Source organism: Lissotriton vulgaris, unplaced genomic scaffold (assembly GCF_964263255.1).
Source record: "Lissotriton vulgaris unplaced genomic scaffold, aLisVul1.2 SCAFFOLD_1744, whole genome shotgun sequence".
In the NCBI taxonomy this organism is placed as follows: Eukaryota; Metazoa; Chordata; class Amphibia; order Caudata; family Salamandridae; genus Lissotriton; species Lissotriton vulgaris.
In genome coordinates this window covers 174,123-318,301 of record NW_028251127.1, presented here as the reverse complement: position 1 = coordinate 318,301, position 144,179 = coordinate 174,123, and the positions used below count along the sequence as shown (strand labels likewise).

Sequence of the window (144,179 nt, the reverse complement as noted above, 5' to 3'; positions counted from 1 at the left end):
CAGGTAGGTATGTCCTTGCAGGACTGTCAAAGACCTTGACCTTTGACCCCTTTTTTCCAACAATTTCCAGTAGGTATGTCCTCGCCAGAGTGTTGAGGACTTTGACCTTTGACCCCCTCTTTCCCACGCATCAGGTAGGTATGTCTTTGCCAGAGTGTTCAAGACCTTGACTTTTGACCCCTCTTTCCTATGCGTCAGGTAGGTGTGTACTCGCCTGAGTGTGAAGACCTTGACCTTTGACCCCTCTTTTCCATGCATCAGGTAGGTATGTCCTGTCCTGTAGTGTTTAAGACCTTGACCTTTTACCCCCTCTTTTCCATGCGTCAGGTAGATATGTCCTCTCCGGAGCATTGAAGACCTTGACCCGCTCTTTACCACTCGTCAGGTAGGTATGTCCTCGCCGGAGTGTCGAACACCTTGACCTTTGACCCCCTCGTTCCCACGCAACAGGTAGGTATGTCCTAGCCGCAGTGTCGACGACCTTGACCTTTGACCCACTTTTTCCAACACTTTTCGGTAAGTATGTCCTCACCAGAGTGTTGAAGACCTTGACCTTTGACCCCCTCTTTCCCATGCGTCAGGTATATATATCCTCACCGGAGTGTTGAAGACCTTGACCTTTGACCCCCCTCTTTCTCACGCGTCAGGTAGGTATGTCCTCGCCGGAGTGTCGAAGACCTTGACCTTTGAACCCCTCTTTCCCATGCGTCAGGTAGGTATGTCCTCACCGGACTGTTGAAGACCTTGACCTTTGACCCCTCTTTCCCACGCTTCAGGTAGGTATGTCCTCTCCGGAGTGTTGAAGACCTTGACCTTTTACCCACTCCTTCCCATGCGTCAGGTAGATATGTCCTATCCGGAGTGCTGAAGACCTTGACCTTTGACTCGCTAACTCCCAAGCGTCAGGTAGGTATGTCCTCGCTGGACATTCGAAGACATTGACCTTTGACTCGTTAACTCCCAAGCGTCAGGTTGGTATGTCCTCGCCGGAGTATCGAAGACCTTGGCCTTTGATCCACTCTTTTCCACGCTTCAGAAAGGTATGTGGAGTGGTGTGGCTCACTGGTTAGAGGTGGCAGACCCGTAAGCAGAGAACAGCCCGGGACCAGGGTTCAATTCCCGACGCTGCAAGGTCGTGGACCAGGGGCAAAACGGACTCGATAATTCGCGCCTCTGTGCCTACTCTAACCAGGGAACACACTCGGCAACTCTGGGCATTAAGCTTGCCTCATCTCTACAACGGCCCCCCACAGACGCCGGGGAAGCCTGGTTTCACCTTGGAGATACCCAGAAAGGGACCATCTCACAGGGAAAACCAGGACGGGTACCCCAGCGGTCTTCAGCGCCAGGATACTCCATGGAGTTGCAGTGCGCTTTACAAGTACACCCACAAGTACACCCACACATGTCAGCGCTGGAGTATCGAAGACCTTGACCTTTGACCCCCTCTTTCCAACGCGTCAGGTAGGTATGTCCTCTCTGGAGGGTCGAAAACCTTGACCTATCACCCCCTCTCTGTCCCACGCGTGAGGTAAGTATGTCCTCGCCGGAGGGTCGAAGACCTTGACCTTTGACCCAGTCTTTCCCACGCGTCAGGTAGGTATGTCCTTGCAGGAGTGTCGAAGACCTTGACCGTTGAACCACTCTTTCCAACACTTTCGGGTAGGTAGGTCCTCGCCTTAGTGTCGAAGACCTTGAACTTTGGCCCACTTTTTACAACACATCTGGTAGGTATGTCCTCGCCAGGGTGTTGACTACCGTGACCTTTGACCCCCTCTTTCCCACGCGTCAGGTAGGTATGTCCTCTCCTGAGCATTGAAGACCTTGACCCGCTCTTTCTCACGCGTCAGGTCGGTATGTCCTCGCCGGAGTGTCGAAGACCTTGACATTTGACCCTCTCTTTCCCACTCGTCAGTTAGGTATGTCCTAGCAGGAGTGTCGACGACCTTGACCTTTTACCCACTTTTTCCAACACTTTCCGGTAGGTAAGTCCTCACCGGAGTGTCTAAGACCTTGACCGTTGACCCCCTCTTTCCCACGCGTCAGGTATGTATATCCTCGCCAGAGTGTTGAAGACCTTGACCTCTTTCAAACGCGTCAGGTAGGGATATCCTCTTCGGAGTGTTGAAGAACATGACCCACTCTTTCCCACGCGTCAGGTAGGTATGTCCTCGCCGGAGTGTCGAAGACCTTGATATTTGACTCGCTCTTTCCAACACGGCAGGTAGGTATGTCCTCGCCAGAGTGTCAAAGCCTTAGACCCACTCTTTGCCATGTGTCAGGTACGTATGTCCTCGCTGGCCTTTCGAAGCCCTTGACCTTTGACCCACTCTTTCCCACATGTCAGGTAGGTATGTCCTTGCAGGACTGTCGAAGACCTTGACCTTTGACCCCTTTTTTCCAACAATTTCCGGTAGGTATGTCCTCGCCAGAGTGTTGAGGACTTTGACCTTTGACCCCCTCTTTCCCACGCATCAGGTAGGTATGTCTTTGCCAGAGTGTTCAAGACCTTGACTTTTGACCCCTCTTTCCTATGCGTCAGGTAGGTGTGTACTCGCCTGAGTGTGAAGACCTTGACCTTTGACCCCTCTTTTCCATGCATCAGGTAGGTATGTCCTGTCCTGTAGTGTTTAAGACCTTGACCTTTTACCCCCTCTTTTCCATGCGTCAGGTAGATATGTCCTCTCCGGAGCATTGAAGACCTTGACCCGCTCTTTACCACTCGTCAGGTAGGTATGTCCTCGCCGGAGTGTCGAACACCTTGACCTTTGACCCCCTCGTTCCCACGCAACAGGTAGGTATGTCCTAGCCGCAGTGTCGACGACCTTGACCTTTGACCCACTTTTTCCAACACTTTTCGGTAAGTATGTCCTCACCAGAGTGTTGAAAACCTTGACCTTTGACCCCCTCTTTCCCATGCGTCAGGTATGTTTATCCTCACCGGAGTGTTGAAGACCTTGACCTTTGACCCCCCTCTTTCTCACGCGTCAGGTAGGTATGTCCTCGCCGGAGTGTCGAAGACCTTGACCTTTGAACCCCTCTTTCCCATGCATCAGGTAGGTATGTCCTCTCCGTAGTGTTTAAGACGTTGACCATTTCCCCCTCTTTCCCAAGCGTCAGGTATATATGTCCTGTCCGGAGCATTGAAGACCTTGAGCAGCTCTTTCCCACACATCAGGTAGGTATGTCCTCGCCGGAGTTTCGAACACCTTGACCTTTGACCCCCTTTTTCTCACTCGTCAGGTAGGTATGTCCTAGCCGGAGTGTTGAAGACCTTGACCTTTGACCCCCCTCTTTCCCACGCGTCAGGTATGTATTTCCTCACCGGAGTGTTGAAGACCTTGACCTTTGACCTCCTCATTTCCACACGTCAGGTAGGTATATGCTCTCCGGAGTGTTGAAGACCATGACCCGCTCTTTCCCATGCGTCAGATAGGTATGTCTTCGCCGGAGTGTTGAATCTTTTGACCCACTCTTTCACACGCATCAGGTAGGTATGTCCTCGCTGGACTTTCGAAGACCTTGACCTTTGACCCACTCTTTCCCACGCATCAGGTAGGTATGTCCTCGGCGTAGTGTCGAATACTTTGACCTTTGACCCACTCTTTCCCACGTGTCAGGTAGGTATGTCCTCACTGGAGTGTCAAAGACCTTGACCTTTGACCCACTCTTTCCCACGCGTCAGGTAGGTATGTCCTCGCCCTGAGTGTCGAAGACCTTAACCTTTGACCTCCTCTTTCCCACGCTTCAGGTAGGTATGTCCTCGCCGGAGTGTTGAAAACGTTGACCTTTCACCCCCCCTTTCCCACGCGTCATGTAGGTATGTCCTCGCAGGAGTGTGGAAGACCTTGACCTTTGACCCCCTCTTTCCCACGCATCAGGTAGGTATGTCCTCGCCGGAATGTTGAAGACCTTGACCTTTGACCCCCTCTTTCCCATGCGTTAGGTAGCTATGTCATTGCTGGAGTTTTGAAGATCTTGACCTTTGACCCCCTCTTTCCCACGCATCAGGTAGGTATGTCCTTGCCGGAGTGTTGAACACCTTGAACTTTGACTCCCCTCTTTCCCATGCGTCAAGTAGGTATGTCCACGCCGGAGTGTCGAAGACCTTGACGTTTTACCACCACTTTCCAAAGCGTCAGTGAGATATGTCCTCTCCAGAGTGTTGAAGACCTTGACCTTTGACCCCCTCTATCCCACGCGTCAGGTAGGTATGTCCTCGCCGGAGTGTCGAAGACCTTGAACTTTGTCCATCTCTTTCCCATGCGTCAGGTAGGTATGTCCTCGCCGGAGTGTCGAAGCCTTTGACCAACTCTTTCCCATGCGTCAGGTAGCTATGTCCTTGCAGGAGTGTCGAAAACCTAGACCTTTGACTCTCTCTTTTCAATGCGTCAGGTAAGTATGTCCTCCCTGAGCATATACCTACCTGACGCTTTCCCAAGCGTCAGGTAGGTATATGCTCACCTGAGTGTCAAAGACTTTGACCTTTGACCCACTCTTTCCCACGCGTCAGGTAGGTGTTTCCTTGTCGGAGTGTCGAAGACTTTGACTTTTGACCCCCTCTTTCCTACACGTCAGGTAGGTATGTACTCGCCTGAGTGTTGAAGACCTTGACCTTTGACCCCTCTTTTCAATGCATCAGGTAGGTATGTCCTGTCCTGTAGTGTTTAAGACCTTGACCTTTTACCCCCTCTTTCCCATGCGTCAGGTAGATATGTCCTCTCCGGAGCATTGAAGACTTTGCCCCGCTCTTTACCACTCGTCAGGTAGGTATGTCCTAGCCAGAGAGTCGAACACCTTGACCTTTGACCCCCTCGTTCCCACGCAACAGGTAGGTATGTCCTAGCCGCAGTGTTGACGACCTTGACCTTTGACCCACTTTTCCCAACACTTTCCGGTAAGTATGTCCTCACCGGAGTGTTGAAGACCTTGACCTTTGACCCCCTCTTTCCCATGCATCAGGTAGGTATGTCCTCGCAGGACTGTTGAAGACCTTGACCTTTGACCCCTCTTTCCCATGCTTCAGGTAGGTATGTCCTCTCCGGAGTGTTGAAGACCTTGCCCTTTTACCCCCTCCTTCCTATGCGTCTGGTAGATATGTCCTCTCCGGAGTGCTGAAGACCTTGACCTTTGACTCGCTCTCTCCCAAGCGTCAGGTAGGTATGACCTCGCTGGAGTATCGAAGACCTTCGCCTTTGATCCGCTCTTTCCCACGCGTCAGGTAGGTATGTCATCGCTGAAGTGTCGAAGACCTTGACCTTTGACCCCCTCTTTCCCACGCGTCAGGTAGGTATGTCCTCTCAGGAGTGTCGAAGACCTTGACCTATGACCTCCTCTTTCCCATGCGTGAAGTATGTATATCCTCGCCGAAGGGTCGAAGACCTTCACCTTTGACCCACTCTTTTCCACGCGTCAGGGAGGAATGTCCTCTCTGGAGCGTTGACCTTGACTCCCTCTTTCCCACACGTCAGATAAGTATGTCCTCTCTGGAGTGTCGAAGACCTTGACCTATGGCCCCCTCTTTCCAACGCGTGAGGTATGTATGTCCTTGCCGGAGAGTCGAAGACCTTGACCTTTGACCCACTCTTTCCCACGCATCAGGTAGGTATGTCCTCGCCTTAGTGTCGAAGACCTTGAACTTTGACCCACTTTTTCCAACACTTCAAATAGGTATGTTCTCGCCGGCGTGTTGCCTACCTTGACCTTTGACCCCCTCTTTCCCACGTGTCAGGTAGGTATGTCCTAGCCGGAGTGTCGAAGTTCTTGCCCTTTGAACCACTCTTTCCAACACTTTACGGTAGGTATGTCCTCGCCTTACTGTTGAAGACCTTCACCTTTGACCCACTTTTTACAACACTTTCCGGTAGGTATGTCCTCACCGGAGTGTTTAAGATCTTGACCTTTTACCCCCTCTTTCCCACGCGTCAGGTAGATATGTCCTCTCCAGAGCGTTGAAGACCTTGACCTGCTCTTTCCCACACATCAGGTAGGTATGTCCTCACCGGAGTGTCGAAGACCTTGACCTTTGACCCCCTCTTTCCCACTTGTCAGGTAGGTATGTCCTAGCAGGATTATCGACGACCTTGACCTTTTACCTACTTTTTCCAACATTTTCCGGTAGGTATGTCCTCACCGGAGTGTTGAAGACCTTGACCTTTGACCTCCTCTTTCCCACACGTCAGGTAGGTATATGCTCTCCGGAGTGTTGACGACCATGACCAGCTCTTTCCCATGCGTCAGGTAGGTATGTCTTCGCCAGAGTGTCGAATCTTTTGACCCACTCTTTCCCACGCATCAGGTAGGTATGTCCTCGCCGGACTTTTGAAGACCTTGACCTTTGATCCACTCTTTCCCACGTGTCAGGTAGGTATGTCCTCACTGGAGTGTCAAAGACCTTGACCTTTGACCCACTCTTTCCCACGCGTCAGGTAGGTATGTCCTCGCCCTGAGTTTCGAAGACCTCAACCTTTGACCTCCTCTTTCCCACGCTTCAGGTAGGTATGTCCTCGCCGGAGTGTTGAAAACCTTGACCTTTGCCCCCCCTTTCCCACGCATCATGTAGGTATGTCCTCGCAGGAGTGTGGAAGACCTTGACCTTTGACCCCCTCTTTCCCACGCATCAGGTAGGTATGTCCTCGCCGGAATGTTGAAGACCTTGACCTTTGACCCCCTCTTTCCCATGCGTTAGGTAGCTATGTCATTGCTGGAGTTCTGAAGACCTTGACCTTTGACCACCTCTTTCCCACGCGTCAGGTAGGTATGTCCTCGCCGGAGTGTCGAACCCTTTGACCTACTCTTTCCCATGCGTCAGATAGTTATGTCCTCGCCGGAGTGTCAAAGACCTTGACCTATGACCCTCTCTTTCCCACGCATCAGGTAGGTATGTCCTAGCCGAAGTGTGGTAGACCTTAACCTTTGACTCCCTCTTTCCCACGCGTCAGGAAGGTATGTCCTCACCGGAGTGTCGAAGCCTTTGACCCACTCTTTCCCATCCGTCAGGTAGGTATGTCCATACAGGAGTGTTGAAGACCTTGTCGTTTGACCCTCTCTTTCCCACTCGTCAGGTAGGTATGTCCTCCCAAGTGTCGAAGACTTTGACCTTTGACCCACTGTTTCCCACGTGTCAGGTAGGTATGTCCTTGTCGGAGTGTCGAAGTCCTTGACCTTTGACCCCCTGTTTCCCACGCATCAAGTTGGTATGCACTTGCCGGAGTGTTGAACACCTTGACCTTTGACCCTCTCATTTCCATGCATCCGGTAGGTATGTCCTCGCCAGAGTATTGCAGATCTTGACCTTTGACCCCCCTCTTGCCCATGCGTCAGGTAGGTATGTCCATGCCAGAGTGTAGAAGACCTTGAAATTTTACCGCCTCTTTCCCAAGCGTCAGGTAGATATGTCCTCTCCAGAGTGTTACAGACCTTGACCTTTGACTCCCTCTTTCCCACACGTCAGGTAGGTATGTCCTCGCCGGAATTTCAAACGCTTTGACCTACTCTTTCCCATGCGTCAGGTAGGAATGTCCTTGCAGTAGTGTCAAAGACTTTGACCTTTGACCCTCTCTTTCCCACACGTCAGGTAGGTATGTCCTAGCCGGACTGTCGAAGACCTTAACCTTTGACCCCCTCTTTTCCACGCGTCAGGTAGGTATGTCCTCACCGGAGTGTCGAAGCCTTTGACCCATTCTTTCCCATGCGTCAGGTAGGTATGTCCTCACCGGAGTGTCGAAGCCTTTGACCCCCTCTTTCCCACGTGTCAGGTAGGTATGTCCTCACCGGAGGGTTGAAGAACTTGACCGTTGACCCACACTTTCCCATGCGTCAGGTAGGTATGTCCTTGTCGGAGTGTCGAAGACCTTGACCTTTGACACCCTCTTTCCTATGCGTCAGATAGGTATGTCCTCGCAGGAGTGTCGAAGACCTTGTCCTTTGACCCACTCTTTCCCACTCGTATGGTAGGTATGTCCTTGCAGGAGTGTCAAAGATCTTGACCTTTGACCCACTCTTTCCCACACGTCAGGTATGTATGTCTTTGCCGGAGTGTCGAAGACCTTGACCTTTAACCCCCTCTTTCCCACATGTCAGGTAGGTATGTCCTCTCCCGAGTATTGAAGACCTTGATCTTTGATCCCCCCGTTCCCACGAGTCAGGTAGGTATGTCGTCCCGGAGTGTTGAAGACCTTGACCTTTGACCCCCTTTTTCACACGTGTCAGGTAGTTATGTCCTCGTCGGAGTGTTGAAGACCTTGACCTCTGATCTACTCTTTCCCACGCTTCCGGTAGGTATGTCCTCGCAGAACTGTCGAAGACCTTAACCTTTGACCCACTCTTTCCCACGCGTCAGGTCGGTATGTCCTCGCCGGAGTGTCGAAGACCATAACCTTTGACCCACTCTTTCCCACGCGTCAGGTAGGTATGTCCTCGACTGAGTGTCGAAGACCTTGACCCACTCTTTTCCATGCGTCAGGTAGATATGTCCTCCGCGGAGTGTTGAAGACCTTTACCTTTGACCTCTGATCCACTCTTTCCCACGCTTCCGGTACGTATGTCCTCGTAGAACTGTCGAAGACCTTAACCTTTGACCCACTCTTTCCCACGCTTCAGGTAGGTGTGTCCTTGCCAGAGTGTCGAAGACCTTGACCTATGACCCACTCTTTTGAACGTGTCAGGTAGGTATATCCTTGCCGGAGTGTCAAAGACCTTGACCTCTGACCCACTCTTTCAAACGATTCCGGTAGGTATGTCATCGCCGGAGTGTTGAAGACCATGACCTCTCACCCACTCTTTCCAACGCTTCCGGTAGGTATGTCCTCGCCGGAGTGTTGAAGATCTTGACCTCTGACCCACCCTTTCCAACACTTCAGGTAGTCATGTCCTTTACAGAGTGTTGAAGACTTTCGCTGTATAAAGGTATAGCATGGTTAAATCTTCTCGGTGATCTCTAAATCTAGTAAGGTTGCGATATAGGTGTTTGAGGCTTAGCCCAACTGGTCTAGGTGCACCAGTTTCAGGACGAACTGCCTTAGTCGAGTGCCCAGTACTTTCGCTAGTATTAAGTAGTGATATAGTCCTATTGAAAGCCACAACTATCTGCTGGTTTCTTGTCTTTCAGGACTGCCACTACCATAGATAACTGCTGGTCATAGGGTATCTGGCTTATTTAACTGGCTTCAGGGAACATCTGACTCTTGTGCGGCGCTAAGCCATACTTTTATAGAGTTCTATTGTAAATTTGTTCAGCCCTGGAGCTTTCCCAGATGAATGTCTTTGATGGCCCTAACTGACTCACTTTATACTGTGTCTCCATCTAGTTAATTTGTTTCTTCTGGTATCAGGACCAGGAGGCGTATATGTTTGCGGAAGCCTCCTGTGCCACTTTGTAACTTGCTCATGATTGACCGATATAGGTCTTGATAGTAACTTGCGATTTCTGCCACTATTTATGTTTGCCTCTTGACGGGCGGCTCCTTCTACCTCTGTATTTCCAATACTAAATTTCTATCCCTTTCTTGCTCAGCCATACAGGAACCTCCCTGGTCTATTGCCTACCTTGTTTAGACGGTACTGCGAGACCAAGGCGGTGTTTCTCTCTTTATTATCAGCCAGGTCCCCTTACTCTTGCTGTCAAAGTCTCAGTAAAGGCTTACTTTCTTATTTACATACTTTTGAAGCCCCTCAGGACGACCACCATGTAGGCTTCCCATGTTATGAGCTCTGAGGTTCCTTTACCCAAGTTTTCTTCAAAGTAGTGGACAGTGCCTTTTCTCAACTCCTGAGTGATGCCTCTATCTTTGAGGTACCATAGTTATTGAGTCTAAGCCATGTCTCTATCCACATATGGATCCTGCAGCTTGGCCCACATCTGTGAGTGATTTGAGATCCCGATTGCAATCAGTCTAGTGTAGTGATTTTCCCAATATAATGATCTGTATTTGATAAACTGTTGCATGCTCTGGAGTGGAAAGTCTTTTCTCATGCCCTGGGGTGCTGGTTGTCTAGATGTTAGATCTTTGACCCAATGGAATTCCACCAAAGGAATCTCCCTTGCCCGCCCCTGTCATTGTGGGTATCTATTCTCTCCATCACTCACCACCAGATTTAAGTTGCCTAAATTTATTACCCAGTCAGGTAGGTGCAATAGGACGGTGCCCAGCGTCTTCAAGGTCTATCTATGCAAGGAGTTTAGGTGGGACGTATAGGGAGCAAAGGTTGATTTGCATGCTGTCCTAGCAGCCCGAATCTTCAACTTATCACCCTTGCACGTCGACACACGTATGATGAGTGTTGACTTCTTAATTAGCAGTCCTACTCCCTGTGAGTCAGATGCGTGTGCCAAATGTGCCAGCACTTTATATCCCCCTTTTCAGTGCCTCACAGTTGTTTCCCTTCTGGTGTGTTTCTTGTAACATTGCCCCTTCATGTCACTTGTGAACTTCTACGCATCTCTTTGTTTTGTTCCCAAGTCCATTTATATTCCAGGTCAAAGCTGTTAATTTGCCCCCTCCGCTGCATGCTTTGTGTAGATACATAGTGAGACGCTTTGCTTTCCTCGTGATCTTCCCAGTTGTCTGGCTTCCCATGTCTCCTGGAGTCTCTGAGACTCTGGAGTGGACACGGTCAGTTGAGACCAATGGCAGCAGCTGTGTGAATAACTCCCCTCTGAACCCCCCATCTCCTTGTCCCTCCCTGCTACCTTGCTGTCTGGGCTTAAAACTTCTTGGCCTCCCCAACTCGCCTGTTGTGTCCTCTCTGAACATGGAAGCTGTACTGGAACCTTCTCAGCTTTGTCCTCGCTTCCCCTAGTCCCTGCAGCCACCATTTCCCCATCCGTCATTTCACCCAGCGGAGCATATACAGATATCTAACTGATAGTCCACATCGTGTTCAGGGTCATTTAACATAATGATAAAACCTCAACAAACTATGCCAGCCCTGTCCTCAGTCCTCACCAGCCCATCAAATATCACTAGCTAAATCTGGGGAAGAGCCCTCTCTTCCTCTCCCACATATGGATGCGCCTGACTTGTACATGTCTCCGAGCTCTTTGAGATAGGGAGTATCCCAAACCACCGACAAGATTATCACGCTGACAGCACATGACAGGGAAGATATCTGTGCCAGCACTCAGGCCAAGCAGCACCCAATAGGTGAAATAGGGAAAAAGTCAACACCCTTTCAGCAAGTCCACCAGCTGTAACCCAGAGCTCGAGTCTTTTTTTATTCTATTAGAACTGCAATACAACTTTAGCGGGAACATGATTACTTGAACAAGGCAACATTTTCAAACTCCTGAAGTATCGCCAGAATGTCCGATTTTTTTTTCTGAAGAATCAATAAAGAAATTGCATTTCTTTCTGCATTGAAAGGAGAAAGTAGAAAAACCATAAAAAAGGGAAAAAAATACAAGAATGTGTTTGACTGCATTACAATACAAAAACCAACATTTGTCAAGTGTGGCATTCTAATTTCAAACCTGGAGCCTCATCACTCTCTAACAATATGCCTACAGTGCATCGCAAAATCCCCAAAAAATGATCGAAACTCTCTGGCTTCTAGGGAAAGATCCATCACCCACCTCAACAATGGACTTATTGCCTTTGGCAAATAAATCTGCAAACGCAACAAGAAAAAAGCAAATATACACAGACAAAAGAATATGAGGATTTTGCTGCAGCACAAAATCAAGGAAACCTGATGCACAATGATATATTAAAAGAAGAACTTAAGCCTTGCATTAAAAAAAAGTCAGGGGCACAATCTGTGCAAGCACTCATGCCCTGCAGTACCCAACAGGTAAAATGGAAGAAAAATCAACAATCTTTCAGCAAATCCAGCAGTTGCAGCCCGGAGCTTGGGAGTTTTGTTGTTCTATTAGAACTACAATTCAATAGCAGTTATGCCTTATGCCCATGGATAACGACTGCTATCTGAATTCTTCTACACGGATTGAGCGTCGGCACAATGTTGCACATAGAAGTGCAAGAGGACCTTTGGACTTTTAAAAAGTAAAGTCCGTCGTCTCCATTGGTGTGGTGATGTCTTGCAATATTCTCCAGAAATCAGTCGTAAAATGGTGCAATTCTTCACAATATAGTGACTCAGAAAGAATTGGAAGTTTGGATGTCTGAGTCAGACTCTAATGAAGACGGCAAAGAGCCATCAGAACCTCAACAAGATGATGACTCAAGAACAGCCTAAGGCCACGGACGCCTCACTAAGGGTAAGTTATAAATGGACCAAATCATTTTAGCATAATAATACAAATGCTTTATAGTTGGTAAACCATAGGCTTGCTTTACTTTTTAGATATGGTAACGTATGTAAGCAAAATAATGTAACATTACTCTATGACACAAAATGTAAATGATAAGGTACAATAGGTATATGTGTGCCTTATAATAATATAAAATGAAAGGTATACCATGTGTTTGTTACCCTAAATACACCAAAAATAACAAATGGCAAATAAAATGTCTAGCTTTTTCTTCATGGAAATCTGGGTTCAAGCATGAGGACGTTGAATTTTTTGAAAACCAAATGTAATGGTTTTCTCCATCTTTGTCTTTTCATTCCAGGTTCTGAACCTTAAACATCGACGCCTTCAAACCTCCAAAGAGTTGCACATTTTCATCACTACGAGCAGTTCCCAGAATTTGTTAGGATTGTGTGTTGGCAACATGGCGAGTGCGAACTCCACATCGCCCGGATTTGTCTACAGTTTCCTGGGTGACATGCTGTGTGTCTCTTCCACCCACTTCTTACACTAAATGTGTATGCTCTGTGACTCTGTCATTTATATTTTCCGCTTAGAGTGCTGTGCCCTGGCTATGAAGATTAATTGGTCCGTGAGATTTCACAAGTCCCTCGACTTCCGACACATCACTTCCATGAGACTGGATATCTGTTAGAAAATGGAATCATGATTAATAAATTTGTTGTACTCAAGCTAATGTGTTAATGTGTTTTCACTACATCTACCATGATGCACTATGAACAATCCCTGCTTTTTTAATGTACACTATTATGTGGATTCCATTCCCTATTAATATATACGCAATAATTAAAAGGGTTGTATAATGTATAAGTGTTTTGACACTGCCTAACCACATATATGTTTGTATGCAACAAAGCTATCTTATACTTCCCTTAGAGAGGCTCTTGGAATGTCAGGTGCATCAATTTTACTGAATCCATTGACTGATTCTGATCTCAGAGTAGTTTTTACCAGTTCATCTACCGCAGTTGGTTTGGGGCAGTGGCGGACCTCCTCCAGTAGCTCTAGCCTCGATTAGACAGTTTGCAACCTTCTCGTTTGTCCTTGATCTGAGAGCTTGCCATCGTTTTCTGATTTCCCTTAATGGATCTCTGCATCGCACCAACAGAGCTGATTGTTTCTGTTTTGCTTTCCATATTTAATTCTTTTGTGATAAAGGCACTGTGAGGGATGAATTTCCCAAAAGGTTTGCCTTGGTGCCCAGCGCACTGCTCTGTCAATTTTTCCAGTTCTTGTCTCGAATATTGTATTTTGCGTCTCCAGGCCCCAGCCTCCTTCTCTGTGTCCTTTCTTGACATTTGATATCTTTATGGGTGGATGCCACACACACAGGTCGATGTTGTTTGGATACTGTCCACAATCTCCAGCATGCACACTCTGCTGTTTCCAATTGAGCATCATTTTTCAGTTGTGAGGTCATCAGGCTATGACAAAATACGACGGCCACTAATTCTGAAAGAATTCACAATTTAGGAAATTGCAGAATGTGATTACCTGAGTAGCACACCAAACAAATACTGATTCTCAAATTGTTGATGCAAATACTATCGTGCCTTCTGAATAGCGATTTCCTAATTGCGAGGTGCTATTTGTCGCAATTAGGAAATCACTAATCAGATGCTTCATACATCTGTCCCAATATTTATAGAACCCTCTCACACGCAGCTAAACCCTCTGGAGACCGACAAAACGAATACAACCACTATCAATACCCCTGCAGGATCAAATCCCAAAAATGTAGTACACTTCAGGCCCCCATGATACACAGTGACATGGAGCCGCTCAAAGGGTCATGATAAATTGAAAGCCACCAGGACTAACAGCTAAATAGATCTCTATACTCACATTTTAGTATTATTAGCTTATACAGATGCTACAAGGCAAAGGCTTCCTTTACATGGTCCAATAAAAACCAGGAATGTCCAGCCCTCGGAATATCAGAGCTGGCGACCAACAAAACCACCCAAACTGTAAATGAAAATGAGCAACGGTCCAAGTAGACTTAAATACTATGTTGCTAACGAAGCGAACATCCCCTGTACTCAACCAGATCCCAAAGCCAATCGCTTATCAAATAACAGATGAAGATCCCCTTGAATCAAGCACATTCGATTTTTTACAAACCTCAGAGGAAATCATCTCCCCAGAAGAATGTCAGGTCCGCTCCGCAGGATCCAGTTGTTGCTAAATGGGTCCACCTCCTGACGTTACCAACACCCTGAAGAAACATACAGGGTGTTCGAACCATCAGGTGAGGGACATAAAAGGGAAGGGGACAGCAGGGACAAAGGCTCTGAAGACAAGGATATAAACACTGCATATGCATATAAGACTACTCTCAATAGTTCTTGCTATTCTTCTATGTACCTGATAAATGACAGATCTTACTCTGACAACAAGACTTCTCCAATACCACTCTTTTCGTGTGTGAAATCTGTGAATACAAGAATACTTATGAAATAGGTGTCATCAGATAAACATGCCCCCATTCATGTATATGCCCTTAGTTCAGTCATACCATCAGTAAAGCCTTTGTCATCACACCTAGCACACCAATGAGGGAAGCCTCCCCGAGTCTTGGAAAATGCAAAGGAACTCAAGAACCCCTTCCTTCAGTAAGGTGAAAGTGATAGCGTTCTGTAAATAGTTTCAATAGCAATAATATAAGGAAACTCCTCTTGCGCAACAACCAGTTCATTAGTTCCATGAGCGTGGTTGCTGGTGGATACTCTCACCACTGAGCTCCGTGCTGGGAAATACCTAAAGTGTTTATTAGTAGAGAAAAAACAGTAATGTGTGGATCCCCACTACGCTCAGCTTCTCAGTTCCAGCCGCTATCCAAAAGCTGGCAGTGCGTAGTAGCTTACCACCACACTCCGGTGGAAAAGGAGTATAAAGCAAATCCAAACAAGAGAACACGGCAACGCGTTGTCAACCCTAACCACCGCGCTCAACTTCCCCTGAACCAAAGTCTATTTAACCGGCAGCGTGTAGCGTCCCACCACCACACTCCGCTAACAAGAGAACTCCAAAGGAAATCAGGAAGGGAACACGGCAACGCGTAGTTAGGCCTAACCACAGTGCTCCGCTTCCCCTGGCCAGATCAAAGAGAAAGGAAGAAAGGAATGGTAGCGTGCAGTAGGAAACGGCCGCGCTCCGCTTACCTAATCTTCCCGCTGAAGAACTGCAATCCCTGCGAGCCGGGAGCCGTCAGCTGCAAATCCCCGTTCACTCGGCAAGGGATCAACACGAAAGCCAACAGGAAACAGGAAAGAAAATTACGCGCAAAGAGTTCAGCGCGTTTCAGCCTAAGTACCTCCTCCCCCATTGATTCATGGGAGATGTAGTTTGTTAACAGCCAGGTAGGCGCGGCTGAGACCGTATCTGACAAAGAAGACCAAATTCAAAATAACCAAACAAATTGGTAAGAACTATCAGCTGCATAACGTGATGATCCCAGCTCTTTTGCGACAAACACATATCCTTGAAAAACAAATAACTGCTATATAAACGGCAGAACGCTCTTTAGCAAAGATCAATACTGAACTGCACAATCTGAACTTCTTAATAATCAGGCCTACCAGTGCCTACAGGCATGTCCCTCCTGCTTCCCAATAATTAATAAATGTTAGCAGCTATTTACCAGGCCTTCAGGTAAATAGGGATTTCTTTTCTTCTATTTACTCAATCACTGGCTAAATAGTAGAAATTATTTACTATTTGGCTGGCAACCTTGAAAATAGAAAATAAACTTTAATATTTACCAGGCCACTAGCTAACTAATGGTCTGACTGCTTTGCAGACGACCGTGCAAATAGCAGAGAAACGTCACCATTTACCTGCCCACATACTAAACAGTTGGGATTCTAAACTGATCGGCTCACAACCGTGTAAATAGCAGAAAAAAATCACAATTTAACCGGCAACTGGTTAAATAGTAGAGACTCTGCACTATCTTTCTGGTGGCGTTACAAAGAGCAAGAAACCTAAATATTTACATGACTGCTGACTATTTACATGACTGCTGGCTAAATTGTAGAGATTTTGCTCTGTCCTGCTGGCACCATGCAATTAGCTGAAAACTTCACTATGTACTCACCCGCTGGATGAACAGTAGAGATTCTGCACTGTGTGGCTGGCAGCCTTGCACATAGCAGAAAAACTTCACTTCTTACCCTGCAGCTGGTTAAATAGTAGACTGGTGCATCTGGCAGCTGTGCGAATAGCAGGAAAACTTGAATATTTATGTGGCTGCTGGCTGAAAAGTAGAGTTTTTGCCTGTTTGTTCATCTGCTGTGAAAATAGCAGAACAGCTTTTATATTTGTCTGGTCATTGTCTAAATAGTAGAGATACTGCATAATTAGCCGGCAGTTTTTGGAAAAGCTCTCCCTCCATGAGTCATCCGTCCTGAAGGGACGCCTTCCCTCTGTAAATTAGTCGCCACCCCCAACTAGGAGCCATTAGCTCATCAAAGGATTACAACAACATTTGCAGCCACCAATGATCAATCAATTCCTTTCTGAATTGGAAAAGGGAGGGAGGAAACCCCTTTCATGGAGCCTCCAATTTGCAATTCATAAACAATCGCAAGTGTCATTTTACTAGTCTAAAGAAATCTCCAACTGATAAAAAAGGATTTTGAGCATAACGATAAGTATTTGTGTGGTCAGAAACCGTGTGATTTTGCAACATGAGGCCCTTAGTGCTAAAACTGGCTGCGATGCTGGCACTAACCTTTAAGTCTAAAAGTCCCAAACATTTGAAGGTTTCCAAGTTAATTTGGAAGACCTGGCACTAAGCATGGGCGAATTTTGCGGATCTCGCGTTCGCGAATTTTGCGGATTTGCGAACTCGCAATCCGCAAAATCCGCGAATTCCCGCGAATTTGCGGATTTTTTTTTTTGTGTTCGCCCGTGTTTCTGCCAGTTTGCGAGGCTTTTTACAATTTCGCAATTTGCGAACTTACCTGTCGGGTCGCAAGTTTTGCGAACTTGTTGTTTCTACGTGTCCAGCCTGTTTGGGACACTCTTCTTCATCACTGCCACTCTCTGTCACCACTGCCACTCTCTGACTACTCATGCCACCCTCTGGCCCACCCATGCCACCCTCTGTTTCATCACCACACCCTCTGGTTGTCCAGTGTACATTATTTTCGGCAAAGCAAAGCACACCTTCCCTGCCTCAAGTGACCTGAATTAATTTGGGGCTGATTAATGTGTCACAGAATATTTTTTTAGCTGGCACCTGCTTCCTTAGTGCGCCCTGATTAGTGATCTTTTGCACTTGCTAAGTGCTTTCATTGTTGCAAAATTAGTTACAACACCTGCCCTGCCCCAACTGACAATAATGAATTAGGGGCTGATTAATGGATTTTAACTTCCAGCCTGGCTCCTGCTTGTCTCCCTTAGCTGTAATTCAGGACCTTTGTGGCATATGTGTAACTATTCTAAGGTTCAGAGCAGGGTCACATAATAGTTGCAACTGGCAACTGAACTCTGGAGGGGCCCCTCAGGAAGCACTACAGGAAATGGCTACTAATGATGAGCCTGAACTTTTGAACCTGGCAAGTAGTTTCAGTTTTGCTAAGATCGTATTTCTGCAATTTAGCACTTATTCGCGGGGCGCGAAGTTGTACTGGGAAGCCGCGAACTCACGCGAACAGTGCGAGCAGTGCGAGGAAAATCCGCTGCTCGCGGATTTGCGGATTTTGCGGGAGATTCGCAAATCTCGCGGATTGCGGATTTCCCGAAAATCCGCAAAATCCGCGAGCGGAACGGATTTTCCGCCCATACCTACCTGGCACAGAAGGCCATTCCATTACACCGCGGGCCAAGACATGGCGACTTGGGAGGCCCTTCATCGAGCTGTCTGGTGCTCCAAAAAGGTTCTTACTTCTTCACATTTACCTGCAGATGCGACTAAAAATGAAGATTATCACAACCTTTGCAAGACTAGTTAAAGCTATTTACTCTTCTAAAGCTATATACTCGCTTTTACTCACAAAGCCTTGGGAATGTACAGGAGCCAGATATGGGTTTAACCAAAGACACCATGTTATGAGAACATCTCTTTTTCTGCAGCAAATCTGTGCATTTTTGAATTATTCATTCTGGTTCGGTTCAAGTAAGCAAATCAGACTAAAACACTTGAAAACAATGAATTGTAAAAGTAAAAACCAGAAATGGAAAAGTGCTATGGCAGTAACATAGGGGCATCTAATATTTAGGATGATTCTATCAAAATGTAAGCAATTGCTTAGGGCTCCTAATGAAGTGACCTACATAGTGTGTTTAAGAACCTACATTCCAATCTCATGACAAAAAAAACAAGCATTTACAATGCAACGGTTTCGCCTTTGGAAAAGTTAGAGCTATTGGCAATGTAAATGACAATGCCATTTATTTATCTGTTTTCAAAACCAACACATAAATACAAATTTTGTCATTTACAATGCCAATAGCTCAAACTTTTCCAAAGGCGAAACCGTTGCATTGTAAATGCTTGTTTATTTTGTCTTTGGTTTTTGTTCTATGGGTTCTTTTTCTTCACTCTCTCTTCACTTTTCTTTATAAGTATAGTTGGTGGAATATCCGGACTTCGATTGTCTTCTAATATCTGGTGATCATGCTTCTGTTATTATTCTGATTTTTTTGGGTAGACAGGCTCTGAGGACTGGCGCTTAACGTGGATCGTGTATTGTACTATTGCACATCCCGCTTCTCAAACGTAAGCGTAGGCGTCTCGACTATTCTTGCATTGCTCGTGTATATATCCTGTTTTTATGCCTGTTCACCTCATTATTTTATCGGAATGTATGGCACCCGATTTGTCTATTCCCCCACCTTTTTTTTTTCATAATAAAAAGATTTACAAAAAAAAATGTTGACTCCCGAGTAGAAGTCTTAATAACAACCCAATGTAACAGCATTCATTCACTGATAGCCAAAAATGAACGTCCAAGTCAGCCGTGAGACATAAATGAACGCCCAAGCCAGCCCTGGGAGGATTCTAACCAAGGCCTTTTACGTTACATGCATATAGCAGGCACAATGACACTGAAACCTTCTCCACAAACAGCATGACTTGTTTTCATAAATATCTTTACAACATGTAAACGAACCCACTGTGCTATCTTACTAGGTTTTAAACATGTCATATGCACCTAATGTGCACATGAATCCCACTCACTTGTTTTATGATCATTCAAACCTGGGATTAGGAGTTGACGAACAGATCACGGCAGCAAGTGTACAAACCATCATGGCTGCATTATATCATGAAATATAACAGGCCCACGTGTAGCCAGTGGCATCGGGTGTCAGATATACCTGACCAGCAGTCCAGAAACGGCTAGGCTATTAAGGCTCAGGCACTCAAAGCACCAATCTCGGCAAAATAAGTGCAACTTAATCTTGCTCTGGCAAAAATGGCAAAGTACCATTTTATCATTCATGACAATTAAAACTAGCATTACCGAACGGCATGAATAAGGAAACCAATATTCATGCATACTCTTGTTCATATTGCTAAGCAGATGGAGCTAAGTATCCACACAAAAACAAAACGGGAGGAAAGAAATACAACAAAAATACGGAGAACGTGGCAATATTATCTAGATCGGAATCCCTAAATGTGCCCCACATAAAAAAATAAAAAAGCTCATCCACGCTCGGTTATAAGCTTTGCATCTTGGTATCTGGAGTGTTAAAACGGGATGACTACTACAAATCCCAGATCAAGCAGGAACAAAATGGGTGATCTTCTTAAACTCGGCATTGGATAATTCAAGAACTATACTAGCATGTGGAACAACTGAAAGTCGGCTAAATTGGCTAGCAATGTATCCCTGCAACCTAATGTTTAACGGGCTAGAAAAAAAAGATACGCATTATATTCCCGGATGATTAACACTGTGTGTTCTGAAATTTGATTCTTATGAGGGGGGGAAGGAATGAGGGGGGGTAGAAATAGGGGGGGGAGGAATGGAAGGGGGGTGGGTGAAGCCCCGTGAGCCCAATGGGTGTTGCGCGCCTGGTGGCTGTTCTGTTCCATTTCAGAGCTGTCATCAGAATGTGTATGCCTTGCACTTCTCACTCGGTGTGGGCGAAAGTTCAACCCGGACTCATTTTTGCATCTTACTCGCGAAGTACATCCAAAGATCTGACAAACTTGAATGACTTCAAAGACCCACAACAATTTCACAAAATCCGAAGACTACCACTCAACCCATATTACTCAAACTGTGCAGTGTATAAACCTTCGTACCGCTCTCCGCAGCTGCAGCTTCCCGGTGCTTGACACTAGAAACATGTTTCTTGATGAAGACTCAAAAGATCCAGAGTGACCGACGACCCCGGCTCACTTCAAGGGAAGGGCAAGCACAGGCCACTCACTAGTAGTCATATCGCCTGCCATGTTAAAGTAACCCTTTATCAGCCACGGCAAAAAGAATTACGAAGAAAATAGCATGCCCATACATTCCTGATACAAATAGAGACTCGCCACAAGAAAAAAAGACGAAGGTGTATTTTATCCTAATATAAATTACAAATAACTTACAGAACTCAGTACTTCTAGATAATACAAATTTATTTTTTAATAAAGCTTATATACAATGTTTTTTTTTCAAGTAGGTTACTATCTTTAGTCAAGATGAAAAAACTGTCAGTTTTCTTTACAAACATAATCTATTGCAACACTAATAGACTAAGTTAAAATGGCCGCTAAATTCGTACCCTAGGTAGGGTGGTTTGCATGCTCCGGTCGAACACTCGCGATAATATGTGTAACCAGGAGCCGGGCCATCTTATTGGCTAACGTTTTTCAATAACAAAAAATAAATAACAAGTCAGGTCCCGGGCCGCGCTGTGATTGGCTGACGTCACGGGGGTGTCCCGGGCCGGTAGCCAATCACAGCGCGGCCCGGGAATGACGTCACGAGTGTGACCCGGGCCGGCAGCCAATCGCAGCGCGGCCCGGGACAAAGGGGTGGGGCTTAAAAAAAGCACCAGAAACGCCCCCGAATCGCGTTTTCAAGAGAAAGCGCGATTGACAGCCTCTGTCTCCCAATGGCTAGTCTCCATTTATGGAGCTAGCCAATTGGAAACAGAGGCTGTCCAAACATCCCTACTGAAAACAAAAGTTTTCAAACTGGGAGGGGCACTTCGTGCCCCTCGCCAGGTCGAAACCTAAAGACTATGGGCTTGATTCAGAGTTTCTAAGACAAAGTAAACCCAGTCAAGATGAATAAGGACAATACCACCGATGTCCTGGGAGACCTGGCCCCCCAAAAATGTAGAGTTGTCCGCTGGCCTGTGGACAGCACTCTAGATTGACAGGAAGTGCTATCATGGCAGTTCCTGTCTTAGCACAAATTATTTGAAGGACAGTGGAGTCAGATATGATGGATAGGTACAAACCTTTAAAAAACATTTTGTTTTTGTTGGAAAGGGTTTCTTAGTAGTGACGTACCACTAGTATTAAGGCCACAAACAAAATAACAGGTTCAGGTGCGGTCTCAATAAATGAATCCCTTGCTGAACCCTTGGTAGCTGGCAGCGAGCAGGCAAGATACAGGTGGGTAATACATTTAAAAACACCAGTACAAAACTAATTTATAAAAATGTTTGTATTTTTATGAAGGAATTGACACAAAACCACGAAAATCCAATTTAGGGAACTGGAGATATGAATTTTTAAAGAATAAACACTTTTTAGTGCACAAAAACAATAGCGCCAAATTAGGACATCTGCTCACTCTTGGCCGGGAAAAAGTAAGTTTGAGGCCGACCACAATGGATCCCCGGCCGGATACACTAAGCGGGAGGCCACGGTCAAAATTTTACCTTCTCATTTAGTCATTTTTCTGGAACTTTTTCTCTCGACGTCAAGCAAGGCTCAACTTCCGGCCAGATTTTTGTCAATGTCATTGTCTAGGTGTTCTTTGATGCCCCTATAAAATCCTTGAAGTCTGCAGCTCCAGAGCTTACAGCCGGATGAATCTGAAATTCAGGCCTGGTCGCCGGCGTTGAGTCGGTCAACTTATGGAGCTTTTTACAAAAAGGTTCCCAAACTTTACCAAAATTCTGGATCTTCTTTCAGAAGGTCCCCATGAGGGTTCAAAGTGTCCACTACACCATTCCAGGGGTTTGGAGTCTCTTAGATGGTCCTTTTGATGTTGGTACTACAAATCCCACTATGCACCTGGTCAAATCCTTAAAAGCCCACTGGACACATTCCAGGCTAGGGACTTCTTGGTGGAGAGGATGCAGGTGGGCTCAGTTAACGGGTAGCTTGCAGAGGGTCCACTCCTTAATCCTTCTTGAAGGAAGGCATAGTACTTAGAGTACAGACCTTTGTAATTTCTTCTCCTTGTAGTTTCAGGAAACAGATTGGAGTTACCATGCAGCTTTTTCATATTTATGCAGTGGTCCTGGGTGTCAAATGGGGGGACCCCTGAACAATGGGATGAACTTCCTCCAACGTGTGGCATAGTCTTGTCTCAGAGGGCACTATTATTCAAAAATGGAAAATGAGAAAATCTGACCAGGCAAGGCCAACCGTGTGTGGCTCAGATTCCTCAACACTCCTCTTCCATCCCAGTCCCTAATCTAATTAAAGGGGTTCCTGTGTGCCAGGGGTTGCAGGATGTGGGGGTGAACCTGTGCTGACCTAAAGTGTCCTTCTCCTTTAGATGACCAGTCTGGTTCCTCCACCCTATCCTCTCGGTTGCTTTTGCCACTGCAGTTCTCCACCCACAGAAAGTCCTTTGGCTACTTCACACCACATTAAGATAGCTTGGCTCAGCCTGGCAAGGCTAGCCAATCAGGAGAAGGCAGCTGGAAGGCTGGATTTTGGCTTACAGAAAAGAAAATGTATTAACTTATTTTCTGCTATAGTTATTATAAATCTAACAGTGTCAAGTTAGTGGATTTATCATAACTATCATTTTAAGTCCTTGAATGACATTTTGAGCTCCTTCCTATCAATATTTATGGTGAAATAAAATATTCCAATGTTAGCCTATGGAGTGTGCTATCTACAATGGGGAAAAACACATTTGGCAGTTTTTTCACTTACCAGGACTTATAAAACATCTTTAATAATGTCCCGGATTATAATTACATGTAAAAATAAGGTAGATCATTTGTTTAGAGGTACCTTTCATTCCAAAGTTGAAGTTGCATATACATTACTTTCCAGTCTGCAAAGCAGGGCAGCCATTAAAGTGGCAGCAGGAGACACGGCCGTGCAAACTCCAATGCCGGAAACCTACTGGGCCTCTAAACTCCCTGCTCCATTATATACTAGTGACTAGGGACGTATAGGTAGTTTGAATCCCTCTTACCTTATTATATCCTAGGGACTTACAGGGGTCTCTCATTGCCAATCCTAATTATACGGAATTACAATATACTTTCAATCAGAGCAGAGGCCCTGGGTCTGGTTAGAAGAGCCCATGGAGCTGTCAGAGTCACAAAACCAGCCCCTACTAGGCAAAATGGGGGCTAAAAGTGGGGGACGCTGCAAACAGGTCCTGCTGTCTCACAGTGCACAGTTACTATGTCTTTGCCTTTTTTACTGCATCTGTAATACAGTCTGGACGCAATGCAAAAAGGTTGTCTCATTTCCGGACGCCACACTGGCAAACAGCAGGAGCAAACGCACTCTACACTTTTATATACAACAACCAACTTAAATATTCATCAAACTAAGGAGTATAAATGATGACAACATGTGTACTGCACCCTGATGAAGTTCTTGGTGGACGAAACGCATTGGCTACTGTTCGATTGAGGTGATTGTAAGAAAAAAGAGATGAATAAAGATTTACTGAAAGAAGAAATTATTTGCACATCTGTTTATTGAGACTAGATGATGATATTGCTTGAAGTTACACATTGTGAAATATAGACTCAAGTTAAACTAAATACATTTAACAATTTTGGAATTGAGTGCTGAGCCACTATCTTGTGTGCCTGTGTAGAGATGTTGTGACTAGCACAGGCTGATAGTGGGCCTATCACAGAGTGTCCAAACAGTATAGTGTTAAAAACTAGAATTCCAAATAAAAGCTGCGCCTTTCACCATGAGACCAGCTGCCTCAGGCTACAATGTAAAATAAAGTTGTGCTGGTCACAAGTTTGAAGTCATATCCCAGCACTATACAAGCATTTCACATAGGTGTAACTGTCACCGTCTATGCTCTTATAAAATATCACAGGTAACAATAAATGAGCGTATTTCCTTTTAGCTTCTTTACGATAGCTCCATGCACTGTAAACAGACACCTGCATCTTGTGAGTGCTGTGCTGATAAGTTGAGCCTCTACCCCCAGAGTGTTGTGTTCTGTATTGTATATTTCCACCCTGGTACTGTGATGCTGTTTCCCCACATGGATGATTCCACTTCTGGAATCTGGTGTGTGTGGATTTTGAGAAGCTCTGAGGGAGACAGTTGCCATCGGCCAGAGATCAGGGAGGTGCCGGGTCATTGCAAGCTGCTGAAAAAAGCTCTAATTAATGTTATCCTCTGAGTCCTGTCTTGCAAAACTGGCAACGAGGATGGGATCCTGTTGAAGAGGACACAGTGCAGAGGAAGAAGATACGTATTGTGACAAAGTTTTTACTTGAAAGCTCAATGTCGATGTTAAGGGGTTTTCAGTCTAAAAGGGAGAACACAGGGTACTCAACCCTTTAACGCACAACTCAGGTTAAACAACAGCACAGGAAACACGACCCTTAAACGCACACCTCAGGTTAAACAACAGCACAGGGTACCTGAGCATTCAATGCACAACTCAGGTTAAACAACAGCAAAGGGAACACAACCCTGAAACGCACACCTAAGGTTAAACAACATTACAGAGTACACAACCCTTCAATGCACATCTCAGGGTAAACAACAGCACAGGATACACAAACCTTAAATGCACACCTCAGGTTAACCCCTTCACCGCGGTAGTAATTTCCGCACTGTGCTTGGGAGAGGAGGGATGCACACAGCGCCCCAGTGCTCGTGACGAGCTCAGCTGGTCACGCAGCACGGTGGCGCTGTGCTCATGACGAGCTGAGTTCGTCACGGCCACACCCGTTTCCTCCGAACGCTCAGCACAGCGGGGTCATTATCCCCGCGTGTGAGCGACGCAGCCGTTATGACAAGCTCAGCTCGTCATGAGCACAGCGCAACCGTGCCTCATGACGAGCTGAGCTCGTCATGAGCACGCATGAGGTTAAACAACAGCCCAGGATACACGACCCTTCAATGCACACCTCAGGTTAAAGAACAACACAAAGTCAGAACCTATAAAAAAAATGGCCAGAATAAGCAATCAGGTACATATGTGAAATCACAGCCAAGCCAACACATGCAGACTATTACCATGACGAGAATGTTTTCAAATATATGTAGGAACAGATCAAGAATGGAAAAAACTCTTACAAGCAAGCAGCAAAACTAGCACACCACATACTTAAATGCACGTTCAAAATTTGCATTGGCAAAATAGGAAAGGGTAAATATTGCACTGCTCACCATCAAATTATTGCTATGCACAAATGCAGAAAGAAAAAGTTTGTGCAAATAACAAGGCAGGCTAAGAAGATTGGGGAGAAATGATGAGTCATGCTAAGAAAATTGGTGAGAAATTACACCGGTACACAAACCTAGTACCCGAGTATCCACCTGCTGGGAAGGAGAAGGTTATCAAACTACATAATAAGTGCACAATCCTGGAGTACAAATGAAAATATTCCAAGATCTCACAATGGAGCTGGGATTTTTGCTGTTCTATGCACCGCACATTTTTGCGTTTTAAAATCAGCTGTGTCGGAACACCACGATAAAGTAACTATCTGCACCTCTTTGAGCAACAATACACTAGCCCGAGGGTATATTCAATAGCTTTTGCCAGTGAGTTAATGGAAGGTAAGTTATATAATTGGCACAGCTGACTTGGCCTATAAACCCGACCAGACGATGCAGTGGCAGGACACATTTTCTTGAGTGCTTTTCCACCATTATGCATTAATGGTTAACTTTGTGGGCTGTGGCTGGGCAAGTGACCCAGCTCGCACAAAACGCACATTCTGCATAACAGTTTTGAACCTCTTCTCGGGTCCTGTGATAGGATGTCTGTCTGCCTCCCCAGACAAAGCAATGTTTTATTCTTTCACCCGACTCATGGGAAAAGTGTGTCTCCTCATGGTTCAATACAAGGCGCCCACTGCTGGTGGGTGCCATAGGAGGCCGTCTCCTGCATCCTGGCCTAGAACTACATGCCCAGGAACGTGCTGTAGTACCCCAGCAGTCCTGGCAGGATGCCCCTCGTGCGGCCCTCCAACTGTTGACACGAGCTGCACTTGTTCACACGAGTGAGGAGTCGAGGCACTGAATGCACAGCACAGTTTTACTAACCCATTTATCTTCAGCAATGTCAATAGGGCGGAATGACAATGCTGTGAAGTGAGATTGCCATAAACTGGCGGTTTAAAGCCTTTAATTCGGCTGATCATTGAACTGAAGTATTGCGGGAAGGCAGGGGGCCATCTGTTTTCACTCAGCTGTGTGTTTATATTTGCATCACGCTTTCACTTTAAGTGAAAGGGCCATGCAAAAATAAAGACGGGGCTGAGTGAAAACAGATGGCCCCTATAAAAATAAGAAATTGCTTTGTGACAGTAGCAAACCAGACAACCCTGTCCGGATTGGCCGGACGAAAGGGTGAAAGGGCGTCAACAAAAATAATTAATTTCCAATGGCAGGCCACCATTTAGCACAAGCATTAAAAATGCAATAGGTCTCACGTTTGATTAAGTTAAAGCTATTTGCTTTGCTAATGGTATTGTATAGCAAAGCAAATGGCTTCAACTTAATAAAAGGCGAGACCTATTGCATTTTAATGCTTGTTTAAGAGGTGATTTCATGTAGATTATAAAGCAGCATATAGGACTTTTCTTGAACTGGGTGATGAGGAGTTAATTATCTGTGTAGGGGCTTTTTTGAAGACTACTGTCCGAGCTCGTAACTCGATGAATACTGTATGATTGTATTTTAGTGTACTTTCTTTTTTAAGTTCCCATTATTTGGTATGTTTTGATGTATAATATTTTATCTTTTATGGATGTTTTTATCCGAATAAAGCTATGAAAATGGAAATGCCCAAGTCAGGCAAGGACAGCAATGCTTTTGCCATGTGAAAGGGAATCTGGGCAGATTTTGCAAATACTGAGTACATGGTTTCTCTTATTGGGTTGAGCTGTTCAGCAACGATTCTGCCTGAATTTCCAGGGCAAGAGTATTCCTGTGAAACAGGATAGGAAATAGGAAATGCTTGTATTCTGACCTTGTATGGTAAGAAACATATTTGGTCTTGGATTACAGCATAACTGAATGGATTTACATTCTGTGTTGAATAGCTATGAGAAAGTCAGAAGCTTTAGATTGCAGATCAGGGTAAAAGTTGAGAAGGAGTAAAATATTTGAGCATAACTGGCAAAAAGATGCCAGGCAAAACCAAAGTTTGAAATGATGTCTCCAAGGGTGCACAGACAAAATATCGACTCCAAAATATCGAATGGACAAAATATCGAGTTAAAAATATCGATAATAATAAAATATCGATAACAAAAATATCGTTGGGCAAAATATCGATTAAAATAATGATAAAAAAATATCGAGTACAAAAATATCGACAAAATATATATAAATAGTCAAAGTAAAAAATTTCGATAATATGTAGAAAAAAGGTTAACATTTTTTTTTTATTAATAGTAATATAAATTGTAGTTAATGTTTAGGAGCGGGATGTTGGGTTAATAGGGGATAAGGGTGGGGAGTAATTTAATAATAATTAATTAATTAATATATGTTTGTAAATATTTTTAATTAATAATTAATTGGTAATTTATTAATATTAATTAGTTAATTAATTAATATAATTTTGTACATATTTTTAATTAGTAAATAATTGGTAATTAAATAATATTAATCAGTTAATTACATTAATTAGAGTAATTTATTTATATATATAATTTTTAGTTATTGTTAATTAATTAATTGGGAAAAATAATATTAATTATTAAATTAAATTAATTACAGCTAATGTGCTACTATATTTACTTTATTGTTATTTTTAATTAATAATTAATTGGTATTAAAATATTTTAATTAATTTGGGGTAAAGGAGTATTTTTAGGGTTCAGGGTCAGTTTTCAGTTCTTGGGTAAAGGGGTATTTTTTGGGTTCAGGGTCAGTTTTCAGTTTTTGGGTAAAGGGGTATTTTTTGGGTTCAGGGTCAGTTTTCAGTATTTGGGTAAAGGGGTATTTTTAGGGTTCAGGGTCAGTTTTCAGTTTTTGGGTAAAGGGGTATTTTTAGGGTTCAGGGTCAGTTTTCAGTTTTTGGGTAAAGGGGTATTTTTAGGGTTCAGGGTCAGTTTTCAGTTTTTGGGTAAAGGGGTATTTTTAGGGTTCAGGGTCAGTTTTCAGTTTTTGGGTAAAGGGGTATTTTTAGGGTTCAGGGTCAGTTTTGGATTTTAGGGTAAAGGGGTATTTTTAGGGTTCAGGGTCAGTGTGGGGTTTTTGGGTAAAGGGGTATTTTTAGGGTTCAGGGTCAGTTTTCCCCACTGTTGCACCCACTGGAGTGGGAATAGTAATTTTAACCCCTACGCTATCCAACGCTAGTATTTTTTACACTTCTGGTATCGTACGGTAATATAATAGTATCTTATTTAATTATAGTACGTTACTATATATATATGTTTTAACAAATAAGATTGTAAAAAATAATTTTTATTATTTTCATTTATTATTTAATTATTATAAGTTAATGTAAGTATTTTTAAGTATATTTTAGTAATTAAATTTTAATATTAATTTAATTTAACACTGTTTTTAATAAAGTCGATATTTTTTACAACTATATTATTGTAAACGATATTTTGTACTCGATATTTTTGTACTTACCTGTTTGTAGATACAAACTCGATATTTTGACTGTCGATATTTTGTCCACGATATTTTTGCAAGTCGATATTTTGTCCCTCGATATTATTTCAGTGATCCGTCTCCAAGACATGCAATGTAACAACAGAAAAGCAGGGGCCTAGAACCAAGCCCAGGGGATTCCTAACTGACAGGTAGGAAACCTTGAGTGCAAAACACCATGAGTCTGAGATACATTAATCAGAGCGATAACAGAAAAATCAACTTGGTGCTTAGAGAGTTGACTACAGTATTGAGTACTGAAATTATGGTACTATGGTCCACGGTATGAAAAGCGAGTGCGAGGTCAATACATTCATACACTAAAACACATCTCATAAAATGTTGAAGATTATGCCCTTGAAATTCCAATAAGCGAAACAACCTTAATGGATGGCTTCATAGGTCTGCCTTTAGCACCTTTTGAAGTTACTAAAATTATAGAAGACGGGCTAAAAACCAATACATATCTGTATGCTGTGCTGGGTGAAATTAATTTGTAAATGGCATGGCAGCAGACCTGCGGATGAAGAGGACTGGCTAAAGGATATAGCCAGTCCCCTTCATCCACAAGTTCGCTGTCATGCCATTCACATATTACTTCCAAACACAATTTCTCAACCCGAGCAACTCTAGTAAAATCAAATGTCCATGTCAATAACAGCCTTTTCACTTTGTACACGTTTTGGGGCCCGATGTAGGTAAAATTGATTTACCGATTTTCAATTAATGAATTTTACCGATTCGGTAATTGAAAATCGGTAAATCAATGTGGTGGACATGTAGGTATTTCCAGATGTGTAAATACCGAATCTGTCACATTCGGTATTTACCGATTCTGTAAATACAGAATCGGTATTTACCATTGATTCCTATGGGCTTCAAAGCCCATAGGAATCAATGGGAAATACTGATTCTGTATTTACAGAATCGGTAAATACCGAATTTTGCAAGGGTGCAGGGGGTGTCACTTTGACACGCTCTGGCACCCCACAAATAGGCATGTGCGCCATGTGGCACACAGACATGCCCTAAGGGCATGTCTGTCTGTCACATGGCTAGGTGTGCATGCACACATGTGCATGCACACCTGAAATCAGTATTTTACCACACAATAGGATTGTGTGGTAAAATACCGATTTTGTAGGGCCTTTGGGACTCAGAAGAGTCCCACCTACATCAGAGATTTACCGAATCGGTAAAAATACCGTTTCGGTATTTTACAGAATCTGTAACTTTACCGAATCGGTAAAGTTACCGATTCTGTAAAATTGTGCCCCTACATGCCAAATCATGTATACCGGTCGGTAACGGCCCAAAATACCGATTTTCGGCCGTTACCGACCGACCTACATCTGGCCCTTGGTCTTTTATTTATTTTTCTATGTAAATTCTTGATTCAATCCAATCACTGGGTACAGGACATAAATAGTTCGTCAATGTTACAAAAAGCCAACAGATTTTGCCAACACGTGTTTCGTCTGGCTTCTCGGCCAATGACTTCGTCAGGGCAATTCTAACATTTTCCAACTTGTATCATGAAAAAGGTTTTTTGCTCCAATTCAAATCAATAAAATTCCTAAACGAAGATATTTATCACTCTGTAATCTCTATATAGTGTTAGTCTGCCAGTATTTTGACCAGTTTGTTCGAATCTCAACTAGGGAGGAACATATCCCATTCTAGTGGAGAAGAAAACTGGTTCTTGTAGCTCAGTATATCTTTCGAGCTTGAACCGGCAAGAAGAATTTTCTTCAGTTTCCGTCTGGACTCATGTTCGCGTGGGCGTCTCTTTTACTTCCACCTAGCACAGAACAGGGCAGTACGTCAGCCCACTTCAGCCATTGGCTAACATCCCTGAGTGAGGGCATCCTGCTCTTTCATAAAGTACATATCCGTCCACAAAGAAGTTCCCTTCAGAACCAGGAGCTACTGTGACAATAATATACTTTTGGTTTTATCCAATCCTTTTTATCTCATTGGTAGGGGGGACCCGTAGCTCCCCCAAAAATAACGTTTTACAAAAGCCACGGCAAAAAAAAAAAAACATTGGCAAAGATAAAACGGCAACAGCCAAAGTATGACCTATTGGTTTTGCTATGTTCTCTATATTAAACCCATTCATTTAAAAATATTTTCGCCAATAAACAGGTAAGTGAAAAATATGTACATCTGCTCAAAAGGTCTCCGAATCAATGCTTCAAAAATGCAAGTTGTATTTTTCTATTGAATTTAAACACGAGCCTTACAACTCCAATTCTATTAAAAAAGATTGTCTCAAAATGATGCATTTTTAACTACAAAGGTGGCCACTTATGTTATTGAAAGTACTTTTATTAGCTGTCCCCATCAAGCCTATAAAATTCAGATTAACCAGAACGTTTTCACAATATAAAAACAAAAAGGTACACCTAAAAGCAAATCCCTAACAGGTTAAAATATATGAGTCAACATAGAGAAATTGAATTTAGAGGCATCGCAGATCAAAACGAGGGCTGCTGTTTCTTGAAAAATATAGAGGAAAAGTAAAAACAGGTTAATTAACCCGGTTGGAAGCTTGAGGAGCTAAAATGCCAGCTTCTGAGTTTTTGTATTCAGCAGAAATGCACACACTAATGTACACAAGATCGGAATAGATTACAAATGTTCCTTTCACAGTTATCAAATGACCGGATATGACGCGTGACATCATGCGCCGGTCTTGGCTTTTTAACCAAATACCACGTTGCATAATATGGCCCTTTTAGTTTCACTTTTAACATTGGGGACTATGGGCTCCAGAATGCGCAGTGCTGAAACAAAACATAAAACCAGCAAACACAGCAGAAGAGAAGTACCTGGTCCCATGTGGGCGGTTACAAGCTCCCGGTCAGAGCAGCAGGGCTTTAACTGAAGAGACTGAAATAGCAGTGGGAGCAAGAGAGGGGGCATGGAGGAGGGAGGGAATTACAAGGAACACAATCTCGGTGTTTGAATGCACAACATCCCGCCTTGTGTTGCTGCACGGCGCTCTTCGCTGCTGGCAAGCACATGGAAAAGCATCAGGGCTTGATATTTCCCTACATTATACAAAGGAAACAAAACCTTATTAAGGCAAGGTACATGGCTGACATTCAAAAAGGGGCCAATACTGACGGTGCAGAGACACAGGAAGAGTGGCGGGAAGGGGGAACACGAAGATAGACAGGCATGGAGTATATCTGACATCCAACCAGAGGCAAGCGTTGAGGGAGGCAGGAAGTGGTACTTTATTTTTATAAATAAAAGAAGTGAACAGAGACACAGCAAAATGTAGGGAACAACTTGAGGTGGACGGAGTGCCAACACTTATTTAAGAGAGGGGGCACTCGCCCTTAGCTTGAGGCAGAAAGAGGTTTAAATATGTCATCCCTAAAGGAAAGTAAGACTTCAAGTCCTAGCATGCAGTTCATGAGATAATTTGAATAGAGCTTTGGCAGCTGCTGGTAATCACAGCGCATCTTGCAGCTGCTCGCACAGCGGCCGTTAATGGAGACATATGTCCCGCAACTGGACCGGACCCCACTGGGGGCTTACTTTAACCTGCTCCGAGTCGTGCTGGCAATGGCAACACAGCTGCTCACACCGCAGTAAATGAACCTACGACCGGACCAACTCCACTAGCTGCTAAGAGAAATTATGAAAATGTCACAGCTGGCAATCTGAAACCTTGGCAGCTATGTACTCAGGACAGTGCTGGCAATGGCGGTAAAAGATCCCGCGACGAGACCCGACTCCACTAGCGCTGGGAGCGGATTGAAATTTTGAAAATGTCACAGCTGGCAGTTTGAAACCTTGACAGCTATGTAGTAAGAAGGCATCCGATGGCTGGGGAGCTGTGAGTTTTAGGTGAAGGGTTCGCTGGGTCGCGGCTCCCAGGATGTCGGAACTGAGAGTATGGCAGACTGAGAAGCTGTGGCGCTGGCAAGGCTCTGAGGCAGTGGTGGCTGCCCTGGAGTAGAGAGGGGAGCTACGACCCCATGTGCATAGACAGGGATGATGCCCTACATATGTTTGAAAGTGTTTATTTCAACCGCCTAGTTGCTTAGCTCATGTTCTAAGCTAGTTGCTTAGAACATGAGTAATAATAACCACATATAAAATAATTAGTACAGCACTAATGTATGTTACTAGCAGCAAAAATAATATAAACATTTGTAACAAGAATGGAATGTTCCTAGGAGCTTAGGCAACTTCTATGTGCTACACTACAAGAGTTTGGAGTAGCTAACGTGCCTCTAGAGCAGCCAGCGGCCCGGCAAGCCTTCCTTGGCGCCCTGCGGACCTTGCTGACATTGTACCAGTGTTTTACATTTTTTTTTTAAAGATTGTCTGCAGCAGCACGACTCTGAGAGACTCTGCTGCTCTGTGGGGGCCCGGCGATTCTAGCAATAGCCAGAGTAAAGCTGCAGGGGCCTAAGAAGAGGTGAAATACAACAAAGCCTCATTAACATGCAAATGGTCCTTTAAAGACCTATGAAGTGCACGGGTGCGGCTGTGTGTGTGTGTGCAGGGTGAGATAACAGAGGGAGTGAGAGGGAGGGAAAGGAGGGAGACGGAGAGGGAGTGAGAGGGAGGAAGACGGAGAGGGAGTGAGAGGGAGTGAGACAGAGAGGGAGTGAGAGGGAGGGAGTGAGAGGGAGGGAGTGAGAGGGAGGGAGACAGAGAGGGAGTGAGAGGGAGACAGAGAGGGAGTGAGAGGGAGACAGAGAGGGAGGGAGAGGGAGGGAGACAGAGAGGGAGTGAATGAGAACGAGGGAGGGCATGAGAGGGAGGGAAAGGGAGTGAGACAGAGAGGGAGGGAAAGGGAGGGAGACGGAGTGGGAGTGAGAGGGAGTGAAAGGGAGGGAGACATAGAGGGTGTGAGAGGGAGTGAAAGGGAGGGAGAGGAAGTGAGAGGAAGTGAGAGGGAGTGAGAGGGAGGGAGAGGAAGTGAGAGGGAGACCGAGAGAGAGGGAATGGGAGTGAGAGGGAGGGAAAGGGAGGGAGACGGAGAGGGAGGGAAAGGGGGGGAGGGAGGGAAATGGAAGGGGAGTGAGAAGGAGGGAGTGAGAGGGAGGGAGTGAGAGGGAGTAAAAGGGAGGGAGTGAGAGGGTGTGAGAGAGAGGGAAAGGGAGGGAAATGTAGGGAGACAGAGAGGGAAAGGGAGGGAGATGGAGAGGGAGTGAGAGGGAGATGGAGAGAGAGGGAGAGGGAGATGGAGAGGGAGGGAAAGGGAGGGAAATGGAGGAATAGGGAAGGAGAGGGAGTGAGAGGGAGGGAAAGGGAGGTAGGCAGAGAGGGGGTGAGAGGGAGGGAAAGGGAGTGAAAGGGAGGGAAAGGGAGGGAGACTGAGAGGGAGGGAAAGGGAGTGAGAGGGAGGGAAAGGGAGGGAGATGGAGAGGGAGTGAGAGGGAGGGAAAGGGAGTGAGAGGGAGGGAAAGGGAGACAGAGTGAGGGAAACAGTGAGGGAGACAGAGAAAGAGGGAGACAGAGAAAGAGGGAGACAGGGAAAGAGGGAGAGAGAGGGGGAGAGAGTGGGTGAGAGGAAGGGAGTGAGACAGTCAGAGTGAGTGAGACAGAGGGAGACAGGGAGAGAGGGAGGAAGAAAAAGCTACATAGAGGGAGGGAGACAGAGAGAGAGAAAGAGAGAGAGAGAGAGATGTGGGTATGCCGGGTCTGGTGGCTCAGTGGACGAAGGCGTCCTCTGCAGGGACCTGTGATCAACCTCGTGGTCAATGTTTTTTTGTTGCTCTAGCCCCGCCTCTACCCCCACTGACCCCGCCCCCACCGGTGCGGACTTCGGACACAACCCAAACTGTAAATTTGGCCCCCGAGAGAAAATTTGTGAGTACCCTTGCTCTAGAGTATCTTGGGATTCGGCACACTGCATACCTGTTCACATTGGAGAAGCTGTGACTACCAGACTTAAATTGGAAAGAAAACAAATATCAGCTGGGCTTAGCTCCGCTCCGCTCCGCTCTGGATTGGCTCTCAGGATATGAATGGATGCTGCAGCCGTCTGGCAGGAGCTCTTGCGGTAACCTGGGCAAAGAACTCTCTGATTCTGTGGTCAATTCATGAGGTATATATAGTGTTAACAACAGACGTTTACTCTACATTGGCGGGCTTTCCATCAACCTGAGACATAAATGGGATAAACCAGCATGATGAAAATAGGTAAAACTAGAGTACCAAAATGTCAAACCAGATTACATGTTTATTTTTCTCATTTACTGTCAACCTTGAAAGGTGGATATCATGCAGCTGGTAGCAGACGTATGTCGCCTTGTGTGGTAGCAAAGTTATTTTTTGGATGAATTGACATTTTTACCACTGGGAAAATCTGGATTTTCTTGCCAGACTGGAGCCTGCCATCATGCAATTTTAATAACAAAAGCTTATGGGTTCAACTGAATAGGCTCCTGGCTTCGAATAGATATCGGCAGGATTTTATGCTACACTTTCTCCCATACACATGTTTTACATTCGAATACTCATGATGTAATACATGTTGTTACAATGTGATTCATTCACAACATGTTCCAAGATCCAAATTGTTCATTTTCACCTAGGGAAGTACACTGCGTACTACTAGCGAGCAACGGTTATAAGCTTCTACTCAGTGGCAATTAAATGTGCTCGGTCACTATATAAGACAACACATTGATTTTGTCAGAAAGTGAAACGTGCTGTGCTGTGTTGAAATGCATACGCTAAAACAATGAGCACTAGTACACTGTGGGTTGTCTTTCTAAAATATGAAGAGTATGAGGGGGAGTGTTTGGAAAATTTGCAACATCACAACGTAACTTCAGATCACACATTTTGAAGAGATCAGAGAGTGTAATTTTCCATGTAATCTTTTTCTCCATGTACATTATACAGACAGACATTAAGAAGCTAATAAGGTGATATCTTCAAGCAGCGCCCTGGAACAGACCAATAGCACAGTATTGGATGTTACAAGAAGAAGCAGCGGGCCTGAGCTCCAGGGGTTCCCCTCAGCACAGTACCCTGGCATGAGAGCTCCTGGTTGAGTACAGAGGGGGGCTCTGTGTGTACCTTGCAGGGGGGCCCCCTCAAGTTTTGGTAAGCCACTGCGAGCAGCAAGCAAAACTGATATACTCAGCCCTGCATTTTCTCACATTTTTATTTTTTTTATTTTTATTGGCTTATAAGGTGCCCGAATCACCCCCAAAAGAGCTCCACTTTAAGGAGCTTTCTAATTAGAAGGTATTCTGGGCATTTCCGGAGAAGAATAGGGAGCTGATTCCAATAATAGAGGGCCAAGTGGAAAAATGCTTTCCCACCTAAGCGGGATTTTTTGAATTGCGGGACAAGGAGCAAGGATTTGGCTCATGAGCGTAGAGATCTAGGTGGCTGATACGCTTTTCTGCTAGATAGCCAGGACCTTTACCGTTTAGTGCTTTGTGCACAATGCAGCATATCTTAAATCTGACCAGCTTCCTTATTGGAAGTCAGTGCAAACATTGTAATAGACAGAGAGAAGCTGTTCTGGCAAGAGAGAGAAATGGAAATACCCTGTGTAGGAGGCTTAGTATATGAAAGCATGAGCCCACAGTGATTGTAACTTGCTCTTTCATTGTGCATTTCTAGTCCAGACATATGCCTAGGTTCTCAACCACAGTTTTAGGGACCGGCGTATCGCCGAATTCCGGAGGCCACCATTCTGGATACCAGAGCAGAGGCGCTTCTCCGAATAGCGTGATCTCAGTTTTCCCAGCATTTCGCTGTAGGAAATGATTCCTCATCCAAGTAGCGATGGCAACGCATTGGCTGGACCCTAAGTTATGACATTGTTGAAATAAAGGAATTCAAATACTAAGGAACTTTGTACCCGTACATCTTTTGAGAAGACAATTTAGTGGTGCACCTCTCCACTCTCTTCCATTAGAGATGGCAATCATGCCTTCCGAGAAAGCAGTCTGAGTATTGTGGGAATTGTAGTCAAATGACAGTAAAAGCTGGGTGTCATCAGCATATGAGATTGGTGTGAAGCCCAGCTTTCTAAGGAGTCCAGCTAATGGAGCAACATAAATGTTGACCAGAGTGAGACTATGGCAGGATCCCTAAGGAACTTCTTTGGTCGATTTCATGGTCTGTGATTGGAAATGGTCAAGATTGATGGTCCGAGTCTGAGGAGTGAGAAAGCACAAACTCCACTGAAGGGCTTGTCCCTGGATTCCAATTTATCCAAGTCTGAGTAGGATGTAATGAGAAACAGTGTCGGAAACCGCTGGCAAATCCAGAAGCACTAGTAGTACTGCTTGTCCATTGTCAGGGTAGTGTCTTATTTTGTCAGTGACGGCAATCAGTTTTGACTCAATACTGTGCATTAGCCTAAACCAGACTGAGAGGAGTCAAGGCATCCAGTAGATTCGACATAGAAAGAGATGTTTATGAATATGTTTTTCCAATAACGTACTCAGAAGGGGTAGAAGAGAAATCGGACGATAGTTGGACGATTCCTCCATTGAAACATTAGCTTTCTTTCAGATGGGAACTATTTGTGCAACCTTCCATTCAAGTGGTAACTGGCCCTCTCTTAGTGAAAGATTAAGGATTGAGCAGGTAGATGGAGACAACGGTGTAAAGAGTAACAAGGAAATGTTGGATGGAATAATATCCAAAGGGGAACCCGATTTAACTGTGTACAGCAATGTCCCAACTGTATCAACTGGGAGAGGAGGAAAGCTTTCCAGTGAATGCACATTGGTCAAGGATGGAAGATGGTGGAATGCATTGTCATTCAGAGGGTTCTTGCCTTTAGTGATTTCATCATAAATGAGCTAGATTCTCTACGAAATGATTAGCTATTATATCGCAGAGTTCTTGAGATGGTGCAGCTTCATTGTTGCAGGCATTTGGGTTGGTAAAGGATTTAAGGATTTGGTATAAATCTTTAGGGGCGTTCCCTGCCTGGTTAAAGTGCAACGGAATGTGGGCTCTGTGTGCGTTCTTAAAGTTCTTATTATATTGAGCCAGAGAGGTCTTATACCTTTCTTTATCAATTACATCATGGGTGTGACGCCAACATCTTTCCAAGTTTTTACAAATACATTTTTCCTTCCATAAATCTAGAGAGAACCATGCTGCATGTTGGCATCTGGCTGATTTATGGTAATGTTTAATGCGTAAGACTCCTTTTCATTAGTAGTCGTCTTCTTTGCTTGGGACATTTCTCACATTTTGCCTATTCGGTTTTCTTTAATCTGGGATATTTGGCTTTTTTCACTAATCCACAATTCAGCACTATTTTCTACATTTGTCTATGAGTAAATCACATACAGGCATTACTGGATCCTCTTTGGTTGTCCCTTGGACTTTTCTGGCGATGCTTAAAAATTGTACATTTATTTTGATTTTTCCTTATAGAAATGTAGGCCTTGTGTCATTATATGTTCCTTTGTATTTTTCCACAGCTTCCCCTGAAGAAGGGAATTCTTTCCGAAATGCATTGGGCATGAGGGCATGATCAAGCAATAACGTTTATTTCAACATTTGATTGTTTATGAGTATTGTGACTTTATTACATAATGTATAAAGTGCTTTTCGACTGCATTCACATTGTTTAATAATGCATTTCAATTCATGATTTCGTTCAAACGAAAAACTTATATAAAAGTCTAAATTACAGTAAATTGAAAGTGTGCATCAGTTTCTTGGAATATTGCTGTAAAAACGTTATTGTTAAAATTGTTTGAATTTTTGACATTGTCATCTTAGCCGTGCACCTGGTTTACTGGTGGTTTTCCACCAGCGGTCATTAATGTTTTAATGATGCCAGCTGGTCTTTGGTTGTTTTTACTATGGAGTTGTAGCTGGCCAAACATTCCTCAATATTCCCTGATTCCAGGATAATAGTTGCCGGGAATGTGTTCAAGAAAAGAGTCAGGTGTGTGTTATGCCACTGTCTACGGAGACTGTAGGGGGCCATGGTAGGGACAGAGTTGACCCTGGGTCCCCTAAGTAAATTAAAGAGTGATCTGTCCACAAAATATGTTTCGAGAGTTGGTCAGGATAAGATCTAACGTGCGTCCCGCTGGATGTGTAGGACCCTTGTTGCTCTGTACTAGTCCTAGAGTGGCCATGTTTGCGAGAAACATAAAGGCCTCCTGATTAGAAGTGTTCTCACTGTGTACACTGAAGTCACCTAGTAACAGAAAATGTTTAGTGGAGATAATATGAGGGGCAATTAATTCCATCAGTTGAAGCGAGAAATCTAAAAGGGGACCTGGGGGCTGAAACACAAGGGCACCTTTCCAGCTGTAATGAGGTTAAAAAAAGAATTCTGAAAACCGCCATATCTATTTTATCATTGCAACAATGCTCAAGTGTCGAAACATTAATAATGTCTTTATGGATAATGGCTATCCCTCCACCCACCTTAAACTGTCTATCCAGCCGTTGAATATGGGAGCCATGAAGAAGTGTCACCGCAATAGCGGGAGTGGAGCTAGGTTTGAGCCAGGTTTCAGTCAGAAATGCGATGTCGGGATTCTCAGAAGATAGGTCCCAGATTTCAGTGGCGTGCTTGGGCACAGATCTAACATTGCCCAAACAGCAGAAGATCCCAGGTAGAAGGTGGGTACTAAGACGCTGTAGTCGGCAGCAAACAGATAGGGTTCCAGGTAGAACGTGGACACTAAGGCACCGCAGTCAGCAGCAAGTGTTTGGAGACACAATGGTTTTGCACAAGCCCTATGCAGCCTAAGAGAGCTGCACACTACTTTTAGACATCATTCAATTCAACAGCACAGGCTCGGAGAGTGGTGCATTGAGTTTACACAACTTTTGATGCAACTAAGCAGCTTTGGAGAATGTCACGTTGGTTTTACACAACACCTGACACAATGCTGCAAGCTTCCAATCAAGGTCTCTAAGGAGAATCTACACGTCATATAACAGTTTTTACAAATTACGAGAAACTGCACAAATAAGGCCCTTTCAGGAAACAACAGGAACTCATGAAGAATACATTATTGGAAGAGGTTATACTAGAAGCACTGTGCAGCAGGCGAATAAGAGGCCAAGAATCATAGAGAGACCCTCATGATCCCTAATGCATGAATAAAAAAAGAAAGCATGGCTGTGGTTCTCATTTATAATCCAATAGAAAATTGTACTTTAACGGAATATAAAAATAAATAGGAGCATGTTGGAGGTTGGTGAGAAGAGGACATCAATGTTCCCTTCTCCTTGAAGTGAGGTCAGAACCTCAGGAACCTTCACAACAATGACCGACATATCTGGGGCCGTTGGTGTACATACATCAGACCGTTCACCCTACTTATGGTAGGCATTCTGACCTACTTTCTTCTCTTCAGGAACATTATGAAAAGACAGGCAGTCTCAAACAAAAAAAACTAGGAAAATGACCTGGACTCCCTTGTGGAAAGCTCTCAGTGCAGCAAGCACATAATTTTTTTGTTTTCCAAAAAGCAAACTCTCACTTTAGGAGTAAAGCAAAAGAGTCTGCTGGGCACCGGTGTGAAACATGGCAACGACTCAGCAAACTTTAGGTGCTTTTAGAGGAGCTCCTGTTGCTCCTCTGAAGACACAGGGATAGCCAGGTTGGTGGAGATCGCTAAACATGGGGGACGCTAGTCCAACGGGGTAGTGAAAGTTGGTACACATGCTCCTCTGGCAGACCGTGGGCACATTGTCAAACTATACATGAGGGGGACAGTCTTCAAATATAACTCAAAATAGAAAAATCACTAAAGAAAGACAGGCAGCATTCAGGGTGTGGCAGACAGAGCACTCTATCAAAAATGCAACACTGCATTATACCAGCCAAACCAACGGTCCTCCCACCAGCCCGGTTTAGAGTTGGAGAGACTGTCATCTTTCCACTGGAGATCACATTGGGTCTGTCAATGAAAAACTTCTTCCGAAGGAGAAGGGACTCTCGGAGAAAACCCATCAGGCATTATTAGATAAAGACGCGCTATGTAAGAACCTTCAAATAAAAATGTAAGTCAATGTTGCATGTGACAAATGCATATTTAAATCCCTCCTATGGGAGAATGCTTTCAAGTACTCATCATTCGGTAGCATTTTTATGGATTGTTAACAAGAGGAATGGCACTATACACACATTTTTCGTTTTCCAAAATAAATCTGGTATTTATTGGGTAAAAACTACTGACTTAAGTTCCCAACACAGGAGTGAAGCCCAGATCTCAGTATTACAGGTAGCACTTCTCTCTTCATTAACACAGATGCAGAGGTGGTACCGTCTCAAGCAAAGAACCGCCTCTCCCTCTGAGAGAAGGCACACTGGGGAGAATAGTCCACTCTGATACCACCTGCACCAGACTCCCAGCTGAAAACAGTCATGCTATCGAGATTTGACCCCTCTATTGCCAAATAAACTAGGCTCCTTGCTGACATCACAAACTATCTTTATAGTTTAGAGAAGAAATCACATTTAACATCTCTTTCCATACAATCAGCAGTCAAATACCATGAATTCAAATACATTTTTTGTTTTTATTAAAATCAAAACATATATTTCTTATTAATATGTAAAATCTAGTCATCATTGTGTGCATTTCATAGTCTCATGATTGTTACTGCTGTATCATAATTTAGTTCATGTTAACGTTAAAGTAAATTGAGTTTGATCCTGGTACACACCTCTGTAGTGTGGTTTTTAAAGGCTCTTGGATGTCCATACAAGGGTGGTGTTTGGATGCTTGGTTATTAATACAGATTAATAAACTATTGGGTTTCAAATGTATTATGCCACTAATGGCTGTACAAACCACTGGTTCCTAAATAGAATTTGTTCAGTTTAAAACTTGTTCCTGTTAACGTGAAAGTAAAGTGAGTTTGACTCTGGAGCAAACCCCTGTAGTGTGTTATCTATAGGATGGGTGTGCTGAAGAGCAGGCTTGTTGCTGTTTCTCATTGGATGGGTCGTGGTGGTGGTGATGATGGTCGGCAGCAGGAAGAACTTCCCGGACTCAACGCTTTGTTAAAATGACCTCGGTGGAAAGCTTTAGTTTCTACTATCTTTGGCTACTGAAGATGTATCCTTTCTTCTGATGTGCATATTATATCAGTAAACTCCTTCCTCTACACAAGGCTGGGCTATAAGAACACTATATTTGGCAGCTCCAGCAACACAAGATCTATCTTATTTGTGGTCTGAAGACGTCCCAACTGCATCACAAAGTTTCACTGTTTTCTCACGAGGCAGCACTTTTTATGTCCATTCATTCACCGGCAGAGTTTATAGAACGCAGGTTTCTTTTTGCTTGTAAATACAAACCTCGTTATCATTTGTGTCAAAATTCGGTATCTTTTGAGTTCCTTTACTTCTGAATCCAGATTTATTTTTCAGTGACAAGGTTAAAAAAATGTAAAGCAGGGAGTCAATAGTTCTGGACTCTAAGAGCTGGAACTTTTTACTGCTCAAGATTCAATCTTTACCTAACACTCAACCTTTAAGAAACCTATTCAGAACTAAACTTTTCAACAGCTCTCTCTCCCATCAATAATTTCGCCATCATGCACGGATTCTGTCCTTTCACCAGTTAGGAGATGTTTGGGTGATTCTCTGTAAATAAGAAACATCTAAAATATATTTGTATACAATTAATCTCATTGTGAATCATTTACATAGTCAGTGGTGAGCCAGCAAATTTCCCAAGGGTCCAGCTTGATATTGGACACCTCAGGGGATGTGCCACTATGGTGGGGGCTTTTACATATGCATGTGATGATCAAAATGAGCATCATTTTTCCTGCGTCAGGGCTTCGGAGGTAAACGTTGTGCACTGCAAGCATTAACTCTCAGAGTTACAGGTCACATTTTCCTACTTTGACTTCTTGTGCCTTTGGACGTTGTTCTCTAGCAGCTGTCATTGAACCAGTTGTTGTACAAAATGGGCAAACAATAAAACCAGCTACAAATATTCTCCAGTCTGTGCTTTTTAAACTTCTTCAAGTGTGTTGTGTTTATAGGTTTTATCACTAATCCCTGTAGTAAGCTGAAAATCCTTTCCACAACTACTTCCAAATCCACTGCAATGGTATGGTTTCTCCCCTGTATGTGTTTGCTGATGTCTTTGTAGTATTGATAATCGAATAAAGCTCTTCGCACATTCAGTGCACTTGAATGACCCCCCCCCCCAAGTGTGTTCGCTGCTGGTTTCTTAATGTTGAATGGTCACTAAAACGACTTCCACATTCACTACAGTGGTAGGGTCTTTCACCTGTGTCTATTCGTTGATGTCTTTGTAGGTCTGATAATTGACTAAAGCACTTCACGCACTCACTGCACTTGAATGGCTTTTCCACATTGTGTATCCGTTGATGATTCCTTAATTTTGAAGATTCGTTAAAACTACTTCCACTTTCACTACAATGGAATGGTTTCTACCCTGTGTGCACTCACTGATGTATTTTGAGGTGTGATAAACGACTGAAGTTTTTCACACATTCACTGGTTTCTCCACTGTGTGTGTTCGCTGATGTCTTCGTAGGATTGATAATTGACTAAAGCTCTTCATGCATTCAGAGCAATGGTATGGTTTTTCCCCTGTGTGTGTTCGCTGATGCATTTGGAGGTGTGAAAACAGTCTGAATCTCTTCACACATTCACTGCATTGGAATGGCTTTTCTCCTGTATGTGTCCGCTGATGGTCTTGTAGGTGTGATAACCGACTGAAACTCTTCATACATTCACTACAATGGTATGGTATGGTTTTTCTCCGGTGTGTGTTTGCTGATGTCTTTGAAGAATTGATAACTGACTGAAGCTCTTCACACATTCATTGCAATGGTATGGTTTTTCCCCAGTGTGCGTTCGAATATGTTTTTTTAGGTTTGATGACCCACTAAAGCTCCTCACACATTCACTGCAATGGTATGGTTTTTCCCCAGTGTGTGTTCGATTATGATTTTGTAAGTCTGATGACAGACTAAAGCTCTTCACACATTCACTGCAATGGTATGGTTTTTCCCCTGTGTGTGTTCGCAAATGTGTTCGTAGATTTGATACCTGACTGAATTTCTTCACACATTCATTGCAATGGTATGGTTTTTCCCCTGTGTGTGTTCGCTGATGAACTTGGAGTTGTGATAAATGACTGAATTTCTTCACACATTCATTGCAATGGTATGGTTTTTCCCCTGTGTGTGTTCGTTGATGATCTTTTAGGAGTGCTAACTGACTAAAGTTCATCACACATTCATTGCAATTGCATGTTGCTTCTCCTGTGTGTGTTTGCTGATTGCTCTTTGGTAGTGATGACAAACTAAAGCTCTTGCTGCTTGTGTATGATCTTTCTTTCTTGGTTAGTGTCTCTGGGTCGGGTTCATATTTGTCTGCATCCCATGACTGCGTTTCCTGAAGAGCTAACATGGTTGATAAAGCACTTGTGTTATTCTCACATTCCCTGTATGTGTGTGGTATTTTGGATGCTTGATTTCAGATTTCACAACAAAATAAAAGACTTAACAACTACATATATTATAATTGTGGCAAGTAAAGCTTCTTTGTATGTGGTTATGTTTTTAGATTGTATAAGGGTTGTGCATGCTTACGGGTAAAGATTAGTCTTCCTTCAGGTCGATGCAAATTGGGACAGTCTGTTGTAGATCAGAGACCCTCTCTTTCCTCTACCCTTCAGTTGTCTGGCTCCACCCCATTGTGCTTTTCTCTTGCTGTGGTTTAGCCAGAAATAGTTTACAATAAACCTAGTGCACTGAATGATTGTCGGCTATCTTTACAGGAAACGGAGCAATGCTGTATCCACCTCACACCGATCCAATGATCAAAGCTTGGAGACTTGTTTATACAGGCAGTGGTTAGTTATTGTTATTGTGTTAATTTTCTAGAGGTCATTTCTTCGTCTTGTGGAGGAGCACAGCTCAGACACATAGATCCACTGAATTGCTCTGGACTGCTTCTTCCAGGATCTATCAGTTTATGTTCAGGTTCCTCAGTCTCTGACTGTACAGCTCTTTTCCTGAATATTGGAGCTCATAGTTTTACAGCTTTTTGTAGATTTACACTATTATTTTCATTATTCAGAATCATTTGAGCATTCAAGGCTGGTTTCCTGTTGGATTTAAAGAGATTTATCACTAATTAGAAATGTAAGAGAATGTAAATACACCATATTTTACTATTTGTTAAAGACATCTCTTCTTTACCATTTTTTAAAGTAACCAAGAGATGTTTCACCATACATAGATATTTAACTAAATGTTCTATTGAACATGCCACATCTTAATTCAGAAAAGGAGGTGATAACTTAGTAAAGAAAGGACACTCACGGAGCACCCATTCGCTAGAGGTATTTTTATTTAATTATTTATTTAAAAGGTTTTATATAGCGCTGCTGGACCCGAGAGTATCAGGGCGCTTTACATAGTTAAAAGAAGATAACATAGTAACATTAACAGGAATATAATTGATACAGACTACAGTGTTTTAGTTTAAAGGAAGATTACAAGAAACAATAGAAGAAGAATGAGAGAAAGAAGAAAGGGAGTTGGGTAAGTGAAGGGGTCATGGGAGGGGAGTAGAGGAGGAATTTGGAGGGTAGAGCATAATTAAGGAGGGGGAAAAGCGGTAGGGTAAGAGCGCTTAGAGATAGAAGGGTACTTAGTAGGATTCAGGATAGATAAAAATTAGGGTCCCCAGTGTTTATTGAGGAGAAGTAATTTGAGTCTCTCTTTGAAGAGATGGTAGGAGGGGTTGCAGCAAAGGTCTTTGGGAAGAGAGTTCCAGATCGTAGGGGCATTGCCGGAGAATGCACAAGATTGGGTCTTTTTATATTTGAGTTTAGGAGGGATAAGGACAAGTTAGTTAGTACTTCTCAAGGATCTGGTGCAGCCTGCTTTATGTAGTTTACTTGAAAGGTAGGAGGGGGTGTCTTGGTGAAGTGCTTTGTGTGTAATAAAGGCTATCTTGTATGTGGAGCGGCCTTCAATTGGAAGCCAGTTAAGATTTTTGAGGGCAGGAGAGATGTGGTCAAATTTTCTCCACTCAGCGATCAGTCTAGCTGCTGTGTTGAGGACAGCTTTAATCGGTGCCAGGTGGGCTTTGGGTGTGCCAGCCAGAGTAGCATTCCCGTAGTCAATCTTGGATAGGACAAGAGATTGAACAACGATTTTGAAATCATGGGCAGGAATGAAAGGTTTAATTTTTTTGAGATGGTGCAGGGTGAAGAGAGCACTTTTAGCTGTATTTTTGATGTGGGGGATGAGGGAAAGGTTCTGATCAATACTGATACCCAGGGATTTGATAGAATTAGAGGTGGAGAGGGAGCAATTAAGGGCATAGATGTCCTTAATCCAGATTTGAATGGGGAGGGGATTTTGTTTAGAGGTGAAAAGAATGATTTCGTTTTTTTTTTGATTCAGTTTAAGATGAGTAAGGTGGAACCAGGCTTGAACTTTCAGTAGAGTGTCATTGAGGAGAAGGATGTCATTGTGGGATTTAATCTTGTAGTAAAGTTGTGTGTCGTCGGCATAGAGGTGGTAGCTGATTTTGGCTTGTTTGAGAAGGATAGTGAGGGGTTCCATGAAGAGGTTGAAAAGGGGTGGAGAGAGGATAGACCCTTGGGGTACCCAGAGAGTGATAGGTTTGGGTTTGGATAGACAATGATTGAGCTTAATTTGTTGAGATCTGTTCTGGAGGAAGGATGTGAACCATTTGAGTACATTGCCTTCAAAACCAAATCACTCTTTAAGGGTGGTCAGCAGGGTGGGATGATGTACCGTATCAAAGGCGGCCGAGAGATCAAGGAGGATAAGTAAAGAGGATTCGCCTTTGTCAAGAGAGCGATGAATGTCATCAGTAATATTGAGCATCGCTGTTTCTGTGCTGCATCCCTTCCTAAATCCAGATTGTCGAGTAGATTGAAAGAGGAGATATGATTATCTATCTGGGAAAGGACACATTTTTCAAGGGCTTTAGAGAGGAAAGGAAGGTTGGAGATGGGGCGCAGATTATTCAGATCATTGTGGTCGGCAGTGAGGTTTTTTAAGAATGGGGATATTTGGCCTAGCTGAAGGAAGGCAGGAACGCAACCGGAAGAGAGTGAGGAGTTGATGATGTCGGACCAAATAGGGGCAATAATATGCTTGAGCTCTTGAACTACATGGGCAGGGAGGGGGTCGTTGGAATGTGAAGACGGTTTAAGTTTGGAGATGATGTTGATGATATTGGTTTCCGAAATTGGTTTAAAAACGCTCCATGAAGCCTTGTTTTTGGGAAGGGAATTCGTCGGTGAAGATGCAGGTTGGGTGCTGGAAAGGAGGGGGTGTGCAGGGTCAAGGTGTTGGAGTGCGGGGGAAAAAGAGAGCTATCAGTACTAGGGAGGGAGAGTAGGATGGGCGGTTGTCGGGAAGGAGGAGGGGGGCGGAGGAAGATGGTGAGTTGGGAATAGTAGGGGTGGTGAAGTGGGTGGAGGGAGGATGAGGAGGGAGAGGAGGGAAAGAGAAGGATAGTTCAATGGTGTTAACTTTAGTAGAGAAGAAACTAGCTATTTCTTCGCATCTTTCCACAGAGGCTGCAAGTTTAGGAGGGCCAGAGGAAGTTTGTTTTTTAACAATGTTAAACAATTCTCTGGGGTGGTTTCTAGCCTGGTCAAGTTGAGACCGGAGAAAGGTGGCTTTCTCATTGAAGATATGCTTTTTGTATTGGGCTCTGTTTGTTCTAAGAAGAGCCAGATTTTCAGCGGAGGGATGGCTTCTCCAAGTACATTCAGATTGTCTGAGGGTTCGTCTTTCGTTATTGAGGTCGGCATTGAACCAGGATTTGGAGGGGATGATATTTTGTTTTTTAGTTTAATGGGGGCAATAAGGTCAAGGGCCTCAAGAACGGAATTATTGTAATGGTCAGTGAGATCATTGGTGCTAAGAGAGGGGGGGGGGTGTAAGCGAGCTTTAATTGTGGATTCGAGTTCACCAGGTGGGATGATGTGAAGGCTACGAGTGGATTTAGTGGGAGGATTACTGATACGGGAGAGGATTAGAGGGGCATTTCAAGGTGAAGAGGATAAGGTGGTGATCAGACCAATCTACACGAAGTATACTAGAGAGAGTGGCCAAATCTTTGTTAGTGGGGATAGCATCAAGGGTGGCGCCTTTTATATGAGTAGGGGCCAGGCAGATTTGTGTCAGGTCAGTGATGTCTAGGGTTTGATTGAAAAGGGTGACCGCAGGATCATCATTTTTGTTCCAGTGGATGTTGTAGTCACCCAGGAAGAGATTCTTGGAGTGGGAAATCGAAGCTTGAATAATAAGGTCAGTCATCTCTTCGGCGAACGGTAGGCAGTTTCCCGGGGGGTGGTAGATGGTGTGAAGTCGAGTGGAGGGCAAGCCGGGAAAAGAGAGGTCAGCACAAAGGTATTCAAAGGATGAAGGGTCTTGGAGCAGGACGGGTGATATGTTGAATTTGTCATTGAAGATCAAAGCAAGTCCTCCACCTAATTGTTCTTTTCTATCTTGTCTGATAATAGAGAAGCCTGGAGGGACAAGCAGGTCGAGGATAGGGGTAGAGTGGGCGGTTAGCCAGGTCTCAGTAAGGAATGCGATGCCAATATTTTCACTGAGGATGGTTTCAGCAATCTCAGTAGCGTGGCAGGAGGCAGATCTACAATTTATCAACATGCATCGGAGGGGAGGGGAGACATGAGGTGGGGTAGTGGGACCGTGTGGGATAGGTCTAAGAATTTGGGGAGGTCTAGGAGATGCCGGGTGCAGGGGGAGTCGAGTTTTAGAGAACAGGTATTGTAGAAGGAACGGGGATAGTGAGCGAGAAAGGAGAGGGGGGTTAGGGGGGTTATTAGAAGAGTTGGTTCCTGAGATTAAGAAGCTAGTGTCTCGGTGAGACGGAGATGATGAATTAAGGTTGCCCGTTGTGGTGCTAAGAGAGTGGTCATTATGTTTAGCTCGTGCTGTGGGTTTAAAGGGGAGGAGAGGGGTGTCGGTGGAGGAAGCTACAGTGGGAGGTCCGTTAGTGTTCGGCTTGCCTTTATTATCACCGTGTGACAGTGCAGCGCAATCCGATGACGTAAAGTGTGATCTGGATTGGACGGATGGATTTTGAGGAGGAGAGAGATATCACTTCTGAGTGAGGAGAATTCTAATGCAAGTGATGAAAGAAGAAGTTCAACTTTACGGAGTGATTGGGAGGGAATTGAGGCGTAGAGTGTATCAGTTAAAGTAAAGAGATTGGAAGAATACGGTTTATCAAGGTGGGGGATAGCATGGGGCGGAAAGGGGGGAAATCCTGGGGGGGTTAGGGGGGAAATTATAGAAATAGGTAGGGGGTATATTCAGATTAGGAGGACAAATAAAAGAGTGAGGTGGAAGAGGAGGTGGAGTGGGTGGGGATGTGAGGGGGATATTAGAGCGGTGGGCGAGGTAAAGGGGCTCATCAAGGGATGAGGGAGAGTGTGAGTGAGTGGTAAGTAGGAGGTTAGAGAAGGGAGAGACAAAAGCAATGGGGATGATAAAGGGAAAGTCGGTGAGTCAGGAGGAGCAGGAGAAGTAGTTGAGGGGTTGGATGGGGTTGTGGATTTGGGGGGATTGACTAAGAGGTGATTGTCAGGCGGCTTGAGAGAGCTTTAGAAAGACACACATGGTCAAGATTTCATTTACACAAGAAGACATTGCAGAAAAAGAGATGATCAGGAGATGCTGCTGTCACTTCAGTTTTACGAAGTGTATAACAACAGTAACTCTTCAGGAAGTACATAACAAAGGAAACCCTTCAAGATGTATGTAATAAAGCGAACACTTTTTTCTTCCTTTTTTATGTCACCATGTATTTGTCAGGAATAAAGTGTACTGTTCACTTCACTATTCACTATTTGTCACTCTCTCCCCACGGTCACTCATTGTATTTAATTTGTATTTGTGACAGCCAGCGGTATTCAATACCGTTTACAATATATGATTGAATCTATTTCTCTTGTTGGTGTGTTCATTTCTTTGTATGTGCTATAAATACTCTTTGGTTCGTTAAAGTAAATATATTACAATTTGCACCTGAGCATGAGGAGATTCTCTCTAGTGCCAGTTGGCACAGGCTGCCTATCCAGTGGGAATAACCTGGAGTGCCCATTGCCCGAGATGAGGTAGAAATTAATGTCACGTCTACCATGGCCAATGAGGGGTTGAGCGAGAAGCAAGGTGCAATGATGTGATTGACCCTGGTTAAGTACCATGACCAGAAGCCTTCTCATGGATACATCTACGGCTGCTTGGACAAACAGATCAAGCTTGATGTTTTTGTCATAAGATTAGGCTGAGATTGTCTTTGTGACAGAATCTCTGCAAATGTTCGAAATCTTGAAGTACGAGTCCTGCAGAAACCTGGCGCTCACTAGTCCTGAGTCTGACTGGGGTATACTTTGGCTGTTGGTAAAGAGTCTGGTATCACAGGAGCCTGGATGTGTATTTCACGTAGTATTCTTGACATCAAGTAAACAACCAGAGAGGATGCAACAAGTTCACATCTGAAGAAGGTGACCTTCACAAGGACCGAGTCGCATGTGGGGAAATGAAGAAAAAAATGTCTTTTCCCCTCAGATGTTCACAAACTAAATGAGCTTCTAATTGGGTCAGAGATTGAAGCATTCAGCACTGGGTATCCTCAAAATATTTGGAAGCATTAAAGTGAACTAGCCAACCTATGTCTTTTCAGGTTAACGACAAAGTGATTTATCAGAAGCCAGTAGTCCCTAAGAAAAATGCAGAAGAAAGATTGCAAAAGGCTTCTCTTGACTTTGATAATATAGAGATATAGGTCTGTGTAACAGAAAGAATGGACATTAGAACGAATCTAGACTTGAGATTATCATTGACTCCAGCACTTTCAACCTCCATGGAGAACTGCACTTTCATCTAGAGGACCGTAAGGATTCCAATTCAAATACCCTCCTCAAATGCCTTGGGAACCCCGACCTTACTCAGCACATCACCAGACCCACCCACACAGCTGAACACTTCCTGGACCCTCTCTTCTCCACACTAAACAGCATCAATCTACAAATCAACGCCTATCACCTGAACTGACAACACCCTTTTAAGTTTCAAGCTCACCATCCTGAATCACAGGTGAGCCACCACCTCTGGGCAGGCGGCCGCTGCTGGAAGAACATCTCAGAGAAGGACTAGGCTTCTGTCCCCAACACAAGTCACCTCCAGCACACCAGCAACCTAATGGAAGACATCAAGAAGTTCAATGACTGGATCACCACCTGCACCAACAACCTGGACCCCTCAAGCATATCCGCAGAAACCTAACGGAAGACATCAAGAACGTCAATGAATGGATCACCACCTGCACCCTCTCAAGCATAGCAACAATAACAAAATTAAGGTCACAAAAGCAAGCCAGCTGGTACACAGAAGAACTCCTGGTGGTGATGCAGCACTAAAAGCAACTCTAAAGCAAGTTGAGAATGATTAAAGACACTGCAGACAACAACGTCTTCAAATCTGCCCTGACATGTGTCCACCAGCATGTCTGAAATGCCAAGTGAACAGCCAATATCAACCGCATCGAAGGCAGCAACACCAGCACCAAATAAATCTTCTCCATAATCTGAGAATTTACAGTGCTGTAGCCACCAGCAGCAACACCCCCTTACAAAACCCATTGCAACAATCTCTAACTTCTTTTGGAGGAAGATTATATCCACGTACGCAACTTCAACCTGACTCCAGCAACCTCGCAGCCAGTCTTACAATCTCAGCTAAAGAATGGACCTTGACCATGTGGAACAGCATCACTGCAAACGAGACTGCCGCAACCATGAAGACCATCCACTGTGGAGCCCCATGAGACCCATGCCCCCACCACAATTTTTAACAAAGGTCTAACCACCATCAGTGAAGTCCTCACTCCCATCCTGTATGACTCCATCAATGCGGCCCTCTTCCCAGAAACCTAGAAGCAGGCAGCTGTCACAGCCCTGCAGAGGAAACCAGCGGAGGATCTCACCAAACTCTCCAGCTACTGACTAATCACTCTCCAACCATATATGGCAAAAGTCCTAGAGAAAACCATCAAGAAGTGTCTGATCAGCTACCTCATCAACCACCAGTTCCTCAAGGCCATCCAATCTCGATGCAGACCTAACCCGAGTATGGAAACAGAGCTCATTGAACCTACCTACGCCATGCGCATGATCCTTGACAGAGGAAAGAGTAAGGCTGTCATCCTATTGAACCTCTTGGCGGTGTGTCACATGGTTCCACATCCCATCCTCATCAGGTGCCTTCACAAGATCGAAATTCAAGAATCTCCGATGTTGATCGTTGAGCACGCTCATCGCTCCTCGGCTCCAAGACCAGTTCCTGGGGCGATGCCCCGCCCCATCATTGCCAGTCTCCTAAATTATAGGGACCGAGATGCCATATTGCGAATGGCAAGAGAAAAAGGCATAATTGAAGTTATGGGGAACATACTTGTATTCTTCCCAGACTTTACAGTTGCAGTCCGTAGGCAATTTGGTACAGTGAAGAAGCTATTGCAATCAGAGTGCATTCCATTCGCCATGCTGTACCCGGCCGGTCTGAAACTCGGCCAGGAGGGAAACTTTAAAATCTACACCAACTCAAAGGCAGTGCTCGAACACGTAAAAAAGCTGAAAAGTAGAAGGTGTGAACCCTCCAATGATCCAGCCAAAGAGGACTTGCAACGTCTGCGATTAGGCCTGATATGAGCTGTGACCAATACTTATAAGAGGGCATAAGTTTGGATGGTTGAAAAATGTGTAGTCTTTTCCCGCTGCAGCTCTAGGATGTTTGATTGCAAGTGGAATGAAAAAACTAGCTAGATGTCTCAAAACACATGAATACGTTTGTGATATTATTGCATTGGTAGTAGATCTGATCAGCCACCGCCTACTTCTGTGGGAGGCTAGTAGCACTCTGGCGCTCCCCTCATGGAAGTACACCATATGACTCGATTGTTTTTCTATGTTTGGGAGGGGTTGTTTACTCTAAATAGGGATGGCTTTAGCAAGTTGAGGGTGTTGCAGTGGGTGGGGGATGGTTGGGTGGGAAGGGGTTGGGACGCTTGAACCTGTGCAAAGGCATAGCCTCAGTAACACTGCAGCTCACTTACTTTGAAGGGCCTTTACCATGTAAATGTTGTCATGATGTGCCGCAAGTATGGGTAGTGAAATTAAATTCCTTACCTGGAATGTCTACGGTTTAAACAGCCCCAAGAAAATCTGCTCAGTTTTAGCGTATCTGGACTGGTTTGATGTCCAGGTTGCTTACCTACAGGAAACCCACCTAACTAAGATTGTGGAGAAGAATGTGGGAGCAAGCTGGGCAGGGGTGTAGCTGCATCCTACTTCTCCTACTCCAGGGGTGTGATGATTCTTGTCAAAAAAAGGTGTGCCATTTACTATGATCAGCTCAGAGACGGATGAGCAGGGCAGTGTAGTGATTATCCTGGGTAAGATAGGAGGTGCGATGGTACTGTTGGTAAACATATACGGCTCCAATCAAGAAGACCCTGCTTTTTTCACTGACGTTTGGCGTCGAATCTCCATGTATCCTCCTGTGGTGATATTGAAGGGTTGTGGGGATTTTAACATCTATTTAGATATGTACAAGGACAGGTCAGATAGTGCAGCAGCAAGAGGCAAGCAGGCATCAGACACACTGCTAGGATTGATGGAAGCAGGGGACATTTGGGATGTATGGAGACTGACATCCAGGGTCATGGGAAACCACCTTTATTTCCTCAGTGCATGGATCGTGGTCCAGATTGGACTATTGGCTTGCAAATGAGATGACATGCACTTGGGAAGTTCATGTAGGTCACTTGGCCAAGACACTTTCGGATCATTCGCCAGTTCTCCTTCAGCTACGAATCCCAGATTGTGCGTGACCACCTTTTATGTGGAGATTACAGCAGGCTTCCCTGGCAGACCCTGTCATTAAGAGCACTATGGGAAATGCAATAAGAAACTACCACATAGAAAATGAGGGCTCAGTAGATAGTGCTGGGCTGTTATGGGAGGCATTCAAAGTTACGCAACGGGGAGAAAGCATAAGTGCACTGACCAGTGTCTTGAAGGCCTTAAGGCGCAGCATCAGCAAGCTGGCGACAGAGATCTCAGCATTGGAACGGGAGTACGAGCAGAACCCTGAATCAGAAATTCTTGCCAAAATAAGGGACCTTGTGACTAGCACAACCAAACAAGAATTGGTGCAGAGATCTAGACGTTTGTTGGCCCACAAGATATATGTCAAGGAGCCAGGAAAACATCACTGAAATGCTAGACAGGGATGGGGTGGCGCAACTCACTACACCAGAGATTAGCAGGATGGTGCTAGACTTTTACGCTGAACCGTATGGTGACAAGGCACAGGTGTCTGAAGATGATATATGAGCATGCCTTGATGATGTTGCACTTGGGTGGCTCTCAGAAGGCCAGAGGGGGTACCTTATGCAACCCTTTTTTGTGGTGGAAGATGTAAAAACTGCAAAAATGTCCCTCTCCACATGTAAGTCAGCTGGCCTTAAATGGTGTCCAAGCGAGTTCTAAAGGGCATATATAGAAGAACTGGCAGCTAGATTATCGGATGTCTTTGCGGAAGCGTACGAGACTGGGAGACTGCCCCCTTCTCTTAAGGAAGCCCTTATTGTTACGTTGCTGAAACCTGATATGGTGGCAAACAGGTGCGAATCATATAGACCTCTCTCAGCCTTTGGTACCCAAATTAATACCCCCGGACCAGTTAGGGTTAGTCCCCAAGCGATCAACGACACACAACCTGCGTACTATCTTTGCAGCGTTGCACTACTTTGAGATGGATTTTTTTCAAGCCCTGGGATGCTAGATGCAGCACAGGCATTTAATCCCTGCGGTGGGAGTCTATGTTTACTCTTTTACTTAGAATGGGTATGACACAGTTTTTCTTTAAATGGGTCAAATTATTATATAATGAGCCAGAAGCCCGAGTACGACTGAATGGCTGGGTCTCAAATGCATTCTCAATTAGGAGAGGCACAAGGCAGGGATGCCCTTTGTTGCCGATTATCTTTTCACTTGTATTTGAGCCCTTAGCTTGTAAAAGGAGTAAAAAACATGCTCATGCAGCGTTGCGATTCCGGCAGAGACCTTTTGGGGTCTCGCTCTACGCAGATGATATGATGCTATATGAACATGAACCTGCCGAATCTCCTGGCACTACTGAGGGAATATGTACAATTTGAGAGATATTCCAGATCAGGGATAAATCAACAGTCTTTCCGCTGACGGCGGAAACCAAAGAGGTAGAGCTGGCGTGGTCTACTGACCCGGTGAAATATTTAGGGATATGGCTGCATAGAAATCCTGAATCGGTACTCTCAATGGATTATGGCCGAGTCATTACCCGAATCACTGAGGAAACACCACGATGGGTTAGGCTGCCTCTTTCGCTGGCGGACAGGATCGCGGTCACAAAAATGACAATATTGCCCAAACTCCTCTATTTGTTTGTGATTATCCCCATCAGGCTCAATATTGCACTATTCAATATGCTTCAGACGGCTCTACTGACCCTTGTGTGGGGCGGTAAGAAACCAAGATGCAGCTGGGACTTGCTTTTACTGCCATTCGATCGGGGAGGATTTGAAGCGCCGGACATGCGACTATACTATCTATGTGCCCAGGCGCAATTTGTCCATTATTGGTACTTCCCACAGCGTTTCCTGCTACATATTGACATCAAAAGACACACAATTGATGGACAGAACAAATCAAAACATTCTCCCCCAGTCAAGAGATCTGGGTGAAACCCCAAAACCAGTCCTAGGATGCTTATTTCCAGTCCAGAAAGGACCTGGCTTGGCAGTTCGGGCTGGTCTGTTCCCATGAGGCACAGGGTCAGGACCGATTTGCATATGGCTGGGCTCAAACTGTAATGGCATGGTGAGCAAAAAAACGACCAGGCCCCCCTCGAACATACCAGCAGCCTAATGGAAGACATCAAGAACTTCAATGAATAGATCACCACCTGCACCAACACCCTGGCCCCCTTCAAGCATACCAGCAGACTAACGGAAGACATCAAGAACGTCAATGAATGGATCACCACCTGTACCAACACCCTGGCCCCCTCAAGCATACCAGCAGCCTAATAGAAGACATCACGAACTTCAATGAATGGATCACCACCTGCACCAACAACCTGCCCCCCCTCAAGCATTCCAGCAGTGTAAGTGAAGACATCAAGAACTTCAATTTATGGATCACCACCTGCACCCCCTCAAGCATACCAGCAACCTAACTGAAGACATCAAGAACTTCAATAAATGGGACACCACCTGCACCAACAACCTGGCCCCCTTCAAGCATACCAGCAACCTAAACGAAGACACCAAGAACTTCAATGAATGGATCACCACCTACACCGACACCCTAGCCCCCCATCAAGCATACCAGCAACCTAAACGACGATATCAAGAACTTCAATGAATGGATCACCACCTGCACCAACACCCTGGACCCCCTCAAGCATACCAGCAACCTAAACGAAGACTTCAAGAACTTCAATGAATGGATCACCACCTGCACCCCCTCAAGCATACCAACAACAACAAAAAATCAAGATCACAAAAGCGAGCCAGCTGGTACACAGAAGAACTCAGGGTGGTGATGCAGCACTATAAGCAACTCTAAAGCAAGTTGAGAATGAGTAAAGACACTGCAGACAACAATGTCTTCAAATCGATCCAGATCTCTGTACTGGGGTGAATGTATGACATTGTTCTGCATTCTGTCCATCAACTGTTGTTTTTGCATTTGTCACCCAGAGTGGGACGGGTATGCCCAGGCTTGGGTCCCATGCTCTCCATGCCAATGGAATCAAGCCATCCTGGCTGAAGAGGGGTGAAACCCCGAAACCGGTCCTAGGATGCTGGTTTCTAGTCCAGGGAAGACCTGGCTTGGCAGTTCGGGCTAGACTGTTTCCATGAGGTACAGGGTCAAGACTGATTTGCATACGGCTGTGCTCAAACCGGAATAGCAAGCAAAAAAACAATGGATTGAGGCCCAGATCTCTGAACTGGGGTGAATGTATGACATTGTTCTGCAGTGTGTCCATCAACTGTTGTTTTTAGGTCTCCGCCTGCGAAAGACTGCACACATGCGCAGTCTCGCTGGGGAGACTTAATGGGATAGAGTGAGTGTCTCTAGCGAGGTTAAGCCCCGCCCCTCTTCTCCATTGGCTGGCCTCCTAAACGGTGGCCAACCATTGGAGAAGAGGTGCTAGTGACGTTCTTCTTTTAAATTCTTTCTATCTAAGCTTCGTCCTTTTAATGATTGGAGGGCGTGTTTTCCTGCTGAAGTAAAAGGTTCCTTATCTTCTTTATGGGTCCAGATGGCCCCATAAAGAAGATAAGCAACCTTTTAAGTAAGCAGAAAAACACGCCCCCCAGTCTCAAAAGGACGGGGCTTAGAGAAACTTCCATCCGTGCCTGCTACCTCGCTGTAACCCGAGCTCTCTCAGACCTCATTAGCTGTGACATTTCCTTCTCTCATGCTCAATTAGACCCCAAAAGGCCTCATTTGTCCAATTTGCACACTTGGTTACAGAGAAGAGCATGGGGCCTTCACGTTTGGGACTCCTGCCCGGGCTGTGGCTTGCGCTGTGCCCCCAATGGCTGGATCTGTGCTGCACATCAGTCTCACATATAGATCACATGACCACGTGCCCCTGGTTGCACTGCTATGAGTATGACGCACGTACAAACAGATGTGATGGTTGGCCAAGAAACGGACGCGATGTTGCAACCATTACAAGACTTCTAATCAATTGAGCGTTACATTTCTGCAGCGAGTAAAGCAAGTTAATGCCACTACAGCATGTGTTACAAGAGGTGGGATTATGGAGTGCGATGTGCGAGTATTCCCTGCGGCACAGGAGCTCACAGGCTGACACACACCTGCGAATGCGTGCACTTATGCGTACACTCAGGTGAATATAATACAAAAAGTCTTGATGTTTTTCCCCAAGAAATTTGTCGCTTTTCGAAAAACAATATTGCCGTTAGTACCTGGTCATTTTTTTGGCGCGCATTTAATGGTGGCGCTGACCAGGATGTCGTGGCATCGCAACAAATGCACCTTGTCACCGAGCAGACTCCTATTACATTACAACGTTCTTGAATCGGGTTGAACTCAATTTACTTCTGCATTAAAAAGCACCTACCATTACAGACACACAACCAAGAACAATCGGTCGATGTAAACGCCCATGATATGAAAAGGCTGCCAAATAGAGAAAGCGCCTCGAGGCTCCTACTAAAGGTAGAAAGCGCGGTGGAAATGCAGGTGCCAGAGTAAAGCAAGGAGTACTTGTTTAGTCCACCGCTGCTCCGACATATGTGAATGTTTGAGTATGTGCATGTGTGAGAGAGGTTCAGACTTTCGCTTACACCGGCACTTTTCACTCAGGATTCGTAACATTGGGAACTATTTAATATTTTCAACAATCAGTGCCCCTGCTGGTTCTCTATTATCCTTCTATAATAGCCTTTGCATTTTTGTCTTGCATTCTTCACTCAACCTATTGCCTTTAGTGCTCTAATAAATAAGATTATGGATTTATTATGAAAATCAACAATTGATAGGGCACCTAAACTGCGGAGTGTCCACTTTAAATTGGTTCAGAGACGTATACAATATTTTCCTTGGGCACACGCCATCTCTTCTAATAGGCCTGGTGTTAGAGTTGGCGACTTGCAGAAGACTTAACTAGAGATAGGGTCATACAGCGGCGCAAGCCGAGCCCAGGGTCACACAGTGACGCAGTTCCAGTCCAGGGTCACGATATGTTGCATGCCCAACCCAGGATCACACTGTGGCGCAAGCACACCCAGGGTCGAGCAGAGTCGCATGACCAGCCCACGATCACACAGCGGCGCAAACCCACGCACTGTTGAATAGAGGCGCTCCTGCACAAGCCCAGACCAGGGTCACACAGTGGCGCAGACCTCCGAGCCCAGGTAGGGTCACATGTCTGCGGAGGTGTAGCTGGGGGTCCAGTGGCTTAGGTCCAACCCCAGTGGGCGCAGGGGCCTTTGCCCAGGCTCACACACTGGTGCAAGCCCTGCACAGGTTGCAATTATGTCGTAGGCCCAGTCCAGGGCACAAAATGGCGAGAACTCATAACGGCGCAGACCTACCCCAGGGCCCACTGGGGGCTGGGGTATTGCATGGGGAGGCTGGAAGAGGATATGGGAGCACAACTGCTGCAGCTCAGGTTAAACAATGGTGCAGGGTCACACCAGGGCCGGACAGACTACCAGGCGTTTTGGAATGCTTACGGCGCAGGGCCAGGCATAGGTCACACAACGGCACAGGGCCAGGCATAGGTCACACAACAGCGCAGGGCAAGGCATAGGTCACACAACGGCGCAGGGCCTCGGTCACACAGTGCCGCAGGGCCAGGTCAGGGTCACACAATGGCGCAGGGCCAGGGTCACACATCGGCGCAGGGCTAGGCCAGGGTCACACAACGGCGCTGGGCCAGGGTCACACAACGGCGCAGGGCTAGGCCCGGGTCACACAACATCGCAGGGCAGGCCCGGGTCACACAACGGCACAGGGCTAGGCCAGGGTCACACAATGGCGCTGGGCTAGGCCAGGGTCACACAACTGCGCTGGGCCAGGGTCACATAACGGAGCAGGGCTAGGCCAGGGTCACACAACGGCGCTGGGCCAGGGTCACACAAAAGCGCAAGGCCAGGGTCAAACAACGTCGCAGGGCCAGGGTCACACAATGGCGCAGGGCCAGGGTCACACAAACGGCGCAGGGCCAGGCCAGGGTCACACAAGGGCACAGGGCCAAGGTCACACAACGGCACAAGGCCAGGCCAGGGTCACACAACGGCGCAAGGCCAGGGTCACACAACAGTGCAGGGCCAGGGTCACACAACGGCGCAGGGCCAGGGTCACACAACGGCGCAGGGCCAGGGTCACACAACGGCACAGGGCCAGGCCAGGGTCACACAACGGCACAGGGCCAGGCCAGGGTCACACAAAGGCGCAGGGCCAGGGTCACACAAAGGAGCAGGGCCAGGCCAGGGTCACACAGTGCCGCAGGGCAAGGGTCACACAAAGGCGCAGGGCAGGCCCGGGTCACAAAACGGCGCAGGGCTAGGCCAGGGTCACACAACGGCACTGGGCCAGGGTCACAAAACGGCGCAGGGCCAGGGTCACACAACGGCGTAGGGCCAGGGTCACACAACGGCGCAGGGCCAGGGTCACACAACAGTGCAGGGCCAGGCCAGAGTCACACAACGGCGCAGGGCCAGGGTCACACAACAGTGCAGGGCCAGGCCAGAGTCACACAACGGCGCAGGGCCAGGGTCACACACGGTGCAGGGCTAGGCCAGGGTCACACAACGGCGCAGGACTAGGCCAGGGTCACACAACGGCGCAGGGCAGGCCCGGGTCACACAACGGCGCAGGGCTAGGCCAGGGTCACACAACGGCACTGGGCCAGGGTCACAAAACGGCGCAGGGCCAGGGTCACACAACGGCGTAGGGCCAGGGTCACACAACGGCGCAGGGCCAGGGTCACACAACAGTGCAGGGCCAGGCCAGAGTCACACAACGGCGCAGGGCCAGGGTCACACACGGTGCAGGGCTAGGCCAGGGTCACACAACGGCGCAGGACTAGGCCAGGGTCACACAACGGCGCAGGGCTAGGCCAGGGTCACACAACGGCGCAGGGCCAAGGTCACACAACGGCGCAGGGCCAGGGTCACATAACAGCGCAGGGCCAGGGTCACACAACGGAGCAGGGCCAGGGTCACACAACGGAGCAGGGCCAGGGTCACACAACGGAGCAGGGCCAGGGTCACACAACGGAGCAGGGCCAGGGTCACAGAACGGAGCAGGGCCAGGGTCATAAAACGGAGCAGGGCCAGGGTCATAAAACGGAGCAGGGCCAGGGTCATACAACGGAGCAGGGCCAGGGTCACATAACGGAGCAGGGCCAGGGTCACACAACGGCACAGGGCCAGGGTCACACAACGGCGCAGTGCCAGGGTCACACAACGGTGCAGGGCCAGGCATAGGTCACACAACGGCGTAGGCCCAGGCATAGGTCACACAACGGCGCAGGGCCAGGCATAGGTCACACAACGGCGCAGGGCTAGGGTCACACAACGGCGCAGGGCTAGGCCAGGGTCACACAACGGAGCAGAGCTAGGCCAGGGTCACACAACGGCGTCGGGCTAGGCCAGGGTCACACAACGGCGCAGGGCCAGGGTCACACAACGGCACAGGGACAGGGTCACACAACGTCGCAGGGACAGGGTCACACAAAGGCGCTGGGCTACGCCAGGGTCACACAACAGCGCTGGCCCAGCCCCAGCACTGCTGCACCCATGGAGGGAGGACAGATGGACTCTCTCAGCTTCACGGTGCGGTTCTGAGGGCGGGTTGATCTTGGCAGAGGGGCTTGGGTTTCACTCCTATGTCAGTGCACCGAGGGGTCTGCTTTCAATTACTCGGCCACCGAGCCCTGCGCTTGAAACCCGTCCCGTTTTATTGCCAGTGGCTCTCGAGGGCCCTCTGTAAAAACCGAGATAAAGATATGTTTACATGAAGCCCAATTACAGTCGGAGAGAAACAACAGAGAGCCCGTGGGCGGGAGGTGTTTGCTCTCTCGTGGAGCAGACTTTACTGAAGGGTCCGAGTCACGACCTGCACCCACGCATTTACTCCAGCACGAATGTTATCTGTTGTGTATCATGTCGCAAATAAAGACGCATTTTGAGTCCGATTAATGTAATTAGAGATCAGGTGCCGCGTTTCACGTGACAAATTTGTGTTATAAACTAACTTATAGTTAACTGCGGATTGTTAGAATTTTCCCCTTATGAAACACACTGGAGGGCCAAAGGGGAAGCAAAGACGCAGTCTAGTCTTCCCCTGGGGTCGTTCGCACAGGGAAGGGCCAGGCTCGGGGGGGCGAAGGGTATGGTTTGGGGGTGGGTATAAGAATGCAGGAGAGGAAGGCGACTTCCTCTTCCTGCATTCTGGCATTGCTGGGTGGGAATAGTTTTCAAAGGGGGTCGTTTTGTGCAGATTTTGTTAGGTGGTTTTAGTGAATTTACTCACAGGTTTTGTGGCAGTATGTCGGGCGTTTCTGCGGAGGCGGTGCGGGAGGCTTTGCGAGTGCTGGGGAGGGCCAGGCGGGAGGATTTGCTGTGGCCGCTGCTGTAATTGCCTGCCTGGAGGAGCCGACTCAGGCATGTCGAGGCACGCCGGGTAGGGGGCGGACGCCAGGAGAAGAGAAGCATCGCGCGGGGGCCGGCGCATGAGCCTGCCTCCGCGGCTTGTGTTGGCAGCATCAGGGTAAAGTGAGGCGGGCACCGGGGGGGGGTGGGATGGGGGGGGTTAGCGGGCGGGGGGAGTGGCAGGGCAGGGGCTGCCGGTGGGAGGAAGGGGGCCGTTCTTTCAGGAGGACGTGTGCCTGGGGGGGCTGTTCACGAGGGGGTAGAGCGGGAGGTGGGTAGCGACGGCGAGGAGGCCGCCTGTGTGGAGGGTGAGGCCCTGGATCTTTCGGTGGGTTTTCGGTCCAGCACCCCAGTAAGCCAGGGGGCTGGGGGGAGGTGCCCCAATGCGGGCTAGGAGGAGGTCAGGCCTGGGGGTGAAGGGAGTACTGCGGTGGACACCCCTTGAAGGACCATGCAGGGTGTAGGGCCCAAGGGCTACTGCCCACCTTTTTTGGGCACATGGGAGGCCATGGATTTGGAGTCTAAGATTAGGGAGCAGAGGCGCTTGGTTCAGGAGGCGGATGCCCGGTGGGCAGAACTCGAGGCCATCAGGGCTAATGTCGTTTGGGAGGAGGAGATGGAGGGCCCTCCTACACCTACCTCGGAGGAGGAGTTTTGGGCAGAGCAGGCGGACATGGAGAGAGTTGGTAGGGCCGAAGGTGCACCGGTGGGGGGTAGGGGTACCAGGCAGGGGCAGTTAGGGATGGCCAGGACGGCGGCAAATAAATTGCCTAGGGTGATGGCGGCCAAGTTGTAGAAGGAGGTGCTGGAGGGTAGAGTGGCAGGTCCATTTGTGGAGTGGCCCCTTGAGCATCTGATCATTTCCCCGTTGGGAGTAGTGCCAAAAAAGGAAGAAGGGGAATTTTGTATGATACATCACCTTTCCTGGCCGGAAGGTCAGTCCGTCAATGACTTCATCGCGGAGGTAGACTCCCGGGTGCTCTATGCGTCTTTGGAGGACGCCATTCGCCTAGTGCGGGTGAGCGGGCCAGGGGCGGAAATGGTAAAATGCGATATTAAATCAGCCTTCCGTCTTTTGCCGATTCGTCCGGCGGATTTTACATGCAGTTTGCGGGTGCCATCTATGTAGACGAGGTCTTGCCCATGGGGTGTGCTATTTCCTGTGCGCTTTTCATAGTTTTCAGCACATTCTTGCAGTGGGCTTTTACTCAGAGTAGCAGGCATCAGGACGTGACGCACTACTTGGATGATTTCCTGTTCATCGGTAGAGCTCAATTGGGGGACTGTGGCAGGGCTCTGTCACAGTTCCAGGAGAGGGCACGGCATTTGGAGTGCCCTTGGCACCGGAAAAAACAGCTGGGCCTAGCTCATGCTTGACATTCTTAGGGATTGAGCTGGAGTCCGTTCCGTTCAGTGGAGGGCTCGCCTCCCCCAGGCAAAGGTGGAGGAAATCCGGGCATGTCTGTTGTGGTTAATTGGAGAGAAGAGGATTGAGCTAACGGGCTGTGCAGCAACTGCTGGGGTTTTTTGAACTTTGCATGCTGGGTAGTGCGCGCGGGGCGGACGTTCTGCAGGCGGCTCGGCATGACCATGTCGGGGGCAAAATTACCTCACCACAGGGTCCGGATCACCAAGGCGGTGCGGGCTGACCTACGGACATGGCGGACGTTCCTTTCTGAGTTCAATGGGGTGTCTCTAGATTTCGTTGAGGAGCGGACTGTCTGGCAGATTCAGATCTACTCCGATGCAGCGAGGGGAGTAGGTTTTGGCCTCTTTTGGGACGGCAGATGGTGTGCGGAGGAGTGGCCGGCCCAGTGGTTGAAGCAAGGGAGGAGCATTGCAATTTTGCAATTTTTTCCCCTTTTGGTGGCACTGGAAGTGTGGGGGGCGGAATTCCAATACAGATCGATGTTGTTTCATGTGGACAATATGACAGTGGTCGAGTTGGTCAACCGACAGAGGGCGAGAGACCTCAGAGTGCTGCATCTGTTGAGGGCGTTCATGCTGCGCTGCCTGAGGTTGAATGTGTTTTTCGAGCCAAGCATGTCCCTGGAGCGAATAATGACATTGCGGATGCTTTGTCTTGTTTGCAGTGGCAGCATTTCCGGAGGTTGGCGCCTGGAGCGTGCCAGTGCAAGACCAGACTGCCGGCCGGCGTCTGGGCCTTGGGGGAGTGAGAGCGTTAGGACTTGGTGGAGAACTCTGTGGCGGACTCAACGAGGCAGACGTACAGGCTGGGAAGAGTTTGGTTCATTTATGGGATGGCGCCAGGATGCGGCATGCGGAATTCGTTCAGTCATTGAGCAGGGGGTGTTACAGTTTGTGCTACACTGTATTGACAGGGGGCTGTCTGCTGCTACCATTGCAGGAAAGTTGGCGGGTTGTCTTTCAATGGTAGTTTGTTTTTTGGCTTCGACCCCACGAAGAAGGTGGTCATTGGTGGGATGCTCAGGAGTTGGGGTAGGGAGAACAGGGGGGAGGGGTATTGAGGGAAGCAGTGACTTTTGAATTGTTGGTCCGTTTAGTTGAAGAGTTGCCGTTGTGTTGTAATGATAGCTTTGAAGTTTGCCTGTTTAGGCTGTGTACGGTGTGGATGTTTTTTAGGGGCATTCAGGGTTTTGGAATTGTTGGGGACAAGGTCCAAGAGTGGTAGGAGTTTTGAGGAGGTCAGATTGGAGATGGGGCGTCTGGGGATTTGGTTGGGTCAGTCCAAAACTGATCAGTTGAGGAGGGGTAAGTGGGTCTGGTTGTGTGAGAGTGGATGGGGGGTATGTGCCTGGTGACTGAGTGGAGGACTTTTGTGCAGCTAGTAGGGGCAACAGGGGGTGAAATTTGTTTTCATGCGTCTGGGGCCAGGGTTACGGCTGCGCAGCTGTTGGCGGTTTTGCGCATGGTTGTGGGTAGGTTGGGTTTGAATCCGGCAAGCTTTGGGACCCATTCCTTTCGAATTGGGGCAGCGATGGCAGCGGCAAGGTTGGGTTCGTCATGGGATAGAATGCGGCGGATTGGTAGATGGAAGTCCCAGGGTTGTGAGCGGTATGTCAGAAGTAGGGTTTTGGGCTGAGGCCGGGGTTTTTGGGTTTGAGGTTGGCTGCATTCCCGGATGTGTATTAATCTATTTTTCTTTCGTAGGTTGCATGGGCGGACGGGGGCCAAGACGGTCACATGGATTGTGGGGCATTCGTTTGTGTACTGGGCATCGAAATACGCAGAGCAGCAGGTGCACGGCCGTAACCTGGGACTCAAAGGACATCAACATGAGGTGCACTGGTGGGGGAAAGGGGGGATGCGTTGGGGGGCACTATTGCACTGGCTCGCGAAGATGGTCCCTCAAAGAGAATGCCCAGATTTGTTGAGCATTCACTTGGAGGAAAATGACTTGATTCAGCTGTCGGGTTTGGCGCTCTTGCAGCTGATGCAGAGGGATCTGGAAGTGATGAAGCAGAAATGATCTGGGACTTGCATTGCATGGACTGAATTTATTCCCAGAAGAGTTTGGAGAGGGGCAAACAAGCATGGGGCAGTCGAGAATGCTCGGAGGAAATTGAACAGGGCGATGAGGGTGATAGCCCACCCCGGAATACGGCTTGAGGATAGATTGCTCTTTAGGGATGACGAAGTGCATCTTTCGACGCTTGGGAATGCCTATTATATGATGAAAGTGCGTGATGTGGTGAGCAAGCAGTAGAACGAGTGGAACGAGGCAATAAGGTGCCGCAGGGATGCCTGAGGGGACGGTGGCGAAAGATGCACAGTAGAACCCTGAGAGAGGGGGGGCAGGTAACCGCCCGAAAGGGGGTTCCCTGGTTGGCGGTATTTGGGAGGGGTGGGAGAGTCACTAGCGGACGCACCCACCTTTCGTGGGGGGGAGGAGTGAATAATGGTCGCATGAGAGTGGTGTCAGGATGCGAAGAGAGATTGGAGGGAAGGGATGAAGAACGGAATGTGGCGTGGAGTGGAATGGAAGGAGAGGTTGGAGTGTATGAAGATGGAGTTGATGTTGGGGTGAGATTTAGTGTTGTTGATTTTTGTATTTTGGTGTTTATGTTTGTGCAGCCTGGTCTTAATAAAATGGCCTTTTATGCTTAACAGTGTGGCCTGATTATTGCGCGATGGACGCACCCATCTCTCGGCGCGCCTTGTGCCTGGGGTGTGTGTTGCAGTTTTATCACATAGTCTGGCCCACCGCAGGATGCATGTTACCGCCACCATTTACCGTAAGGAGAGCCTTAGGCCTTGGCTTTAAGGTGCACACCCTCTAAAAGAAGACAAGAAATAACCCCCCTTGCAATCGCCCCGCAGACAAGGATTGTGGGGGCAAAGACCGCTACTAGGGTGCGGCGCAGAGAGGCAAATACCGCACTCGGTCCAAATTCTGGGCAAATCACTGAATCTCCCCGTGCCTGAATGTGTAATATAAATACGCTGCTCATGTAAAGCATTCCAATACCTTCGGGTCGAGTTCGAGCTATATAAAATATGCAACAAAAAAAACATGCTGTTAAGGGTACTTCCTCAATAGGGCAAAACAAGTAATAATCATAAATGTGTAAGCGAGAAATCCTCAAAGCTACACTTCCACCTATCTACTGTCATACACTGCACTTTTTTTCTGAGGTGCAAGTTTTCACTACAGTGGGGAACAACTGCAACTCAGTTTTTTTTCTGATCTTTACTGGTTCACGAGATTTACTTCCCAAATAATGCACTCGAATCCCCACGCTAATTATTCGACACAATTCAATGGAACTAACCCGCGGTCAACTTTCTGAAACAAACTACCGAGTGAGTGAGTGAGTGAGTGAGTGAGTGAGTGAGTGAGTGAGTGAGTGAGTGAGTGTGTGTGTATGTGTATGTGTATGTGTATGTGTATGTGTATATATATATATATATATATATATATATATATATATATATATATATATATATACATATATATATATATATATATATATATGCAATAGGTCTTGCATTTACGAGAGATTAAGCTACTGGCATTGTAAATGACAATGCCATTTATTTATTTATTTATCCATTTTCAAAACCAACACATAAATTTAAAATGTGTCATTTACAATGTCAATAGCTCTAACTTTTGCAAAGGCGAGATCGTTGCATTGTAAGAGCTTCTTACATGTTGCGATCAAAGCAGATACTGTGCACCCAATCCCCTGGTGGCAGGCGGCACAGTCTAAGGGGGGGGGCAGGGGGGAGAGGGCCAAGATCTGAGATCAATTTTGTCAAATGCACTCTTGTTTTAGCCCTCTATCATGCGCTTCTGTGAGACTATCATTAGGTGTCTTACAGTGTTGTACAAACCATCAACACAAAGGGGCAGATTTACAAGCTCCTTGCGTGACTTTTGCGCTGCAGTTGCGTCACTTTTTTGACGCAACAGTGATGTAAACAATGGAGCCTATTTACAACGTGATGCATCTAAGGAGATGCGTCACGTTATAAAGCCCTGCGTCACATCATACCTGCGTCACGTATAATGTATGCAGGGTGGGTGTTCCCACGCAGGAAGGCCTCGTTAAAGTGACTCAATGAAATCTACAAGATTTCACTGCGCCATTTTGAGGTAATTGAAATTTTTATGGTCAAGTGTCCCCTAACGTGTACCCCAACATCTCCATGTACGTGCTTAAAGTACATGTAATTTCCCTCCATGACCGAATATGAAGACGCAAATACATTTGCGTCCAACGTTAACATGTCCTCTTTCAGATCCACCATGAATGGATCGATAATTCAGTTCCTAACCATACCATGCCAACGTCTTTACATGGTACACTTTTACGATATTCCTGGCTCTGCCGAGCTAGGCCCTGATTTCTGTCTCCGAGCCCTTTCTGCCTTCTGCCTCTGAAAGCTGCAGCATGGACACGTATCCCTGACCTCTGCCTTACTTCCTGCCAAGCGAAGCGGTGCCTGGCTCAACCTGGCCTGCCTGCCAAAACCGTATTTTGCCTTCAAGTTATCTGTTCAGCCTCCTCGAAAATACATTCCTGTCTAGTGATTTAGGTAAACACCTCCCCGGCTGCAGAGCAAAGAGCAAGCCTTCCTGCCTCCATGCAAGTAATTTACAGTTCCCGTTGCCATAGTAGGCCCATGGCCTTGCACGTAGACACGTAGACACATATGCACGCACTAGCATTCAGTATAGAATAGCCTCTGCCCGAGAGACCTTTTACTCCAGATAATACATCCTCCAAACATAAGATACCAGATATGTTATAGGTCCAGGTCGTTCTGACATCCCAGACTTCTGTCTCCTCTACTAGTGTTAAAGTTCTCCTCAGTTACCACATCTATGTCACGTCATGCTAGCTGCGCGCGCATCCGCACTTTTCTGCTGATTCTGCAACTTTCTCTATGCACCCACCCACATGTGACGATTCTTGTGACGTCCCTCTGACATGTACAGTGCACGCCTTCGTGTACGCCTATTTTCACGCCTCCTATTACGCACATGTGTTCTTATCTCACTCTTTTTCACCTGTTACGCCTACTGCATTGGATTCAATTATGTTACTTTACTATATATAATGTGTAATGTTAATAAAACGTTGACTTTCCCTTCCCTAACCCTAGTGGTGACGGAACATGATCTCCAACCTCGAGGTTTTCTAATAAACCCCGTAAAACTCGGATACCACGGACTCTGCCTCTCATTTTTATGAGCTGTCTTGTAATAATAATTATACGGAAAAACTAACCAGGTAATTTTATTTACCACATAATTTGGCGCCCGAATAGGAACCCCTCCCCCACCCCACGCGCCGGAGATGCGTCGCAGGCCTTACCCCCTGCCACAGCCGTGACGGACACCTATGCGCATCTGCAGGTTTTCCTGTATCTCCCTCAGGCCTACGGAGGTGACTGAGACTGCGGTCGACATCCAGACGAGGCGGTGAGGAGTGCAGAGGATCCCGAACAGAGCCCAGCCGAGAGTAGCAGTGTCCGAGGTATCCAGAGGCCCACCTGTTCCGATGTGACGAGGCGCATGCGTAGTAGCAGTACCAGTAGACGTCCAGTCCAGTCCGAGGCCTTCAAGTTCAAGTATTGCTCCCGGTGAGTACCGTTGCTAGGGACGCATCTAGACGGGTGCATTAGTTTGTGTCCGGTCAAGACAGGTCTGGGTACACAGTCCTGGTCCGTACGTGTTCACTTAGGTGAGCGCGGTATGACGTGTCTCTTTATGGGACCGGTCTGTACTGTTTAGCAGTGCATCTAGTAATTCAGTAATTCAGTGATTAGGTATTCAAGCCTTCTAGCATTATTCTCACGTGATTCTAAGTATTGTGTTTTATGTACTAGACAGTATCTATTCGAAATGTTTTAATGTGTTTCATGTTGTGGTATGAATGACTGTTTGCTTTTCATTGCCGTGTTTATTGTATTCGTGTCACAGTAAAGATGCCGTTATTCTCGAAATTACGACAGATAGGAACTAGGAAAGGGATACTCGAAGAAGCAGTGCCTGTCCCGCCTAGGGACACTCCAGGATATTTTATGTACCACAAGCACGGCTTAGACGCTGTGTTGTATTTAGATTTGTGGGTGGACTACACTAAGCATTTAGAAGAACAGTTTAGATGGCCTGTCTCAGGGACATGGGATGCCGAGTGCATCATGAGAGTAGAAGAGGCATTATGGAAAAAGAAAGCCAGACAATCTCAGAAAGATGCCATAGAATTGTGGCGTAAAGAATCGCATAGAAGAACAGAAAAAGAATTCAGAAAAACAGAGAGAAGTAGAGAAGAGTCCGAAAAAGCCAAAGAAAAAGAGTTACTAGAAGGAGAACAGGTCAGATCAGAACAATTAGACCGTAAAAGAAATGCACTCATTACAGGCATGTATCCAGTTGTTGCCGAGGGCCTGCCTAAGGCCAACCCGGAAGTATCCAGTAACTTGCCACCACCATTGATTCCGACTAAAGTACGTCACCATAAGACCGCAGCAGATATTTTCCTTTCTTCCTATTTAGATGATGTAGCTCCCGCATATACCAACATACCCGTACGACCTGCTGATAATAATCCGCCACAGCCTATTCCTGCTGATCGATTACCACAAGCCATGACCCCTCCACGTCAGCATTTTCCCGCACCTGGTATCACTTCCCCTACTGTTCCCCCCCCCTAATCCTTTTTCGACAGATGCAGCCCAAGGTTCAACCCCGCTACAGCCAGGTTATGCCCATGCATCCGCCTCAGGAGGTGCCACAGGAGGTCCCTATCACACCCCGCCGCAAATACAGCGACTGACAATGAGAGAATTAGCTACACTGCGTACCCCGAAAGCGACCCCAGCCGAAACGCTTAAACAATATCTTACAGATTGTAGATATGATTCAGTACCTGGCAAGACAGGACTCATGATGTTAGCCTCGTTACGTTTAAGACGTGTTGCAGATTTTTTGGTTACACTACCAGGAATGCCCGACCAATTAGATAGGATATATCATTTTATTCAAACAGGAGAAGGCCCTGAATGTGTTCGTGAAGCCATGGCATATCAGAAAGTTGATACACAAGCTTTAAGATTACGGTTATTGATTAATTGTTTGATAAGAGAACGAGATCGACCAGGTTTTGATCAAGAAGAGATGAATGTATTGACTAAATGGAGTCAGAATATTGCAGATTGCAAGCATGACAGAGAGAAATGTATAGAGGCTATGTCTAGGAAAATCCGTAAAGCAATAGAAGCTATACATGCCCGACAAAATGCCGAAAGGACAGCCGAGTCAGACGATAAGGAATCCTCAGAGGAGGAAGAACCAGAGAATACTACAGTAACTCAAGATATAGTAGCGTATGTAGGTAGAGCGAAACCTCCTAAACAGTACCCTTTAGGTAATCCTTTTGACAGACCCATTCGTCTAGAAAGCAAGAAACAATACCTTTCCCCGATACCAGAGCAATGTTCTCTTGAACACATATTCCAAGTTACTGATAAAATCCTGAAAGAAAGAGTAGGTTATCATGAACTCACTACCTTATGTGATCAGGAACTAGCCCGGTCAGCAGTTCAATGGGCCGGGGATGACAATATATATAAAGATGAACTAGTAGCGCAAACGTTTTTAAGTCTTACTCCAGAAGAACAGCGATTAGCTGGTATATACATGACTCAACATCTCATTACCCAGTATGAAAACCAACAGTCTGATCCAGGTCCCCTGTATAATCTATTACAAGACTTACTCCTGAGAAGGTGGAGAGGCCTAGGTACCGATTTAATTGATATCATTTTAGAACAACGTCACAAATATAGTACGTTCCTGACTCCACGTCTTGTTTCAGTTCCACCCCCAGTCAGACAGCCATATCACCTAGACAGACAGAATCCTTTACGAGAAGTACATCCAATTCGTAAGCCAGATGATACGCTTGAACGTGTATTTGTATACACTCCTTTGACTAAAATGGAATTATTGGAAATGAAGAAAATAGTACCTTGTCACGATAAAGACCCTGCAGGATTCCACCGTGAATTGAAAGATATGTTACTTATGGGCGATGACACATATTCAGACATTCTTAAAATGTTAAAAGTATTGTTGCCAGCAGGGATTTACGAAAAACTGAAAGAGAAGGATTGGGAGGTGGGAGATAAAAAGATTAATTGGACCGAATTAGAAGATGAAGATAAAGGACGTACCCCAGGTTTAGGTCTTGGGGATAAAACCAAAGCATTACCAGGATTGTTAGTACAGGTTTTGCCTAGATTATTGACAGTTAAAAAGGAAGATTGGGATGCAATTTCAGCCTGCAAACAGAAACCAGACGAAGACACTAGTGATTTTTATTCTAGATTCGAGAAATGTTTTATTATTAACAGTGGCCTAAAAACAAGTAGCGAGTCATTCCCACATCTTTTCGTAACCAAATTAGTTGAGAATTCCTTACCCCAGGTTAAGAACAGAGTATTGAAAGTCGAAAGTACATGGCAAGCAAATACGCCTTCCCAAATGTTACAAATGTTACAGTATCACCAGAATAGAATCAGAGAGGAACACGATCATGAACAGAGACGCATGAAAGACACAAAAATGAAAGTATTAGTTGCCCAGTCTGTTCCAGCAGATGGTCAGAAGAGGGGTAACATGCAGAACACACAGACTAGTCACCCTACAGGTCCCGTTAAAGGAAATTGCAATTATTGCAAACAGCCAGGTCATTTTATTAGTGATTGTGCCGTTCTAAAACATAATATTGCTACGGGCAAAACGAAAGAAAGACCACGTCAGCCTAGGCCAGAACATGTACAACAGAATATTCAACAGAATCCGCAACCTGCTCCACAACATGTTCAGCAACAGACCGTAGCGGTACCACAGCCCCAACCCATTGCCGCAACACAACACGTTACACAGCAGATGTACCAGTATGCACAGTCAGAGTATCCAGATTACCAACAGTATTCATGAAACAGCCTAGAGAGGGAAGTGGGTTTGCCTCTCATCGAGATTCCTGTAGATCAAGACGGTCCTTATGTACATAGTCAGGTATTAGGAAAAGACAGAAAATTTTTGATTGACACAGGGGCAAGCAGAACTACCATTAGTCATGACGAGGTTCCAGGGGCACCCCTCTCAGGCTCACAGAATGTTTCCCTTGGATTTTCAGGAAAGCCTATTGTTAATGAAGTATCGAAACCAGTTCCCCTAGCAGTTGGTCCATTGTCCCGTACTACAGATTTATTGCTTACGAAGTCATGTCCAGAAAACTTGTTAGGTATTAAGACACTGAAAGCTCTAGGAGCTGTAATATGTTGTTCTCCGGAAGGAGTGAGATTGTTTTTACGTGACTTCAAGGGTCACTATGTGTTGAGAGATTTTGATCCCCGATTACAGAATGTACCATAGCATTTGTGGGCACAAGGTCCGACTGATGTAGGTTGTATGCATATCACACCATATCGTGTCACACTCAAGCCAGGAGTTGTTCTGCCCAGAATTCGACAATACAAATTGCCACCCGAGGCTGTAACAGCCTTATTGAAAATCATTGACGAGCTCATTGCTCACGGAGTAGTTGTAGAAACTGACTCCAATATCTGTAATTCTCCAATCATCCCGATTCTCAAACGTACCGATCCAAAAGAACCTCCTGTATATCGTCTAGTGATTGACCTTAGAGAGCTTAACAAATGTATCATTCCTCAGTTCCCAGTGGTCCCAGATATTTCATCCCTATTGACTGCTATTGATTCCGAAGCGGTGTTCTTCACTGTAATTGATCTTAAGAATGCCTTCTTTAGTGTTCCCATTGATCCGGAAAGCCAGTACCTTTTCGGATTCAGTTTAAATGGCAGAAGCTTTAAATTTGCACGTGCACCTCAAGGGTTCACGGAAATTCCGAGTATCTATAGCCAAGCACTGAAAAGACAACTTGACAGTATCCACATGCCTGCTAACACTGCCCTACTTCAGTATGTCGATGATCTATTGATCACCGCTCGAAGTGAACAAGATTGTGAACAAGAATCTCTGACAGTCCTGTTTTTCCTGGCCGACAAGGGACACAAAGTGTCTCCTTCGAACCTGCAATTCTGTGTTCAGCAAGTTGTGTACCTTGGTCACTTGCTGTCCAAGAGGGGGAGACAGCTTACACCTGACCGCATTCAGTTAATTGTACATATGCCACAACCCAAGACACAAAAGGAGGTACGGGCCTTCATAGGCCTCACCTCTTACTGTAGACAATGGATCCCTCAATACGCATATCTAGCCAAGCCACTGATACAGTTGACAACCCAGGAGGCAGCGACATCGACTGTCCTCCCTTGGACTCAGGAACATACACATGCTTTTGACGACCTAAAGAAAGCCCTATGTCAAGCACCTGTTCTAGCGACACCATGTTACAGCAAGCCTTTTACACTTTTTGTCACAGAGCGCGAAGGTACTGCATTGTCAGTACTCACCCAAGATCAAGCAGGTTCACACAAGCCATGTGCTTATTTTTCTAGTACATTAGACCCAGTAGCCCAGGCTCTGCCTGCGTGCTTGAAATCTGTAGCAGCAACAGCTCTAGCAATCAGACAAAGTGATTCCATAGTATTAGGACACCAATTGACAGTACAGGTTCCACATTCCGTGGAAGTTCTTTTAAACCGAACACAGACTCAGCACTTGACTATAGCACGACTGACAGGTTATGAGTTGACGTTATTCCAGCCACACATAGAAATCAGACGCTGCAACACACTGAATCCTGCTACACTTTTACCGGTAAGCACAATAGACCCTTTGGCTAATGACTGTGTGGAAGTCATTAACACTATGACGAAGCCCGGACAAGATCTGACAGATATCGCATTACCAGATCCGGACCTGACACTTTATGTGGATGGTTCATGTATGAGAACCAGTACAGGAGAGTTAGTGGCCGCATATGCAGTGACCACTGAAACTGAAGTCATAGAAACACATCGTATTGACACCCTGTCTACCCAAGCAGCAGAGCTCATCGCTCTGACCCAAGCCTGTATTCGAGCCAAGAACAAGAAAGTCAACATATACACAGATTCCCGTTATGCATTCGGAGTTGTACACGACTTCGGAGTCCTGTGGCAAGAGAGAGGTTTTTTAACTTCCCACGGTGCCAAGATACAGCACGGTCCCCTCATTCAAGCTCTGTTAGAAGCAATACATTTGCCTACAGCCATAGCCATCATGAAGTGTAAGGCACATACGAAAGTCACAGATACCATTTCCCAGGGTAACGACCTGGCAGATCGAACAGCCAAACATACAGCACAGACTCATACTCATACGACTGATATGACAAAGACAATAGTTCCAACACATTGTATGACAGTTAGGGATCCCGCACTAGATGTAATTGACATACAGACACATGCTACCCCAGACGAAATCAAGAAATGGACAGAACTAGGAGGGATCCAGACAGAACAGGGATGGATGACGAAGGGAAAATCCACTTGGTTTCTCCACGACTCTATGGTTCAAGTTATCATTAACACAGCACATAGTCCTGCACATTTAGGAGAGAAAGCTATGTTAAACAGTATTCAAAGCCTTTGGTTCAATAAGCATTTACGAGCAGCAGCAAAACAGAAAGTGCGTACTTGCATGATCTGTTGTCAGTTCAACCCAGGTAAAGGCATTCCCGTAGAGCAAGGTGGATTTCATCCTCCTGATCACCCTTTTGAAGTCCTCCAGATGGATTATATCCAGATGGAACGTTGTCGAGGATTCAAGTATGTCCTCGTAGTTGTATGTGCACTTTCCCGATGGACAGAAGCATATCCAGTCTTGGCCGTGACCACTGCCAAGCAGTTGGTTCGCGAATTTTTCCCGAGGTTTGGTTTGCCTCGTGTCGTGTATTCAGATAACGGACAGCCATTCTCGTCCGAGCTCATGAAGCAAGTTTCCCTTTTGTTAGGCTATCAGTGGAAGTTCCACTGTGTTCGGCATCCCGAAGCAGCTGGATTAGCCGAGAGACACAATCAGACTCTGAAAACACGTCTTGCCAAGGTCTGTGCAGAAAATGGAGTAGACTGGATAGTAGCTCTTCCAGTTGCCCTCTTCTATATGCGAATGGTAGCCCATTCTAGAACAGGGCTATCCCCGTATGAGGTGGTTTTTGGCCGGCCACCGAATATGTGGGGGACGCCTCTGCCTCGTAAAATATCTGATGTTGACAGTAATATGCTGACAGATTACCTTGCTTCCTTGATGTCTGCACTACAATCATGTCGTTCACAGGTTGCGGCAGCCTTCCCAGACAACACCGAGGTGAAACCACATGAACTAGTTCCAGGAGATGTCGTCGTAGTCCGGAATTTCGATCGGTCAAGCCCTCTGGAGCCCCGTTGGAAGGAGCCGAAGATCGTTTTGTTAACAACCAGGACTGCAGTGAAACTAGAGGGGAGGAAAGGCTGGGTTCATTCCAGCCACGTTAAGCGATTCCATGGACTTCCGCCAAAGACTGATTCCCAGAACTCTCACATTCCCGAGACTGATACTAAACTCCCCCTGGTAGAGAAAACTCCGTCCCAGGAGTATAAATTAAAGTTGAGGTCTAGTAAGTCAGACAGTTTAATTGTTTAAGTCCCCCCTGGGTGAAGCGGTTAGACGGGTTCCTGACATGTACAAGCTAGACCCCCATAATGAGAGAGATAGACAGGAGATCAAGAAACAGAAATATTGCAAGAATCTGCGAAGCAGATGTATTGTTACTTTACTTATCATGTTCTTTCTAAGTCTTACGATTATATGCCTAAGCTATATGTTACATGTAGATTTTCCTATACAAGCACATTCTTCTTTCAATGACTCTGCAGACCACACCTTTAGTGATCTGCCCCCGCACGAACTTTCTTTCCGACTTGCACTGCGTAACAATTCTTTCATCCGTATGTTACATCATTCTCACCAGACCAGCAATGCTACTAATTGCTGGATATGTGGCCGACTCCCTCCCTACCAGAAAATGACGGGAGCTTTGCCTCTTTTTCCTTATCCGTTTACACATAATGGCTCATGTGGTGCATGGTTTACATTAATGTCCTCGTTAGACAGTAAGTCCGATGTTTCCCAAGGTAATTGGATATGGGGAGACCTGAACACAGTTATGCATAAGACATGTTTCCCTGACAAGGAGGGTCTTCCCCAAATGACAGGTACCGATCTAGAAAACGAAGTATATGGATTAGGTAATTTTACACTTAACCTCATGATTTTGAATGTTGTAATGGCCGGATTTTCTGCTTAGATGGGATCAGCCCCTAGGGGCCCCTCTAACCCAGCCAGAACGTAACCACATCCCTCCTCAAGACCATCTATCCAGGCACCTGGGTACCTACCTGAGGATGGGGAACTCGCAATATACAAGCTCATATTATCAGAAACACCACTAAATCTATAGGGATACTAAGAATACTCACTGATTACTAAGGATATCCATGCCTTACACCACACTCATACCTTATAGTCTCGCGGCCACTCAGACCCAGACTAATCTACCCTGGGGCAGATATGACACACAATCCGGCGTGTCTACACACTGGCCTGCAGAACCCAATGCTCTCTTTTTCCAAACGGTCTACAATCCGGCAGACCTCCACGCTGGTAATCCCCCCCAGCGCTCTCACTTACACACGGCCCGCAATCTGGCAGACCTCCACGCTGGTAATCCTCCCCAGCGCTCTCATTAACGCCGTATATCAACGACAACCACTTTCCTATGAACACCTATGGGAACAATTTCTCATTTGTCTACTTGGGATAAAACTATGATAATGAAAATTAGTACGGTTTCCAAATGGTATGATGTACCTTCTAGTCTTGGCATCAAAGGTCCACTCGCTCCCTATTTATTTGATCACTACTTACCTGATCGGGATTTCACATCCGTTCATGCAAACAACTTTCAACTAGGAGAACCATTTACCAAGATTGAACAAGAATACAAGGCACATGTCAGTTCACTAAGAACTAGGGCTGCTTTATTTTAACAATATAAACACATACACAGATCTGTATTATAATGGACACATCCACATGTAACTGACAAAGACTATAGATAGAACACACCGCTGCAAAGAAAAGGATTAGCAATACAATAGCCTAGGGAATAAAGACAAGATTAAGATGTAAGTGTAAAGTAAACTAATATGACAGGACCGATATCACCTGATTAGTGTGAAGTCTTGTTCTAGCTGTCATCTGGGTTCCTCTCTCGTCTGTGCCTTGGCTCATCCCAGACTCTCTCTCTCTCCTGCACTCTTGTATACACCTCTGCGCTGATCACTTTGCACTGGACTCCTCTCCCCCACGAACTGTCTCCACCTTCCAGCTTCAGTCTAATGGTTTCTGCCACACTGATCTCGTTCGCTCCACTAGCTTGTTCGCTCGGTTTTAAATGTCTCTGTGCCAATGTCCAATTAACTCCAGCTGCTCCCACAGGTTAATCCACGATCTCTCCTCAGTCTCTTCTAAAAGGCATTACTTCAGACTCCAGCTATTCACACCTCCTCCTGATAAGTAACTGCTTCTGACTGCTTCCTTCAGTTCCAGCTCACTGACTGTCTGTTTGTCTTCTCTCTGTTCCAAGCATGTCCTGTCTCTTCTCCTCTTGCAATTCCACTCCTCCAACTCTACCAACACTCTCTGCTCCTCCAATTCAACTCAGCTCTCTCTAGCTTGAACCCTCTCTCTCTCCTACTCCAACAGCTCCTCACTCTCCTACCACTCCAGCTTGACTCCTCACCGCTCCTCCAATTCCACTCGACTCCCTGACTCCGCCTCTGCACTTCACTGATATAGAATGTTGTTTCCTCATGGAAAGTTCCAGCCAGCAGCTTCCTCCCACCAATCCCATGCACCAGGCTCCTTGCGCTAGACGCTCCCACAGTGACCAGCTGTTTGTTTCGTCTAGAGACCTGAGACCAGCAATGCTACTAATTGCTGGATATGTGGCCGACTCCCTCCCTACCAGAAAATGACGGGAGCTTTGCCTCTTTTTCCTTATCCGTTTACACATAATGGCTCATGTGGTGCATGGTTTACATTAATGTCCTCGTTAGACAGTAAGTCCGATGTTTCCCAAGGTAATTGGATATGGGGAGACCTGAACACAGTTATGCATAAGACATGTTTCCCTGACAAGGAGGGTCTTCCCCAAATGACAGGTACCGATCTAGAAAACGAAGTATATGGATTAGGTAATTTTACACTTAACCTCATGATTTTGAATGTTGTAATGGCCGGATTTTCTGCTTAGATGGGATCAGCCCCTAGGGGCCCCTCTAACCCAGCCAGAACGTAACCACATCCCTCCTCAAGACCATCTATCCAGGCACCTGGGTACCTACCTGAGGATGGGGAACTCGCAATATACAAGCTCATATTATCAGAAACACCACTAAATCTATAGGGATACTAAGAATACTCACTGATTACTAAGGATATCCATGCCTTACACCACACTCATACCTTATAGTCTCGCGGCCACTCAGACCCAGACTAATCTACCCTGGGGCAGATATGACACACAATCCGGCGTGTCTACACACGGGCCTGCAGAACCCAATGCTCTCTTTTTCCAAACGGTCTACAATCCGGCAGACCTCCACGCTGGTAATCCCCCCCAGCGCTCTCACTTACACACGGCCCGCAATCTGGCAGACCTCCACGCTGGTAATCCTCCCCAGCGCTCTCATTAACGCCGTATATCAACGACAACCACTTTCCTATGAACACCTATGGGAACAATTTCTCATTTGTCTACTTGGGATAAAACTATGATAATGAAAATTAGTACGGTTTCCAAATGGTATGATGTACCTTCTAGTCTTGGCATCAAAGGTCCACTCGCTCCCTATTTATTTGATCACTACTTACCTGATCGGGATTTCACATCCGTTCATGCAAACAACTTTCAACTAGGAGAACCATTTACCAAGATTGAACAAGAATACAAGGCACATGTCAGTTCACTAAGAACTAGGGCTGCTTTATTTTAACAATATAAACACATACACAGATCTGTATTATAATGGACACATCCACATGTAACTGACAAAGACTATAGATAGAACACACCGCTGCAAAGAAAAGGATTAGCAATACAATAGCCTAGGGAATAAAGACAAGATTAAGATGTAAGTGTAAAGTAAACTAATATGACAGGACCGATATCACCTGATTAGTGTGAAGTCTTGTTCTAGCTGTCATCTGGGTTCCTCTCTCGTCTGTGCCTTGGCTCATCCCAGACTCTCTCTCTCTCCTGCACTCTTGTATACACCTCTGCGCTGATCACTTTGCACTGGACTCCTCTCCCCCACGAACTGTCTCCACCTTCCAGCTTCAGTCTAATGGTTTCTGCCACACTGATCTCGTTCGCTCCACTAGCTTGTTCGCTCGGTTTTAAATGTCTCTGTGCCAATGTCCAATTAACTCCAGCTGCTCCCACAGGTTAATCCACGATCTCTCCTCAGTCTCTTCTAAAAGGCATTACTTCAGACTCCAGCTATTCACACCTCCTCCTGATAAGTAACTGCTTCTGACTGCTTCCTTCAGTTCCAGCTCACTGACTGTCTGTTTGTCTTCTCTCTGTTCCAAGCATGTCCTGTCTCTTCTCCTCTTGCAATTCCACTCCTCCAACTCTACCAACACTCTCTGCTCCTCCAATTCAACTCAGCTCTCTCTAGCTTGAACCCTCTCTCTCTCCTACTCCAACAGCTCCTCACTCTCCTACCACTCCAGCTTGACTCCTCACCGCTCCTCCAATTCCACTCGACTCCCTGACTCCGCCTCTGCACTTCACTGATATAGAATGTTGTTTCCTCATGGAAAGTTCCAGCCAGCAGCTTCCTCCCACCAATCCCATGCACCAGGCTCCTTGCGCTAGACGCTCCCACAGTGACCAGCTGTTTGTTTCGTCTAGAGACCTGAGCCCAGGAACACTTCCTGATTAGATTCAGCTCTGGCCGGTTCTCTCCGGTTCGCTTAGGGCGAACAACAGCTTTAACTATAAACTTTACCTTTACTCTAAAAGCCTCTCAGCTCCTTCAAGATGGAGTCCCTCTAGTTCTAGGCCTGTAGGCCTGAAAAGGATGAAATACCCCTTAGCTCTGTCAGAATACCTACATAAACCATACCAATGTGTAATATAAAGTCAGGAACACAGGATCCAACCTCTACTATAAGCAAAAAATAACAGGCCAAAGCCAATAGGCAATAGATGGCCTCTTCTAGGTCTGGAAGAAAGGGCTTAAAAGGGCCAACACAAGCTAAGAATACCTATCCTAGATGTGAGCAAGATTAAAGTCTATATCACTGCTAAATAGAGCCAAAAACCCTGCCATTACAAATGTCCAGTCAGAAACTAGTTCGAACTCACCTTCAATTACAGTCTTACCAGTGAAAGGTGACCTATGCGTTAGAAAGAATGGTTCAGTACATTTAGGACACAGCGATTGTAATACAGTTATTGAATTCAGTGATAAAGGCAAGTCTACATTCAAAGCTTCCCGACATTCCTATTTCATTTGTGGCCATACAGCTTACATACGTTTACCTCCAGACTGGGATGGTACTTGTTATATTGCATTCCTATTGCCGCCTATTTTTCTAGCCCCACCTGATTATCATAGAAATTCCCATCTCATTCATGTTAGACCCAAGAGAGATCTCCCAATTGTCGATTATACTGAAACAACATGGGAACAATACACAGATTTCAATAAAGGATTCTTTCCCTATTTAGGAACTGTCTCAAACAGTAAACTGATACGTAGATTGACCAGAACCCTTGAAGCTGTAGTGAATGAAACTACTTTTGCCCTAGGTAACTTAACAGAGGAGCAGTCTGCTATGAGACTTGTCGTTCTTTAAAATCGTCTCGTCCTTGACGTCATCCTGGCAGATAGGGGCGGGGCTTGTAGAGTCATCGGATCCAGTTGTTGTGTTTTCATTCCAAATAATGCTCCGTCAGTATACAGAGCCATAACTCGGCTCCACAAGATTGCTAGTCATATACACCAGAATCCAGGCACCTGGACCTGGTCCGGTTGGCTCTGGAGCGTGTTGTCCGCCTGGGGATGGAAAGTCCTATCCTTCCTTGGAATAGCCCTACTCATAGTATTCAGTTGTTGCCTATGTCTCCAATGTGGGCCAGCGATTTGCGGCTTGTGCGCCACATCATGTATTCCCCGTCCAAGTCCACGTTCTCTTGCTCGAATGAAAAAAGATGAGCAAATGATGTTATATGAACAGATCGATGGACTCATGAAAATAGATATATCCTGAAGGGTCCGTAGGGGACAAGGAGGGAATGAGGTAATTGAAATTTTTATGGTCAAGTGTCCCCTAACGTGTACCCCAACGTCTCCATGTACGTGCTTAAAGTACATGTAATTTCCCTCCATGACCGAATATGAAGACGCAAATACATTTGCGTCCAACGTTAACATGTCCTCTTTCAGATCCACCATGAATGGATCGATAATTCAGTTCCTAACCATACCATGCCAACGTCTTTACATGGTACACTTTTACGTTTTTCCTGGCTCTGCCGAGCTAGGCCCTGATTTCTGTCTCCGAGCCCTTTCTGCCTTCTGCCTCTGAAAGCTGCAGCATGGACACGTATCCCTGACCTCTGCCTTACTTCCTGCCAAGCGAAGCGGTGCCTGGATCAACCTGGCCTGCCTGCCAAAACCGTAGTTTGCCTTCAAGTTATCTGTTCAGCCTCCTCGAAAATACATTCCCGTCTAGTGATTTAGGTAAACACCTCCCCGGCTGCAGAGCAAAGAGCAAGCCTTCCTGCCTCCATGCAAGTAATTTACAGTTCCCGTTGCCATAGTAGGCCCATGGCCCTGCACGTAGACACGTAGACACATATGCACGCACTAGCATTCAGTATAGAATAGCCTCTGCCCGAGAGACCTTTTACTCCAGATAATACATCCTCCAAACATAAGATACCAGATATGTTATAGGTCCAGGTCGTTCTGACATCCCAGACTTCTGTCTCCTCTACTAGTGTTAAAGTTCTCCTCAGTTACCACATCTATGTCACGTCATGCTAGCTGCGCGCGCATCCGCACTTTTCTGCTGATTCTGCAACTTTCTCTATGCACCCACCCACATGTGACGATTCTTGTGACGTCCCTCTGACATGTACAGTGCACGCCTTCGTGTACGCCTATTTTCACGCCTCCTATTACGCACATGTGTTCTTATCTCACACTTTTTCACCTGTTACGCCTACTGCATTGGATTCAATTATGTTACTTTACTATATATAATGTGTAATGTTAATAAAACGTTGACTTTCCCTTCCCTAACCCTAGTGGTGACGGAACATGATCTCCAACCTCGAGGTTTTCTAATAAACCCCGTAAAACTCGGATACCACAGACTCTGCCTCTCATTTTTATGAGCTGTCTTGTAATGATAATTATACGGAAAAACTAACCAGGTAATTTTATTTACCACAATTTTTAGGATGCCACTGCATCAACACCTTACGCCTGCTTCAAGCAGGTGTAAGTAGTGATGTGGTGTAGTGGGAACAGGCCTCAACACACATTGCTGGAGTTGCGTTGTGCTTGCGACATGACTCCAGCAATGCGTGACTTTTTCGCCAACAGATGCGTCAGAATTTCTGACGTATCTGTCAATCCTTCCGCCCTGGTCACTGTATTGTAAATATGGCGCATCCATGGTGGTGCAAGCATTTTTTAGTGTGGCGCAAGGAAAGTGACGCATCTCTATAGATGCCTCCCTTTCTTGTAAATCCGCCCCAAAGTTTCCAAGCAGAGAAGAGAAAGAGGCAGACAGGCTCTACCCGGGAAACCCCTCCTAGGCCGGGCCCTCTGAAAGGCCGAGGTGCTCGGGCTGTGTAAATGCCTTGTAAAACATCTATTCTATCCAAAGTGTAAATCCGTGCTTTCCATCCCACATCCTCAATACTCAGCACTCCCCTGAATCTGCTCCTCCTCTGTGTTCCTTGTGCACTAGCTTACATCCCTGTGCACATCAACTTCACCCCCTTATGCATCCCCTCTTCCAAAATGAATTGTAAAGTGCACTTTCAACGAAAATGGCATTTTGGCGCTAAATAACAGATGTTTGTTATACGCGTCTGTTTTCCACTAATTCGTTTTATTCTTGTTTCTAGTGTGCAATTTACCTAGCGCCAAGACACCTGCGGCTCATGGAGCGGTTTACAACAAAAGTTCTGACAGCGCCCAAGAGCGGTCAAAAGTGAACTGTGCGCTATACAAATAGAGTTCTTATATAAGTGCCTGGAACAGGAATTCGGCTGCTCAGTTGAGGCATAAAAGTGCATTCAGAGTGAGTGAAATAATAGCCGAGGGGACATATTACCATGGCAAAGACTGTAAGAAACATTTAGCCGCGCCAAGGCTGCTCCCCATCAGCCCCCCACTCTCCGAAGCCACTATGTGTACCGGGGGGCACTGAACCCTAATGCGCCATCTCCCTCGTCATCCTGGGTCTAAACACAAGCAGCAGGGAGCGGGCCACTTGCGTGAAATTACAGAGGGTGCAAGGACACCCCCTCACCCCCGCAGTGCGCGTCCCCCTTCCACCAATAAGTGCCCCCCCCGCAGTGCCCGCCCCCCTCCCCCAATCAATGCCCCTCCCTCCTCCCATCAGTGCCCGTCCCCCCTCCCCCACCAGAGCCCCTCCCCCCCATCAGAGCCCCTCCCCCCCATCAGAGCCCCCCCATCAGTGCCCCTCCTCCCATAGAAGCCAGGCTTCTGAGTGCTTCATGGGAGGCGCCTTCCAGGCAGCGGGTTGAGCGCACACTCAGGAGAGTGAGTGGGGTGTAACTACAGGCCAAGACCTTCCCGAAACCGAATGAATTAATGATGTCACATAATCCTGATGCAGGTTCTTGAGTCCATCGGGACGGACCCTTGAAATACACAGGATGAAAGGAGGGTGAAATACCCACCCCCCCCCAAGAGCACGCACGTACCGAGGCCTTCATGCACACATTCATGTGTGCTTGAAGGAAAAGAAGAAGAAAGATCGATGGCCCAATCCTTTTCAGGCAGCGCGTGAGAATCTGGAACTCACTTCCGCCCCAGCTCCGGACCACCACCTCCTCCCAGGCCTTCAAAATTGACCTCAAAGCTCTCCTCCTCCAAAGACACTTCCAAAGTTAATTCACACCCTCTCTACTATCGGAAGGAAGACCTTTCATTATAGAAAATTCTATTTTCCATGACTCTGGAAGTGCCTTCCCAGTTTGTTCTTGTGGTCTGAGAGTCTGCTGTTTATTGCAGTATTATCCTTCTACCTGTGTCTGGTACTCTTTTGTAACATGCACACGTCACTTTTCTCTTGTAACACACTGTTTGCTACCTCTTACATTTTGTTTGCTTTCGATACATGCACAAGTGCCACCACTGCCTACGTAACATTTGTTCTTGTGTTTGAGTGTCTGCCATGTATGTTTATGTTTATGTTTATGGGATTTGTAAAGCGCGAGACTACCCTTGGGCATCTCAGCGCTGCAGTACAAAGAAGAGCAGGAGGGAGAGACTAGCCTTGTGGAAAGAGCCAGGGCTTGATTTTTTCCTTAACTGGGTTTCATTTTGGATGGATCGGATGTCAGGATCCAAGCTGTTCCAGAGTTTGGGTACATGATGGGAAAAGGATCTGCCCCCTCATCTAGCTCTTTTAGCAGTGGTATTCTTCATGAGGAATTTTGAGCTAGATCTCAGTTGTCGTTGGGGAATGTAGTGGGTAACCAGTTTTTGAACAAGTGCAGGGTCTCTCCCGTGCATAGCACGATGAGCCAGGTTGAGTGCTTTAAACTTAATTCTTGCCTGAACAGGAAGCCAATGAAGTTCCTTCAGTCTGGGTGTGATTGACTGGCGTCTGGGTATATTTAGTAGTAACCGAGCTGCTAAGTTTTGCACGACCTGCAGACGGTTAACTACATATTTCTGGGATCCCAGAAAGAGTTGCCGTAGTCCAGCCTTGAGACCACTAAGGCCTGGACCACCGTTTCTTTACCATCTTCGGGGAGTAGGGGCATGATCTTTCTGAGCATGCGTAGAGTCCCGAAGCAGGTACCGGAGAGTTTTTTTGCCTGGGTCTCCATTGTGAGATTTTTGCCTAACCACATGCCTAGATTTTTTATAACTGGTTTGGGTGCCGGGGGTGGTCCCCAACTAACGGGCCATGGGATGTCAACGTGGGGAATCAGGCTATTGCCTAGAATCATCAGCTCCGTTTTATACCCGTTCGGTTTAAGTTTGCAGTCAAGCATCCATGATCCGATTCTCTAAAGGCACGGGGTAAGTTGTCGGAGGTCGGAATTCAGGGTGTCTGATATTGAAAAGACTAGTTGCATATCATCCGCGTAGGACACAACGGAGATACCAAAATCTTGAATGATGCATGTAAGGGGGCTGAGATAAATATTAAAAAGAGTGGGGCTCAGGGAAGATCCCTGAGGTACTCCCCAGGGGGCCGGGAAGGGATCGGACTTGAACCCGCCTTCCACACATTGGAAGGATCTGTCACTTAGGAATGAAGCAACCCATTCTTTTGCTGTATCTTTTATGCCCACTTCTTCCCTTCTTTGAGTTAGCACTGCGTGGTCGACCGTATCAAATGTGGCGCTAAGGTCTAAAAGCACCACAGCTGCCATTTTTTCTTGATCTAAGATGGATTTAGTTGTTCAGTAACCACCAGCAGTGCGGACTCAGTGCTATGCTTGGGTCGAAACTCCATTTGTGTTTGGTGAATTATGTCTTTATTTTCAAGGAAGGTGGAAATTACGGGGTTAGCGTGTTTCTCCGCCATTTTGCACACTATTGGCAGAAGGGATATTGGTCGATAATTGGAGAGTTCCGCTTGGTCCAAATGTGGCTTTTTTAGCAGAGGTTTGATGACTGCATGTTTCCATTCTTTTGGAACAATGCCCTGCTCAAACGAGAGATTGATAAGGTTCCTCAGTTGGGTGGCAACAGCTTTCCCACCTTGGGCAAGAACATTGGGGGGTGCAGGGTCTGAGGGAGAGCCTGATTTTTTTTTTTATTAATGCTGTTGTCTCCTCTAATCCCAGGGGGGGGATGGTCATCAAGACAGTTCTGTCGGGGAGAGCAGGGCTTTCAGATTCAGGTGATATGAAAGGGGTTTTGCCAAAGGCTCTGGGGATTTGGTCTGGAGGGAGTTATAGATAATTTCAATTTTATTTTTGAAAAAGGTTGCCAATCCATTGCACCTTTCTTTGGAGTGTTCTGGACTGTTGGGCTCTAGAGCTGGGCTAGTAAAGGATTTTACAATCTTAAATAGTTTCCTAGGGGAGTTGGAGGATTTGGCAATTCTATCTTCATAGAAGATGGCCTGTGCTTTCCATACGCTATTTTGGTAGCGCCGGATGGCCGTTCTATATGAAGTTTTTAATTCGGGGTCATACGACTTCCTCCACTCTCTCTCGAGTCTTTTACAGTTTTTTTCTCCTGCACTAGCATGGGGGAGAACCATGAGGACCGGTTAGTATTTTTATGTAGTAAAGGGCCTGGCTTCCTGAAATTTCTATTAATGGAGCTGCTTATCCAGGTGTGCCAGTTGCTATGTGCCTCGTGTAGATCTTTAGTTTCCAGGGGTGTAGAGGACTCCAGGTCACGGATCCAGGCCTCTGGTACAATTTTGGGCCATTTCCGTCCTATAACCGTGTTGGTTTTGTTAGGGACGGTACTGGGGATCTGGAGCTCAAATGGGATGAAAGCATGATCTGTCCACGGCATCCAGATTGGGTCTAATACTTTCAGTCTATGGTCGTTAGAGAAAATGGGATCTAAAGTGTGTCCTTTCTCATGCGTGCCTGAGGAAACTAGCTGTATGAGTTGTAGGGCTTCCATATCAATTAGGCATCTCTTGGCGCAAGGGTCATCAGGGTCATCCAGAAGGAGATTAAAGTCACCAAGCACTGTAGTGGCGTTTTTCTCCATAAGCATGCTTGCAAACAAGTCTGGGGCTGAGTCTAGGAACCCAGTCGAGGGTCCTGGAGGCCTGTAGATTAACCCCCCAGCAAAGGAGTTGGTTGCGGAGAAGGATAATCTGAAGCCACAGGCTTCGGCGTTGTTGATATGCAGAGGGGCTATTATGCACTCTCGTTGAGCATGGTGTATAATAGCTAGGCCTCCTCCTATTGCTCCTTCCCTGTCAAGGTGGGCAATTTTATAGCCCGGGGGAAGTGCTTTTGTGATATCAGGGGCTGAGCTGTCTCTAAGCCAGCTTTCGGTGATGAAGAGAGCCTCTAATTGCTCTTCTTCGAGCAGTAAATTAATTTCTAACGCATGCTTGGGTAGGGATCTACAATTTCCCATTTGGCCTCTGTGTGGAGCCTGTGGTTATTCTTCGCGTGTCCTGGGAATTTACATACCGGACAATGCAAAGGTCGCTCTAAGTTTAACCGGTGATGGCATTGCAGGAGTATAGTGTCTTTTATTTTTAAAAGTTCTGATCTCGTGTAAGTGGGGGCTCTTCTCGGGGATATGGGGTTGTGAGCAGGGATACTAGCCCATGGTCCCGTAAGGTCGCGGACGGGCGCAGACGGGCTTTCCTTTGGCGCTCCTTCGGCGTGCCAGCGGCGCGCCCGCTGCGCGTCCTGTAGGCCATGGAAATAAATGTAGGGAAGTCCAAAGTGCTCCGCACCTTCCCCGCCCCTGTCGTGTCAGCTGGGAGAGTTTGGCCTCGCCCTCCACTCAAACGGCTCCTGCCGCGGTGGACCGGGGCTGAGGGCAAAGTCCCAAGAAACAGAAGCTGTGCAAAAACGCAGGTAGGGGGATAGAGGGGGAATTAAAATGACGCTTTTTAAAAGTTGCAGACAGTATTTTAAAAGAGGAGTAGGGGGTGCGCTCTGGCAGCGTTCAGCCCGGACGGCAGAATGACTCGGTTGCCTCACCTCGCTCCGCTGTGGTCCCAGCGCCCCGTGCTAATGCAGTATTATACCTCCACTTGTACTTTGTACGCCTTTGTAACCTTCACAGATGTCACTTTTTCCTCCTGTAATGCACCGTTTGCTCCTCTTGTATTTGTTTTCTCACAATTGTCACCTTTGCCTCATGTAACTTAACGTTTGCTTTTGTAATTTGTAATGTTCTCCTCATGTATCAGTTCTGCTCCTATTGTGAAGCGCTCTGACACCTTCGGGTAAAGTCCGTGCTATATAAAAACGCATAAATAAATAAATAAATAAATAAATAAATGTACACATTCATGCACACACACATTCATGCACACACACGCATTCATGCACACACACACACACACCCACACACATTCATGCACACACACACTCATGCACACACACATTCATGCACACACACATTCATGCACACACACACATTCATGCACACACACACATTCATCACACACATTCATGCACACACGCACATTCATGCACACACGCACATTCATGCACACACGCACATTCATGCACACACACACTCATGCACACACACACATTCATGCACACGCACACATTCATTCACACACACATTCATGCACACACACATTCATGCACACATTCATGCACACACATTTGTGCACACACACACTCGTGCACACACACATACACACACACACATTCATGCACACACATTCATGCACACACATTCATGCACACACACATTCATGCACACACACATTCATGCACATTCATGCACGCACACATTCATAAACGCACACATTCATGCACACACACATTAATGCACACACACATTCATGCACACACATTCATGCACACACATTCCTAAACACACATTCATGCACACACACACATTCATGCACACACACATTCATGCACGCACACATTCATGCACGCACACATTCATGCACACACACATTCATGCACACACACATTAATGCACACACACATTAATGCACACACACATTCATGCACACACACATTCATGCACACACATTCATGCACACACATTCATGCACACACATTCCTAAACACACATTCATGCACACACACACATTCATGCACACACACATTCATGCACGCACACATTCATGCACGCACACATTCATGCACACACACATTCATGCACACACACATTCATGCACACACATTCCTGCACACACATTCCTACACACACACGTTCATGCACACATTCATGCACACACATTCATGCACACACATTCATGCACACACACATTCATGCACACACACATTCATGCACACACACATTCACGCACACACACATTCATGCACACACATTCATGCACACACATTCCTGCACACACACATTCATGCACACACACATTCATATGCACACATTCATGCACACATTCATGCACACACATTCATGCACACATACATTCATGCACACACACATTCATGCACACATTCATGCACACATTCATGCACACACATTCCTGCACACACACGTTCATGCACACATTCATGCACACATTCATGCACACACATTCATGCACACACATTCATGCACACACATTCATGCACACACACATTCACGCACACACACATTCATGCACACACACATTCATGCACACATTCATGCACACACATTCCTGCACACACACATTCATGCACACACACATTCATATGCACACATTCTACACACACATTCATGCACACACACATTCATGCACACACACATTCATGCACACACACATTCATGCACACACACATTCATGCACACACACATTCATGTACACACCTCCCTCCTTTCACGCACCTTTGATCGTGCTGGGGGTCGGTTCACTCGAGGCGAGAGGAGGGGCCGGGACCGGCTCAAGCTGATGGACCCGTGGCCCCCCGAGGCCTCGCCGCCTCCATCCAAGGGCCCCGTCAGGGGTCTGTGGTCGCAGCAGATGGAGCTGAAAGGGAGGAAGAGGGGGCAGAGCTGCCAGACAAAGGGCACACAGCTGTGGGGGCGGGGCGGGCACGAGGAAGCAACCTCAGCCAGGATTGGGTCACAGGGACTCCAGGGAGCGCAGCGGGTCAGAGGTCACGGCTGCTCCTGCAGGACCCTCATTCGAGGAAGCTCCCGCCGCCAGGATACCCAGCCCTGCGGGTGATACTTGTGGGCAGACACCCAAGGTCAGCACAGGACGGTGGCAAGGCAACCATGGGCTAGGGGCCGGAAGTGATGTCACCATCCGGTGCAGGTGCTGTGTCTGCCACCGCTGACCCGGAAGAGGAAGCTCTTCCTCTTTCATGCACTGTGCTCATTAGATTTCATCCCGTGGCGCGCTGTAGTGACCTCTTAATGATGTGGAGACAGGAAACGGATATTAGTTGTAGGAAGGTATTTATTTGGCAGAGAGAAGATAAGCGTGCAGCTCAGGTAAAGGTACATCAAGAATGAAGAAAGATCTACCCGTTCCTGTTGCCCAGCACCCAAACATTCCAAATACAAATATAACGTTCCAATTAAAGGAACATGCCATTACTACACATCCTCCTTCTTAACAAAAGAACAAAAGGAACATAAAAATAACAACATAAAAATCATTGTTAAACTATGAGGAATTCGTAACAGTCCGAACCCAACAATATAGACATTAAAAATTAATTTGATAAATTCCGCATCTTCCTAAGTGAGCAGAACAGAACATGTGAGAAGAGAACAAGTGAACACCCCAAACCATCCCCTTTCCAAAATGCAAAAAAAAAAACAACTCATCAATACGTCACCAACATTTGATCATTAAAAATCAGATTTCAATGTTCCGAACACAATTAACTTGAGCATCACTATCATCAGACTAGAAATAGATGCATCACCTTCATATTGAACATAAGAAACTTTTTTCTTAGAAAACTTCTTATTTTTCCGGTTGCAAACCCTTGAGAAATGACCCACCAATCCGCACTCTATACACTTTGCATGCTTAGCAGGGCACCTCTCAAAAGTAGCGGCATGTGAGTAACTCCCACACCTAAAACACACCACATCACTAAATTTCTTTCTTTCACCACCCTCACTAAATTTCTTCCTTTCATTGCCTTCCCATTGCTTCCTATCACGAAAATCACCCTTTCCTCCCTCCAACTTATCTTTATACCCTGCTTTTTTCTCAAGTACCTTGGCCACTAATTCCTTCTCCACCATGTTATCCTGTGACAAAGTGACTTTTGCACACCGGTCCGAAAGTTCCGCCTTCTTAACCAGAGCCACTATATCTTTAAGAGACTTGTCTCCCTCTACCCACAACTTCTCCTGTAATACCTTATTCTTGGTATACATCACTACCTGATCTCGTATAAAGTCATCATGTAACTGAGAAAACTCACACTTTCTGGCCAACTTTTTTAAGGCCGAAACGAATTCCTCTACCGTTTCATTCTTCCCTTGCTTCCTGTGAAAAAATGCATGTCTAGTCACAGCAATTGATACTGAGGGAGAGAAATGATCATCCAAATCCATCAAAGCACATTCAAAGACATCAGAGTTACCTTCCACTCTTTTGTGTGAGTGCATATCTTGAAAAATCCGCAAACCCTCCGGACCCAGCGAATATAACAACATCCTCTTCTTTCTTTCCGGCGAGAACGTACCATTTACGTCCTCTAAATTCGCTATATAGTTCAAAAAATAAGCCTTCCAATCCAACCAAGCAATCAATGGTTCTCCAGGAATAGCTAGAAATTCTTTGGGGGAATTGATTTGTAAATTTGAAGTCAAACGTACTCCTGACGAACCCTCGTCCCCAGTACCTGCATTCCCGGCTACCACAGACATACTTAAAAAAAAAAAAAAAAAAATTACACACTCAAACCAAAATCACCTTACCACAATGTGAAAGGTAAGTTAGTGAATAAAACCACTTAGTGAATTATGAACCAGCAAATGTAGCTACTTCGTGAATAAACTAATCCCTCTTGAAATTCAAACATCTCATGAAATTAAGACACTCATACATCTTGAAATTAAAACACCTCATGAGCTTCGTGAAATTTCTTTTGCTAGCATGACTCTAGAACTTAAAATAATGCCAAGTTAATCAAGATATAATAAAAACACATTCCCATGGACATTAATTTTCAGCAAACCAGCACATAAGCGCTGCGAGAGAAAATTGTAACTTGTATGCTGTGCGCACCAGCGGTGAGCACTTTCCAGCTTGAAGGTTGTCCGTACCAGCGCAAAGTACTTCACAAATAAGCAGTAAATAAAACCCACTTCATGAAAAAATCTTTCCTTTTCTCCCAGTAATGTGCACTTTACTGCTTGAAGGTTGTGCGCACCAGCGCAAAGTACTTCACCTCCGTAGACAAATCCAATGAAAACGATAGAAAAAAAAAAAAAAAAAAAAAACGAGCTTTGAAATGCTCGGCAATGGTTACTATGGTGACAGAAATGGAAACAAAATTAAGATGGCCGCCTTGCGTGAAACTAACGTAGTGATGTCACCACACTACCCAGCATGCCTTGCACACTGAGGATGACGTTAGCTTTGTATACGTGTAGAATCCGAAGGCTTAGGAGACTCCAGAAGCTATGGAGCCGGCGCTCTATGGCTCGAGGCAAGTGTCCACGGGGAAAAGCAGTTGGGCGGTTAAACTTCGAAGGTAAACACTTCGTACCACGGCTTTAAAATACAGTCAAAAAATCCCGAAAATGCTTCGAAATGTTTCCAGAATTAGTCTCAGTGCCAAAACTGTCCACAAACCTTTCCTCTTCACGTAGTAAAACTAAAACGTATCCACTGCTTTCTCCGATCCCCAAAATAAAATTTCCTTTCTTTTCTCCTTCCTCAAAGACTTCTCCACTGTCCAGTATAGTAAACACACTCCTTTTCGCAGTGAGGAGTAGAAATTACAATCGGGCTTCTATGGTTTCCATGAAAAACATGGACAGCGTCACACATCCGTTCTCTAGGTATTTCTGTACTTCCCCAACAGGTTCTTTTTTTTTTTTTTTTTAATTATATGACGATATGCACACGTAGATTTCGGTAATTAGGCCACAACGATTATCTGGAAGCACCAATCCAAACGTGAATCTCTCTTAGATGGGTTTAAAATAGTCCAGTACTCACGATTGAAAATTCGGTGATTTCACGATAAATATTCAAATCGTACTGTAGCATAAGCGCTGTGCCCCATCCTCGTCGTCAATTCTGTAGTGACCTCTTAAGGATGTGGAGACAGGAAACGGATATTAGTTGTAGGAAGGTATTTATTTGGCAGAGAGAAGATAAGCGTGCAGCTCAGGTAAAGGTACATCAAGAATGAAGAAAGATCTACCCGTTCCTGTTGCCCAGCACCCAAACATTCCAAATACAAATATAACGTTCCAATTAAAGGAACATGCCATTACTACACGCGCCTTCTGCTGGCCACTGACGGAACCTCCATTCCTGTCTCCAGAAGTGAATACATTTCACACAACAAACATTTTGTGGCAGGAAAGACCTGGGTTTTTACATGCCACAGATATGGATGTTTTAAGACACACACAGTCCAAGTTACAGGGTCTCACTCTCGGTTGCTGCTGCAAAAAAGTATTTACAGCTTCACTTCACATCTTCAAACCACTGATGCAGAGGACTAAAGAGTATTTACAGGAAGCTGTCAACTGGAAGCGAGACTTTGTATTTCATTAAATCTATGAGAACATGTGTTAGTGGTGCAATTAAACTGGCAGCTTATTGATTTTTTTCATTTTATTTTTTGAAACACATTATCGGGTTTTTCAAATGCACAGCAGGGTATACAGCAACGTAAATAGAGAGAAATACTATGAAGTTTTTTTCACCAGATCAAATTCAGTTTGGCATAAGGCATCCTTTAATGTGGAAATGAAAAGAACACCCTGGAAGATTCATTACAGCAGTGCCAACACGTAAGTGTATTGTTTTGGTTGTGTTTGCTGGCTCTGCCTATAGCCCGGTACACACTTTTCATTGATGACTAGACATGTGGCAGACTGTATTCTACCACACACAGCACATTTGAACATCTCATAATTCTATGCCACACAATTAAAATATAAACAATTTAACCCTACAGCATTCCATACCACATAATTACAATCCTAAAAATCTAAAAACACATATTTCCACTTCACGCCATACCACATAATTCAACTTGACATAATAACATTCCACACAACTTAATACCACTCCAAACCATATAATTGCACTCCACACAACACAATTCAACTACACATAATTCAATTTCAACCTACATAATTATACTTCACACAACATATTTACACTCAACTCCAAAACACATAATTACCCTCCACAAAATACAACTCTGCAACATGCTGCATAAATCCACTACGCACAATTATACACCACACCATGCCACATAATTCCACATGTCACACAATTCCACAATTCATGCCCACACAATTCATCACACAACATAATTACACTCCACATAATATCACTCAGTACCACATAATTTACCTCCACATAATTATGATCTACTCCATATTGCATAAATACACTCCACATAAATCCAGTGTATGCCACGTAACAACATTCCACATAACTACACTTTACCCCATTTTTTTAAATATCTTTATTGCATTTTATCCACACAGACATAAAACAATACATTGATCTTGTTTTGAAAAGAAAACCACTATCAGTTGCAAACTTGCAGAGGTACTTGTACGATTCCTTAGGAGAGAGTGTAGCAAAAGCAAATTACACATATGCATTATTTTAGTGAAATGAAAGTCAGTGTCATGCGACTACATTTGCTTCTTGTTGCCCCTAGTCCCTAACACTGTTTTCACGTATTATTCATGCGATCGACAGCTGCGATACTGCTTATCTCTTATATTTAACTGGGGGACAATGCGACTCTTCAGGTGCTATAAAGCGATCCTGTAGGAATATTTATGTGACAATATACTAATGGCAATTCTCAATCCGACAGATATTTCTTTATACAAATCATGAACTGATTAAAACAACAAATTAATGATAAATGCCTAAATAACAAACAACAAAAGGGGAACATGTTACTAATGAAAAGGGGGTGATAAGACTGCCATCTAATAGTGACTGTGGTTGGATTGTAGTGCGCATATAGCTATGAGTGCGCGTAGCTCAATGATTTACTTAATGTGCTGCCATAGAGGGGAGTGCAAAAATGATCGCAGTAGCTATACCTGGACACTGTACGAACTGACAGTAAAGGAGACATGTTAGAGTGAATATGCTGGGCTAGGCTGTCAGATGTCGCACGTAGTCAGCTATCAGGTGGCAGCTGCTTCATCACCACTGGCCACTTGTGGGGATATGCCTTCCTCTTTGCCATCTGAATGCACAAGGGTACGTAGGATGGCACCCCAGGACTGTGCAATACAATACTTGCGCAGTCCTGCAGTTTCTTCTTTATGCAATGTGGTGCTTTCAGCTTGCACCCACACCGCTATAGATTTCTCCCAACTAGTTATCACTGGAGGATCTTTATGCTTCCATCTTTTACTGATGAGGTGCTTTGCTGTTATTAGGCCCAAATCTTTAAATCTAGTGACAACCTTGTTCCGTTTCGTTCGTGCATAGAGTCCCAGTATGCAGGCCTCCCGAGTGTACGCTAGGGAGGACTCGGTGCATCCCTCAAGCGTCTCAACGACCGCACACCAATATGTTTGGAGCTGAGTGCAGGACCATAGCGTGTGTAAAAGACTGGCATCTGCGAGTAGGCATGTAGGGCAGGCGGAGGGGGCAGTATTAAAGTACCAATTTATTTTGTCTGGGGAAAGGTATGCTCTGTGTATTATATATGTTTGAATCAATTTAAATTTAGAGCTTCCGGGTATGTGAGTGGAGCCTGCCAGGATTCTGTCCCATTCCACATCCGTCCACGGCTGCCCCCTATCTACTGCCCATCACACACAGAGCGCAGGTGCTGGTTTCAATGTGTGCGTGAAGAGGGCCTCTGCTAACCAATGCACTATATGGGAGTCCTCTCCCATGACATGGAGATATTGTAGGAGTAAATGTGTGGGTAATTCCTTTGCAATGTCTCCCCATGCAGCCGTTAAAGATCTGACTATTGCATTGTACAGAAGGAATTGTTCCGCAGGGACACCATTGTCATTCCTTAGAGTTTCGAACGTGAGCAGCGTTCCTTCTGCATATAGGTCCCCCATCGTTTCCAGTGCCGCCTTCTTGCCAGCATTTAAAGGCCGAATCTGGCACTCTGTCCCAGGCTCTGGGCATCCCCATCAGTGGTAACGATGGATCATAGAGAGTCATATCTCGGGTGAGGTACAAACTTCTGCGATAACATCTGTGCGCAAGTTCAATATACATTTTAGGAGGACAGGGGAGTGATGCCACAGGGTGAAACAAAAGGCAGACTTGTGGCTGAGACCAATGAGGAAGCGCTGTCGCAGTATCTTCGAAGTTTTTCCTGCTTAACCATTTTGTCACCCACTGCAATTGAAATGCTAGATAATATAACTCCATATTTAGAACTGCCAGTCCGCCTCTGCTGGGAGGGTCGTATAGCTTCCGAAGTGCCACTCTAGGCCTCCCTTTATTCCAAATCAAATCCCGCATCTGGCTTTCCAGGTTCTGAAGTATCTTCTCTGGGACATATATTGGAAGGTTTGAGAAATAATATAGCAGTCTCAGCAGGATTATCATTTTTGTTAAAGTAACGCTACCCATTACACTTAATGGCAAAGTCTTCCGAAATTGCATCTGTGCTTTGACCGCAGAACGGGCTCTTATAAGATTTCCCTCCAGTACATCAGCTGGGGATATGGACACGTACATGCCTAGGTATCGAAACGTGGTTGATTACCAGGGCAGATCGGTCACATGGATAGATATGGTGGTCGCATTCAAGTTTTCGTTTAGTGCATATGCTCCTGACTTGGTCCAATTTACACGAAGTCCGGACATTTTTTCAAATTGCTGGAAGATGGCTGCTATCACCGGGGGAACATTATACAAGTCTCACAGATATAATAACAGATCATCTGCATATAAAGAGACTGTGTGTAGCCCATCTCCCATCGGTATTCCCCAATCTATGCCGCTGACTCGGAGTAGCACAGCTAGGGGCTCCATTGCAAGGGAAAAGAGCAGCGGCGACAGAGGACATCCCTGCCGTCTCCCACGTCTGACCCTTATTGTATCGGAAATTCGCTTCCCTGGGCGGAGTCGAATGGTGGGGCGCTGAGAAAGCAACTGGATCTTCTGCATATATTGATCACCCACATCATATTTGCATACGACCGCTGCAAGGCAGGGCCACTCTAGGGAGTCAAAGGCCTTTTCCAGATCAAGCACCAAACAGCCAGAGCGCGGCCACTTATCTAAGGCATATTTCTGGAGTCCGAAAAGCCGGCAGATATTCAGGGATGTGTTCCTGGTGGGGACAAAGCCATTCTGGTCAGGATGGATCATCGTTCGCACCAAGGGGGCTAGGCGCTTAGCCAGGTGGGATGCAAATATTTTGTAATCCGTGTTTAGTAAAGCTAATGAACGATACGAGCCAAGAAAATTCTGGATGTCTACAAGGTTTAAGGAGTGAAACCAATGTTGTTGAATATTTTGCACATATTTATCAAAAAGTCCCGAATTATATCTCGTTTGAGGAATCTTTGCTCACCTCAAATATTGGCGCTTATATATGCACGATTAAAGGTAAGGAAGCTAAATAACGCACATACATTTGTACTCGCAGATCAGGCATGTATAATGGCCAGCAGTCTGGAAAAAGGGTCAGATGTTAGTTTAGAGAGAACGCACTCAATGTTGTACAAAACTGGCCATTACATCTATGGCCAGATATATATGAGAATCTAATCGATATGGCAAAATACAACACAAATGTAGTCATGGTCATCAACCAGGCCAATGTATTGGCCAACAGACTAAGTATTAGATCATGGCATTGTAAACACATGTGACCAGTAGAAATTATTTGATACCTGAGCAAATGATTGGTGTAATAGTAACAGAAAATGTTAGGTCTAAGTTCAAAGGAATAACTCAACAAAAAGCTCACATCAGTTACCCAGATGTGATACTAAAAAAGCCCCAGTCATTACACAAAGTTCTAACTTTATGTACTTGAATTTAGACAGAAAACGACCAAGGACAGATGCAGTTGATCTAATGTGAAAATAACATGCAATGACATACAAATCAAGTCTCTAATGTATTTGTAAGAGACCGACAAAAGAATTTCTGGGTCAGCAGTAATCTTACAAGGAAACTTCAAAAAGATAGGATGGAATAAGCTGATTCACAAAAAGTGATGGAATTCATTGTTCGCATTTAATCCCTGATCTACAGCTCTAAGTCTACATATCCAGCGGGCCTCAAGTTGTCTGAGGCATGTGATCCTGTCACCACCACGCTTTCCTGGCGCCACCCTATCAATTGCATGGAATTTGATTTCTTTTTCGTCCGGGTGGTTGCCTGTGATATGTTGTGCCACTGGGCTACGGAGATCATTGCTTTTGATGTTTCTAATGTGTTCCTGAATACGTGTTTTTAAGCATCTGGTGCTGCTACCAACATAGATCATGTTGCAGTGGCAAATGATTACATAAACTGCAAAAGTAGTATTGCAGTTAATAAAAGAAGTAACCCTATGTGTCCTAGGGCTGTTATAACTGTAGTCAACCAATTTGTTTATGCCGTATTCACACACTGTACAGTTACCACATACAAAAAAGCCAGCCGGCTTCTCTGTAAGCCATGCAGAGCCACTTGTCTTTGGGGGATCTACATGACTGGGGCAGAGAATGTTCTTAATGGTTCTGCCCTTTTTGTAAATGACCTTAGGTTTGTCAGGAATAATACCTTTCGGTAGTGTGTCAGATTTTAAGAGGTGCCAGTGCCGCCTCAAGATGTTGTATATATGATTACTATACATCCCGTATTCAGTTATGAAAGCACATTGATCATGGGGTACACTGGTGTTCTTTTTGGGTTGTTTGAGCAAAGTTTCATGGCGTTTCTTTTTTCTAATTTTACTCTCTGCCCTGTCAACATCTTTCTCAACATACCCCCTCGCCAAAAAATCATTCTTCATTTTTTGTATGGTGTTTTCAAAGTTGGTATCTTCACTGCAATTTCGGCGAGCACGTATCATCTCACCATAAGGAATAGCCACTATGGTGTTCCTAGGATGACAACTTTCAGCATGAAGTATGCTGTTGCAGGAAGTAGGCTTTTTGTGCATTTTGCTCTGGATGCTGCCTTCTTTTATATAGAGATGCAAGTCAAGAAACACAATTTCACTTTGGGAGGAGCTCATGGTGAGCTTAATATTACGGTCATTACTGTTAAGGAAGCGAAAGTAATTGGTCAACCCATCAGTACTGCCCTTCCAAATAAGGAAAATGTCGTCAATGTAGCGTACATAAAAAATTATGTCATCTATCCATTGACTTGCACCATGACCCCAGGCATGCTCCATCTCAAACAGACCCATAAAAAGGTTTGCATAAGATGGAGCAAACCTGGAGCCCATGGCAGTCCCCTGTGTCTGCAGGTACCAATCGTCTTCGTGCAAAAAGGCCCATCGATAAGTTCACCGGTCCTGGTGGAGGCTCGGGGGGCTGCCGGGGGTGGCCAGAATGCCGGACCGGACAACGCAGCTCTGATGGCGGCCATCACGCAGTCCAGAGACATGTTAGATGCCAAGATTGGCGCGGTGGGTGCCGATGTAATGCTGCTGCGCCAAGATCTCCGCAACGCAGTCGCCCGCATCACCGAAACCGAGACCAGAGTCGCGGAGGTGGAGGGAGACGTCGGCGCTCTGAAAAAGAAAGTGGCGGACATGGAGAGGATCCAGAAGGGACTGGCTCTTCGCGTGGAGGATGCAGAAGGGCGAGCGCGAAGGAATAACCTACGCTTCGTAGGCTTTCCAGAAGATTGCGAGAAGGGACCCATGGATACCTTTCTGACAAGGTGGTTGGAGAGCTGGCTTCCCCCGGACACCTTATCACGCTGCTTCGTGGTGGAGCGCGCACATAGAGCCCTAACGCAGAAACCACCAGTGGGGGAACGGCCTCGGCCAATCATCGCCAAAATCCTGAACTTCCATTTTAGAGACGTCATACTCCGGGAAGCATGGGTCAAAGAAACTTTGCTATTTGACAATCACAGAATCATGATCTTCCCGGACTACACCAAACAGGTCCAGCAGCAGCGACATTCCTTACTGGCGGCAAAGGCCAAATTGCGTGGGTTAAAAATCCAATAGTCACTGCTGTATCCGGCCCGTCTGCGGGTTGTTTTCAACTCCAAAACCCACTTCTTCGATTCTCCGGAGGACGACTTCAAGTGGACAGATGAGACGGTCAGGATCCGACCGAACGCCCAGCCGGGACTGGGCTCTGGACCTTCGCGTGGATCATCCCAGGAGAGGAGCGACCCCGCCGGCAAGGGTAAAAGACATCGGAAGTCCCGTTCACAACGGCGGTCCCTGTCCCGAGAGGGCCTCTTGGGTGACACACAGCCCGACACTGATCAACCTGGCAAAGAAAACTGATCACCATATGTCTCTGGCCCTTGTCGATTAATCCTGGTATAATGATGGACTCCATGGAGGACCTGGCTATGGTGGTGGAGCGGACGACGACTGGTGCAGTATGACCTGAGTCTTGGTGAGGCTTGGGGGCCTTCGGCGGGCTGGCGCCTGTTTGCTGCGCCCTCCCTGGGAACCGGGTATTTGGTACAATGGGGTTCAGGGTACTGTTTGTGGGCCACCTGGTCCTCCCAGGGTTGGGGGGTGGTCCTAAGGGTGCGCCCTGTTAGTTGGGGGAGTAGTTGGGATCCATTGGTATGGTTGGTTTTAGGCGCTCTGTTTTGGGCCTGAAGCTCCCCATGCCGCGACAGGTACTTCAATGTTTTATGAGGTATAGAGGTGGGGGGTGGGACCTGGGAGTTGGGTTGTTTGGGGGTCGGGGCTGGTGGCTGGGGGTAAGGGGGGATGTGGGTGTTCTGAAAGGGGTGCACGTGCTTCTTGCTATCTTGGCTTGTATGGTGTTGGAGACCTGGGCCGGACCCTGGAGGTCACAGAGACTTGTTCATCGAGACCATGGTTGACACCTCAAGACAGGTACTTGCTAGTGACTCTATGCGAATTTTGAGCTGGAATGTCCGGGGGATGTTGGACAAGATCAAGCACAGAGCTGTGCTGCGCTGGGGTAAAAGGGAATCGGCTGATGTGATGCTCCTCCAGGAAACGCATATGTTGGGTACTAGGGCACTGAGTTTGCAGCGATTTGGCTTCCACCAGGTATTTCATGCAGGGTTTTCCAGGGGCTCGAGGGGGGTGGCTATTCTTGTCCACAGACGGCTGTCATATACCCACGAGCGTCACTGGCTTGATCCTCAGGGTCGGTTTGTGTTTGTGAAGGGGAGGATTGGAGCAGAACCGGTAGTGTTTGGCAGTGTGTATGCCCCCCCCACCCCCCGCTGCAATGGTCCTTGGCGGAGAAACTGTTTGACTTATGGGCCGAGATCCCCCACTCCCTGGCAGTGATTGGGGGTGACTGGCACGATGTAGTGGATGTGAGTCTGGACAGGCAGCGATTGCAGGGGGTTGCGGCTGCAGCCTCTCCTACGCAGCTGAAGGTGATGATTGATGGGCTGGGATGGGAGGATGCATGGAGGCATTTGCATGCCAGGGCACGGGAATATACGTATGTGTCAGCAGCGCATGGCTCCTTCTCACGACTGGATTGTATATTTGTGCCAGGGGCCTTCCTTGACAGGGTGAAATGGGCTGCAATCCGGCCTCGGGGGCTGTCTGATCACTCCCCAGTAGCGGTACAGATTGACCTACGCAAGACACGCCAACCATTTCGGTGGCGGATGTCCTCATGGCATCTACAGCAAACGGCCTACACCCAGCATCTGCGCAGTGTGATTGCCCACTATTGGCAGGAGAACTTGGCGGGAGGGGTTGACGCGGTGACGGTGTGGGAAGCCATGAAGCCCACTATAAGAAGCATTGACATTGCATGGTGCGCTGCTGCCCGTCGTACTCGACAGGAGAGCATGGTTACAGCTGCGGAGCGGGTGGAGGTGCTGGAGACACGATGCCGGGGAGAGGGGGATGACATGGCACTGCGACTGCTTCTACAGGCTCAGCAACCCTACGCCTCGGTGTTGATGGACGAGGCTCGTCAAGCGTGGCTGGCTACGCGGAGCAGGGTATACCAATGGGGGGATAAGTACTGCACCATGCTTCAAAGGCTCTGTCAGCAAACGCTGCTACCGATCACCCTACCAGGTCTCACTGACGAGGAGGGGACCGCGATAACAGACCCTGCGACACTTGCGGCGAGCTTTGCACGCTACTATGCGGAGCAGTACGCCTCTCGGGAATGCCTCCCACCCGAAGCAATCGATGGGTACCTCGCAGATGTTCCCCCTCGTGCAGTCTCGGACGAGGTGCGGGAGGCCTTAGACCTCCCCTTGACGGCGGAGGAACTGGGTGATGCACTGGGCCAGCTCAATGGGGGCAAACCGCCGGGACCGAGCGGGTTTCCAAGTGAATTTTACAAGAAATTCCACTTACAGTTTGGGCCGCACTATAGGCGGGCATTGGAATTGGCGCGGGAACGCGGTAGCCTGCCATCAGACTGGCGTCAGGCGGAAATCGTGGTGTTCCAGAAACCAGGTAGGCCTCCCGACCGCCATGAGTCTTATCGCCCCATATCCCTGATCAATTTTGAGGCCAAACTCCTGGCCAAGGCACTGGCGAACCGCCTGCTCCCACATATTGCAGACCTGGTCCACCTGGATCAGGCAGGCTTTATGCCGCACCGGGCGACGAGACACAACATTCGGCGTGCGCAGGCCGCGGTGGACGCTGTGGGGGCGACCGGGGATCGAGCAGCGTTGTTGCTCGCAGATATCGACAGGGCGTTTGACTCGGTCAGCTGGACCTACCTCTTTGCCCTCCTGCCGCTCCTCAACTTGGGGCCGGTGTTCATCTCCTATGTGAGGCTGCTGTATACTGACATCACCGCCTCAGTGTGTGTCTCTGGGGCGATCTCTGAAAAGTTCCCAATTGCCAGGGGTACCCGCCAGGGTTGCCCCCTCTCCCCCTACCTCTTTGCACTGGCCATGGAGCCATTGGCCGTACGAGTGCGTCTGGATGCACAGTATCTGGGCTTTGTGTGGGGGGCAGAACTTTCAAACCGCATTGCTTTATATGCAGACGATGTCCTTTTCTTTATTACCGACCTTCACCGCTCTGGCCCTCGCATACTGGACATAAAGCAAAAGTTTGGCGAGGTTTCAGGGCTCTTCCTCAATCCGCGTAAATCGACCCTTTCTGATGGGGGATGCCACACTACATACCCTGCTATACTCGGCCAGGTGGCGGAGGGTGCTGCCGCGGGTCACCCAGGTGGTCTTCGCGATATGGAGACAGGCACTGCGCCGTATGGGTTGGTGGGGCAGGCTGACAGCCGAAACTCCGCTGTGGAATAACGGACAACTTCCAGCACTGGCCTCCCTATCGGGCTTTGGAGGTTGGGATGCCATCGGGATTTCCTCACTCGACCATGTCCTCGCGGGGACTACACTCAAATCCTTTCAGGACCTCAGCTCCGAATTTAATATGCCCAAGACCCAATTTTTCAAATACCTCCAGTTCCGCCATGCACTCGCACCGAGCTTAGTGGGGATGGACCAGCTTCCCGAATTCAGCCCAGTGGAGGCCAAGCTCTTCATGGGGGACCTGGGAGATAAGAAAGTTTCCCAAATATATCGAACGCTGGTTACGCACTGCTCTTCTTCTCTCCTGTCACTGAAGGCCTCCTGGGAGACTGATGTTGGCCCATTGGATGAGGATGATTGGAGGGAGGCCCTCGAGTCCCCCCGTGGGGCTGCCATAGCTGTACGCCTCAGGTTTATACAGTTTAAATACCTACATAGGGCATATTACACTAGGGAGAGACTGTGGAGGGCGGGCCTTATTGCCGCCCCGGAGTGCTTGCGTTGTGGAGCGGAAAGAGGAACGCTACTGCATACGGTGTGGTCTTGTGTGGATCTGACCCGGTTTTGGAATGGGGTGTGGAACTGTCTGTCGGAGGTGCTGGGGTGGGACCTCCCTCGTACGCCCAGACTGGGCCTCCTCCATGTCCTGGAGAATGTGGGAGGCAACATCTACAAACGCCACCTCCTGTTACTAGGGTTGGTTGTAGCTAAACGGGATTTGGCGAGAGCCTGGAAGAGCGACCGTGCCCCCCCACTCAGCGCCTGGAAGGTGGGATTAAAGTTTCCTATGGGGCTGGAATTACCTGTGTTTGAGGCCAGGGGGTGCCCCCGGAAACACTATAAGATCTGGAAGCGGTGGGCAGACTACAGGGGGCTGAACCTGGATCCCCACTTGACATAGATGATGTGCCACCTCCGGATGGGGACCTTGGGACCTAGGACGATGTCTGACGCCTGCATTGCTTTACCCATGTATTTGGTGAACTGTGAACACGTGCACTGGGTTAGGGTGGGATAAGGGGTGGGTAGCCGGGGAAGGGAGTTGGGGTATGTTTATTGGGGGTTGGTGGGACATGGGATGGGGAGGGGGGTGATTCAAAGTTTAGGGCTTCTGGTCATTCTACTATTTGTCTATTGTGGACAGTATCCTCCTAATTGTGGAGAACTGTACCTATGCTTGCCTGAACTTTCAATAAAAGCGGTTGTGAAAAAAAAAAAAGCAAATGAATGGGCTTACATCGCGGACCTGCAGCTTGTTAGAGCAACTTATTGAGATAAAGTTTGCATTGCTTATAAGCCAAAGGTAACATAATTTGAATTAGTAACGGTAAGATTCGCAAGGAACTAGCAACAAGTTGAAAAAGCACCCCAGAATTGAACCGAGGATACAAAATAATAACAAGGCAACCACGTATGTTACAGTGGAGCCACTAGGCAACCACACGTGTTATAGCTGAGCCACAAGGCAACCACGCATGTTACAGTGGAGCCACTAGGCAACCACACGTGTTACAGCGGAGCCACAAGGCAACCACACGTGTTATAGCGGAGCCACAACGCAACCACACGTGTTACAGTGGAGCCACTAGGCAACCACACGTGTTATAGCGGAGCCACAAGGCAACAGCGCTTGTTACAGTGGAGACACTAGGCAGCCACGCGTGTTATAGCAGAGCCACAAGGCAACAACGCGTGTTACAGTGGAGTCACTAGGCAGCCACGCGTGCTACAGGGAAAGAAACCATGACTACGGTAAGGATGCCTGATGCTCTGCTCCTATAGGTTAGCTGTGTTCTCTTCGGCTTGTCATACACTAACGAGGTGTGTGCCACTGTGGCATTGTGGAGCTTTTCTCAGGCTTCTCATATGGACCAATAGATTTGTTTTGAAGCCACCAGTAACGGGAGTATCACGTATAGAGTGCATTCTATATTCTAGTTTCGTGAAGACCGAGTATCATTAGTACAGATATGAATAGCATTTTTAAATATACAGACAAAAACTGATAACAGAAACAGAATTCGGACTAAATCATCAGACAGTACTGAAGTTCACTGCTTTCATAATTATGTACGACTAATTTTAGCAAGTCAATAATATGCCCTCAAATAATTAATCTGCATATTACACCCAGTTATGGGGCGGAATTCCGTCATAATAGCAAGATAATATTGAAACTCTTCTACATATTGTTAAAAGCAGAAAAGGTCAATTTAACCTTTTCACAAAAGCACATGCAAACCATCTTATTGAAACAGGTGTGCGTTCAAATCACTCCAATAGACCTATGTGGTGACTGTATACGTATTTTAAGAAGTTATTTTGTCCGGTAACTTTTAAATCTGTAACAATTAAGAAAAGCAGTGAGAGAGCCAGATTTGGCTACTTTAGGAATGAAAGTGTTTATTAGTTGATTGTTAAGTTTGGCTGTGTGGTTCGGTAGTGAATGTGGAAACCACTCAATGGATGATTGAATGTATTGGTGAATGAACGAAAGACTGAGTACATGCGTGGATGAAGGGGAGAATAAATGAACGCGTACATGGAATAGGCAAGGGCCTGCGTGGATGGACAGAGAAAGGTTATAACCGCAGTCTCAGACTTCAAATAGCCTCGGAGAGCAATAGCGATGACTATACAAATGCCCAGAATACCCATAATTATCCATTTGAAGCTTTATCCAAGGGCAGGGCACCATTTTGACATGCATGCCCACAGTCAAAATGACCACTATTGGACCAGTGAAAACAATGCCCAGGTATGCTAACACTGAATACGATATGTCAAGAATTGCCATCGGTATGCAAGTGAAATTGTGCAAGCATTACTCAGGAACGGCCAACATTTCGCAAAGAGAGTCCACAAAACACAATGTATTAGGACCAATATACTTCTTCATTTATCGCCCACCTCTGGTTCTTACTTCAAGTACCTAGATGTTGCAAGGCGCCTATCTGCGGTCGTGTCTTTACTTACTTCCCTCGGTGACTGTAGAACCGCCACCCATGATGTTTAATATTTTTTCTTTTATGGATGTTTTTATCCGAATAAAGATATGGAAATGCCCAAGTCAGGCAAGGAGAGCAATGCTTTAGCCTGTGAAAGGGAATCGGGGCAGATTTTGCAAATACTGAGTACATGGTTTCTCATATTGGGTTGAGCAGTTCAGCAAAGATTCTGCCTGAATTTCCAGAGCAAGAGTATTCCTGTGAAACAGGACAGGAAATGGGAAATGCTTGTATTCCGACCTTGTATGGTAAGAAATATATTTGGTCTTGGATTACAGCATAACAGAATGGATTTACATTCTGTATCGAATAGCTATGAGACAGTCAGAAGCTTGCAGCCGGCTAGTTGCAGGCTGGGGGTGTCGGTGAAGCGGCGGTGTGAAATGAGGCTTTGATGTGCCTCGCGGGGTCCTGTGATTAGATGGCAAAGGAGCGGAACGGAGCGCAAGTGCAACTTCGTGCTATTTTCGTGTTTTTAAAGGTGTTACAATTAAGAAAACTGCGGCGGCGGTGCATGGCGGGTTCGGCTATACCGAGCTCTGAGACATGGGAGGAGGAGGAGGTGGAGTCAGCAGGGCAAGCGTAGCTCAGCTTGGGGAGAGCTGCGCTCTAGGTCGGCAGGGGTCGCCGGGCAGCAGCCAAGATTGTGTTTCGAGGTGGAGGTCGTGGGACAGGCAGGCAGGCATTCAGCCCAAGCGAGGTAACAACGGTGAACGCTGCAAACACAGTGCAGGTTCGGTGCAAGGAGGGTCTGGCTAACATTATTGAAGTTGAGGCAGAGTCGGGTAGCTCAAGGGGTGGATCCCAGGTGGCAAGAAGTTTGAGTGGGGTCTCTAGATACGCCCTGAGAAGTGCGGGGAGGGGGTCAGAGAAGTTTTAATTAAATCAAATAGGCTCGCCCGATCCCAGCAATAAAAGGGTGGTAAATATTAAGGCCAAATCTATGGGAAAAAACATTAAGGAGAGTAAAAGCTGCAAGAAGCTGGGGAGGGGAGCTCATTAGAGCGCAAAATTAAGACAACTCCCTCACTTAGCTCATTCTTTAAAGTTGTGCCCTAGACCTTGATATTAAAAGGTAAATCACCTTTAAAGCCAGCTGGCTCAGTAATACCCCCAGTGTTAAACAGAATTATTTGAGCACGGAGAGCAGTTCGGGGTGTGTCCGGGACGGTGTTGTCGTGTCCATGCTGTGTGCAGGGGTGTACACCATACACAGGACACAGGTTAGTTTAACTCTTCTTTATTATCACATCATGCAGTTGCTCGTCCCCACGTCCGTCCACGTCTCTGTCCTGGTCATTGTCCGTCCCCTTCCTGTCCCTGCCACCGGATCTGGTGTCCGGTGACCTGGTCACTCTGCCTGAGGACCCACAGGGTCCTACTGCCCTACTGTCAGTCGCCCACACTGTCGGATCCCAACCTCTCCGTCACGACATCTCCCCCCTTGTTGCAAACAAAAGTTCGTGACACATTTATCATAGTCCTCATTCACAGTTATATTGACGAAGGTGAAAGAATGAGAGAGAGAGAGAGAGAGAGAGAGAGAGAGAGAGAGAGAGCTTGTCACTCTACATCTCTTCGATGAGTCTCTGTTATTTACTGAATGTCCTTCGTGATCTAGTGTCTCCATCGCTTCCTTGTCCTCTATCTTCCTCCTTCTATGTGGCTGCAGTTGCCGCTGCCATTTCTTCTTCATCCGCCTTTAGCTCCTTGACACGCTATCTTTTCCTTGTTGTTTGTTGTCAGTCGGAGACAGCCATTATCATCAATCCTTTCACTTTTGTCACCGCCAGTGAATCTTTGGAGAACCGGTTGTCTTAATATCGATATTGTTTCTTTCTGTCTCACCACCTTTGGTCCTGGCCGTGCGGTGTCTCTTGCCTTGATCTTCCTTGGTGGCGCCTGTCCGCTCTGCTCATTGTATGTCTTCGTCCTTTCCTTTTGTTGCTGTTTCTCCTGCGCCAAAGTCCTGTCACGTTGCTCCTTTTTACCCATTTTATTTTCTTTGTCTTTGTGTCTTTCCTTTTGTTTTCTTTTCTTCTATGTTCCCCTTTTCTCTTTTCTGTTTCTTTGGTGATCTTTGTCCCTCTTTTCTTTGTTATTTCTCTTTTTCTGTCTTTTCCTCTATTTGGCCTTATCTCTGGCTTTTCCTTTATTCTTACTTCTTTCTTATTCGTCCTTTTTTCTTTTCTTATTCGGCCTCTTCTGGGCTTTTCTAGTCTTCTTCTTCTTTATTTCCTTGTTTTCTTATATTTGCATCCTTCCTGCGTCTTATTCTTATATTTATGTCTTTCCTTTTGTTTTTTCTCTTTGTCCTCTTTTCTCTCTTCCTTTCTCTTTCTCTTTTCTCTTTATTTTCTTCTTATCTCTTTATCTTCTTTCTTCTTCTTTATTTTCTTCTTATCTCTTTATCTTCTTTCTTCCTCTTTATTTTCTTCTTTTCTCTCTATCTTTTTTTCTTCTTTTCTCTATATTTTCTTCTTATCTCTTTATCTTCTTTCTTCTTTTCTTCTTCTTTTCTCTTTATTTTCTTCTTATCTCTTTATCTTCTGTCTTCTTCTTTATTTTCTTCTTATCTCTTTATCTTCTTTCTTCCTCTTTATTTTCTTCTTTTCTCTTTGTCGATTTGTATGTTCTGTCTTCTTGTTTACCTTTTATCGTCTTTCTCGTCTTCTTCTTCTTCTTGTGTTGTGCTTTGATTTAACTTTTTCAACTTTCTTTTCTCTTGTGTCCCCTTTTTCCTTGTCCTTTTATTTATTTATTTTTTTTCTTCTTCTTTCTCTTTCTGTTATTCTTATCCTTCTCTATGTTTTTCTTGTCCTTTTGTTTTCTTTTTCTTGTCCTTTCTGTTCTTTTGTAGTATTCCTGTTACTGTGACACTCTTTGTTGTGCCTCCTATTCATTTTCTTCTTCTTGATATGTTAGTTATTCTTTGCTTTTGGGCGATCTCTCTTTGTTTTCTCCCCTTTATTCTTCACTTTTCTTTGTTTTTCTGCTCTTTTCTTTTCTTGCCTGCCCTTGCAATGGCCGCTGTCCTTTTCTTCTTGCTATTAGTGCTTTTGTCCCATCTAAAATGGCCGCCCCTTGTTCTCGCGAGATTTCGCGCTCTTAATCTCACTTTCCTGACTTCAAAATGGCCGCCACGTTATTGCTGTGCTCCCATTGGCTTATTCTGCCTGATCCAAAGATGGCCGCCGGGATTTCCACGTCTCACGAGACTTCGCGTTTAAATGCGCGAGCGCGATCTCCTCGCAACTTTGCTCGGCACTAACGCTGCTCCGCTGCTCCTGAGCGCTCCTTACCGCGCTTTGTCACTCTGTAGGTCGCTGATCGGGGTGGGCTCCCGTGTAGCTCCTGGCGTCACCTTGATGTTTCCATGATGCTAATCCACACACGACGATTTTCCTCGCACGTCGTGACGATCGTTTCTTCCCTCGTCGCCAGTTGTCGTGTCCATGCTGTGTGCAGGGGTGTACACCATACACAGGACACAGGTTAGTTTAACTCTTCTTTATTATCACATCATGCAGTTGCTCGTCCCCACGTCCGTCCACGTCTCTGTCCTGGTCATTGTCCGTCCCCTTCCTGTCCCTGCCACCGGATCTGGTGTCCGGTGACCTGGTCACTCTGCCTGAGGACCCACAGGGTCCTACTGCCCTACTGTCAGTCGCCCACACTGTCGGATCCCAACCTCTCCGTCACGACAGGTGTGGAGGAGGTTTTAGATATAGAGTCGGCTGACTGGCCTAAGCACGTGAGCCCCAATCGTTTCCAGGTCCTGTCATTTGATATGGGTGATGTGGATCAGGCCCCGCAGCTACAGCATGGGTTGACTGTAAATTCAGAACAGCAGGTTCTGCCTCCTAATGTTGGTGATTCAGGTACTCCTGGGGCTATGGTTCCATCTGGCAGCTTGAGTATACCGAATATATCGAGTGCAGAGGGGGAGAAGTCTGATCAGAGGGATCTAGGGTTGGAGGCAGGTCTGGAACCGGAGAGCAGCGACCACTCAGTTATTACCTTGCTTAAACAAATGAATATGGAGATGCATAGAAGAGTTGAAGTCTCTGAGTTGAATCAGGAAAGTATTAGAGTATTAGGTTGTTTAAAAAAAAATACATATATATAAATAAATGAAAAGGGACTCTGGGTAGGTACATCACAATTCTCAATTAAGGTGTAATGTTTTCTACACACACTGTTCGCTTTAGGGCACTCATATGGCCTTGGGTAATCTGGATGGGTTTTCCGGGGAAAGGGGGGGGTTCTAGATGGTTTGGGGGGGGGGGGGAGGGGGAGTTGGGGAGGGGAGGTTAGGGAAATGTGAAAAAATTCCTCAAGCTTTTTTGCTCTTAAAGGAAGTTAGGGTGTGCAAGACTATTGGCTTTGGCTGGGATGAGCGGGGGTAATTCAAAAGAGCTGAGAATCCTATCTTGGAATATAAATGGAATGCGTGTGAATAGAAGGAGGGATTTGATTTTGAAATATTTGAGGGACTCTTTGGCTCAAATAATAATACTACAGGAGGCTCATATGTCAGGGGATGAAAGTAAGAAACTTTTTTCGTCCCAGCGGTGGTTGGCTCATGCAGTTTTTACTCCTCGGACAGCTGTTACAAAAGGGGCTGCAGTCTTAATTGAGCAGGGTTTAAACATTGCAGATGAGGAGAAAGCAGCCGATGTATGAGGAAGGTGGTTGATTGTTAAGTGAAAGATTTGTGGGCAAATGTTTGTTGTGGTGGGCTATTATGGTCCAAACCAGGACGATATAGGTTCTTTAGACGACTTGGCTAGGGAGTTATTGAATTTCTCAGGACAGTTCATTATGGCAGGAGATTTTAATACTGTGTTGGACCACAAGTTAGATCGATCTGAAAAGAGCAGAGCCGCTGTGAATCCTAGAATGTCAAACAGAGTTAAGGTGATGATGTCCCAGCTAGGGCTGTGCGATATTTGGAGATCTAGGTCTGGACAGCAGCCTGGATTTACGTTCTATAATAAAAAATATAATCATGAATCCCGAATTGATTACTTCTTGGTAGATTCTAGGCTGGTTGATTCAGTGGTTCAGGTGGGCCATGTTGGAGTACACCTTTCTGATCATTCAGCGATTACACTTCGGCTGGCGATAGGGGACAGCATATCGGGTTCAATTTGGAGGTTAGATCGCACAGTACTCTCTGATCAGGAAGTTCTAGAGCTTTTGAAGGAGGAGACAGAAATATTTTTCGAGAAGAATTTGGGATCAGGCAGGATTGAGATTGTTTGGCATGCGTATAAGGCATTCTTACGAGGGAGATTGGGCTCCTTGGGGGCGAAAAAAAGGAGATTCTATTATGGAAGGGTTACAGACTTGGAGAAGAAGATCCATCAGTTGGAGGCAGATATGGTGAATCCTGGTAGAAATGCTCCAAATGAAAGTGTCCTTCAAGACCCAAACGAGTTAAGGACAGATTTGCTAGGAATCCTGAGATAGAGGGTTAAGGAAAAGTGTAAGTAAATTCTTTATTGTATAGTTAATGAAAACCATTACAAACGATAAAATGCCAAAGTATTAAAAAAAGAGAAGAGAGAAAGAAAAAAAAAACACTGATCTGGAGATACATACATAATTAGAAGTAAAAAATCGGGAATAAAAATGTCCTTCGAGGGGAGGAGCCAAGATGGCGACCGGAGCGGACGTGTAGTCGCCTGGCTCCGCCGGCCCTTGAGCTCCGCAACGATATCCTGACAATCTTCCTGGTTGAATCCGGCGGCGGAATGCGTGTGAGGACGAGCTGAGTGCATCGTTCCTCTTTCGACCTTCTAGCGCTCTCGGGTGCTGGAGAAACTTGATGTACGACTCCCGCCCCGGACCCTCGCCTACATGGCCGCTCGTCGGCGGCGCCTGGATGCTCGGATGTGGTCTGTTCGGCTGGACAGTGCAGATGATTCAGTGGCGGCGCCTTCCCATCTGCGGCAATCACCACCGCACTGCTGCTGACGTCCACCGCGGACTACGCCTGTACCGGAACGGCCGCTTTTGAGGTGCCCGTCGATGGTGTTCTCTGTGCTCCGCAGGGAAGGTGAGCGGTGCACGGTACCTGGCGACCTAACTCAGCGCAGACGATTGACCCTCTTCCCGCTGCTTAGCCTGGTGCGAGACGTCTTGTGGGAGGTGTGCCTGATTTGCCTTTGCCGCTGGTAGTCTCGAAGCTCCTCGGCGATACTCGCTTCTACTGCACCCTCCCCAGATCCGCTATTTTGTTACCGGCGCCATGACTCCCTTTGTTCTCCCGCGGCTAGGGAGTGCCTCCATACCCCTGCCCGTGGACAGCCGAGCCCTGCCGGAGCGGTACACTGACCTGCGACCACCGGCGCTGGCACCCGCCTTAAGAGAACATCAACCTGCACTATCCTACGGCACTATCCTGGCTGCTCTTCGTGATCTCCGTTCGGACATGATTGATGGCTTCCAAGCACTGGGTGATCAGCTGGACGCCATGATGTCTACAGTGCCTCGCAAACGCAGCGCTTGCCCCCAGCTGAGTGAGTGTTTGCCTTTGCCTCCCCACGATGCTACATTGTTTCCCTGTGCCTGCTCTGCAGCTAGCCTTGCGGATGTCTCAATCGGAGCCGACGACTGGCAGCCCTTTAGTTCCGCGACTGCTACATTGTTTCCCCTTCCCTCTGGGCTTGCCTTCTTGTTGCCTGCACCGCCGAGTTTCATGGGTGACTCTGCTGAGCAACTCTTATCCTACGTGTTGACTTTTGACTGGGGGCCTTCACTCCTCTCCCCGTGGAATTTGTACTTTTCTGATGCCCTAACGGACCTAATCATGGAGGACAAAGGACCTTGTATTGATGGCCGGTGGCCATTTTGGGATCCTGCTTCTTCTCACAGGCAGCCATGTTATCCTGATGTGCACGGGGGGAGGGGCTCTCCTGATGTAGTTGACGTGAAGTTCCATCCACGATCGGGCCAGGGCTAAGCTGCTCTCTCACTGCTGACTGATTTTGCTGGCTGTAGGGGATGGGGTTGGATCTGACTAACGTTTTAATGGGCGCATATCGTACGATGTTTTTTCCACATTCGCATTGCAGGATTATTTGATACTGTACTGATGCTTTAATAATGGCCGATGTTTCAACTGTGGGTCTCGGGAGGGCCGGGATCTTCGGGTGTTTTAGTAACGAGTGGGCTCCTCCCCGCCCCTTTCTTTCTGGGAATGTAGATTGATTTTCTCTCTCTCGCTCCCTATATCAAAGGTATTAATGTTCTTTTTCTTTTTCATTTCTTCCTTATTCTTCCTCGTCTATATTTCGGGTTTTCTGGGGCGACAGGCACTCTGTGGGGGGGGGGGCAGGCCGTAGCCTCCACAATGTTGCAGGGTGGGTGGGGTAATTTGATATACTCTTGGTTCTATGGGCCTTCCTTTTCTATTCTCTGTGCTTTAGACTCTGGTTCGTTTCCGGGACTGGGTTGGGGTTGGTAGGGTTGGAGCGACGATGTTTGGGGTGCATGAATGTTAGTAGATTGCTGCCACTGTTTTGCACCGCCACGATGTACCTGATGTTGACCTTCGTTGATGTTTTCAGAATATAACGTCGCCTGCCCGTAGCGTGAAGACACTGCGGACTCGAATCCTCTTATTATTTTTCCTTCACTGCCTTCTTTTGATGAAAACGCTTAAAAAATTTAAAAATTAACCTTCACTCATCCTCTCCCCCGGCGGTACGGCTCTTTCTAATGTAAAGTTCAATGCTTGCTAGTCTTATTGCAGCAGCTGGGGGGACCGTATTGCTTGCACTTGTGCTGATGATGTTTCGTGGCCGGCCTGATGGTTGTAGGCCCGTATTTGTTCTTCTATTCAGGCACAATAAAGGTTTTCAAAAACTTAAAAAAAAAAAAAATGTCCTTCGAACTTCAAAGAAGCCAGAGTCTGTTACAGATAAAACGGTTACACAAGTTATGTACATTCAGGGTATAATTTGGATCTTTGCCAAAGTTCCTCTCTTTCTCTCAAAGTTCATGATAAATTTGACTGCTCTAAAAATGAGTTGAGGGTCCACTGTGCACAGAACTTCTTTAATCGCGGAATGACCGGTACGAATTCCATATTCCTTGAACTTCGCTTTTAACCTGTTCTGGCGTTCCTGGGGCTTTTTGGTTCCATTCTTTTTCGAGAGCACAGGGTGTTGGTTGCATTTGTATCTTTCCTTTGATCCTTCCTATATTTAAATTGATAACAATGGATTGTGGACAATGATGTATCGGTAAGCCTGAGGAGTACGAAGGCCGCAGGTTGCGCTAGCGCTTTACAGACTACTTTGTTTTAATAATATTAGTTTTTTAACTCTTTGCACGATATTCTTGCACGTGCTGTGCTTACCTCTTATTGTTCATTCTGACTGCCTCCCCGGTCCACCGCAGCTTGGGTGTGCTGTTTGAGTGGAGGGAGCGTCATCTCTCATAGACAGCAGAGGGATTCCTACCTACTTCCGGTCGAGGCACGCTAGAGCGGCCATTGTGGCAGGGTGACGCTCTAGTGGTTGTGGAGCCCCTGACTATTTCTAGGCAGCATGATGCCGTCGATCAGCGAATGCGCGTAGCGGACGCGTGCAGCGGGCGCGCCACAAGGCAAAGGCAAGCCCGTCTGCACCCGTCCACGCCCGTCCGCGGCCGGACGGTGGCCAGGGCCGAGATGCTGCCCGATCCAGTGCTGCGATCAGATCCACTTACACTCAGGTTGAGCTGTTCGCTCTCAGAACCCACCCCTGCCCTTGTATGCCCTTTACCAATCTTGGAGACACCACGGTGGACTACACATGTCGGCACTGTGATTTCTCAACTAATGGGGCAAGTCCTCATAGCTGCACCCCATCGCGGCCTCTTCAACCTCCCCCGGCCCTCCAAAAGATGACCCTCAAGGCTGGGTTGATTAACTGCAGGTCCCTGGTTAAACATGCTTTGGATATTTGGCAATCCATTATTGATAACAATTGGGATCTGCTATTTTTGACAGAGACGTGGCTTAGGGAGGACACCAATCCCGCTCTTTCCCTAGCCATCCCTGATGGCCATGGCATTGTTTGCGCTAACAGGAAGAATGGGAAATTGGGAGGGGCCGGGGGTGGGGGGAGGCCATTATTTATAAAACCAAATGGGAGGTTACACCAGCCCCCTTCGAACTAGCGGATTCGATGGAGGGGCTATCTTTTTGTAGAAAGCCTTCAGCAACTTCCTCCTGCTCAGGCCTCCTGCTTTAATAGACCATGAGTTCCAGCGCGGCGGATATGGCGAGCATTGCTGACTACATTGCGCAAGGCAGTATACGCTACGCTAATTTTACTGTCTTAGGGGATCTGAATCTACATGTGGACGACATCGCATGTCCACACAGCTCTAATTTTATCCCCACTTTAATAGGATACAATAGGATTCAACACGTCTCGGCCCCTACTCATAAACCAGGTCATACCCTGGACCTGATCTGCTCAAATTTGCCCGATATCCCAGTATATCCACCGATACTTGTGATTTGGTCGGACCATTTTTTGATCCCTTTTCAACTTAGGTGGCCTAGCCCTATGAAATATATCTCCACTCCCAAAAAATTCAGAAGGAACTGGAGTAACATTACCTCGGATTCACTAACGCAATTCACTAAGAACTCTAATCCTATCCCCTCCCATGATCTGGATGTCAGCATCTTGCACCTGAATAAGTGGGTCGGTGGGGCACTGGAGGCCCTGGCGCCACTAAAATTAGTAAAATCTCTCAAGTCGTCTCCCTCTGCGCCATGGTTTTCAGAGGAGCTTAGATAAAAAAAGGCGGAATGTAAAAGACTAGAACGTGGTTGGAGGCTGATGTACTCTGCTGACAGAAAGACAAGCTATCGGGCAGTCCTTAAAGAATACCGTAGATTGCTTATAAAAAGCAAAAGAGACTTTCTAGCTGAGAGAATAGGCAATGCTAAAAGCACCTCCAAGGTTATTTTTAAAATTGTCAAGTCCTTTACCGATCCTTCAGCCCTCACCCACTCCTACTCTCCCTCACAGAGTTTATGTAATAAACTCTCCAAGTTCTTTGAGGATAAGATTGCCGCGATATACGCATCTTTTCCGGATTCAGGAGATGATCCCCTAATCTCTATTGATTCTGGTCTAGGAAAGCCTCCCAGCATAGTCGTTTCGGAGTTTGCTGACGTGGCGGAGGAAGCCTCGCTCTTAGAATTGCAAAAGTGTAAATCGAGCGCCCCGAGGGATCCCTGGCCAGCTAAACAATATAAAGTCTTAGTGGAGTTCCTCAACCCGCATCTGAATCCTATTTGGAACTCATCACTTAAACTGGGAATATATACGATGGCTTGGAAACATGCCTTTCTCCAGCCTATTTTAAAAAAGGTGAATGCGGATCCGGAAGTCTTGGGTAACTACAGACCCATCTCTCTACTGCCCACCCCCGCAAAGATCTTGGCGAAGTTAGCCTTCCAACAACTGGCCAGCTTCATTGAGGCAAATGATCTTCTCCATGAGTTTCAATCCGGCTTCCGGGCCGGTTATAGTACAGAAACGGCATTAATTGAAATGGCCGATTCAATACGCTGGGCGGTAGATGGAGGTTCAAAGGCAGTGTTAGTGCTGTTAGACTTGTCTGCAGCATTTGACACCGTCTCACACCCCATCCTCTGAATCGCCTTAAGGCCATAGGAATTCAGGGCACGGTACTGACTTGGATAACGTCCTTTCTCTCAGACTGTAAACAGCAGGTCCGATCCCATCCTTTCACATCACCAGTTAAACCTCTTAAATGGGGTGTGCCATAGGGCTCTGCTCTGAGCCTGCTGCTTTTTAATGTTTATTTAACCCCCCTTGCGGAGATGATTCAAGTTACCTGAGATCCTGTGGGGAGATTCCTTGCCGGAGATTGCTGCAGAAGGTCTCTCAGTAATCAAAAGTGGGAATGGACACTTGTATCTACAATAACCAATGGTTATTACTTGGCAACCCTCATAGACGCTATGATTTCATTGTTGCGGTGTATCTTTTATCCGCCCCTTCTCTAGCGCCATGGCATAGTCATCGGGTTGACAAGTGACGTGCTATATGCCAGCCTCACCCGAGGCAACCTCTGGCAAGTGTAGAAGTGTCCAGAGATGATTAGGACTGTTCCAGAGGAATTGACGGCAATGCCAACAAGTGGGTATAAAAAACTGTGTTGCATCAGCAAAACCTAATTTATTATAAGAAGATGCACACTGTTGGTTAAAAAGAAAAAATAGTGGTATATTCGGTAACCGAGTTACAGGACTACCATATAACTCTATTGTAAGGCCAACATGTTTCAGCTCTATATGGCCCACAGGGGTCTGTAAAGCTTTCGTCAGGACAAATAGAAAAAGGCGGTTAATACTCACACCATTAGTGCAGTGTTCAAAAAGGGGGGGTATGTGATTCTCATACTGAGATTCCTGTTAATTAGAAAGAATACAATGAGCATAAGTAATTCGAATGACACATTAATTGGCAGCATATAGCATATGTACAGAAAATCCTGTAAATAGTTCTAAAATAAATGAATATTATCATTTAATAGAATGTGTGTGTGTGCTCTCCACTATGGGCACATAAACGAAAAAAGAACTGAATTAGAGGAGAGGGAGAACTAGAGAATGGTGAGTTGAAGTGCAAATAAGATGAAATCACATCATAGTATTTGCATGTAGGTGACTAAGTCTCAAAAGGCGTAAAGAAATTATGTTTTACGAGTGGTCAGAAACATGGAGTCAGTCTCTAACACTGGATGGAGGAGACATAATAACGCAAGCACAGTTTCAAGTCTGCTTCATTCAAATGCGTTAAGAATGCGGTAAGTTCTACACCCCTGTGTGTGTAACTTCTTTACTATAAGCAAGAAGGGCGACCCGCTAAATCGTTTGCACAGTGTAGGCGTGAGCGCTTATATATACGGGAGAAATACCCAGATTATAATAAAGGAAAAGTACAAATAACTAGCCAAAATACCTTAATTATCGGTTAATCTCACGACATCAGGTGGATACAGAGCCGCGTTTCATAAGGCGTTTGCTAGAAATCAAAGCAAAGGCGCTGTGTGAAAAGAAATAATAATTACCTTAAACGCGGCGGAACAACTAAACTCGGCGCCATTCTTACCCTCGTGGAGTCATGTAATGAATGCCGGTGCTGACTCTGCCCCTGGAAAGGGGGCGGTACCTCTCTCTTCCGCTTTTAACAGCGAGGGGTGATTTGTCGTTTGGGTAATGACGGAGGGAATTTAAAAATAGAAAAAGGACGATCTCTCGTAATGATGCTTATTTACAGAGTATTACAAAGCGCATCAAATAATGCAGGTATCCATGTCTAATTACACTCGATAATATCGGCGGTGAACCGTATGGCTAAGCTCTCAGTCAAGTTTACTTATTATAATCTGGGTATTTCTCCCGTATATATAAGCGCTCACGCCTACACTGTATAAACGATTTAGCGGGTCGCCCTTCTTGCTTATAGTAAAGAAGTTACACACAAAGGGGTGTAGAACTTACCGCATTCTTAACGCATTTGAATGAAGCAGACTTGAAACTGTGCTTGCGTTATTATGTCTCCTCCATCCAGTGTTAGAGACTGACTCCATGTTTCTGACCACTCGTAAAACATAATTTCTTTACGCCTTTTGAGACTTAGTCACCTACATGCAAATACTATGATGTGATTTCATCTTATTTGCACTTCAACTCACCATTCTCTAGTTCTCCCTCTCCTCTAATTCAGTTCTTTTTTCGTTTTTTGTGCCCATAGTGGAGAGCACACACACACATTCTAATAAATGATAATATTCATTTATTTTAGAACTATTTACAGGATTTTCTGTACATATGCTATATGCTGCCAATTAATGTGTCATTCGAATTACTTATGCTCATTGTATTCTTTCTAATTAACAGGAATCTCAGTATGAGAATCTCATACCCCCCCTTTTTGAACACTGCACTAATGGTGTGAGTATTAACCCCCTTTTTCTATTTGTCCTGACAAAAGCTCTACAGACCCCTGTGGGCCATATAGAGCTGAAACATGTTGACCTTACAATAGAGTTATATGGTAGTCCTGTAACTCGGTTACCGAATATACCACTATTTTTTCTTTTTAACCAGCAGTGTGCATCTTCTTATAATAAATTAGGTTTTGCTGATGCGACACAGTTTTTATACCCACTTGTTGGCATTGCCGTCAATTCCTCTGGAACAGTCCTAATCATCTCTGGACACTTCTACACTTGCCAGAGGTTGCCTCGGGTGAGGCTGGCATATAGCACGTCACTTGTCAACCCGATGACTATGCCATGGCGCTAGAGAAGGGGCGGATAAAAGATACACCGCAACAACGAAATCATAGCGTCTATGAGGGTTGCCAAGTAATAACCATTGGTTATTGTAGATACAAGTGTCCATTCCCACTTTTGATTACTGAGGTATCTATTCAGGGGAACTGAATGGACGTTATTTCCTCTTCCCTCTTTTGATAAGAGAGATTGCTGCAGAAGACCAATGGCAAGTAACAATGTCTATGCTCTGTAAAATAGTAAAGCCTGCAAATTTAAGGCAAACCATTTCTTTACGATCCATAGGGCGTACTGGTCTCCTCGAAGACTCTCCAAATTTGGATCAGGGGGTGTGGTGATGTGTCCCAAGTGCAAAAGCCCTAATGAAGATGACCTGCACATGTTTCTGCTATATCCGAAGATCAAAGAGTTTTGGGAGGCCGTGAGTAGCTGTTTGTCAAGGGCTCTGGGCCTGCAGATCAAGTTAAGTTTGGAGCTAGTTATATCTGGGAGACTTGACCTGCAAGGTAAGGGCAAAGACTATAATGCAAAGCTTATTTTTTATGCTATACTTTTGGCGCGAAGACAAATTTGTAAATTGTGGGTTTCACCGGTCCCCTCAACAGAATTGGATTGGTTAAGAGCTATGAGATTTATTGCAAAACTGGATATTTCGGATCAGACGTAGAAGAGATATAAATTCTGGGCTCAACCCTCAACCATATAGCCTTTATTTTGTACAACACATTTAAGCTTTCACAGCAAATTTGCGCATTGGGTATAGACGTTCTTTTTGGACTTGTTTTTTGGTCTTCAAACCCTCTTCGTATTTGTTGAGTCTACGGCGCAAAGCACGAGTCTTCCTGGGCCTCAGATCAAGGGGCTTGTACTTCTAGCCTTTGTAAAATTTTCGCAGGTTTTCCTTCTGTGTCTGGTTGATGACTGTGACAACCCGGATCTTGGACAGCTTGGATGCAGCTCCACCAGTCACTTTAGCAACCCGGAGCTGCGACAATTCGACCTTGAGGTCATCAAGCTGCTTTAGAAGATCTTCCTTCTTCTTACCACGCAGATCACTGGCCTTGATTTTTGCCATATTTGCTGCGAGCCGCCACCGGAAAGGGACTCCTTTTTTGGTGTGTTTCGGGTGAGGGTAAAGGTTTTTTTTGCTTTTGACTTGTTATAAATCCAATGATTAAGCCTTCGCCTACCTCGGCTGGTTGAAATCTTCTCAGGCACCGTTGAGAATTGGGGTAAGGCTCGACATGCGCTGGAGGAAGACTCCCTGTCCCTCTTAAACAGTGGGCTTTGCCCAGAGGGGAGTCTCAGCTCTAAATAGCGTTGTGTATACCCTCCCTTTAAAATCAGTAAATGAGGTGGAAAAGCCCAGGGTGGTCTCACTGAGTACTGGGCGGCGAAAAGGCAAATAAGAAAAAAGAGACAGTCAGAAACTTTAGATTGCAGATCAGGGTAAAAGTTGAGAAGGAGTAAAATATTTGAGCATCACTGGCAAAAAGATGCCAGGCAAAACCAAAGTTTGAAATGATGTCTCCAAGACATGCAATGTAACAACAGAGAAGCAGGGATCTAGAACCAGGCCCAGGTGATTCCCAACTGACAGGTAGGAAACCTTGAGTCTAAAACACCATGAGTCTGAGATACATTAATCAGAGCGATAACAGAAAAATCAACTTAGTGCTTAGAGAGTTGACCACAGTATTGAGTACTTAAATTATGGTACTATGGTCAGTGGCGTCACTAGAGGGGTGCGGGGGGTGTGGACCGCACCGGGTGACACCATCACATAGGGTGACACCGTGGTCCATGTCGAAAATGATCTTGGCCTGCGGCCGGGTAAGGTTCGACAGACAGTAATATTATTTTGCATTTTGGTGTCACGGAGTCCGTGACACCAAAATGCAAAATAATATTACTGTCTGTCGAACCTTACCCGGCCGCAGGCCAAGATTATTGTCCAATTAGGCTACAACGTCGGCGTCCCTACGTCGAGGACGTTCAAAATGTCACCCACGTGACATGGCTCCCGGACCAGCCGTTTTCCTCACTGCGCCAGGTGCATGCTTGTCTTCCTCTGCAGCTGGTAAGTGGCACCCCAATTCTTCCCTTCGCTCTGTTTGAATGTATGGCCTTTGATCTGGGAGCCGGAAAAACCTGGAACACAGTGCCGCAAACAGCCTCTTTTAATACGCAGTGTTAGACCTGGCACCTTGGCGTGAGTCTCCCTTCCACTTTTTGCTGATGTGCCTCAGATGTTTTGCTGGTGTTAGCTGCTCAGGGCACTGCGCCACGGCCTATCCGTTCCGCAGTGCAAGTGCTCCCAATGTAAAGTGTACCTGTGAATAGATTTCCATGATTGGCTCATTTGATTTACTATCAGTCCCCAGTAAATTGCACCAGGAGTGCCAGGGCTGGTGAATACAAATACTGCTAGTGGGCCTGCAGCGCTGGTTGCGCCACCCACAGAAGGAGCCTTTTAATATGTGTCTAAAGGTCTGCCTTTGCAGAACCTGAGTGCAGTCTGGTACTGTCATGCTGGCTGGGCAAGTGCACATACTTGCCCGCCTCTAAACCTTCCCTTTACTTCATGTGAGTCACCCCTATGGTAGGCCCTAGGGCAGGGTGCATTGTAAGCATAAGGTAGGACATGTTCTGATGTGTGTGGCATGTCCTAATAGTGAATTACAGCCATTTTCGTTTTTCACTATTGTAAGGCTACCTACTCTCCATAGGCCAGAATGGGCTGCTGGAATTATTACACTATATAATCCCAACAGACTCAGGGAGCATGGTAGAAATTCAAGTTTAGTATGCCTGAACTCAGAATAATAAAATACTTATTTTAGTAAAGTTTATTTTAATATCCTGTGTTTGCAAATGCTACTTTTAGAAAGTTAGCATTTGCTTGCCTAACCATTTCAGCCCGCCTCTGCCAGGATGTGTATCTGCTGTCTGGGTTGTGTGAGTGACAGGGCTGGGGATGACAGGTGGTGAATAGGGGGATTACACCAGAGTGGGTGGTGGGAGTGCCCCTTGACTCTGAATAGGGCTGTGCTCTGCCACCACAATGCTGGCTCCACCTCCTGCGGAGCGACTGATGACTCTGCCCGACACCTGGCCCAGGAAGAGGGAGGACTTTCAACAGAGTGCTCCTGACTGTACTTGTCATTTCAATGCTGGCTCCACCTCCTGCGGAGCGTCTGCTGTCCCTGCCCCTCACACTGAAAGGAGAAGCCAGGAACAGCAAAACAGAGTGCTCCAAAACTGAAATGGACTATGCAAAGGCCCCCTGACCCGAAAGAACCAAAGAAACTGACTATAAATGTAGGAGCCCAGCTCCTAACAAATCAGATCCAGTTTTCCCACAACGAACCTCTGCCCAACTAGAAGGACCAAGAAGAAGCTGAAGGACTGGCCTGCAGTTTGCCTTGCTGAGGAAGGAGAGGAGAAGACCTAAGAGGACATTGCTTTATTGTGCTGAGAACTATCTCCAAGGGCTTGACTGAGCTTGCCCCCTGAACGGAACCCCAGGACCAGTGGGTTCTTTGTGTCTTCGCTCATCTGTTGAATCGAGCCGTGTGTTCTTCCCACCAAAGCTGAGACTGCGCCCCATGACCCCCTCCTAGGGATGTGGCACCCGGGAGATTGCCTGCCTTTCTACCCGTTGGGAGCCCCGGTCATGTAGAGCTGCTCTCTGCCCCTCGGGTCAGGCCGCCTGCTCCTCTGCCACCCCGCCCGCTATTGGAGCGTGCCTGAGTCCTCTCTCGCCCTTCCCGCCGGAATTCCCCTTGCGAGAGCCATCTATGCCTGGACGGTCGCCTGTACGCCTGGACGTACCCGGCAGCCCCGTTTTGCCTCCAAGAGAAAATACTGGCTGCGCCGCCCCTCCGAAGTGACCCCCAGTACCGTCCATACTGGAGGTCGTGGGCCGCGCCTGCCTGTGAGAACACACCCGCTGATTAAAGGAGACCCGGAGATACGCTGGTGCCACGAAGCGCACTCACCGCGTACGACTCTTCCCCTACAAAGAAGGACGACTGAAGACTGTACGCCGCGTCCTTCAAGGTACTGCCCTTTACATACTTGCTGCAATGGGCTCGGGGCCCGCAACGTTCTGATTTCCCCGTGAATCTTGTGAGCCTTCCTTTGTGCCAATACGCTTCTGCCTGACCGGCCCAGTACGCCACCTGTGTGAGGCGCGTACCCTGGTCAGACCCGTCAAGTTCGTGCCGGAGTAGGAGTCGCACAATACTAGTACGACTCGTACCCCTTAGTAAAGACGACCGCGCCGTATGCGGCGCACCGCGAGATGCGTGAGAATCAGCATGGCCTGTTCTCCCCACCCGAAAGACACGCACAGAAGCGCTACGAAGCGCACAACCCTCACAAACCTTGTACCAGCGCCTCGAAATAGTGCCTTGAAACTGGTAGAGCTATTTTTAAGGTGAGGGGAACCAGATGGAAGCAGCCTAAGCATTTTTCTGAACTCTAAAGAAACCCTTGCCATTTTTGAAATCTTGTGGCCCCAATTTGGAAACGTTATAGAAGGTCTTGTGATAATTTTACCTGCCTGCATATATTTTTACATAAAGAATACATATTTTTATAGAATTACCGCCTGGTGTATATTTGTGGGGGGATTCAGTATATTTATTGTATGTGATTACAAATGCTTAACTGACACATCGCCCTGATGTTTAGCCTTGACTGCTCGTGCCACGCAACCTACAGGGTGAGCAGGAGTTATTCTAAAGGAGTAGTTCCCTTGCCCTAATTAGAGGAGAGGGTCCCTGCTTGTCACAAGTGCCTACCTGTGCCAACCAGAGACCCCCAATTTTAACACGCAGCTTTCCTAAAGTTACAGCATGTGCCTCTGCCTTACCCAAATTTCACAGAGCACATCTCCATGGCCACTCGAGTTCGCTGAAATGTGATCTTTCGCAGCCGCCTCCCTTGGCATCCGACTGGCAGAGGAGCATGGAGGACAGGAAGGAGGCTGCCCGGGTGCTGCCGGTGACGGGCACCTCCTGGGCAGAGCCTGTCCCAGCAGAGGGGGCACCGCCAGGGTGCCGGCCCCTGGTGGCGGGGAGGGTGGCAGGGGCCCCGCCGAGCTCATCCAGAGGGCCCTGGAGTTCATAAGGGCAGCTACATGCTTGTGAGGACACATTCTCAGCAGTCTGTTAAACACACAAGACACCAAAACGCTTTCACATATGCTGAAATGTATTTACACACTTCCTAAACCCTCACATGCAGTAGCTTACGTGCCCTGCCTCTCACTATTTTTCGCTTCAGCTTCACACATGGGTATAGCGATAAAAGCATTATAAGCATAAATTCAGGCCTCACACACAATATCATAAGCTACTCATACAGCCAACAAGATAAACACACAGGGCCCCATTCACAGAACTAACTTAAGACAAAATCCTAAACTTACTACTTTTGGTATTCACAGAAGTTAGGATTTTGTCTTAAGACAGACTTAAGACAGACTTAAGACAAACTTAAGACAGACTTAAGTTAGGATTCTGTCTTAAGTCTGTCTTAAGACAAAATCCTAACTTCTGTGAATACCAAAAGTTGTAAGTTTAGGAATTTTAGTTCTGTGAATTGGGCCCACACTCTCCCGTCCGTAGCACTCCTACAGAATAGCATGCTACTTGCCTGCAAATTTACCCAGGGTACCTCATTTTGGGTATAAGGTATTGTACAACTACCATGCTCAGTGGCACTGTACATCAACTGGGTTGTGCCGTTAGGACACTGTACAAGAGCATTTTACACATTCAAATTATTTTCACCTATTAACATTTATAGGCACAGAGAGATTGAGTGATTGGCGGAGAACCACATGCTTTGTGATGTCATGCCAGTGCTGGTATTAGAAACTCAGTTCAAAGTTTCCAAAATCAGCAACTCGCCACTGGCCAGGCCTCCTCCAAAATACACACCTTGCTTAGTATTTCCAACATAAAAGAGCGGTGATCTTAAATGTTCACGAGCTATTCTACTCTTAATCGAGCAGTGTCCATCTAGTTTATACCTAGCTACTTTTGAAGGCCAAGACACATGGCGTCATGCTGCAACTTCCATTGGCTAGGACAGTAGAAGTAAACTTGGATTGACGTAAGTAATAAAAATAGGCCTACGTAGACCTCTCAGGAGCCAGGGCGCCGAATGCTACAAGCCAAGAGAAGAAGTTCCGGGAGGCCATTGGCAAGTACCAAGTGGCCGCCGAGCAGGGGCGCACGGTGGAGTGCATCGAGGTGGACTGCCCCTCGCTACTCTTTGTGCTGCCCGAAAGACGCGGATTGGTTCATGAGAGGGGGGGCACTTTTGCTAAGCTCGTGCATTGGAAAGGCCGGTCCAGCTGGGGCAGAGCCAGTGGTCTCGCATGTGGCCGCTGGTGCCATTAGCGCCAGAAAGCGCCTCGAGCACAGTCGCTGCGCTTTATATGCTTCTTAATGGGATTAACTGACTCTTCCCCAGCCCTCCCTCCTCATGCAACTCACTGCACCCTGTTTTTAGAGTGACTCCGTCCTAACCTCTCTTGCCTGTCAGGGGCAGCTGTATGTTAAATATGTTCTCCATTTTCCCACTGGGCATTCTGGCTCTGTTTTTGTTTACGTTCTTTCTTTGTTTCCGGTTGTACTTTTGAGTTCTTTAGATCCACCAGCCGTGGCTGCCAGTTCGATCATGCTGCCCTCAAGGGCTGAAAGCATGTCTGCCTGGCATGCACGTGGCGTCCAGCTTGTGTTTAGGCACCATGGGCCCGATTCACAGAATGAACTTAAGACTCAATCCTAAACTTACTACTATTTTGGTATTCACAGAATGCACTTACTACTTTTGGCATTCACAAAATGAACTTACTACTTTTGGTATTCACAGAAGTTAGGATTTTGTCTTAAGTTTGTCTTAAGACAAACTTAGGACAGACTTAAGACAGACTTAAGACAAAATCCTAACTTCTGTGAATACCAAAAGTAGTAAGTGCATTCTGTGAATACCAAAATAGTAGTAAGTTTAGGATTGAGTCTTAAGTTCATTCTGTGAATTAGGCCCAGTATGTAATAGAGGGCTACAGAGTATTTCGCTATTTCACTGTAGAAAGACAAACCTGAATTTAAATTGAGGTCACTGCAGCAAATGCAACGCCGCACAGATACTTTGATATTGCAAATGAGTTTAGAGGTAGGTACATGTGGGAATAAAGTGGTATTGGAGATTTGTTTCTGTATAATGGTGGAATTCGAATACATGATTTTATTGGCACTACAACATAAAGTGATGTATACTGTCATGCTCCTCCTTCCAGATATCTTCGGGATTGTGCTGATGTTATAAGGCAGAGGTCTTCAAACTTTTTGATGCCGAGACCCCCTTGTAAAACCTTTTTAGGCGTAAGGACCCCCTTCCGACAAAAGATTCTAGAAACTGGTACTCCTCATCATAAACAACTATCGACAACCATAAATGCGCCTGTTAGACCTCATCACATATATCCATCCATCATTCATCCACCCACACTTCCACACATCCATCCATCCTTCATCCATCCACCCTTTCATCCTTCCATCCATACATCCATCCTTTACCTATCCACCCGTCCATCCACACACCCACCTTTTCACACATCCATCCATCCATCCATCATTCATCCATGCAACCTTTTATCCATCCATCCATCCATCATCCATCCACCCTTTCATCCTTCCATCCATACATCCATCGTTTACCTATCCACCCGTCCACCCATCCATCATTCTTCCACCCACCTTTTCACACATCCATCCATCATTCATCCATGCAACCTTTTATCCATCCACCCATACATCCATCCTTCATCCATCCACCCTTTCATCCTTCCATCCATACATCCATCCTTCATCCATCCTCCCTTTCATTATTCCATCCATATATCCATCCACCCTTTCATCCATACATCCATAATCCACCCACCCTTTCATCCATCCATCCACCCACCCATCCATCATTCATCCCCCACCTTTTCACACTATCATCCATCCATCATTCATCCATGCAACCTTTTATCCATCCATACATCCATCATCCAGCCACCCTTTCATCCTTCCATCCATACATCCATCCATCATTCATCCAACCTTTCATCCAACCTTTCATTAATCCATCCACCCTTTCATTATTCCATCCATATAACCATCCACCCTTTCATCTATACATCCATCCTTCATCCACCCACCCTTTCATCCACCCACCCTTTCATCCATCCATCCACCCACCCATCCATCATTCATCCCCCACCTTTTCACACATCCATCCATGCATCCATCATGCATCCATCATTCATCCATGCAACCTTTTATCCATCCATACATCCATCCTTCATCCATCCACACTTTCATCCTTCCATCCATCCTTCATCCATCCACCCTTACATCCATCCATTCACCCCTCACTCATCCACCCATCTTTTCCAAATCCATCCATCATTCATCCATGCAACCTTTTATCCATCCATACATCCATCCCTCATCCATCTACCCTTTCATCCTTCCATCCACCCTTTCATCCATCCATCCTCCATCCACCCACCTTTTCACACATCCATCCATCCTTCATCCATCCATCCACCCTTTCATCTTTACATCCATCCACTCATCATTCATCCACCCACCTTTTCACACACCTGTCCACCCTTTCATCTTACCATCCGTCCATCCATACAGCCATCCACTCTTTCATCCATCCATACATCCTTCATCCGTCCACCCTCTCATCCATCCATCCACCCATCATTCATTCATTCACCCACCTTGTCTGTGCCTATCTCATGGGGGGTCAGTATCTCTCTGCTTCGTCTTCCTCTCTCATGGGAGGGCATCTCTGTGCCTCCCTGCTTGGGGGGGAGGGGGGGAGGTGGCAGCCGGCTGTGAAAACATCTCACCATGAAGAACAGACTCTCAGCCACATTTCTCCTGCACAGGCGCCAGGTATGAGGGCTCGTGGGACTTGAACCAATGATATGATTGTAATGTCCTTCTGCTGTCCTTCTGCTGTTTACTGTGTATTTGTAAAGCGCTCTGATACCTACGGGTTAAACTAGCGCTATATAAAACGTTAAATGTAAAAATAAACCCACAGCTAAGTCCATTGAACTGAAAGGGCCACAGCCTCCTCCCCCACCCCCCTCCTCCCCCAGCTCATGTATGTCAGCCTGGCTGAAACAGCTTAGACACACACAAAGGCACACCAGAGTACTATCACAGGTCTTTAAAAGACCTTTACTTGTTAACGAGGCTTTGATGTTTTTCACACCTCGGTGTGAATTAGGCGGCCTCCGCCTTGAGCACCCTCGATCAGCCCGACGCCAGGAACTGCACTCTGGCAGAATCTGCGACCCCCTTCCCAGGACTCCACGACCCCCCTGGGGGTCGCGCCCCACAGATTGAAGACCTCTGTTATAAGGGGTCCACCTCTCGACGGCCCCAGAGTCCGGATATAAATACACAGACTACCAGGATAGTCGAGCGAGGGAAGGAAAGGATGGGGACAGCAGGGAGGGAGACCTGTGAACACACAAAAGAGACAAGGCATATACTATCAGTATCTATAAACAACAATGCTACCTTAGTCCCTCCCTCCTGTGATTGCAATGGATTATGTCCACTCTCCTACCTGTAACTGTACCTGGACTACGGGAACTCCCTATACCTAGGCTTGCCTCAGCGGCTGCTGGACAAGCTTCAGGGTGTTATGAATGATGCAGCTAGGCTCATATTCAAAAAACCTAGGACTGCCCATGCCTCTCCCCTGATGCAGGAGCTACATTGGCTCCCAATACGTCAGCGAATTGTATTCAAGGGATTGTGTATTGCCCACAAGGCTTTGTACGGCAAAGCACCTAAATATCTGAAATCCCGAATATCCCCCTACACACCGGGCAGGACCTTGCGTTCTTCTGACGCCACTCTTTTGTCCCAATCTCGCTTCAAACTGACCACGGTGGGGGGCCGTGCGTTCTCCAACGTGCTTCCAGCTTTGTGGAATAATTTGGATTCAGATCTCAGGAAGGAAAGTAATTTACTTCCCTTCAGAAAAAAACTAAAAACTGTGTTGTACAAACAAGCATGGAACAGCTTTTAGGTGTGCAGCCGATTTCAAGTGATTGTAACATCTCATCAAGTAACATCTCTCACGTAAATCTGGACAGACAGCGCTTAGAGACCCCTGTGGTTATAACGCGCCATACAAATTAAATAAATAAATAAATAAAATAAATAATAAAGAAAAATACTGGTGCCTATAGGTACAAGGAGAGGATAGAGTGATATCTGGAGTCCTACCAACTGGAAAGGGAAAACAAGAGAACACGTTGTAACTACTGAATCGGTTTCTCATACTATACACACTGGACTAGGTTATACAACATACCCAACACATTCTGTTTTAATGCAGTAGTCAGTAAGGTCTCTCCGATATGATACACCCAAGCTCCTCTCTCCTATGATTGGATAAATATATAAAGGATTGTGGAGAGAAATCAAACAGTAATAGCAGGCATAGATAATGACTCTTAACAATGTCTGCCCCACGGTATTGTTTATGGTGTCCAAAGAGTTCCCAGTGAATAACGATAGGCTGGGCTAGACACCTAGTGCTCTGTGGTGTAAAGAAGGGTCTATTTTGAGCCCAAAATGCCCCCCCTTGAGGATTGCACCAAGTAAATACTTCCCCGCAAGAGACAAAGTCTCGATGCCTCGTATTGGTAACAGCGTGTTTCCCCGCAATGAGACAACGGAAAGCACCCGGTCTCGTCCAACCGGGAAGCGTGAGCACTTTCAGCCGAAAGCGCTCACCGAACAATAGTCTGCTTCAAAGATATGGAGCCCAACAGGACGCGCCTTACATGCCACGGACAAAGCGCACACGAAGAATTATCGGGGCATGAGTACTCTGATCCGGATTCAAGAATGGCGGATCCACAAGAAAGAAACAAAGCTCTTACCGCCTAGCTGCTACAAACAGAACAGGAAACTTCAGCAGAAATTTTCGGCAGCGCTACTTTCCCACTGCAACTATTTGTTTCCTCATTTGCGTGCCTCACGTTGCACGCACAACGTAATCCCAGGCAAGCTGGGAAACGTAGTTTTCGTCCAACCGCAACCTCCGAGTATAATATAAGCAGATCAGCGCTTTACCGGAGGTTCTAAAACCTGACAGTACATCCCCCCTCACGAGGAGCGCCGACCGGCGGTAGGCTTCCCAGGATGTAGCCTGCCGGAGGAAGCCACCAAACGAGGAGCGTTCACTGCCCTAGCCGGTTCCCATGAGTTTTCCTCTGGACCATAGCCTTTCCAGGAAATCAAGTACAACAGCCGCCCCCTCACCAGCTTGGCATCTAGAATCCCTTGCACTTCATATTCCTGATCCTGCTGGACCCAGATTGGCACAAGAACTCACCTGACTGGGCTATGAGAAGGCTTCAAGAGGGATACATGCAAGACAGGGTGTATCCTGAAATACATCTGCAAACGTAGTTTAACCGCTACCGGGTTCACGAGTTTACTGACACGATAGGGCCCAATGAACCCGGGGTTAAACACACTGCGTCTTTTAAATCGTATGTTCTTCGTGGACAACCACACCAGATCCCTCTTTTTGTACCCTGGACAAGGCCTACAATGCCTATCAGCCTGCAGTTTGTATCTGGCCTTGGCTCGCAGGAGATTACCACGTGTGGCAAGCAAAATCTTGAGAACGCGTGACAACCTCTCCTGGATGTCTGGCAACCTGGCGTTGGCACTTGGGAGCAACAAAGGGTTGAATCTAGGGTGATAGCCGTAGGAACAGAAAAAGTGAGTGTGTAGTGTGGAGGAGTGTTGTGCGCTATTGTAGTCTATTTCCGCCACCCATAACCAATCCACCCATGTATCAGTGTTAGTGTGCACATAACAACGCAAGAACTGTTTGAGTGTCTCGTTGAGCCTCTCTGTCTGGCCATTTGTTTGTGGGTGAAAACTAGTGGAAAGTGAGGATGAAATCTGTAATTCCTTGCACCATGTTTTCCAAAAACGTGCTGTGAATTGGGCTCCTCTGTCTGATACTATAACCCTTGGGAGACCGTGTAGACGAACAACGTTGACCAACAGGATATGTGCTAACTGACCAGCTGTGGGAACATGTTTGCATGCTATAAAGTGTCCCATTTTGGTGAGATAGTCAATAACCACAATGATGGCTGCTTTCCCTTGGTCTTTAGGAAGTCCAACTATGAAGTCAACGGAGAAGGGGGGCATGGATAAGCACGCAATGGCGGCGGACGTGTTCGAGTAGAGCTCCGCGCTGAGCTCCCCCTCTACGGGCCCATTATCCGCCAAATTTCTTCTGCACGGACCCACGCCTGTAGCAAAGCAACATGGGGACGCCTAGCATTCCTGCGCTGGAGCTGGGGCCACGGAAACGATCTCTGGCCGCTCCTGTAGGAGGGTTAGCTGCCTGCCTCACCCGCCAGATTTCCTTGCCGGCATCTGAGATCATGCGAGGCCGGGGATAGGCCGCAGCTGCGCGGCCTTGCCATAGAGGCCCTACATCTGGCTGCGCGTGGGGCGATTTCACGGCGGACGAAGGGCGCCGGACACCTGGGCGCTGAAGTGTCGTGAGTGCCCCCTTTGCAGCTGACATCGGGCACGCCCCCCTGGTCCCCCTAACGAGTGGTGGCGCAGTCGGGGCCTTGCATCCTTGGGCCCCTGCTTGGTGACCTGCAAGTGGCGGTCTGACACTGCTGAGGTGCGGCCTCTGGGGCTGGTGACGCAATCTCCTAGAGGCGGAGGGACCGCGTCCTGAAGAGTGCGGCCTGGGCGCGGGCGCCGTTTGCCGAGCTCCATTGCTCGAGGCAACTTGAGGGTCCCGCAGCCGTCTGTGCTGGAGGGAAGCCTCGCTGAGTTCAGTGGCACCTGGAGACCTCTCTATACTCCGGAGGTTTGCGAGGGACACGTGCTTGGACCGCCCAAAGGGAGCTGACCAAACTGAGAGGAAGAGCCCATCTTCACACCCAGCCCTGGTGTTGTCGCCACTTCCTCGCTGCGAAGATGGACGCTGAAATTGCTCAGTGAGTCTTACGGGCGCTGGCGGCCTTGGGAGCGGGGCGAACCGCACCCCGTGGAACCTGAGGACACCTTTGGCCATATACACATTGCCACGATGGCTGTGCTGCCCATGTCTGGGGGAGCTAGAACAAGGGCTGGCACTGGAGGCAATCAAGTCAAGGGGAAAATGGAGAAGGCGGCGAAATCGGCACTACAGGAGCAGACGGCCTCCAAATTAGACGCGATGCTGGCGGCGATGGAGCGGTTAGAGGAGTCGATGCAGTTGACCCGCACCTCACTGGAGATGAAAATCTACAGTGTCGCCATAGACCTAACGCACCTGCGAGCCGACCACAGGAAGCTGGTGGACCGCACCTCCGCTCTGAAAGCTACTGTGCAGGACATTACGCCTAAGGTTACGCAAACAGACAAGCATGTGCAGGACCTCCTTAATCGTGTAGAATTCCTAGAAGATCGCGCGGGGGATGCGGAAGGGAGGGCGGGAAGAAATAACATTCGTATCGTGGGCCTACCAGAGAGATGGGAAGGCAGGGAACCCGAACTTCACATGGAGACCTGGCTGCGGAGCCTGCTCCCGGAGTACGCACTTTCTCCATACTTTGTGGTAGAGCGAGCTCATCGAGTACCGACCCGACCGCCACCGGCGGGATCTCACCCCAGGCCCATGCTCATTCGCATACTGAACTACCGGGACCGTGATGCCATATTGCGGGAATCCAGGAAATTGCCAGAGATACGGGTTGAGAATGCAAAAATCATGCTCTTCCCGGACTACACGATCCACGTGCAGCGCCAGCGACATTCCTTCCTGGCGGTGAAACAACGGCTCCGCCAGCTGAGCTTGAAATATTCCTTGCTCTACCCGGCGCAGCTGCGCGTGGGAGCCCAGGATAAAACCCATTTCTTTAACACCCCTGAGGCGGTGGAAACATGGCTGGACTCTGGAATGGGTGCGGACCCTGAGGCGTCAACATCGGCATCGCCCTTGAGGCGCCCCGGGGGTCCCGACGCCGCCGCAGACATGGAGCCACATGGACGGGGTGACGAAACGGAGGAGTGGAGGTGAGCCCCCCAGCCGACCTTGTCCGTAATGAGCAGCAGGAGGCGCTCCGAATGGTGGCGGAGATCAGAAGCTCCCTGGATGCGGATGCCACCTTGGAGGATAGCACACGGGAGATGCCCAGTGACGATGAGCATCTTTATGGCAAATCGGACTTGCAGGTATCGATGGATCTGCCATATGTCACCCCACAAACTGCTGACCTGAGCCACTGATCAGGTCAGGAAGGAATGGATGGCCGAGAACTGTCTACGTCTTAACTCAGATAAAACTGAGGTAATGATTTTTGGAAAATTATCTCCACAGTGGTCTACCACGTGGTGGCCGACTCCACTTGGAACCCCCCCAGAACCTGTGCAGAAGGTTAGGAATTTAGGAATTATTTTCGATGACAAACTTAACTTTTCCAGCCATGCTAATCAGGTAGCTTCATCTGCCTTTTACAAGCTTAAGATCATCAAAAAAATCCTGCCCTATCTTCCTGAGAACACAAGGAAAACAGTGGTGAGCTCCTTGGTACTCTCATCTCTGGATTATTGCAATGGATTATTTGCTAATGCACAGGCACGGGTGGTGGCCAAACTGCAACTCATTCAAAACGCTGCAGCAAGGCTACTATCTGGCATTCCCAAATTTCAGTCCATCAAGCAAGTAATCAGGAACTACCACTGGTTAACGGTGAGAAATCGCATCAGATTCAAGACCTTGTGCCTCACCTTCAAAGCTCTTAACGGTCATGGCCCGGCGTTTCTCAAACAGAAACTTTTCTATTATCTACCTAAAAGATCCTTAAGATCTGAACAGAGACATCTACTGGCAGTGCCGCGTACCAGGACGGTCACATGGGGCGATAGATGCTTCACTATCTCCGCAGCCAGACTTTGGAATACTCTCCCAAAGGAAATTAAATCTGCACCCTCGCTACTTCAGTTTAGGAAACTGCTGAAAACGTGGCTGTTTGACCAATAATTGGTCAGGGTAATACCTCCTAAGGTTGATAAATGCTCAATCAGAGATCTTTAGCAGAGTCACAGCGCCAAGACACTCACGGGTATATGCTGCGCTTTATAAATTTTTAAAATAAATAAATGAATAAACTGATGTGGGAGCGAGCTGTCAGGTATGCCCTGACTGAACCCGTCGACCAGCACTACCCTGTTTGACCTAACCATCAAGGGACACTCGCGAGGAGCTGATAGTGGAGCTTTGTGTCCAGACTGAACTTCTGTTTCCCACCATGCTGGCGCAGTGAGTAACATAGGAGTAGAGACGATGGACATGTCTTTGTCCTGTTAGATGTTTGGGGCGCTCCGACACTGGGAGGGGCTCTGCCCTTCGGGGTGCAGGATGTGAATTACCTCGCCCCTGGGCTCTGTCCGTTAATATGACACCGTCCCAGGTGAGCTTCGGCCCTTTGCCTACACGAGAACTGGCTGGGTTGGGTCTAACTGACATGGGACACCCGTAGAGGAGGGGGCACCCTTCAACGGTCCACGTACCATGCCAGTAACGGTCCCGCCGAGTACTTAGTGACCTCTCCCTGGACTACAGACTGTATTAGCACATCAATGTGTTTGAACGACAAGATGTTCCGCTGTCGACCTTTTGGTATTGTAATATTATTAAGTTTGTTAACAGTGATGGTTGATCTTGGAGGCGTCATGGCTGAGATCAGAGTATGCACGTGAACGTGCGTGGGATGCACACACCGTCTCGGCGCTATCAAATCTATTCATACCTTAAAAGACATCACATACACATAGCCCTATTGCAGGAAACCCATTTAACCGGCCCCGAAACACAGAAGCTACATCGTAGGTGGAGGGGGCAGTTGTACGCTACAGGGTAGTCAGCTTATGCGAGAGGCGCGCTGGTCTGGGTACGTCCCGGCATCCCATTCGCACTTTTACATTGCAGGGTGGACATGGAGGGCAGATATGTGGTGGTGCACGGTAGACTTGACGGCCGCCTGGTTGTCCTTGCATCCCTTTACGCCCCTAATACTGAACAGGGCGCCTTTTTTACATGGCTGTCAACAGTGCTGGCACCCTGGCATGGAATGCCCCTGTTGCTAGGAGGAGACTATAACTGTGTTTTGGTTATAACCCTTGACCGCTCCTTCCCGCCTTTAGCTAGCGCGCCGGTAACAGTGGCCACGAGAGCACTCACGAGCTGGGCAACACAATGGGATCTGCATGATGCCTGGCGAAACCGGAACCCACACACCAAGGTTTACTACTATTATTCAGGTGCGCACACACTACATGTCAGACTAGACAGGTTTATGCTGACCAGCGACCTACTTCCCTACGTCACAGATACATATTACATGGGTCGTACTCACTCGGATCATAATCCGTACATCCTGCAATTGAGATGGGAATGCCCTCATCCTCCGACACCTACTTGGAGGCTACAGCCTGATCTACTCTTAGATGCCCCTTTCTGCGAGGCACTTTCAGCTCGCATTTTGCAGTATTTCGAGGAGAATAGCTGCACTGCCTCTACTCCGCTATTCGAATGGGATATCTTTAAGGTCGTCACCAGAGGTCACTGCCTGGGCACGCAGGCTGGCATGCAGAAGCATATAGAAGGAGAGCTGAAGCGCATTGAGGCTAGGCTGTCAAGGGAGGAGCAGGGGGATGGAGATGAGGGACCGTTATTGGTGGCCAGAGAGGCTCATGCCCGCCTGCTTTATAGGCTTAAGAACCTGAACTATATGGCCCACTCAGCGTGCACTCATCACTCTGAGGACAAATCAGGCAAGATGTTGGCGTGGTTAATTAGACAGGATGCCCGGTCCACCCCGGTGACGTCACTCTACACCAAGCAAGCCACCATAGTATACACCCAGAAGGCCATCCATGAAGCCTTTGTAGATCATTACAATGATCTTTATCGGTCCCGATTGCAGGCCTCGCCTGCTGATTTGGCAGAATATCTCGCTGTTTTGCCTTTGCCAGAGGTAGATGATACGCAACGAGATGAGCTTGGTGCGCTGTTGACGGTGGAGGAGTTTCGGGTGGCCATTTTCTCTCTCTCTAATGGAAAATCCCCAGGGCCAGATGGGTTGCCCGCTGAATTTTATAAAGCTTATTCCATCATTCTGATTCCAGAACTGTTATGGATATATGAGGAGGCAATTGCCGACGCTGCCTTACCACCTACACTAAACGATGCCCACCTGGTCTCCCTCCCGAAGCCTGACAGAGACGAAACCCAGCTGCGATCGTATCGCCCTTTAGCTCTTCTCAACACGGACTACAAGATCCTGGCCTCCGCTTTAGCGCAGCGCTTGCCCCCCTTGTGACCGCCCTTGTCCACTCGGACCAGAATTGCTTTGTCCCAACCCGCAGCACCTCGTATAACATCCGCCGGTTATTTAGTGTGCAGAGCGTTGCCATAAACCAATGGCCTCACTCTGGGTGTCTAGTGCTTGACCTGGAGAAGGCATTTGACTCTGTAGAGTGGCCTTACCTAGTGTCGGTGCTGCAGAAATACGGTTTAGGGGACGATTACATCAACATGGTGGAGCTTCTGTATCAGCGACCCACTGTCCGGGTCCGCACGGGCTAGTTGTTTTCTGACCCTATCAGGGTGCACAGGGGAACCCGGCAAGGATGCCCCTTGTCCCCTTTCATTTTTTCACTGATGAGGGAACCCTTGGTGGCGCTACTGCGGGCCTCTGGCGAGGAGTGGGGCATCCCCTGAGCTGATGGCATACATGCGGTGTCGCTATACGCTAACGCCCTATTGCTATACATCAGGGATCTGACTCACTTTCTGCCGGCACTCACTGCCATCTTCCGCACCTTTGGGGAAATGTCGGGACTCAGGGTCAACTGGATTAAATCCGGCATATATGCATTCAATGATGCCACACCCGAATGTGTCATCAAAGTCCAAGACGAACAGCTTGTTTGGTACTCAACCATGTTCCGTTACCTGGGGATACGGGTGTACCGAGACCACACTAATGTTCTAGAGGGCAAAATGATAAGAGCGATTTCCTCCCTGCGGGCGCAGATGACGTTCTGGCAAACGCTCCCTCTGAATGTGCCCAGTCGAATCACGTTAACGAAAATGATAGCGATACCCAAATTGTTGTACTTTTACACTAACCTCCCGGTCTATGTCCCCACTCGTATATTTTGCGAGCTAGAGACCTTAAGTCGGAGCTTGATTTGAAGCGCAGGACGACCCAGAGTGGCTCTGAGGACACTTTATGCGTCCCCGGAGGCTGGGGGCCTGGCAGTTCCCAACCAGGAGCTCTACTACCTAGCTGCGCAGCTGCAATGGGTGACCTACTGGTTGAGCGGGAAGAATCTGGGCGACACGGCCACAGACGCTACGATGCAGACACTTGCACAGGTGCAAGTAATGTTTCACCCTTTAGCTAAGGTCCGCTGCCCAGACCAGCTACACTTGGCAGTAGCACGGAGGTGTTATGTGAGGAGTCTGAAGGTAACCAATTCCATGAAACCGTATGCCCCGAATCTGCCCCTGCTAGTGACGCCCAGGGATGGTGGAGCATTCACAGAGGCGACGCTGACTAGTTGGGTACAGGTTGAGGTAGATACTGTTGGAGACCTGTTCACAGAGGGGACACTAAGCCCGTTCGAAGCGCTGGTCGCCAACACGGGCCTTTCTGCAGGACAATTTTTAACACACGCAGCAATCATACGCACACTGACACAGGCCTGGGGCGACCTTTCAGATGAACTGCCAATCCACTTGCTAGTACAATACATGCATGTGATGGGGAGGGGGTCTCATGTGGTGCATTGGCTGGCGCAGGCCCTACTACTCCACACTCAACTTCCCACCCAGCGCTTGAGAGACAGATGGGCGGCAGACAGGGGCCGGGTCTGGACAGATAAGGAATGGGAAATGGTGCTGGCTAGCGCCGTTAATGTCCCACGCAATTCCCGCTTTAAGATCATCCAATATTACATTGTGCACTGCACATATTTATTCCCGGACAAGATTAACCGTTATTTTGGACTCGTTATGTCGGCATGCCCGAAATGCGGGCTAGTTGACGCTGGCTTTTTACACATGCTCTGGTCCTGTCCCTCGCTACATGCTTACTGGCGTGCGGTATCAGCCTTACTAGCTGCGAGCGTAGGTGGGGATTTACAATGCACATGGGAAGCATGCTTATTGGGCCTCTGCAAATGGACAAAGCTGACCTGAGTCCCTAATAGGTTCTGCGACCTTGGATTCATAACAGCGAAACGACTTATCACCAAGCGCTGGAAGGGCAGTGATCCTCCCCACGTGACACAATGGCACGACTCCTTCGATATTTGGGCGAGAGCTGGTCCTACACAGGGAGGAGTCGGCGGGGCTTCGCGCGTACCCCATATCCCAGGCCTGGGATGACACCCTGGCTGCTTTCCACCGCGCATGCCTCCAACACGGAGTCACTTAGATACACCTCCCTTAGTGGTGTTTAAGCAGGTGACACTAACACTGGACATAACGGGGGAGCCCTCCCCCGTCTCCCCCTTTCTTTCCCCCCCAGACGTTCCACACGCACGATAGCGCAACACGCACAATCGACCATCTTCTGTTTCTTTTTTTTTTTCGTTTCCTGGTCTCTGTTTTTTTTTACTTTCCTTTTACATTTTCACATAGTTTTGGTTTATAATATTCCTGTTTTACAGTTCTTGAATAAGCAAGTAAAATGCTTTGAATATCAGACTGCAAATGTGCCTATATTTAAGGCCCGCTACGCTGGTAGGAAGTGCAGGCCCAATTGTATCGATGCCCTGACTTAGCGAATAGTTGCTTGATTTTTCCTTAAGAAATGTGACGAAGAAGGTACTCCCCTGTGCGGATATTATTGGCTAGAGTGGACTATGCGGCTGGGGAGACCGCGATATTGTGAGTATTGTTCACCCTTTGATTTAAAAGAGTACTCAGTAGCCAACTGGCACGATTGTCGCAGGGGGGCTGCTTTCAACTGTATGATGCTTTCCTTATTATTTACATGTAATCATGCCCCTTGCTAGGCCGTTTGCGCCTCCTTCTTTTTCCTGATGTATATGTTTACAACTATATAACTGATGGACGACTGTTGAACGGCGTGACAAACTGTTGTTGCCAGCACATGTCATTTTGTGCAATCATGAGTTCTTTTCTCCTGCTTTTTTTCACAATATGGACACAGCGTACGTTTAATACTATGTTATAAAATATAAATGTAAAAATGCAATAAAAGATATTCAAACAAAAAAAGAATCTCTCCCATGGGTTTTCCGGGGTAGGCATGGGTTGTAACAGTCCTTGGGGTTGTTGCTGATCAGGTTTCATCTGAGCACATGTTGCACACTCCTTCACCTGAGGTTCCGTGATTCTGAACCCGTTTCATAAAGGTCGTCATATCGTGACGATTTTGGTAACAGCGAACCGCAAATGACGAGTGTAGTATGTACGAGTGTTTTCGTCATGTTCGAGCGATGGATTCATTATGTATTTAGGGATTACGTTTTGAACCTTTGGGTTCCATTTTTTGTACGGCAGCCATTTTGTGGTTGCCCTCACATTGGCCGATGATTACGGCCGAACGAGTCCTTGGAACACGTACACCTTTAGCTGACTTCTGTGTGACCTGAGCAAGCTGACTCCATTGCTCGAAGCTAAACTTGTTAGGCCAGTTCCTTGCTCGGCAGCTGGTCAAGATAGAGATCAAAGAACTGGACATTGCTGAGTTTATGGTACATGCACACACCCTTCTATCTTGCTTCTCATCTGTTTCTGCTCCTTCTTTTATGGCCTATTTATGGTTTGGGTTGAGGTCTTTTTATTATGGGTTTCGTCCGGCCTGTTCGAGCAAGAATGTTGGGCCTTCCTGTGTAATTGATGGTGGGCTGGACAACTGAAATGTGGGTTTGTCATCATGCAATGCTTTTGTCATGTACACATGGGATTGGTCAACTGTAAATAAGGAATGTTTGCCTGAAGCGTGATTTTTGGCATAAAAGACCATGTCTTGCAATCTGAAATTGAACAGAATAGAACAGAACCACCCGTGTCGTGCTTTGTAGACTTCTGTTCCTGGTTGCAACCAATAAATTTGATCTCTGACATCACCAAGAAGTATCCTGTGTCTCTGTATGCCAAGACAGGAGAACTCGAAGACATCGGGCGTTTCCCCTGGCGCCGCTGGGTTCTAAAACCCGGTTCTTCAGTTGGCGCCCATGTGGGGCGACTTCAGTGGTACAGGTCCAAGCCTGAAGATCGTGAGGAGCTTCGCGTGAAAATTCTGGAGGAAGGCCTACCACTTCATCGACCCCTGTATGTCGTCGTGGTCTGAAAGTCTTTGCTGCGAGGTTCCCCGCTTTCCGACGGCTAACAAGGACTGCTGCCCTGACTGTCGCCCTGTCTTGGAGCCTTTGATGATTTGTAGAGCGAGACGATAGACGGGTCTTCTGGCGACGTCATCGATACCTCAGTTAAGTATAAGTGGAGCGTCTCCCAGTCCTTAGTTTTTGGTATCCCTTGGGATCTTTGATTTGGAACTTGCAAGCTCCAAAGCCGAGGGACTCGTGTATTCACGAGACTATCGTATTCGATATTCCCTTGAAGTTTGAAGCTAGACTAGTAAGCGAAGATGCCTGGTCTTAGCAGATTTGGTAAGATATATGGTTGTGGTTGTAATAGGGACTCCCGATTGGAGAATTCGTGTCCGGTGCCTCCGATTGGAACTCCAACCTATGAGCTCTATGTAAAACATGGCGTGGGCCCCATCACGTATAATGAAGTGTGGATTCGCTACACTAGAATGGATGGTGTCCTAAAGTGGCCCCAATATGGTAGTTATGACACGGAGATTTTAGATAATCTGGAGGTTAAACTCTTTAAGAAGAAAGCCCGGCCGGCGATGTTTGACTCTTTCCGCCTATGGCGAAAGGAAGCCAAACAGAAAGAAATTAAATTAGCGAAGAGAAATAAAAGAGAAAAGGGTATCTCGATAATGCAGGCTGCTATACAGTTTAAAGAGCAGTTGCAGGGGCAACATAAAATGGCGATTGATAAATGTTATCCGGCTTTGCCGCCTCTTCAGCATGGTGCCGCGAAGGAACTTGAGAAAGATCCTTTGATGTCACATTTGCTGACTTCGCCACCCCCTTATGTGCAGAGTGCTACAGCACCTCGGCAACCTTTAGTTGCGCAACCTCTGGTTGCTTTGCCCCCTATTATTGCACAGCCGCACAGCACCTCTTCAGTTGGCTCCTATTCCTCTGGTGCAGCCTTCTCAAGGGCCACCGACTTTGCTACTTGCTCCGTCTCCAATTCCTACGACTTTGTCTCCTGTTTTTGCTACTTCTTCTACTAATGCTCCTACATTGGTTTCCTCTCAGTCTGCTTTGTCTCCTGTCCTTCTGTCAACTTCTCCTTCTGTTCGAAAGGGAATGACAGATACTGTTACTAGTCTTTTGTCTCCTTTCTTTGGGTCATCAAGTACGACCCCTGTTTCAGAGCGTAAACAGTTGCGTAGCCAAATGCCTGGTACCGATGAGCGGACAGTATTGGATCTTTTAGCGCGTAAATGGGTTATTAATCTTTTAAGATACGATTTAGAGTCTGTTATGGATGTCTTCCGTCAATGGGAAGCACCGAAGCAGAGATATGTTTTTGACAAGAGGTGTACTTTCCTTCGTGAAGAATGGGAAGATGGTGCTTTGGGACAGATTCCGTCTGAGTTGTTCCGTGTACGGTCCGAGTTTGCGAAAGGTACGATTGTGGGTCTCGACGTTGAAAGAGCAGTAGCGACACTGCTTTCGTTTAGGAGTGAGTCTCCTTCTCAGCCGTTGTTCGAGTCTAATCCTTCTGTTAGGAGGAAAGTGTGACAGTATCCAATGAGAGAGGTTCCTCCGGTGTGGAAAGAGGCAGTTCAGGCCAATGTTAATGCTGGTATTGTAGCTGCGCCGGCTCATATTCAGCGTGTCTGGGGACATGTCCCATGGAAGCGAGCTGAAGTTTTGGCTCTTAAGCAGACTTTGCCTGACCCCCGTAAGAATCCTGCAGGGTATTATAAGGAATTATCACAGACTGCAGACTCATGTATTATGAATCTAGCTGATATAGACATGTTGTTTGGAAGTGTGGTTCCACAACCTTTATGGGGATTGATTCGTCATACGGATCATACTCAAGAGTTAGGAGATACATGGGTTAATATTGGTGCT

The 144,179-nt window shown here is 46.7% G+C and overlaps 1 protein-coding gene and 1 pseudogene across 1 annotated transcript; both read right to left on the bottom strand.

Moving 5' to 3' along the window:
* Positions 1 to 41,750: 41,750 nt before the first annotated feature.
* LOC147663018 (uncharacterized) lies at positions 41,751 to 91,159 on the bottom strand. Its single transcript, XM_086950729.1, has 2 exons — positions 90,757 to 91,159; positions 41,751 to 45,349 (listed from the first exon to the last, which is right to left on the bottom strand). The coding sequence occupies exon 2, from the start codon at positions 44,647 to 44,649 to the stop codon at positions 43,960 to 43,962; it is 690 nt and encodes a 229-aa protein (XP_086806855.1). The 5' UTR covers positions 44,650 to 45,349; positions 90,757 to 91,159; the 3' UTR covers positions 41,751 to 43,959.
* A 30,365-nt stretch (positions 91,160 to 121,524) lies between these two features.
* LOC147663017 (large ribosomal subunit protein uL29 pseudogene) lies at positions 121,525 to 121,927 on the bottom strand (annotated as a pseudogene).
* Positions 121,928 to 144,179: the final 22,252 nt, after the last annotated feature.

Excerpts from the sequence above, each read along its gene's own strand:
- LOC147663018 (XM_086950729.1), bottom strand. The coding sequence starts at position 44,649 with ATGTTAGCTCTTCAGGAAACGCAGTCATGGGATGCAGACAAATATGAA.